The sequence below is a fragment of the Dipodomys merriami genome, unplaced genomic scaffold (genome assembly GCF_024711535.1).
Source record: "Dipodomys merriami isolate MVZ:Mamm:240054 unplaced genomic scaffold, mDipMer1.0.p SCAF_672, whole genome shotgun sequence".
Lineage (NCBI taxonomy): Eukaryota > Metazoa > Chordata > Mammalia > Rodentia > Heteromyidae > Dipodomys > Dipodomys merriami.
This window is the reverse complement of record NW_027206260.1, coordinates 54,769-184,692: the sequence shown is the minus strand read 5'-3', so window position 1 is coordinate 184,692 and position 129,924 is coordinate 54,769. Positions and strand designations below refer to the sequence as shown.

General features: G+C 45.1%; 4 protein-coding genes across 14 annotated transcripts; 1 reads left to right on the top strand and 3 right to left on the bottom strand.

The window, feature by feature from the left end:
- Positions 1-3,947: 3,947 nt before the first annotated feature.
- On the bottom strand, positions 3,948-7,707 carry LOC138815832 (uncharacterized). The gene has a single exon (XM_070005191.1). The coding sequence runs from the start codon at positions 7,685-7,687 to the stop codon at positions 3,953-3,955; it is 3,735 nt and encodes a 1,244-aa protein (XP_069861292.1). The 5' UTR covers positions 7,688-7,707; the 3' UTR covers positions 3,948-3,952.
- Positions 7,708-19,121: 11,414 nt separating this feature from the next.
- On the bottom strand, positions 19,122-33,105 carry LOC138815830 (macrophage-stimulating protein receptor-like). Of its 5 annotated transcripts, none has more exons than XM_070005187.1 (21): positions 33,025-33,105; positions 31,616-32,913; positions 28,364-28,552; positions 28,153-28,281; positions 27,795-27,965; positions 26,227-26,387; positions 25,714-25,879; positions 25,484-25,620; positions 24,705-24,866; positions 24,517-24,610; positions 24,190-24,402; positions 23,951-24,097; positions 23,709-23,868; positions 23,419-23,520; positions 23,143-23,346; positions 21,968-22,048; positions 21,702-21,883; positions 21,501-21,610; positions 21,084-21,249; positions 20,552-20,688; positions 19,122-19,882 (listed from the first exon to the last, which is right to left on the bottom strand). In XM_070005187.1, the coding sequence occupies exons 2-21, from the start codon at positions 32,843-32,845 to the stop codon at positions 19,627-19,629; spliced, it is 4,197 nt and encodes a 1,398-aa protein (XP_069861288.1). In that variant the 5' UTR covers positions 32,846-32,913; positions 33,025-33,105; the 3' UTR covers positions 19,122-19,626. The 5 variants fall into 5 exon arrangements, with proteins under 5 accessions (XP_069861288.1, XP_069861289.1, XP_069861287.1 ...); XM_070005188.1 differs by having other exon boundaries at positions 23,428-23,520; XM_070005186.1 differs by having other exon boundaries at positions 23,143-23,520.
- Positions 33,106-39,967: 6,862 nt separating this feature from the next.
- On the bottom strand, positions 39,968-50,504 carry LOC138815829 (vacuolar fusion protein MON1 homolog A). Of its 3 annotated transcripts, none has more exons than XM_070005183.1 (6): positions 50,230-50,504; positions 46,029-46,169; positions 43,943-44,428; positions 41,456-42,221; positions 40,350-40,497; positions 39,968-40,245 (listed from the first exon to the last, which is right to left on the bottom strand). In XM_070005183.1, the coding sequence occupies exons 2-6, from the start codon at positions 46,153-46,155 to the stop codon at positions 40,105-40,107; spliced, it is 1,668 nt and encodes a 555-aa protein (XP_069861284.1). In that variant the 5' UTR covers positions 46,156-46,169; positions 50,230-50,504; the 3' UTR covers positions 39,968-40,104. The 3 variants fall into 3 exon arrangements, with proteins under 3 accessions (XP_069861284.1, XP_069861285.1, XP_069861286.1); XM_070005184.1 differs by lacking the exon at positions 50,230-50,504 and adding an exon at positions 49,968-50,103; XM_070005185.1 differs by lacking the exon at positions 39,968-40,245 and having other exon boundaries at positions 40,421-40,497; positions 41,447-42,221.
- A 4,832-nt stretch (positions 50,505-55,336) lies between these two features.
- On the top strand, positions 55,337-127,390 carry LOC138815828 (RNA-binding protein 6). 5 transcript variants are annotated; one of them, XR_011368497.1, is made up of 22 exons: positions 55,337-55,439; positions 62,613-62,720; positions 67,565-68,843; positions 69,464-69,553; positions 72,201-72,270; positions 83,723-83,796; positions 109,457-109,531; positions 112,973-113,033; positions 113,835-114,095; positions 114,408-114,568; positions 115,153-115,250; positions 115,878-115,920; positions 116,066-116,147; positions 116,391-116,476; positions 117,324-117,470; positions 120,227-120,322; positions 121,721-121,981; positions 122,647-122,721; positions 124,006-124,103; positions 125,685-125,814; positions 126,097-126,185; positions 127,145-127,232. XR_011368497.1 is itself a non-coding variant. In XM_070005178.1 (21 exons), exons 2-21 carry the CDS (start codon positions 62,677-62,679, stop codon positions 127,268-127,270), a joined length of 3,357 nt encoding a protein of 1,118 aa, XP_069861279.1. In that variant the 5' UTR covers positions 55,337-55,439; positions 62,613-62,676; the 3' UTR covers positions 127,271-127,390. The 5 variants fall into 5 exon arrangements, 4 of the variants coding, with proteins under 4 accessions (XP_069861279.1, XP_069861280.1, XP_069861281.1 ...); XM_070005178.1 differs by lacking the exon at positions 126,097-126,185 and having other exon boundaries at positions 127,145-127,390; XM_070005179.1 differs by lacking the exons at positions 55,337-55,439; positions 126,097-126,185 and adding an exon at positions 55,682-55,702 and having other exon boundaries at positions 127,145-127,390.
- The last annotated feature ends 2,534 nt before the right edge of the window (positions 127,391-129,924 follow it).

The window sequence follows — 129,924 nt, the reverse complement described above, 5'->3', positions numbered from 1 at the left end:
AAACTCTGGGCCCAGTCACTGACCCTGAGCTCTTCAGCTCAAAGCAAGCACTCTACTGCTTGAGCCACAGCGCCACTTCTGGTTTTCTGGTGGTTCATTGGAGATACGAGTCTCACAGACTTTCCTGCCCGGGCTGGCTTTGACCTGCGATCCTCAGATCTCAGCCTCCTGAGTAGCTAGGATGACAGGCGTGAGCCACCAGCGTCCAGCTAGAAGGGAGGTCCTCCTTTGTTCATGGATATAATACCTCACTCCAAAATTCCTGAGCACTATCTTTTTTTTGGGGGGGAGGGGTCCAGTTGTAGGGCCTGAACTCTCTGGGCCTGGGCGCTGTCCCTCAGCTCTTCAGCTCAAGGCTAGCACTCTACCACTTGAGCCACAGCACCACTTCCGGCTTTTTTCTTTTTGCTGAGGAATCGAGCCCAGGGCCTCAGGCATGCAAGGCAAACACTCTACTACTGAGCCACCTTCCCAGCCCCAACCTGAGCACTATCTTGAAGCTGGTTCCCCTTCCACCTCACCCTTTCCAGTGAGCCTCCCAGAATATGGTCATCCTCAAATCAGCATGCTGAGTTAGGCTCTCCTGCATGGCTACCCCCTGGCTGATGACAGGAGAGACCGTCCAAGTAAAGCTGGGGCTGGCACTGGGACTAAAAGACTTGCCTGAGAAACGTCTCCAACAAGGCCACTCAATATCTTCCTTACAAGGGGCTGGGAAGGTGGCTCAGTGGTAGAGTGCTTGCCTTGCATGCATGAGCCCCTGGGTTCCATTCTTCAGTACTATATAAGCAGAAAAAGCCAGAAGTGGTGCTGTGGCTCAAGTGGTAGAGTGCTAGCCTTGAGCTGAAGAGCTCAGGGACAGCACCCAGGCCTAGAGTTCAGGCCCTATGACTGGCAAAAAAAGAAAAGAAAAGAAAATCTTCCTACAGAGAGGGTGGTGAGGTACTCTTGCCATTCTTCCCTGGCTTTGTGGGGAGAGGGGGAGCACGGGAGGGGGGGGCGAAAGGGGGGAGCACACACGTGCTGGTCCTAGGGCTCGAACTCAGAGCTGTGGACACTGTCCCTGAGCTCTTTTGCTAAAGGCTAGCACTTGACCACTTGAGCTACAGCTCCACTTCCAACTTTTTGTAATTAATTGCATATGAGTCTCATGGAGCCAGGCGCTGGTGGCTCATGCCTGTCATCCTAGCTACTCAGGAGGCTGAGATCTGAGGATCAGGTTTCAAAGCCAGCCTGGGCAGGAAACTCTGTGACACTCTTATCTCCAGTAAACCACCAGAAAACCAGAAGTGGCACTGTGACTCAAGTGGTAGAGTGCTCCCCTTGAGCTGAAGAGCTGTGGGACAGCGCCCAGGCCCAAGTTCAAATCCCACAGCCAACTAAAAAATATATTTTTTAAAATTTTTGTTCGATCATGGGGCTTGAACTCTAGCCTGGGCACTGTCCCTGTGCTCTTCAGCTCAAGGCGAGTACTCTACCGCTTGAACCACAGTGCCACTCAAAAATAATTTTTTTTAAAAAAGAATTTCATGGGCCAGGCTGGCTTTGAACTGCGATCCTCAGATCTCAGCTTCCTGAGTAGCTAGGATGACAGCCATGAGCTACTGGCACTCAGCTTACCCTAGCTTTTTTTTTTTTTTTTTTTTTTTTTTTGGTCATGGGGCTTGAACTCTGGGCCTGGGCGCTGTTCCTCAGCTCTTCAGCTCAAGGCAAGTGCTCTATCACTTGAGCTACAGTGCCACTTCTGGTTTTCTGGTGGTTTATTGGAGATAGGAGTCTCACAGTCTTTCTTGCCCGGGCTGGCTTTGAACTGTGATCCTCAGATCTCAGCCTCTTGAGTAGCTAGGATTACAGGCGTGAGCCACCAGCACCTGGCTACCCTAGCTTTTTAAGTCATCTCCTCTAAGATTAGCTAATATCACTCTGAATTTCTGGGTTCCAAGTAGTCTTGGTCATGACATCTTCCCACCCACCCTCACGATTGGATCGAAATCTCCTGGCAAACAGGGCATATGGAAGACAGAGTGGTTTTTTTTTTTCATTTCAATATGCTCAGCTAATGTCTACAGAATGAATGAATAGCCTGGCACTCCATCCTTCCTGCCATCTGCCCACTATCCTTAAAAACAATAGGCTTCTGAGTTGATTAGGGGAGCCCAGACATGCTTGCTGAACCCACATGAGCAGGTACACATTTTCTGTCATTTCTTAGGGTCCTGACCATCCAAGCCTGGGGGCCCAGGAGAAGCTGGAATGGGGATTCGGAGGTGAGAGGAAGGGGTGGCTCCCTAGGGCCTTGCCTGCTGTTGGCAATACTCCACCTTTTGGTCCTATGTGAACGTGGGTGATAGCACGAGGCAGGATGTGTGTGCACACGTGTATGTGTGAATATTCTGATGCCAAGGGAATGGTAACAGCACAGTGTATGCAGTGGTGCCTAGGGGCACGTGTTTCTGGGTTCAGTGCAGCCAGGCATGCTGGCTGGCACGTGTGTGGGGATGCTGTAGCTAGTTCCTAGAGCTGCGGGGCCCCCTTCCTGTCTGACACAAGCCTCAGGATTGTGGAGGCTGGATCAGCCGTGAGAACAAGACAGAGAAAGGCTGAACTATGTGCAAGGGGGGGGGGAAGGGCAGGGAAGGTCTGTGATGACTGTACATCATTAGCTATTTCTAAGTTTCCCCCCTGGACAGTTCCTTGCTCTCAGGTGTGTGTATGAGGGCAATCTGAAGGCATGGCTTCTTTCTTGGTTTCCATTCTGGGAGACACAAGCAGGGTAGGACCAACTTCAATGTTTGAGCTTCAGCCTCTAGCTGAAGTAGGGGCTAGTAACACCAGCTAAATGCCATCCCTATATCTCTTCCAGGCCATATACTGGGGCAATTCCAAGCTTGCTTCCTACTTCTCCTATTCAGAGCTAGACAAGAGTCAGAGGACATAGCTTCTAGCTATCCACTGGCCCCAGAGATGGCCCCTAAGCATAGGGTAGAATTTGAACCAAAAGCCGAGGCAGTTGGCACGGACCAGAGGTCTCTCTGCAAACCTTCCTGAAGAGAATTGTACCTGAAGAGAGGAAATGTCTGGAAAGATAAGCTAGGGAGGAGAAGGGAGCCCCAAATTGCTAGCAAATCAAAGGGGCAGAATAAGAGGTGAGTTTCAGTATCCTAGAGCAGGCTTGAGCCTCATCTACCATTTCTGATCCAGGATCCAGGATTTATTTGCCCTCTTTACTCCCTGCCCTAGGGACCAAAGGCCAGTCGCTCCCAATGTGTTACATTGGGGCTGGCTGACAGAAACCCCTACTAACCTAGCTAGAGCTCCAGCCAAGGTGAAGACTCTAGGAGATACCTGTGTTACCTGGTTAGCTCCCCTAAGCATCCTAGATTTGGATAAGTATCCTCCCTTAAGGTCAAATGCATCCGATCCCTGGCCATCTTTGGAACTGCCCTGCTATTGTCTGTTGTTGCTGGCCTCAAACCCCCAGAAGAAGATCCAAGATGGGCCGGGGGAAGCCATCTTCCTTTTAGAGGTAGGGGAAGGGGCTGCCCCCCACCCCTACCTTATGACTCACTCTAGGCTGTGTGGGTTATTACATTATGTTTGAAATTGCTATGGCAACTAGCTGGCAATCAAGGGTAATTGCACTTGTTGTCAGGGCAACGGGGCAAAACCCACAGCAGCCATTCTGTGGTTGCCCTTGGGGTGTAGTAAAGGTCGGGCCAGATCCGAGCTAGTCCCAGTCAAGGGGCTTCAGGACCCTTCCAGGAAAAAGGCAGGTTGTCCGGATCTATGGATCTATCGACTTTGGAAGGAAGAGACAAGAACTTTCTATTGGGTCCAACTCGGGGAGAGCCAGGGCCCTCTTCCCTGACCTCATGCCCGCTTTCCCCCATGCCACTTTCTGCCTGAAATATGCAACAATCCTTTAAGCAAGCAGAACCAGAACTTTATGTGTTCATAGCTGGTACTTGTAGATAGCCCATGGGCCCTCTTCTTCGTACTCACGACGGCTGAGCCATAAGCTCTGGAAGGAATTCCGGCATGCCATGATAGAGCCTCCCAGCCACGCAGCAACTGCGCGATGGGAAGAGCCCAGTACAGTAGCATCAGGACCCAGTTCCTGTCTCAGACGCTCAGGAAAACCATTCACCAGGGTGCTGCCACCTTCCAGCACCACATTAGCCAGCAGCTGCTGCTTCTGCTTAGCCTCTAACTGGCTAATGCTTAACAGAGCCAGCTGTGGGAGGCCTGGCTGGTTTAGGCCTAACAAATTGGGCTGGAAGAGAGCCTCAGGGCAACAGAAACGCTCAGTGCCCAGTGTGATGATCTGCTTATCTGGGAGCACAAAATCCACCCGGGCCTGGGACTGGGTACGAGCCATCTCGGCCTCCATATCCAGGGCCACGTAGCAGCAGGCCTCTTTAATCTGATTGACCAGTCCTGCCTTAGGTGGAGAGTGACCACTTGCCTGCAGCAACTGAGCCAAATAGTCCGTGAGGTCAGTCCCAGCCACATCTAGCCGATAGGTGTCAAGTGGGGCTAAATCCCCGGTGAGGATGGGAGCTACATAGGAAGTCCCATGACCACTGCCCAACACTAGCCCAGTGGTTCGCCCATAAGCATAGAGTGTCAGCAGAGCCTGGTGCACTGTCTGCATAGCTGGCACGTGGAAACGCTCAAAGAGTATTTCAGCCACCTTTTCTCGATTGGTACGCGGGGAAATAGGGGAGTCAGCTACAAGCACAGCCAGCTGCTCAGGCTGCACCCCCAGCCTGCAGTAGAACAAATGCTGCCACAGCACTTCTAACGCGTCCCAGTCCGAAACCACACCTCGGTTGAGCACTGGATAGGAGCTCTCTTGGTTTTCAGGCACTGTATACTGGGGCTGGCCCTGGCCCGGTTGCTGTAGCATGTGGACTTGGGAGGGTACCACACTGAGGACGTGGTCTTCTCCAGCCAGGCCACATTTGGTGAATCCTGTGCCTGTATCGATCACGATAGCTGCCATATTCTGGTAAGAGCCTGAAGTGTGGCGGTAGAGCACCGGTGACCGTACGGGCAGGACATCCATAGCGGATACCAGCTCATAGCAGGACCCACGGAGAAGGCCAAGATGTGCTACCACTGACGAGCATGTAATGTCTTCAGCTGTCAGCTTGAACTGATTCCCACTCTGAGGCTCAGTGCCCACAGGGGCCACAGGTACCACCTTGCAGCCAGTGGCCGGTGTGGCAAATGTGACCAGCGAAGGCTGTTCCTCAGAGGCCCTGGGGGAGTTTCCTTGCTGCCAGGATGGAAGCTGATGCATGCTGAAGCTTTGCGCCCCATTGATGCCAACTTTACCTCTATTCACATAGAGATGGGTCTCCTCAGGGGCTAGGGGCGTATGGAGTACCCCCACTGGGGTAGGCTGACCCAAAGCAGGCTTATCTTCCTTGATGGAGCTTTGGCTAGGTTCTCCAGAGGTGAAGTGCTCTCTTGGGAGAGAGGGTACTTTAGACATGGGTGGCTTTCCTGTGAGAGGTACCTGCCCAGTGACGGGAAACTGTCTGGCCAGAGGGGTCTGTCCAGTAAGAAGAGGCAGACTGGTAAAAGAGGATGCCTTGGTGGAAGGAGGCTGGCCAATCAGAGAGCCTTTCTCAGCTGCAGGTAGCTGTCTAGCAAGGAAGTTCTGCCCATTGAAAAATGTTTGCCCAGTGAAGGGGATCTGCCAAGCATCTTTAGCCTGAAGGTTCTCAGGGTGAGCTGTAATGACCTCTTTCTGGTTGTGACCATTTACATCCTCCTGGAGCAGAGATCCAGACACTACCTGGTTATTGGTTGATGGATCTGACTTCATCCACTGACATTTCTTGTTCTGGGCCATGGAGGGATCTGGCATCCTGGAGGACTCTACCATCCAGATGGTGGGAGTAGGTTCATTCTTTCCCGTATCTGGTTTGGACCAGCTAAGATCAGGAATGTGGGTCACTATGCTTTCACCATATTGGCTGGGCCTTCTCAGTGGAACAGGCCTGGTGAGCATGTCGACCCTGACAGGTGTCTCAGTAGGGAGGTACTTCTGCGATCCTAGGTTGTGACTTGCCTCTTTGGGGAGCAAGGCCACCTCTGGATAGCTACTAGAGGAGAGACTGGATGGCACAGGACTGGATAGTATGGCCGTGGTGGACCAGAATCTGGAGTTGTTGCTGTCAGAGGAAAGAGCTGGACTGGCCGTTGGCAAGGTAGTGGGTCCGTTTTCAGGGACGTAGATGGGTGGGTGGTTGGGCATGAGGCCCACCAGTACTGCTCGTGATCCCATAGGGTCATGGCACATGAGTCCCATCCTGGAATTGCCAGTGGCCATATCAAACACCAATACATGGTCTTCTACAGAATTCTGGAGCTGGCAGGTGGGGGCACTGGAGGTGGGGACCTGCATAGCTGCCCCAGGTGTCTGGGGCGAGAATTGCTTCTGGCAGGTTGTGTGATAAGACAGTGGTACACGGGAGCCATAATTTTTGCCACTTATAGGAAACTGCTTGTCTGGCTGAGAGTCGGAGACGTTCTTGCAACTCTTCTGGGCCTTGACAGTCCTTGACTCTCGATCTGATTTGGGGATGCCTGGACTGAAAGCATAGTCCGTGGACTTCTCTGCTAGGTCCTCCAATTGCTCAGCTGGCACCTGCCTTTTGGCACCATTGTATTCCTGGGTACACTGTGAGAATTTGGGGATCGATGCTGGGATGGGAGGCCCTTCGCTAGAATGGAAGTTCACTTTGTTCTGGCAAGATGTGACCATTTTAAAAGGCTCCGAGTTGGTGCACCATCGGTGGCTACACTTTCCACAGAGGTCTCTAGATGAGCCTTTGTTGATCGCAGTATTTTCAGTCAGGGGGTCCAGGGTATAGGTGTAAGGTCCAACTACAGCAGGTTTTGGAGTCTTTGGGGGAGCCGGAGTAGTAGCCTGAGCTGGAGTTGAACGAGCAAGTGATGGGGACGAAGGAGCTGTTGTTACAGCAGGAGTTTGAGCTGGACATGGGTATTTGTTCTGACCTCCATCTTGGGTAAGAGCCTGATCTGGAGCCTGAGATGGATCCAGAATAAAACGTTGGCCTTCACACATACCATTCTCTCCTGAGAGAGAGTAAGGCAGCCACCGACTCTTCCTGGGGCCCAAGGGGGTCACCTGATCAAGGCTGCAAGAACCTTTGCCCCAACCTATAAGGACTTTAGCCGGAACCTTACCATCCTTCCCAATGTGCAGCTGAAGCCGAGAGAGGCTGGGTCCATATTGGATTGTGTCATTGGTGCCGTTGTTGCCTGTGTACACTGGTAAGGTGAGGGTCCCATCATCCATGATGAGATGCTGTTGGGCTTCCACTGTGGGGCTCGGGAATGGGTTAGTAGACGAGAGTCTCAGGGCATCCTGGGAGTCCTGCTCATAGTTACATGGGGAGATAACCTGAGCAGGGTCTTGGGGTAGTTGGTGAATGGGCTCAGGGATGTTGGCCTGGGAGGCTGGGCCACAGGCTTCATCAGAGATGGGTTCGATGGGCATTGACAACCCCTGCTGCAAGTATAGGGATCCTGAGTTTACCCATTGTCCCTGGGACTCTCTGAGGCCACCCCCTAGCTGCTGACTGCTGGGTGAGGGGTGGCCTTGGGGGCCCGATGGATCAGGGCCCCCCACCTTCTTGGTGGCTTCCATAGTCCTGTTCCATGCCCGAGGTGCCCTGCCCCCAGTCCATCGCCATGGCAACAGCACACATCACAGCCCCCAGTAACCCGGGGTGATTGGAGTGTGGGAAAACAGGGGCCCCGCCCCATGAGGAGTAAAGAGGCCTGCTCTGGGGGCCTTGGGAGACAGAAAAACCCAGAAGCCCCAGTGAGGACAGCCAGCCTTTTCTCCCCCTTACCCAGACAGTTGATCACTGTGTCTAGACCAGACCCAAAGTGAAGGCAAGAGTACAATCAAGGATAGGGAGAGGAATCCTCTGGGTGTTGACCCCTTTGGGCCCACCTAAAGGTGGGGTGGGGGGAATTAAAGAGCCTTTATCACTTAGTCCTAGAAGATAGAAGAGGGTGAGGGGCCCAGGCTCAGGCCCAAGCTTTCCTCCCCTGTGTTCCATAGCTCCCTCGCCGGGGACAACAGCTCCTTGGCAGTCTATGCTGCTCCAGATGGTTTTCCTCTGCCTGTGCCTCATAGAGCCCCCTCCCCAGAGCCACATGTCCCTGAAGCCTAGGACCGGTCTCCTGCAGGAGTGGGGATGGGGGCGGCAGAGGTGGGGGTGGGCCTTCCGCGCAGAATCCTTAAGTCAAAATATTCCAGCTCTTTGTCACATTGTGTCAATGTCATCTTGACTATAACAGGAGCAGAGCACTGGGCACAGGGGCTAGGCCACCAGTGATCACAGGGTCAGCCAAGAAACAATTACAAGAACGGATAGGGACACAGTTGGGCACAGGGCCAGCCACACGGGAGGAGAGGGGGGCATGGAAGGTACAGAAATACTCCTTGCATACAGAACTATACGGTGCAAGCAAATACAAGTTAGACAAAGACCTGGATCTAAACCAAGTGAGCTTCAACCTCCATTTCTTAGGAGGACAGACAGAGGAACAGGGAGCAATCGAATCTGTCCCAGGGGCTCAGAGCTACCCTGCAACCAAGACAGATCCATCCATTGCCAGCTACCCAGCTCTGGAGGTTCTGCCGGAAGCAAAATGAGACCTTCCTTCCTCCCTTCCGCATGGCCCCCCCTCCATTTCTCCCTCCTAGCTCTGAGCTCTGAGCCTGCCTTCTGTCTCCTCCAGGGATGGATCCTTCCCTTCAGGCCTCAATCTTCCCACCTAGGAAAAAGGTATTGTGGCCAATGCAGCAATAGGCTTGTCGTCCATATCGGTGGTGGTTTCACAGAGATTAAAAATAGTGTTTACAGTTGGCCATGGGGGTACACAAGGCTGTGTGACCAGGGACCAAGGGTAGCGCTCTGCTACGTTTGCATCTTTCTGATTCAGCACTGGGCAAAGCCTGACTCATCCACATCTCAAGCCCCCTGGGTCCCACAATGCAGCTTTCAGTAAAGAACAGGAACAGATAGCTCAGACACCAAAGTACCTTGCTGCTTAGCCTCGTGCGATGGCCTTGTGCACGCTGTACTCATTGTGTGTGCGTGTACTTACGCACACATGTACTTGGGGAACACTGTTAAATCTGCCCAAGTGAGCTAGTTGGGGTTTTTTTTTTCCATATCAGTGATGCTAGTAGCTGTGTAGCATCAGAGCTAGGCTGTATCTGGGAGGGCTAGAGAGAGGCTCTGTGAAACCCTACCATCACCACCACACACATACCTGTCTAACCACTTAGCCTACCTTTACTAGACACAGAAGTAAAGCACAGCCTTCCTTTTCTGAACTGGAATTCTTTGTGAGTAACTAGTAGCCTGGAAAAAGAGAGTAAACCAGTTGAATGGTCTTGCTCAAGCAAGAAAGCCCCAAAGAAGCAAGAGAAAGGCCAGGTGTTGGTAGCTCATGTCCGTAATCCTAGCTACTCAGGAGGCTGAGAGCTGAGGATCATGGTTCAAAGCCAGCCTACGCAGGAAAGTCCAGGAGACTCTTATCTCCAATTCATCACCAGAAAACTGAAAGTGGTGCTGTGGCTCAAGTTAGAGCGCTTGCCTGGGCTGAAGAGCTCAGGGATAGCATCTAGGCCCTGAGTTCAAGCCCCAGGACTGGCATGAACTAACTAACTACATGAATAAATAACAGTGATATTAGATTCTTCCTCTGTGCTGGTGCAGTCTATAGAGCACATGGAACCTAGCCTGACAGCAATTCAATGAGCTGTGCAGTAGCTGTACTTTATTATGATGAGAAAGAAATCGAAGGGCTAGGAAGGTGGCTCCGTGGTAGAGTGCTTGCTTTGCATGCATGAGGCCCTGGGTTCGATTCCTCAGCACCACAGAAGCAGAAAAAAGCCAGAAGTGGTGCTGTGACTCAAGTGGTAGAGTGCTAGCCTTGAGCTGAAGAACTAAGGGACCACACCTAGGCCCAGAATTCAGGCCTATGACCTACAAAAAGGAAGGAAGGAAGGAAGGAAGGAAGGAAGGAAGGAAGGAAAGAAAGAAAGAAAGAAAGAAAGAAAGAAAGAAAGAAAGAAAGAAAGAAAGAAAGAAAGAAAGAAAGAAAGAAAAAGAGAGAGAAAGAAATCAAAGTCCAATAAAGGGAGAGAGGCTTATCATAGCTAATCTATAACAGAATCAGAACCTGAAGCTACAGTATCGGGCTCATGCCAAGACATGAGTCCTTCTGGAAAGGAGTCAACAGACTTCCAGATGTTGCAGGGCCCAACCCTAACCCAAGCTATGTCTTTCATGAACCTGATGGCTTATTGCAGGAGGGACTCAGGCCCTGGAAGGAGTGTTTTCCTTGTTTCCTTGTTAATGAACACTAAGCCTCCTAGGAGTCTGATGATAATAAGTATGGACCAGCTGCATACCCTTTAAGGTCAAGCTAAGTCCTTTGTACTCAAAATTCTTGGTTAGCTAAAGCCTGTATCTATCTCATCAAGCTGAGGAAAGGGTCTTCAGGGTAAGTTAAAAAACAACAACAACAACAAAAACTCCTAGTCTGGGCTCCTTTTGCCCATCCCCTGGAGATAGTGCCCCAGTACCCTTCCCCCTCCCATCCCCCACTTGTTTTTAAATAGTCTCTCACCAGGAAGAAGGGCGTCCAATTCTATTTCTGATTCTAGGAAGTGAGGAGGACCAAGGTGTTGCTATGGCAACCCAGAGAGCCCCTCCCCCCAGGCTGAGCCCATTCCCCAGGCTGAAGGCTATAGAGTGGAAAGAGGGTAGCAAGAGGATGTTGGAAGGAGTTCAGTCAGGGTAAAGCCAGAGGTTGTCTCCCCTAGAGGTGGGGGTGGTGTGGGGGAGTCACTATTGCCTTCCCCCCTCACACTTCACCTTATCCTCCAGACAGGCACAGGGAAAGGCCCTCATTCCTGGGTTAGTGTCAGGAAACCCTTTTCCTCTGTGGATTAAGCAGCTGCCCTGTCGTGGAGGATACTTGGTGATGGTAAAAAGATGGCAGAAAAAGGCCCTCAAAGGGAGAGGCACGGAAGGTTTGCAAAACTCTTTGGCCTATTCTGCCAGACCGCTCATCCAATACAGGCCTATTTTGGGCTCGCTTGTGTACTTAGCAGGCAGATACTTCTGTCAGGTCCTTGATTCTGCACTTTTCCAGTCCACCTTCTACTTTCAGTGCTCTGGGCATGCTTCTGTCCATCTCCAGAAACCTCTGGTGAGAAGTAGCCTGCAAGGCTTGACAATTGGGTTGACAATTGGGGAGACTTGTTCCGACAATTGGGGAGATCTGTTTCCCTAGAGGTGTTTCTATACCAGTTCTCGTGCCCCGCCCCCCACCCCCCACCCCCAAAGTTGCAGATGTGGGTAGCAGAGTCTGTGGAGGAAGAGTAATCCATGCCAAACAAAAGCAGGCTCTTGAAAAGACCCAAAAGGATCCTGGGATCTAACCCTTTCTCGATGTTTATAGGAAATGGAGGCCCCCCAAGAAGAAAGGGCTCCAGGTCTCCTAGTTCTGTCTCCAGCACTGTGTGCCTTTCTCTCCCTCATACTCTTTCTCCTCACTGGAGCTTCCCAAAGGATCTGGGAAGCCTAGACTTTGCTTTCCTGAAATTTCTCCTAGCTAGGATAATGCACCCATTCCACAGAGGCAGTGTTTTGCTGTCAGGGAGCTGGCACCTCCCGTTCCCAACAGGAAGACAGCCAGAGGCAAAGAACCCCAACCCCGAAGGAAGCTATGGCAGGGTGAAGGGAGATAATCCACTCCTAATCTGGGATATAGAAGAAACCACTTGTACCAGGAGGATACAGCTTCTGAGCTCTAAGGCATAGGGAAATTTAAATAACAGATGTTTAAACAACCTTCCTTGCAAGCCGGCAGTGCAGTGACCCCTCTGCTGTGATGTGTTGCAGCTTAAAAATAGCCCACAATGAACTGCTCTGAGCCCCAATTGACTCAAGCTTACGTAACTCTGCGTGAAAGATAGCCAGCCGCACCAAGCCAGAGGCAAGGCAAGAGCCTAGCAGCCCTGTCTGCGGTTCACAGCTGTCTTTAGGGGCTGGATGAGCTCTTCAACCCCCCCCCCCCCACAGGGAGCAGCCCTCCATCCAGGATCTAGCATGAGTCGGGTAGAGGTGGGGGTGAAGGGGATGTGAGGTGCTTCAGGAGTGCCAGGAAGAGATTTCTAACTATACCTGCAGAGGGAATGTGAGAAGAATTACCCTCCCCCCTCCCCCCCCCCCCCCGCCCTCCACTTCAGGGACCCTATAGAACTCAGGTCTAATGACAAAAATAGATGCATGGAGCCAGGTGCCAGTGGCTCATGCTTGTCATTCTAGCTACTCAGGAGCTGAGATCTGAAAATTGTGGTTCAAAGCAGCTGGGGCAGGAAAGTCTGTGAGACTCTCGTCTCTAATTAAACACCAAAAGCTGGAAAGTAGAACTGTTGCTCCAATGATAGAGCACTAGTCTTGAGCACAAAAAAAAAAAAGCTCAGGGACAGCACCCAGGCCTTGAATCCAAGCCCCAAAATGAGCACCAGAAATAAAAAAGGCTGAATCAAAGAGACTAGGGTACTGTCATAATGTCAGGGTAATAACCCGAAGGGTTCATTTTACCCTTTAAAGGGGGGCTTCCTAGTTTGGTCAGATACATCAGGCAGTCTTGGGGCCTGAACTGTTGGCCTGGGCACTGTCCCTCAGCTCTGCAGCTCAAGGCTAGAGCTCTACCACTTGAGCCACAGTGCCACTTCCGGCTTTTTCTGTTTATGTGGTGCCAAGGAATCGAACCCAGGGCTTCATGCATGCAAGGCAAGAATTCTACCACTGAGCTACCTTCCCAGCCCAAGACTAATCCTTGACTAAAGTGTTCACTGCTATTGAAGTGAGGAGGCTGAGTCTAAGTAACTTCTCATAGCCATCTTAGTGCCTTGCTAGGTGGAAGGGGTTTTCTACCCAGGGCTGAAAAGCCTAGAGGTGAGAGGGTCATTCGTTTAATTGCAGAGGTCATGCTATCTAGCTTTAGGAGAGCTTTTGCTACACAGAGAACACTGGCCTTTGGTTTCTCCTAAATGGTTCAATTCACTCACCTTTGAGGCTAGCCCTCTATATGGAAAATTGAAGCGTATCTTCCCTGGATGGAAAAAGTCTGGGGGGTACCTTAGATAGTTCTGAAAGTTCTGCTTGCACCTGAGTATTTCCATAGAAGGTCTGCTTTTGTTAAGGCTTGGTCTCTACCCCGAGCATGTGATTTTTTGTCTTTGAAAGCTTTGTGCTAGCTCTGTACTGGGCTGCAGGTCTTTGAGACCACCTGTAGCTGCTGGCTCTCCAATAAAGACTCCCAATTCGACCTTTCATAATAATGTGGCTTCTCTGTTTCTCAATGATTGAGATACCTTTCAACATTATGGAATCCTTTGGGACCTCTAATTCTTTGTGGTCCAGGCTGCAACATCCCAAGAGGAACTTGTGGGATAAGGGAAAGTACACTGGCTTTAAAGCTAATTGATATTGGCCACTAACTTTTCCCTCCACCCCTCGCATTTTCCTCATGTTTCCCAACTCTCAAATGCACAGTTCACAGCTGGCCACAAAAGTATGCTTGTGGGCTGGGAAGGCGGCTCAGTGATACAGTGCTTGCCTTGCATGCATGAGGCCCTGGGTTTGATTCCTCAGCACCACATAAGCAGAAAAGAGCCAGAAGTGGCACTGTGGCTCAAGTGGTAGAGGGCTAGCCTTGAGCTGAAGAGCTAAGGGACAGTGCCCGGGCCCAGAGTTCAGGCCCCATGACTAACAACAACAACAAAAAGTATGCTTGTAGGTACTGATGGCTCACATCTATAATCCTAGCAACACAGGAGGCTGAGTCAATTGGGGCTCTGAGCGTCAGCTGAGGTTCAGAACCAACCTGGTCAAACCAATCAGTGGGACTTTCCAATTAACCAGCTAAAAGCTAGAAGTGAAAATGTGACTCAAGTGATAGAACATCAGCCATGAGCAAAAAATTTGCTTGAGAATAAAAGGCCCTGAGTTCAAGCCCTAGTACCAACACACACACACACACACACACACACACACACACACACACACACACACACACACACACACACACACACACACACACACACAGAGTATGTAAGTGAAGAAATGAAGGACCTGGAAAAAACATCATGTAAGTGAATGAAGTAAATCAGGCCAAGAGAGACAAAAAAAAAAAAGTCTTCTCTCATATGTGGAAGCTACAGTTTATAAATATGTAAGTAAACACTTCCGGGTGGTATGCAAATATACACAAATGTATTAACTAAAATACATTAGATTCAGGGGGAGAACTCAAACGGTGTAATTCCTTTGAAGTGAGAAGACTGAGTCTAGGTAACATCACCAGTTCTCACAGATATCCTGGTGCCTTGCTGGGTGTGGGGGGCTTTCCACCCAATGCTTCGAAGCCTAAAGGTAAGAGGCCATTCATGAACTGCAAATGCCTAGTTGAGCTAGGCGATCCTTGCTTCAGAAAAATGCAATTGCAATACTGTTCGGTCTTAGGAAAGTGAGTTTTGCATAAAGAATGCTCTGATTCCGCCTTGATTCTCCCTCAGTGGTTTCATTCACTTACCTCTGAGACTATCTCAATAAATGGAAGCTCTGAGGCATATTCCTTACATGAGAGGTTTAAGCTGACCCCTGAGCTACTTCCTAAAATGGAGGTTTCTGTACCTGAGCTCTGTGTGTGTGTGTGTGTGTGTGTGTGTGTGTGTGAGAGAGAGAGAGAGAGAGAGAGAGAGAGAGTCGTGGGGCCTGAACTCTGGGCCTGGGCGCTGTCCCTCAGCTCTTCAGCCCAAGGCTAGCGCTCTACCACTTGAGCCACAGCGCCACTTCTGACTTTCTCTGCTTATGTGGTGCTGAGGAATCGAATCCAGGGTCTCATGCATGCAAGGCAAGCACTCTACCACTGAGCCACCTTCCCAGCCCCCTGAGCTACTTCCTAATAAATCAGGTCTACTTTTGTTGGGCTTGGGTGCTCCACCCAAACATATGGTTTTTGTCTTTAAAAGCTTTGTCTGAGGCCAGGCACTGGTGGCTCATGCCTGTAATCCTAGCAACTCAGGAGGCTGAGATCTGAGCATCACAGTTCAAAGCCAGCCCAAGCAGGAAAGTCCGTGAGACTCTTATCTCTAATAAACCACTAGAAATCTGGAAGTGGCTCTGTTACTCAAGGGGTAAAGTGCTTGCCTTGAGCTGAAGAGTGCAGGGACAGTGCCCAAACCCAGAGTTCAAGGCCCACGACCAACAAAAATAAATAAATAAAATAATTTTTTTTTAAATTGAGGGAAGAGGAGGGGTTGGGAGGGATGGAGGAGAATAGTAAAAGGGATGATATTGATCAAGATACATTGTATTCATACACTGTTTTGTTGAAGGCAACTTCTTTGTACAACTACTTAAAGATTATATATGTATATGTATGTGTATATATATATGTATATATGTATATATATATATATATATATAAATGTGTGCAAATGGCTAAATGAACTTGAAATGAATCAGAATAGCCTTGGCACTGTGAGCTCTGGCATTCGCTGGTCCCTCTGCTTCTGCCCATGCTGAGCCCCACTAAGAATTAGCAACTTCTGTCAGCTTCTACCAACTGATCTCAAAATAGGAATCATCATAGATCTGGCCCTTGAGATCCCATAGAACCACCAAAGAGACTGGGCTTGGAATGGGACAATATCTGGAGCCCTCCGTGTGACTCCAGAGACACATGGGAGCCCTGGGAAAATTGGAAACCTTGAGGCTAAGGAAAATCTCAGACCAGACTCATGGTTCTTTATCAAAGCAGGTCAGTCTATCCTGTACATGCCTTCCAGGTGCCAGACAACAGTGACACCAATGGGCAGTCAGGAGGCTGTGAGTCATCTGCTGTTTCCTCAGCCCCAGCTCCCACCCTGGCCTCTTCATCTTTACTGGCATCTGCTTGCCCCAAGTCCCACTGGGCCATAATAGAGTGCAAAGCAAAGGGGTTGGTGTTTGTTCTCCATAGCACTTAGAAGACTGGACTCTCAGAGGCCTAAGAGAAACCTCTTCTTGCCCCATCTCAATCTGGTGGCAGGCCTAGGGCCTAACAAAACCACTGGCAACTTTCCCTTGCATTGGCCATCTACCATGCCAGGACCAAGGCAGTTCAGCCTTTCTCAATTTTAGAAGGCACCCAGAAGCCTCTGGGACCTTTCAGCCCATCTGGGGGCCTTAGAATGGATTCTTCCTATCTATTCACCATACATGTCCTCTCTTGCTCAGTCACCCATCCTAATACAGTCTTAGCTCCTTACGCTGCAGATGAACTTGGGACTGGAACTTGGGAGGATGTTACAGAAATGGACACAATCTAGGAAAGCCACAATCTAGGACCCCCAAGAACCTGCCTAACTGGAACCTTTCCCTGGAGAATTCAAGCTCTGGGAAGCCATTGGTCCAGGAAGCCCACATTGGTTAATTGGAACTTCCTAAAGGATTTCTTTCTTATTTATTTATTTATGTCAGTCGTGGGGATTGAACTCTGGGCTTGAGCTTTTGAGCTCAAGGCTAGCACTCTACCACTTGAGCCACAGCACTACTTTCAGCTTTTTCTGTTTATGTGGTGCGAAGGAATCAAACCTAGGGCCTTGTGCATGCGAGGCAAGCAGGCTACCACTGAGCCACTTTCCCAGCCCTTATTTCCCCTTTAGAAGAAGGGAATTATCTGGCTTGGAGAGAAGTGTCCAGCAGCATTAATGATAGGCTGAAGCTGTCACTGAGTAAAATCCCAGAATCCTACCCCCCAAAACAACAACAACAACAACAATAACAACAAAACAGTCCCCAAACAGACCCAAACCTCCATGTTCTGGCTGTAGAGGAAATCTGACACTCCCTGAGCTGGGAAACTCTCCCTTTCCATGCTAAACTCCCCTCCTCCTGTCCTTCTTTTCTAATCCCTTCTCTTGTGAACAGATGAGCCAGTAGGGCAGGAGCTGCTAGGCCTCCTTATCACTTCACCCCACAGCTTAGAGTTTTCAGATGGGGTTAAAGGGGGAAGGACTATAAGTCTGGGCGACAGACATTTTTCCAGCCTCCGGCAACCCAATTATCAGCCTCCCTACCCACCATGCACCCATGTGGACAAGGGGTTAGTAGCCAGGTATACAAGACCACAATCTCCTCTGTGCTTTCCTGACAGGCACCAGAGGTAGAATTGTAAATAGGTAATCTGTCTCACTCACCTGCAGCTTACAGGCTCGGCTTTTACACATCACCCACCTGTCCACTGGGGAATGAGCCTCAGTCTGATCTGAGGTGGCAATGTGAGCAGCAGTATGGGGTGCAAACAGCTCCCCACTGTGCCTAGCAGAGAGCTCTTTCTCCAGGTCCAAGGTTCTATATAATGGGCACAGATCTGGAGGCTCACAGAGAAGGAGGCCTGTTCCTCCTTAGGGGAGAGATGGGGATCTTCCAATCGGAAGGATGAAGGCCACAGGCATCTTGGGTAAGGGCGAGTTAACAATGTAATCTGTATACTAGGCCCAGGTACCCCAGCACTCCCAGCAACAGGACCCAGCTGTTTCTATAGCAATCAGGGCCTGGAGGAGGGACAGGAAAGTGGGAAACCTTGCCTTATCCAGAAGGATGTGCCCCTCTGGCAACTCCTTCACAGTGGCCTTGATGAGTATAAATAGCCTGGGCAGTTGGCACTTCCATACTGGCTCCTTGAAAGTGTGGAGCTGTGGCCTTGCTGCTTGCTCCTCTCCGGGTGGCAGGCACAATGCTGGCAGGCTTGGAAAGTAGACACCCTGTGTCCCATGATGGGAGTACCGTAGTGTACCACAGATGGAGAAGTGGGGGGGGGGTGGTGCTAGAGAAGCACCAGAGTTGTCTAGGGAAGTAAGACAGGCAGCCGGATACAAGGAACAACCCATCTAGGATTCAAACCTGATCTATTCAACAGTCCCCCAGAGCCCTATAATCTGATCTTGCCTGTGCACACTGTGTCTTGGAGCCTTCAGACTGACCCAAGACCTCTCTAGCCACATGGCCCTTATACATGAAGCTCCCTCTGTCCAAAACCCTCTTTCCTCAAATTTGGCTTCCGGCAGATTTCCCCAACCTGATACAGATTCAGCACAAATATTACTTCCTAGGCCCAGTATTGATAGCTCATGCCTATAATCTCAGAAGACCTGAGATCTGCATGATTCAATGCCAGTCTAAGCAGAAGGGTCTGTGGGATTCTTATCTCCAAATAACCAGCCAAAAGCCAGATGTGGGAGTGTGGTCCAAGTGGTAGAGCACCATTCTTGAGTGAAAAAAGCAAGTGAGAGGGGCTGGGAAGGTAGCTCAGTGGTAGAGTGCTTGCCTTGCATGCATGAGGCCCTGGGCTCGATTCTTTAGCACCACATAAGCAGAAAAAAAGCCGGAAGTGGTGCTGTGGCTCAAGTGGTAGAGCACTCGCCTTGAGGTGAAGAGCTGAGGAACAGCGCCTAGGCCCAGAGTTCAGGCCCACAACCAGACCCCCCCAAAAAAAACAAAAAACAAAAAACAAGTGAGAGCATGAAGACCTGAATTCAAGCCACAATACTGGCATGTGTGCACACACGCGCACACACACACACACACACACACACACACACACACACATACACACACACAAACACTTCTTGGGATGCTTACCTCATCTTTGTAGTAACTTCTTTAATGGAGAGTAGTCCTCCATCGTTTCAAATAAGTCTGTTATCTTTTTTTTTTTGGGGGGGGGGGTCCGGTTGTGGGGCCTGAACTCTGGGCCTGGGCGCTGTCCCTCAGCTCTTCAGCTCAAGGCTAGCACTCTACCACTTGAGCCACAGCGCCACTTCCGGCTTTTTGCTTTTTGCTTATGTGGTGCTGAGGAATCAAACCCAGGGCCTCAGGCATGCAAGGCAAGCGCTCTACCACTGAGCCACCTTCCCAGCCCATCTGTTATCTTTTATAACATAAACCATAATTTACATTTGAATATTCTTTTTTTCTTTATTTATTTTTCGGTTGGTCATGGGGCCGAAACTCTGGGCCTGGGCACTGTCCCTCAGCTCTTCAGCTCAAGGCTAGCACTCTACCACTTGAGCCACAGTGCTACTTCCAGCTTTTTCTGCTTATGTGGTGCTGAGGAATCGAACTCAGGGCCTCAGGCATGCAAGGCAAGCACTTTACCACTGAGCCACCTTCCCAGTCCCAAATATTCTTTCCTTAAAAAATTGATTCAAGGGGTAGTGTCTCTGTGGTCACTGCTGAATTATCTATGTCCAGCAGACAGGGTACACAGCAGGCATTTCATAAATATATGCTACAGAAGGATCATCTTCCCTGGCTCATTCTGGGGAGTAAGAGAGTTAATGTCCTCTATTCTCCTCCTATGACCTCTGAAGATTAAAGGGCAGAGACAAGATGGAGATCCAATGCCCTCAGGCCGGGAATGATCCAGAGGTAGCTTGGAGTTAGCTCAAGGATACTCAGCAAGTCCAGCCCCCCAAGGGCCTGCCTAGGCTTTAGGTCAAGTAGGCAGAGGTGGCTCTGAGAGAGGCCGAGGCCTGGATGTGCTCCTGTGTATTGGTGAGGACTGAGGCTGTTTCGAAACCACATTCATTTCATCCAAGGTGCTGGGGCCTAGGTTCACGTAGGCTGCCGACAGCTGCACATAGTGGTCCCCTAGCAGTGAAGCCACTACCTGCTCCATTTCCACCACTAGTGCTCTGAAGGTAGGTCGTGCTGCAGGGTCTGCTTCCCAGCACTGCTGCATCACTTGGTATCTATAAGAGGAGGGGGAGGTCAGAGACAAGGTGTACCCCCTAAGCCAGAGATGCTGAGCCATCCACGTTAAACCCTTATTAAACAGGGATAAGCACACATGACAAGGCTCCGTCCAATCAGGAACAACTCTTATGATTGATGTTTTTGGTCTTGTTTTCTGAGCTGAGGCCTGAGTTCAAGCTCTAGGACTGGTGGACACACGGACCTCCCCTACCTACTCCCCCCCTTCCCCCGCCCCTGCTCACACACACAGAATGAGGTATCTGAAACTAGATCCTATGGGGTGGGGTGGGGGCCTTGATCTGGGAATGCAGAGGGGCTGGTGTGAGCTAATGGAACCTTTCTTTGCGGTTAAGTAAGTGGAAAACATGGGAAAGAGTCCCCCCCCCCCTTCCCCTTTAGCAGGAGTGTGTGGGAAATGAAAGCACTGGCCTCAACCCAGACTGAGTTAGGATGCTGTTACCATGGAAACTGAGAGGTCCTCTCAGTATCCTTCCATGCATGGGAGGGGAATCAGTACACAGATGAGGAAACTGAGGCCCAGAGAAGATAACTTTTCTTGTTAACTAGAGGGTCAATCAAAAAGCCATGCAGGGGCTGTTTCCTGTCCTTCCTTTATCTCTAGGGGACCCTCTGCTCCTTCCCCATCGCCAACTCCACATACTCACAGAAAATTGGGACAATATTCAGGCTGAGGCAGACGGCGACCCTTGGCCAGGAAGTGGATGAGGTCAAAAGGATCAATATGGGGATACGGCGGAGCACCCCGTGTCAGCAGTTCCCACAGCAACACACCAAAGGACCACTGGGAGAAGAGACAAGTGAAGAGATTCATCTAGCACTCTAAATTGACGGCATGTGGAGCCCCCTAGGTCCTATCCCTCCCAGAATCCTTCAGTTAGAAATACAGGCCCACCATCTCTGCTCAGACCTTACTCATATCATGCAAGTTTCTCCCCACTGTCTCCCACCACCTCTCCCAGAGTTTGCACAAGGGAAGCCTTGGATTCTCTCTGAGGAGCCAATGAGTAGAATGTCCTGTTTTCCCTGGCAGGTATGAGATTCGATCTCATATTTGGACAAATGAGCAGCAGGGGTTGCCTAAACTGAACAGTCAACTGGCTCAGACCATGCAGAGATAAGGCCAAAAGACTCTAGGAAGTGTCAGCTAGGTAGACAGAGAGCAGGTAAGAGCCTTACCACATCAGATTTGGTGGTGAATCTGTAGGTCTGAAGGCTCTCTAGGGCCATCCACTTGACAGGCAGACGAACATGTCGTTGTTGTCTAACACTGTAGTATTCCTTGTCTAGGATGTCACGAGCCAGACCAAAGTCAGCTACCTTGACTACAAATGACTCATCCAGCCTGGGAAGAAAGAATCAGCCTTAGAATTGACTTCTATCAGGCTCCAAACCCACCTGTTCCAGGCCCTCCCAGAGTTTCACAGCCCCCATGTCCCAGTCCAAGGTTGGAGAGACAGTAAATCGAGGCCCAAGAGACAAGAGGACATGCTGAGGACTGGAGTGAGTCTTTTCCTGACATATACTTGGACAGCCATCTACCTTCATGCCCGGCCCATTGACTTCACCCTTAACTACTTCTAGCCAGCTACTCACATGCAGTTCCTAGCAGCTAGGTCCCTGTGGACAAATTTCTGGTCTGCTAAGTACTCCATGCCACGGGCTACCTGCAAGCCAAAGCTGACGAGGTCCTTCACAGTGGGGTTCTGTGGGCACAGGGAAAATTGGGATGCTGAAGAAGAGAAGTACCCCCTTCATGCCCCCCGCCGTGATCCCCAGAGCCAGCAGAGCACTGACCCGCTGAGGTGAACGAATGAACCGGAGTAGATCTCCATGGCGCATATAGGGTAGCAGCACCTGGGGTAGCCCCTCAGGGGGCAGCACAATACCAATGAGAGCCAGAACATTGGGGTGGTGCAGGCCACGCATAAGCAGCCCCTCCTGAAGGAAGGCCTCCACCTCCTGTACCTCTGTGATACCTGCAGGGAACCATAATAAACCCTGTGACCCTCTCAGCCTGAGGCTGCTCTCCCTGCTCACCTGACTTACAATGACCTACTTACGATTCAATGACTTGATGGCACAGTGGATTTGATTCTGAGCCTCATCTGTGTATTCTCCGTGGTAGACAACTCCAAAGTGGCCTGGGAAGAAGATGATGAGAGGGCCCAGGATTACAACACATCCGCTCATTGGCCACAGGACTTCAGACTTCAGAGCACCAACTTGGCCAATCTGACATTAAAAACAAGTAGTAGTAGTAGTAGGGCTGGGAATGTGACTTAGTGGTAGAGTGCTTGTCTATCATGCATGAAGCCCTGGGTTTGGATTCCTCCATACCACATCATCAGAAAAGGCCAGAAATGGAGCTGTGGTTCAAGTGGTAGAGTGTTAGCCTTGAGCAAAAAGAAGCTCAGGGACAGTGCCAAGGCCCTGAGTTCAAGCCCCAGGACTGGCAAAAAACAAACAAACAAACAAACAAATGAAACCAAGTAGTACCAGCAGGGTACAGTGGCACATCCTCCTGTAATCCACCTTGGAAGGTAGAGACAGGAGGATGGTGAGCTTAATCTAGCCTGAGATATATAGAGATTCTGTCTCCAAAAGGGAGGGGAAGGGAAGAAGCTGCCTGTAATCCTAGCTACTTGGGAGTCTGAGATCTGAGGATCTCGGTTCAAAGCCAGTCCAGACCAAAAAAAAAAAAAAAAAGTCCATGAGACTCTTATTTCCAATTAGCAAAAAGCCAGAATTACAGGTATAGCACAAATAGTAAAGTAGAAGGAAGAGGAAGAGGAGGAGGAGGAGGAGGGGGAGGAGGAGGAGGGAGAGGAGGAGGAGGGAGAGGAGGAAGAGGAGGGGGAGGAGGAGGAGGAGAGAGAGGAGGAGGGGGAGGAGGAGGAAGAAGGGGAGGAAGAGGAGGGGGAGGAGGAGGAGGAGGGGGAAGAGGGAGAGGAAGAGGAGGAGAAGGGGTGGGGGGAAGGAAAACAACCAAGCAGCCACACAATGGCAGAGTTTTTTGCAGGCCTTCCATGCCTTCCAAATCCATACCAGAACCCACTGAAGATACAGTTACTGTAGCTTTCACAAATAAGACTTAGAGGGGTTAAGTGGTACATTCAAGGTCACATAATTGGTCAGGAAGCCAGAGTAGAGTCTGGCCCAACTGTTCCTCAAGTCCATGTCATCTCAGGGCTACATCTTTGCTCCAACTCTACCTCTCCACGTGACTCCTCCATACCTTTGCCAATGACTCGTTCACTGTGGGTGACTACCCGCTCATAGGGAATCAGTACATCCTTGACCTCGGCGAGGAGTGCTGTGTCTAGGTCCTTGAGCTTGATGGACTCTGTCCGAAACAGTGGGACACAGGATCCATCCCTATTATCTGATGATTCTCCATGGGCCGGGGTGCTGGAGTCTTGCCCACCAATGGCAGAGAGTACTGTTGGGGAGAGGGAGTGAGAGGCTTGTGGGGAGCAGGTAGCCCTAACTTTTAGTGCCTCCACCATCTCACCAAGGCCACCTGGGTCATCTGAGCTCGAATGGAGCATTGGCAGGAGCATAGCTCCAGCTGTCTGGTCCAGAGATGCCAAATCATCGAGGTTGGAAGAAAGAACTGTGAAAACATAGCGCTGGTGATCAGCCTCACCAAGTTCTTGGGGGCCACCTCTCCTGGCACTGGGGAAGTGTGGGAGATCGCCCTGAGTCTTAGGCAGAGAGAAGATAATAGGGACTTGGAGATTCAAGCGGGGGAGGGGGGGGGAACAGGGTAGAGGCTGAGTTGGCAAGAGTAAGAGAGCTCACCTAGCTGCTTCCTCCGCCATCGGTGGTTGAAAATCAGTGCCCCGGCCAGTACAGCCAGGAGGAAGACCAAGAGCAGCAGGACAATAAGGAGTGTTCTCATTGGGCTTGGGCCTGGCCGAACAACTCTGCCCAAAACGCGACACTCGTCATCCACACAGACCTGGGAGCAGATGACAGCTCAGGCCCCGCCCCATAGATCCTTTAGACCATGGTTCCCATGGATGGCCAGCTGGACTGCCTACCTGCAATGGAACCCCGTTCTTGCCAAGTTTCAGGGAGGGTGGTAGTGGACAAACCACCACATCCCCTCGGAGCTGGTGCTGGCAGGTCTCACCACCCACAGTCACGTTCACACGAACACAGTCAGCCACAGCGCCCAGCCCAATATACTGCAGAGACAGTCACGAAGATCAACCAGTGACCAGGGCCCTCATCGCTCGATCTTCCATAACCCCGTCTCTCCTTGTGCCCCTCCACCAACCTCAAACTTCACAGCATACTCCTCAGGCTTCAGCGGGGCTAGTTCAGCGCTGGGTAGAGTCGGAGGGGATAGGAAGCGAAAGCTGGGCAAGGTGAAGCCAGTAGCTCCGTCTCCCCAGACACTCAGATTTCCTGTCACCCATCCCTGAGGGCTTCGGACCACGTATTCGGGCAGGCGGCACTGGATCTGCTCCAGATGCCCTTCAGATGCACACTGTTGGGACCCACGAGAGAGTAGTTAGGTAGATGCTCTGTGTGGGGCCATCCCCAGTCTCCACAGCCTAGCCTGGAGATCAGGGGACTTCCCTTCCTCCCAGCCCTCACTTACCCAGTTCTCCACAGCTGTTTGTCCATCATGGAATGACAGCACTAGGCGCCATGCTGAACTCAAATGCTGGCCACGGATAGTGACATGGGAGCCGCTGCGGATGAGAGCACAGTGATTGGTAATGCTTCCTGAAGCTATTGCCTTTATTCTTTCAGAGGGCCAGCATGGATCAAGGAGTTCAAACTTACGAATAGCCACAATTGGGACTGATTGCCAGCACGATAGGGTCTTCCTTATAGTAGAAGGTCCAGGAGCCAGACACCTCTGCACCCCCTACCTGTAGGTGAAGGGGGACCTTGGCCGTGGCAGCCCCAGGGGGTGTGGCACATAAAATCTGCTCCTCGCTGACCCTGCAGGAATGAAGGGTTGGACTCAGGAGTACCTTCCCCCCACCCCCGCCGCACCCCCTCATCTACCCCCATGAAGGCCATGCTTACTTTAAGGGCTTGCTAATCCTGTCTACTTTCTCTATTGGCTTGTTGCCTTAGCCAAGGGGCGTGGCTTAAGGGATAAGTTCAAATCCTTCTCCAAATAAATAAATAAATGATAACTGGAAGGGCAAAGAGGAAGGGAACAGATTCCCCACAGTCTTGGCTGGAGCCAGTGGATGCCATGATGGGCTTCCTTGCCTCCAGCCTGTGGGAACAGTAAGTAGATCTTCTGGGAACTGCTCCCCCTATTGACCGTATGATTAGGCCCTCTTCTGTGGACCCTGATAGGATCCAAGTCCCCACTGGATGAATGAGAGCAGAGCACAGGGAGTCCTAGGGAAGAGGATGCTTGGAGGCCCCCATCAAGGACAGGGAGGGCAGGGATCAAGTTGTACCAATAGGTTTGAAGGTAGCAGGCAGTAGGAGCTACGGCCCAGAGTGATCTTCGTAGGTTCCTCCATGTACCAGCCTAGCAGGGTACAGGTAGAAGGGGTGGTACTCTCTAGCTTCCTGTCCTCTTTCCTGCTGGCACTTACCTTTCTAGCTGGCACTCAGTTCCATTGATCAGCACAGCCCAGCTGGTACCTACGGACAAATTCTGACCTTCAAGGGTAAGACAGGTACCTCCTGCCCGTGGACCAAAGATGGGGTGCACTTTCCTCAGCACTGGCTCCTAAAAGGGTGTTGAAGAGTCTTAGCCGGAGCAAGCCCTCCACTCCAAGCCCTCCCCAACCAAGGACACAGAGGGGGGATAAGATGACCTCACCATAAAAGAGAAACCTCCCATTATGGAGGTGCCGTCTACCCGGTAGTGCCTTCCTGGTGGCATGTTGGTCACGATGAGGCTGACGTTGGTGGTCCCCGCTGCCTGGGTGCCCAAGGGTTCCAGCTCACACTCAAGTTCCTCTATAAAGTCTTTGCGGGGTACAGGGCTACAGTACCGGGGGGAACCCATGAAGTCAGCCAGGAAGTGCAAAGGCCTGACTGCATGCCCACAGAACTCCTCAGAGCCTGAAGATCGCAACTGCTCCACCCATGTCTTCTTCCATGGTGGGATGTACAGAGTGGGGTAGGGACCTAACTTGCCCAGTGTATGACATCACAGACAGATAGTAACACATGCAGGGTTCAGGAGAGAACAAGAGCCATCTCCGCAGAATAAACCAGCCAGAGCCACACTGCCAGCGTGCCCCATACCCCACCCCCGTCCCGCAGCAAGCAGAGGATACCATCTTTCTCACAGGGAAGGAGATAGGGAGGTACAGGGTCTAGATTGTACCTGAGATTTGAGGTGTCCTGAGGTAGAAGCCGGCAAGGGCTTTGGCCCACAGTAATCTGATGAGTTCCCTCAGGTACCAGCCCAGTAGGATGCAGGTAGAAGTTGGAGCCACACAAGGTCAGCCTTGTGGTTCCCCTTAAAGGCCCACTGTGGGGATGGAACTGAAGTGGGATGAACAGATAGCCTGAGTTCGTGTGTGTGTGTGTGTGTGTGTGTGTGTGTGTGTGTGTGTGTGTGTGTGTGTGTGTGTGTGTGTGTGTGTGAAGTTCTTTTGGCCCCATCTGCTTCCCTTGGAGTTCCTTATACCTTCCTTATACCCCACTTGCCTGCCTCTTTCTCATTCATTCTGATCCACTTAAGAATCCTCATTCAGCCGGGCGCTGGTGGCTCACACCTGTAATCCTAGCTACTCAGGAGGCTGAGATCTGAGGATCGCGGTTCAAAGCCAGCCCGGGCAGGAGAGACCGTGAGACTCCTATCTCCAATAAACCACCAGAAAACCGGAAGTGGCGCTGTAGCTCAAGTGGTAGAGCGCTCGCCTTGAGCTGAAGAGCTGAGGGACAGCACCCAGGCCCAGAGTTCAAGCCCCACGGCCGACAAAAAAAAAAAAAAAAAAGAATCCTCATTCAAGCATTTTCCTGCCTCCCAATTCTTTGTACATGCCATCATCCCCTTTACCAAGAATGCTCTTTTCTTCTTTTTTTTCCAGACCTGGGGCTTGAACTCAGGGCCTGGGTACTGTCCCTGAGTTTCTTTGGCTCAAGGTTAGCACTCTACCACTTGAGCCACAGTGCCACTTCTGACTTTTTCTGTGGTGTGTGTGTGTGTGTGTGTGTGTGTGTGTGTGTGTGTGTGTGTGTGTGTGTGTGTGTGTGTGTGTGTGTGTGTGTGTGTGTGTGTGTGTGTGTGTGTGTGTGTATTATGGGACTTAAACTCTGGGCCTGGGCGCTGTCCCTCAGCTCTTCAGCTCAAGGCAAGTGCTCTACCACTTGAGCCACAGCACCACTTCCAGTTTTCTCAGGACTAATTGGAAATAAGAGTCTCACGGGAACTTTCCTGCCTAGGCTGGCTTTGAACCACATCCTTAGATCTCAGCCTCCTGAGTAGTTAGGATGACAGGCATGAGCCACCGGTGCCCGGCTGACTTTTTCTCTTTATGGGTACTGAGGAATCAAACCCAGGGCTTCATTCATGCTAGGCAAGCACTGTACCACTAAGCCACCTTCCCAGCCCCATGAATGCTCTTCTTATGCCTACAACTTTCCAGGCCTGAGGAAGATCATGGTCCAGATTTGTTGACCCTTTGACCCTTGACCCCAGGACCTACTTGTCCCACTTTTTTTTTCTTTTGTAGGTCATGGAGCTTGAATTCTGGGCCTGGGCTCTGCCCCTCTGTCCCTCAGCTCAAGGCTGGCACCTTACCACTTGAGCCACAGTGCCACTTCTAGGTTTTTCTGCTTAAGAATTTAACCCAGGGCCTCATGCATGCAAGGCAAGCACTCTACCACTGAGCCACCTTCCCAGCCCCTTGTCCCACATTTATCTGTGCCCTGGCAAGGGAGCTGTACCTCAGTAATCTCCGGTGGACAGTGGTCCTGTTGCCATGAGTCAGGACATTCCTTCTGCCGGCCACACATGTCCCCGCACCAACCACAGCCCATGAAACGCTGTGCCCGTAGGCAACGCCAGCAGGTGAGAAAATGGTGGCATCCTGGACCCCGGATAGGTACCTTGAAGACCTTGGGAGTGACAAACCAGATGGTTCAGGGATGACTAGAGGAAGGAACTGGGTCCCTTAGGCCCTCCCGGTCTCATTTTAGAATAGGAAGTGAGTCTCACCCCTGTACATCAATATCGCCTTACATTGAACTGGGAGGTTGGCCGTCCCACAACTCTGTCCCCTGGCTGTGACCCTGCCCACCTCACCTGGTCCCCAGAGGCGAAGAATAGATAGTCTCCAAGGCGACTGACATCTCGTTGAATGGGATGGCCACTATTGCCCAGTGAGAAGTTGGACACATACAGCAAGTAGTTGAGTGACCGGGCTAGCTCCACCTGGGAAAAATTAGCTGTGAGCAAAATGCGGATGGAGACAGGCATGCAAGGGCTGAGGCGGGTTATGGAATGAAGCATCTACCTGCAGGATACGCCCATCCGTGGTGCCCATGTGGGCCACGGTGATGTTGCCAAGACGTGTCACATGCAGTGCGGTGACTTGCATCTGTCCTAATAGCCCATTGAATAAGTCCACGCGTGTGAGGCTGTTGCTGACCAATAGAGGAAAATGGTAGCAGCTCTTGCTGGAGCTGGGCACCTCTGAGACAGGCTGGGGAAGATAACGGAAAAGACAATAAGGCTTTGTACTTGTGCACTGACCCTTTGGGGGACTTTTGACAGTAATCATAACAGCCCAAACTCCGACCCCCTTTCATGGCCTGACTGAAGAAGTCCCTAAGTCTGCATATTTTCTGCCTGCCTCCCACTGTTCCCAGGGGTCTTAGAAGAGACAAAGACAGAGAAGAAAGGAGGCCCAGGCTACAAGGCCAGCTCCCCTACTCCTTTGCTCTCTTCTTCTATATCCATTCTGATCATTACTGATCATTTTTGAAACAAGGTCTCTCTCTCTCTAATCTAGGTCTTGAACTAATGATCCTCCTGCCCCAGCCTCCTCATGAGGTACTGAGTCTCACAGACCCAACTTGATGCCAGCTTCATTCATCTGGAGGCAAATTTGCTTGTCAGGCTTCACAGCCTCTGAAGAAGAGGCAAGTTGGAAGTCAGTGCTCTTAATCAATCTTCTTAGTCAGAGTCCTCTCCTGCCCCCTCCTGGTCATGCTCTGCCTCTGCGGGTGTGCTGTAATGATTAATTGGCCAATATATTGGGATTGGGTGAGAAGTGCACAAAAGAATAGGCTGAGGTGCTCAGGACTCTCCTGGCCATCCCTTAGGGCACTCTACAAGGTTCCTCAAAGCCTTCATCGTGCCACATGAACTTCACCTGCCCCCGATCTCAGTGCTGAACGGAACTGGGGATGGTAGAGGGACCAGAGGAAGTACAAAGCTGGGTGTAGACACCCTCTACACTCTGAGTTTGTATTCTATGTGGGTGGAGACTGGGACTTTGTCTTCACTTGAGAAGGACAAGGGCCTGGCCCTAGCTGGAAGCCTGTCAGGTTCTTTTATCATGACTCAGGCACAGGTGGGGCTGTGGAGCTAAAAGAGAGGTGCTAACTCAACCAGGCCACACCCGTATAGCTTGCCTCTAGGCCCCAAGCCCTTAGCTACTAGGCTTGACTAAGCCCGTTCCTGAAGACACTTAAGTTTCCAATATTCTATGCAAGGCCCATACCCTTACCTGCACCTATAGAAAATGGGTAGCAGCCCCTCAACCAATCACAATGAGCACTCAGTGGGTGCTGAATGCCTACAATCATTGAGCAAACACTGGCTCACACATCTCCCAGGGGCCAGGCCAGCCTGTGGGCAGGATCCAAGATTAGTCCTTCTAGTGCCTGGCACTGACCAGTCTTGTTGGATATCTTCCAACCCACATACCATTAACTAAATTGGGAAAGGTTCTGACTCCCCCAAAGGGAAGCAGATGAAACCAGGCAGGGCTGGCTGTCCAGTCCCAAAAAAGGAGTCTACACCCTTAAGGTCTTTCAACTCCAGTGTGTTAAGTAAAGATGAGAGGCTAAACATTCCCACCTACTCCCTGGGTATTTACCTCTGGGGCATTGAGAGGAGCTGAAAGGAGTCAGTGAGGGGGTATCACAGAAAGACCCAGGGATGTAAGGGTGGCCAGACACTCTGAAGGCTGTGGGTCTGCTTGATGATTCAGACCTCATATTACTTTACCGTTGTTACAACCCCAGGCTCTCTGGACAGCACAGTAAGGAAAAAAGTCCTATTTGTTTCTATTTTTCCCTTCCTGAGACTAAAGCTGGACAGCCTCAGTAGGGTCTATTGGAAGGAACAGGAGCTGTGAGACCACCTTATCTGGCGCAGACCTTGGCTATAGTAACAGAAAGTCTTGGATGGATCAATTCCAATCAGCCCTTCCTAGGTCTTTACTCATCCCTAGATGTTTACAACTGCTTGCTCAAGACTGGGGTGAGGCTCCCAGAATCCTTTGGAGCCAAGTTGACTTCCTAACATGTCCCAGATCGTTTTGTAATCACTCCTACTAAAAATGGGTTAGTAAAAGCCTAGGTCACGCAGACTACCCAATAAGTACCCAGATTTCCAAGGTCCAGGAGCCTCCCTGGAAACCCCCTGGTGGGGTAGGATGTTCTCTGACAACTCCTTTCCCACCCACCCCACCCCCTTTTGGAAATCGGAACAAAACAAGTATTCCCCATGAGGAAAGCCAAATTTATGTTGGCAAGCGGCTGTGAGTTTATGTGCTTGTAAGCATCTGCCTGTATGTTTGTGCCTATGTGTATACTTTTCTGAGTGTGTCTCTGGAGGTAGGCAGATAGGAATGGATGCCCATTATCCAACCCAGAATTTGGGAGCTATACTGGCAGGGACAGTGATGTTGCAATCCTATCTTCACATAACCAGGGAAACAACAACAACAAAATCAGAAGCCATGATGACTAAGAGGGTAAAAGAGCAAAATGAGGAAGTGGTGCTGTGGCTCAAGTGGTAGAGCGCTAGCCTTGAGGGACAGAGCCCAGGCCCAGAGTTCAAGCTCCACGACCCACAGAAGAAGAAGAAAAAAAAAGAATTATTAGACTAGGGGGCTGGGAAATGTGGCCTAGTGGTAGAGTGCTTGCCTAGCATGCCTGAAGCCCAGGGTTCGACTCCTTGGTACCACATACACAGAAAAAGCCAGAAGTGGCGCTGTGGCTCAAATGGTAGAGCACTAGCCTTGAGCTGAAGAGCTCAGGGACAGTGCCCAGGCCCAGAGTTCAAGCCCTAAGACATAAAACAAACAAACTAACAAAAAAGAGCAAAATGAGGCACCAATAGGGGACAAACCTGGCTGGAAGATGTATCTCTGGTGTGACTTTTCTGGGCGCTGTCCCTCAGCTCTTCAGCTCAAGGCTAGCGCTCTACCATTTGAGCTACAGCGCTACTTCCAGCTTTTTCTGCTTATGTGGTGCTGAAGAATCGAACCCAAGGCTTCATGCATGCAAGGCAAGCACTCTACCCCTGAGCCACCTTCCCAGCCCTGGTGTGGCTTTTCTTTGGCTGATTTCTCTCACTACCCCACAGCACTTAGGAATTAGGAAGCACCTTCTCCTTTCGGTCTGTCTGCCCAGTCTTCCCAACCCAGGTCCCCTCAGGGAGGGAAGGAAAGCAGCCTACATTCAGCCACAAACCGACTGTCCAAAGGGCAGGAGCTGGTGGAGGGGGGGTTGGAGGGCTTCTTTCTGCTCACCAGATTGGGGCAAAAACTGGATGTCTGGAAGAAGTCAAGGCCTCGGGGGAAGCTAGAATCACCTGAGGACTCACAACAGCGCTCAGCCCCAGTTTTGATCATGAAGTCTAGCAAGTGAATAGGAAAGGCACAGACAACAGATTTGGGGCCTGTGGTAGGACCACCATCCTTGCCAGCTACGAAGACCCCGAATAGCACTTCATGGCCCTCTGAGATGCTCAGTTCAGCAGCAAGCTGGGCACCCACTGGAGCAGAGTGGGCAGCCTGAAGCACTGGGTAGGACTGTGTACCCTGGGAGGTCCTACGGCGCCTTTTAGGTGCAAAATGGCAGTCGAGAACCAGCTCTCGGTAGTCACTGAGCTCCGGCTCCACGGCGTTAAGTTGTGCCAGGCGTGTTTGCAGGGCACCAGGAGTGCTTGTCACGCTGATAGGTTGCACAGTCAGGAAGTAGACGTAATCTCCAGCGTGGAAGCTGTGCACATATTTGATTGGATAAGAGGCCAGGTGCTTGGGCAGCACCGACAGGGCAGGAAAGCCTGGTTGAAATCCCGAGGCATCCGCCTTGAGCCGTCGGATGGACACAGAGCGTGGACTAAAGCTGGCAGCCACCACTGGGTCCAGTGAAGATGCCACATATAAGTAAGAGGCTTGGCCCTGTTCAACCAGGGTCACTTTGGTGCCCAATGGGCTAGCCACACAGTCAGGGCAATCCTCAGGCCTGTTGTGTTCAGGTGAGAAGAGGCAGGCTGGTGTGGACAGGTGCAGGGCTGTTCCTTGGGGCTCCAGTTCATACAAGAAGCAGCGGCCTTGAAGGCTTGATCCACAACTGATCAGCGCCGGAAGCCCAGGATCCACCACCAGGACCAGCGTGTCTGTGTCCCCCAGTGGGCCTGGGGTAACTGGACCACAGGATGTACAGGTCTGGCAGCCAGGGTCCCCAACAGGGCCAGTGGCCAGGCTCTGGATAGACTGCAGATCAGCTCCAAGCACATGTAGTCGATTGCGTGTGGCGATAAATAAGGCACTCCCAATCTCTCCATCCTCATACGTCACCATGGCCTGTACCGGGCCACCCAAAGAGAAACTGGGAATCACATATTTCACTTCAAAGTTTCGAGAGGCCGAATAGGGCATGCGCCGGCACTGCCAGTCCAAGCCCCCCATGAACACCACGGGCAGCCCCAGCAACAGCAGCAGACAGTATGCGGTGGGTGACAGGAACAGCCCCATAGGGGGCCCGAGCTGAAGCCCCTCAGGCAGGGATCCCTGGGGGTCCAGGCCCTTGGCTGTGAGCAGATCTGCAATCAGATCAGCGTTAAGCAATGATCAGGAAAGCTCCAGGCAGCTGACCCCCTTCCCCGGTTGCTGTGATTGCCCAACCCGTCCCCCTGCCCTGGGAATCTGAGCACCTGAGAGCGCCGGACACTGGACACAATGGCAGGGAGTGGAACAGCTGCTTCTTCGTCTGCTTAGCTGTCTCTTACAGCCTGGCCGCTGGCCTGCTCCCGAGCAAAGTCGACGGAAGGGAGCCTGGCCCCGCGGGTGCGGCAGAGCTGGGGCGGAGCGAAGGGCGGAGCTAGGCTGAAGGCTTGCTTTTCAGCCTGTCTTGACTCTTTCCAACCCTGGGGAACTTGCCATTTCTTGGACATCTATTTCTCAGTAATCTGCAAGTGTGTGTGCACCTGCATGCGTGTGTGTACGTGTGTGTGTGTGTGTGAGAGAGAGAGAGAGAGAGATGGCCTGGAAAGAAGTGAGCAGGCCTGAGATATCCCATCCCATTCTTGCTCACCCTATTCTTTTTTTTTTTTTTTGTCGGTCATGGGGCTTGAACTCTGGGCTTGGGCACTGTCCCTCAGCTCTTCAGCTCAAGGCGAGCGCTCTACCACTTGAGCTACAGCGCCACTTCCGGTTTTCTAGTGGTTTATTGGAGATAGGAGTCTCATGGTCTTTCCTGCCCGGGCTGGCTTTGAACCGCGATTCTCAGATCTCAGCCTCCTGAGTAGCTAGGATTACAGGCGTGAGCCACCAGCGCCCGGCGCTCACCCTATTCTTAGAGAACAAGAAGGGAGGGTTCAGGGGCTGGGAAGGTGGCTCAGTGATAGAGTACTTGCCTTGCATGCAGTAGGCCCTGGGCTCGATTGCTCAGCATCACATAAGCAGAAAAAGCCAGAAGTGGTGCTGTGGTTCAAGTGGTAGAATGCTAGCCTTGAGCTGAAGAGCTGAGGGACAGTGCCCAGGCCCAGAGTTCAAGCCCCATGACCAACAAAAGAAGAAGAAGAAGAAGAAGAAGAAGAAGAAGAAGAAGAAGAAGAAGAAGAAGAAGAAGAAGAAGAAGAAGAAGAAGAAGAAGAAGAAGAAGAAGAAGGAAGCAGCAGCAGCAGCAGCAGCAGCAGCGTTCAGGACAATCTGGCTCTTGTTTCCAGAAGTGATCTAGAAGGTCCCAGCTGTGCAAGAAATGCATAGGTCAGAGAGGAGATGTGGGGGAGCTCCAGAAAAGGAATAGTGGAGGTCATCATTTTCTATACATTGTTTGAGCAGCATTATAAAGGCTAAAGCATGTAGTCTGGCTCTGCTGGCTGAACAGGAGTCAGAAGAAACCTAATGTGAAAGCTTAACCTCAGCTCTGGTCCCTCCACTGGAGCTTTAGTATGTAGAAGCTGTAGAATGGTGTGTGTGTGTGTGTGTGTGTGTGTGTGTGTGTGTGTGTGCATGTGCACACGCACACATGCGCAAATGCACGTACACACAATCTATAAAACTGGCCTCAAGAAGGAACTTCCTTTACGTGCATCTGATCATATAACATAGTATTTATGAATGAGCTCCAGGAAGTGGATATAACAGGGTTTTTTCCTTTGTTTTAAAAAAGAAAAAAAAAAAAAAAACAACAGAAGGAACTTCCTAACTGCATCTAGCCCAGTGCTCTCTCATACCCTGGAAATGGAGGAGGTATAGATTTTAATTCCCAAAAGCACCTTTAATCTGTAAGCCTTGCTGGGCCTCAGTTTCTCAGATTCTGAAATAAGAATGTTTTCTGTGTGTGTGTGTGTGTGTGTGTGTGTGTGTGTGTGTGTGCACGTACACACGCGTGCAGGCACTGGAACTTAAACTCAGGGTCTGGATGCTGTCTCTGAGCTTTTGTGCTCAAGGCTGGCATTTGATCATTTAAATCACATCTCCACATCTGGCTTTTTGGTGGTTGATTTAAGATGAATCTCCCAGACTTTCCTGCCCAGGCTGGCTTTGAACCCTGATCTTCAGAGCTTAGCCTCCTGAGTAGCTAGGATTACAGGTGGGAATCATTTATTGGCACCTGGCAACAATTGGTTTTGGTTTGCCCAGAATTCCCTCTCCAGAAAGAATAGATGGGTGGATCCAGTACTGTTTTACCATCTGCCTTACATGAACCTACACAGCTGTAGAAAATGTTTTCCCTCAACACTAGAGGGAAACCCCGGAGGAATCCAGTGGGCCTGGGCTCTAAGGGGAGAAGCTTCAGGGGAGATTGGAGATGGGACCTGTGCTATTATCAATGGATGGCAGGGCTGCAGAGAAGAGGATTGTGGGAAGATTTGGAAAGTTCTACTCCCCCCACTTCCCCCTGTATACCCATCACATCCCCTCCCTAACCAGACCTTTGAAAACACTGCTTCCTCCTTCCTCCTCTCACAACTGAAACGGCTTCTACCCTAGGAGGACTTTTAAGACCCAGACCATGTCAAACTCTTCTTCAGACCATAGACCTTCACTATTCCCACCCCAACACAGTTCACTCAGTGAACCTCCATTTCCCAAGGCAGGACTTTGCCTTCTCTCAGACTGGAGCTCCATGAACACCTGGTGACAGAGAGGAAACATGACTTGGGGTGTCCACACCCAGTACCTAGAAGATATTGTGCCTTAAGCAACATAAAACGTGTTCACTCCCCTAACCGGAATTGGCCCGGAAATGAATAAACACCCAGTGAAAACCATGGCATGGATCCAGTGTTTAATGGTCAATATGGCTAATGATTGTCATGAAGGAGCCAGGCACTGGCGGCTTATGTCTGTAATCCAAGCTACTTAGGAAACTGAGCTCTTGGGGATTATGGTTCAAAGCCAGCCTGGAGCAGAAAAGTCCTCTGAAACCCTTACCTCCCATAAACTACCAAAAAGCTGGGGGCTCAAATGGTAAAGAGCTAGTCTTGAGGAGAAAGAAAGAAAAAGAGAGAAAGAGAAAGATTGAGAGAGAGAAAGGAAGGAAAGATGGAAGGAAGGAAGGAAGGAAGGAAGGAAGGAAGGAAGGAAGGAAGGAAGGAAGGAAGGAAGGGCTGAGGGACAGTGCCCAGACCCTGAGTTCAAGCCCTAGGACCAGCACAAACCAAAACAAATGGTCATGCAAGGCAAAACAACCTCCACCTGGAGTCCATACCAGGGTTTTCATGAACCTGTTCCTGTCCCCAAATGTTTGGAGAGTTGCTGGAGATTAGGAAAATACTTCACACATCCATCTGGATCCTCCAGTTCACTCCATTTGGCCACAAAGTGGTTGGGGGAGTATAGTAGCCATCAGCTGGTTCTCTGCTGCCACCGTGTGGCTGTAGTGGTCACTGTCCCTTCTCCTTGTCCCGCTCCATTTGTTGGCTTTACAAAAGTAGTTAAGGTCAGCCTGGGGTTAAAAGCATGGCTTGGTTGGTAGAGCACTGGCCAATGAACAAAAGCATCAGGTAGCAAATTCAAGTCCCATTCTCAGACCAAAAAAAAAAAAAAAAAGAATGTAAGCTAATATGGTCTCTTGCAGTATACAAGTCTTGCTCCGGCCCAAGGTAAACTCAACATAGGTATATGGCTTATGACCTGTCCAACTACCCAGACATCTTTTCACCATGAAGGAATGTTGACTTGTCTCTCTTTCTTGGGCTCTGGGTCTCTCTGAATAGTGGTCCAAAGGACTAGGCCTAGCCTTTCTCCAACCTAGAGATCACATTACCAGCAGCAGAGGTTTCTTTCCCACTGCAATATGATCATCTCACACTGCAGCTTTAAGTGAAATCCTTCTGCCACTTTTTTTTTTTTTTGTCAGTCATGGAGCTTGAACTCTGGGCCTGGGTGCTGTCCCTGAGCTCTTCAGCTCAAGGCAAGCACTCTACCACTTGAGTCACAGCACCACTTCCGGTTTTCTGGTGGTTAATTGGAGATAAGAGTCTCACTGACTTTCCTGCCCTATCTGGCTTTGAACTGTGATCCTTAGATCTCAGCCTCCTGAGTAACTAGGATTACAGGTGTGAGCCACTGGCACCTGGCTCTGATACTTTTTTTTTTTTTTTTTTTTTTTGGTCAGTAATGGGGCCTGAACTCTGGGCCTGGGCTCTGTCCCTCAGCTCAAGGCTCAAGGCTAGCCCTTTACCACTTGAGCCACAGCACCATTGCCAGCTTTTTCTGCTTATGTGGTGCTGAGAAATCAAACCCAGGGCATCATGGATGCAAGGCAAGCACTCTAACACTGAGCCACCTTCCCAATCCTCTGCCACATTTTTATCTGGAAGAATCCATAGATTCTTCTAGCTTCATTGTGGAACATATCAGGTTCTTTACTACCAGGTCCTTCTCACTAGGTCCTTATCTTTATACATACGGGTTCTTCAGCTAGGAATACCTTCTCTATTTGCCGGCTCCCTATAGTTAGACCACAAATTCCAAAGTGCCTATTTTCTGAGATCCATATACTAAATGCTGTGATAAGTATGACACTTATCACTTATTCTGTGACTCTGTGTGTGTGTGTGTGTGTGTGTGTTTTAGTCCTGGGACTTGAACTCAGAGCCTGGGTGCTGTCCCTGAGCTTTTGTACTCAAAGCAAATACTCTCTCTATATACATATATCACTTGAACCAGAGCTCCACTTCCAGCCTGCGTGGGGGGCTGGCTTCCAACCACAATCCTCAGATCTCAGCTTTTTAGTAGTTAGAATTAGTGAGCCACTAGTATCCAGTGACACATGTGTGTGAGTTGTGGGTCTGGAATTCAGAGCCTGGGTACTGTCCCTGGGCTTTTCTGATTAAGGCTAGCACTCTACCACTTTGAGACACAGCGCCACTTCCGATTTTCTGGTGGTTCATTGGAGATAAGAGTTTCACGTACTTTCCTGTCCACACTGCTTCAAACCACAATCCTCAGATCTCAGCCTCCTGAGTAGCTAGGATTATGGTGTGAGCCACTAGCACCTGGCAACACTTTTTTTTTCTTTCTGTCAGTCATGGGGCCTGAACTCTGGGCCTGGGTGCTGTCCCTTAGCTCTTCAGCTCAAGGGTAGCCCTATACCATTTGAACCACAGTGCCACTTCCAGCTTGTTCTGCTTATGTGATGCTGAGGAATCGAACCCTAGCCTCAAGCATGCAAGGCAAGCACTCTACCACTGAGCCACCTTCCTGGCCCCAACACTTTTTTTTTTTTGGCCAGTCTTGGAGCTTGAGCAATAGCATCACTTCTGGCTGTTTCTGATTATGTGGTACTGAAGAATCAAAGCAGGACCTCGTGCATGCTAGGCAAGCACTCTACCACTAAGCCACACTCCCAAGTCCCACTTCTTTTTTTTTTTTTTTTGTCAGTCATGGGGCTTGAACTCTGGGCCTGGGCGCTGTCCCTGAGCTCTTCAACTCAGGTGAGTGCTCTACCACTTGAGCCACAGCACCACTTCTGGTTTTCTGGTGGTTAATTGGAGATAAGGGTGTCATGGACATTCCTGCCCGTGCTGGCTTTGAACCATGATCCTCAGATCTCAGCTTCCTGAGTAGTTAGGATTACAGGAATGAGTCACAGACACCTGGTTCCACGTATTCTTATTTAGATGCTTAAGTACAGAAAAGGGTAATAGGGGTAATAACCACCAGAAGTGCTTAGAGCTGATAATTGTCTGGAACATCCCCAAGAGCAAGGAGAGGGACAGGAACCACAAAAATAGAAAGTCCCAGGCATGTGTGCAGATTGAGCAGTACCCAGTAAGCCTGTAGTTGCTCCCAGGGGCTTTGGAATCTAGGCTGATAATCTGCTGCCAGGTTAACTCTAATGGGATCTAGTTTGAGACTAATGACAGAGGTTATGGCTGCTATTTGCTGGGTTAGTAAGCACAATTGTCCCAGTGCACTCTTGACCCATGCTACCCATACAGAGACTCATTCTCCAACATGAGTTGGTTTTAGCTGCAGAAAATCGTGGCCCAGCTCTTAAGAGACTGCATGAGACTGATTCTAACAATCTGAAGACACTTTATGGCCAATTTTCTCTCTAGACCTTCTACTCCCTTGATGGTTAAGTTGTAGCAAGACCAGGAGAGCCTCCAGCAACAAGGTAGAGGCCTTTTCTGTACTATGCCCTGGGCTTTTCCCAAAGGTCTCAAGGTAGAGTGAATGGAATTGAGCCTTCACTGCTGAGGCTTATGGGATCTCCGAGGTGCCTCATTGCAGGTATGGCCAGGAAAGCTAGGGAACAAGGTGTCAGAGGAAAGCCCAGGGCACCTAGTGGGCACCAGCCCTTGTGAAGATAGATCTACAGTTAGAGGCCTTGTGGTTCTCCTCTCAGACCCTGTAGCTTATTCCTGGTGGCCATCTTGACCAGTGTGTTTGTTCACTATTAGGGGAACTGAGGCACACAAGCCTAAAGAGGGATTGTATCTCCAGAGGTGTATGGCAGCAGGGAAACCGACTCTGAATTTATCTGTGCTAGACACTGAGTTTCTTGCTAAGGGCTCCCATCTACTCCACTTTGATCACCCTGGTTTTTTCGGTTCAACCTATACTGAACTATAGCAGTCTACTAAACAGAGACACAGCTAGAACACTGATGGTTGGATGGTCCCTCAAGGCATACAATTGGAGGCTCCCACCCAGAAGTGAAAAGGAGAGGCAGGGACCAGAGCAGACTGAAAATGGAGGAAGGAAGGTAAGGGTAATATAGTAGTAGGATACCTGAGAATCCTTTCCACATGGCAGGACTTCAGCTGAACCAAAACAGCCCAGGCCAGAATCCAAGTCTGAATGTGTATGGCCTGATGCAGGGCTGGGAATGTGGCTTAGTGGTAGAGTACTTGCCTAGCATGAGCAAAGCCCTGGGTTCGATTCCTCAGTACCACCTAAACAGAAAAAGTCAAAGGTAGCACTGTGGCTCAAGTGATAGTGTTAGCCTTGAGCAAAAATAAGCTCCGAGACAGTGCCCAGGTACTGAGTTCAAACCCCAGGACTGGAAGAAGGAGAAGAAGAAAGAAAAAGAGTGCATTCCTATATGTAAGAAACTATGTTCAGGAAGAAGGAGAAGGATCTGGTGTCTCTATATGAGTGATAGGTGAAAGAACCAGTGACAGAGTATCTTTACCAAAGCATTTTAATGAATACACCAACCCACAGTCCCTGCCTGCTGGCTGGGTAGGAGAAGCCAGCCCCACCTGGAGGCTCCCATGGCTTCCCATGATGCAGAATGGGCCTGGGAGGGCTGAGTCTGCACACCACTCCCATCAATAGGTGAGGGGTGTGAGGATGAAGAGACGGTCTTCCTCTTTACGGATCCAGCGCATCAGTTTATGAATGGCATTGACAGCTGATGCCTTGGTTCCCAGGGGGCTGTAGCAGATGTAGAGCTCAAAGGCACCTGTCACCTGAAGGGGGGGGGGCAAAGGGTGGTCATCTAGGATAGATGCCCCTGGTAGCTCCATACCCATGACCTTTTTATCGAAGCCCAGTCCTTTCAAGGCCACCTTACCCAGGCAAGGAGATTCTCGTTGGGGCCTGTGTAGTAGATGGTCTTGAGTGGGCGGGAGGCATTGTGGGCTCGGCTGTGCAAGTACTGGTAGAGGCCCAGCAACCGTTCCTGCTCCTCTTCGCTGGTATACGGCGCCTCAATCTCAGGACTGCAGATATGGGGGTGGGTTTGCAAAGGAATGATTTCCCTTGCCTTCTCAGGAGATCTAGAAATACCTACTCCTACCCAGGGAGATTCCACCACAAGTCCCATTTTTCCAGATTCTCCTCTAGGATGGGGGGGACGGGGACTGTCTTCTCGCCATAGAAAGACTTCCCAGGACAGACTGAAGCCCTGCCCCCCCAAAAACACCTTAATTTCATGGTGTTTGGTGACACTTCTTTGGAGAGACCAATCTGAATTGAGGTGTCCAAAACACAAAGTGACAGGGTTTTTTGTTTTGTTTTGTTTTGATTTGTTTTTGCCAGTCCTGGGCCTTAAACTCAGGGCCTGGGCACTGTCCCCAAGCTTCTTTTACTCAAGGCTAGGACTCTACCACTTGAGCCACAGCACCACTTCTGGCTTTTTCTGTTTGTGTGGTACTGAGGAATCAAACTCAGGGCTTCATGCATGCTAGGCAAGCACTCTACCATTAACCACCTTCCCAGCTCCAAAGTGACAGGTTTTGAGGAAAGGTGAGATGGGAAAACCCCTAGGCCTAAAAGGAAATCAAGCAAGGCTAGAGCTTGCCCTCTCTGTCCAGCCCTTCCCTTAAGGGAGTGGTAGGGCGTGGGCTATGCATTGTGGAATGGACTGCAATGATCTTGCAAGTCAAGAGTTGCTCCAAGGTAAGGGAGCTGAGAGACCTCTGCTCCAGCTTTCTTCCCTAGGTTATATTAGTCATTTCCTGGCCTTACAAGTAATGAAGTGGGTGATGAGATGTCTGGGTCCCTGGGGGTCAAAGTAAATAAGCCCCAGCATGTTGGTCCACTCCTAGTTGGTTTGTTTGGTTTTGGTGGGGGAGGAGATCAGCTTCAAGGCTGTCTCCCAGGGTTCAAGACCAACCAACCTCCCCACCCCTACCCACCTTCCCACATCCTGTCTCCTCGAAGCATTACCTCCCTCACCTGGTGAAGAGTCCCGAGCTCTTTGACTTATAGAGGAAGTGGCGGAGGTCAGGGATGCCCACTTGGGCCACGCTGTAGTAGGGCGTGCGCAGCGCCTCCCGCAGTGCCAGGTGGGCTCCTCGCTTCCGAAGGCGCTCCAGGAAGCGGCGGCGACAGTCAGAGACAGCAAAGAAGTCCTCGCGGTCAGTGGAGACGAGCAGCAGGCAGAGGTCCGTGTCGGGCTCCAGGTATGAGATGTGCGCGTGGAAGAAGCCGGCCGAGTTGAATTTGGGCAGGCACACTGGCGTCCAGGCCTCGCCCTCCCGGAAAGACGAGGAGGAACTAATGAGGTTGAAGAGCAGGTGCAGGTCGATGGGATGGAGGAATTGGTCCTTGCGGCGCACGAGCGCCACCAGCTGGTTGCGGGCCAGCAGGATGGAGAAAACCAGGCTGCGCGCGCGCGCCTGCTGCAGGCTGGCACTCACCGCGTCGCGCACCGCCGCCGCTAGGGGGAGACAGCGCGCGGCCCCCATCAGGAAGCTGGGGTCTCGGGCCATGAGCTGCAACAGGTTGTCGGTGATGCGCTCCGAGCCGGAGAGCAGGCGCCGCAGATCGTAGTTCTGCTTCTGCTGGAAAATGTGGTTCAGCTGCGCCCCAGTAAGAAGGCTGAGGATCTGGTAGTAGATGTAGAGCAGCTCCTGCGCCAGCTCCTGGGCAGACTGCCGCGTGCGTGCCACTGTCACCAGCACCAAGGGGCTTCGGCGCACAAATACTACCTTGTAGCCATCTGAGGGTTAGCGGGAGGGTGTCAGCCTCGGTCCCTCTCCCAGGAGCCCTCCCAGATCGACCTTTCCCAGCCTGGCACATCGCACAAGCCTTTCCTTGCTCTGAGCTCTGCCCTCAGTAGCAAGGGTGTTAAGGGCGATGAGGATTAAAAAACAATAACGCAGGGCTGGGCAGGTGGCTCAGTGGTAGAGTGCTTGCCTTGCATGCATGAGGCCCTGGGTTCGATTCCTCAGCACCACAGAAGCAGAAAAAGGCCAGAAGTGGCGCTGTGGCTCAAGTGGTAGAGTGCTCGCCTGGAGCTGAGGAGCTGAGGGACAGCGCCCAGGCCCAGAGTTCAGGCCCCACGACTGGCAAACAACAATAAGGCATTACACACACGTTCTTGCCACTTGCTCTATAGACTGACTTCTACAGAAACAAGAAGCGCCTCATTAAAAAAAAAATATGTTTTCCCCCTTTGGTGGTACTGGTATATAGAACATTCAGGGCCTCATACTTGCTAGGCAAGCCCTTTACCACTTAAGCCCTGTCCCCCAGTCCTTTTTGCTTTGATTTTTCAAATAGGATCTTGCTTTTACTGGGGCAGCCTGAATCCCATCCTCCTATTTATGTTTCCAGAGGTAGCTAGGATGAAGGGTGTGTTTCACTGCGCACAGCTTTTTCTTTAAAAAAAAAAAATCCATCCTGCCAGTACTGTGGTTTGAACAGGTTTTCGTTTTTGTTTTTGTTTTTCTGTTGTGGGGCTTGAACTCTGGGCCTGGGTACTGTCCCTCAGCTCTTCAGCTCAAGGATAGCACTCTACCACTTGAGCCTCTGTACCACTTCCAGTTTTCTGGTGATTTATTGGAGGTAAGAGTCTCACAGACTTTCCTGCCTGGGCTGGCTTTGAACCGTGATCCTCAGATCTCAACCTCCTGAGTAGCCACCACCCCCAGCTGAACTCAGGTTCTTAAGCTCTCACTTGGCTCTTCGGCTCAAAACTGGCACTCTACTACTTGAGTCACGTCTCCACTTTTGGACTTTTTTTCCCCCTGGTTAATTGGAGATAAGAAAGAGCCTCTCAGAGTTGTCTACTTGGGCAGGCTTTGAACCTTAATCCACTTGAGTAGCTAGGATTATAGGTATGAACCACTGGGTTCCCAGCTGCATCTAGCTATCTACTGGTTGAGATGGGGGGAAATGGGGGGGTCTGTTGAACTTTTTGTCAGGGCTAGCCTAGAACTGTGATCTTCCAAATCTTAGCCCTCCTGAGTAATAGCTGGGATTATAGGCATAAGCCACTACATCCGGCTAGAAAAACACATTAAAAAAAAAAAGTTTTAGCACAGGTTTATTTTAGCACAACACGGTTAATGTAGGGAGAAAAAGAGAAGCATTTCCTGTGCCCACACAGGAAATAGTAGAAAAACACACATTCTTGTGGTAAGTGCTAACTTACCTAGTGAGTAGAAGCTAACGGTTTGTTGTCACTTCCCCAATTCACCTTTTCCAAATGGCAAAACTCAAAACTCATGTAAGAGCTCTCTTTATTCCTCACCACAGCCCCACAAAGGCCAGCAGTGTTAGCCTGTGTCCAGATGAATGAAGACCTTGAGGCTCAGAGAGGTGGAGGGACTTACCCTCCGTGACACAGCACAGCTGATCTGATACAGCCCTCTAGTCTGTGGAGATGCAAAAACCCTGTTATAAATGCACTCCCACCAACCTCTTCAGCTCGCTCACCTGCATGGATGGAACGGATAGCATTCTTGTCTGCCTCCAGGAAGGATACCAGGGCCACCATGACACCCATGGTGCTGGAAAGTGCCTCCTCCGACCCGTAGCGGGAGTAGACGGGCTTTCCTGCCTCGCTCAGCACAAAGACGTGCTTCTGGTGCAGGCGCCATGCCTCTGTGGCTTCCTCCTCATCTCCCTCGGTGGGGCCCTCCTTGGAGGGCTCCACAGCTTGTCGCCCAGCTGCCCCTGGGGGCTCCAGCCAGTCCTCGGAACTTCCAGGCAGCATCTCCTCTTGCAGGTCGCGAGCTACACCAGTCAGCTGGGTGCTTAGTTCACTAAAGTCCTGGCTGATTTGGCGCATGTCTGTAGGCAGTGGGGGAGGCCCCGCAGCACCCTCCTGGGGGCTGTCTCCAGAAGCGGCCCCATCCTCTGTCTCAGTCAGGTCTTCGTAAGAACGGGCATGGACGAACATGGCACCCTCCTGCCCAGCACCTGCAGGCCAAAAAGCACTGGTAATTAGAGGCATAGCTACTGGCAGACATATTCACCATGCTCTAGTATAGACTGCCTGTCCTTTTTCCTTACCATCTCCTCCCTCCCACCCATACTGGGAGGGCAACCTAGCCCCCTCTGGCAGCAGTGGTAGTGGGATCTGCCTCTCTCTCACAGCCCCATCAAACAGCCCATCTCTGGGCCTGGGTGTGTCCCTCAGCTCTTCAGCTCAAGGCTAGCACTCTATCACTTGAGCCACAGCGCCACTTCCTTCTTTTTCTGCTTATGTGGTGCTGAGGAATCAAAGCCAGAGCCTCCTGCATGCAAGACAAGCATTCTACCACTGAGCCACCCTTCCAATCCTGTCTTTTATAGAAACCTACACTAGGTCCTCACCTGCCTCAGGAGATCTGCACTTGCCATCTGCCTGGAAGGAACTCCTTACTCCCCATGACGGTGACAGCTTTTTTAGCTACTTGCTCTTGATCTCCAACCTAAGGCACCCTATCATAGCTCTCTTGGGTTCTCTGAAGCCATTGCCTAGTTAGTATCCTCTCCAATCACAGTGATGTCCCCCAAAGACATGAGTTTTGACTTTCTTGTGCTCAAAGAGCTCACAATCTTATGGAAGAAAGAGCTGGGCAATACAGAGGTAAAGAAAAAAAGATTGCCGGGTGCTGGTGGCTCACGCCTGTAATCCTAACTACTCAGAAGGCTGAGATCTGAGGATCGAGGTTCAAAACCAGCCCAGGCAAGAAAGTCTATGAGACTCTTATCTCCAATAAACCACCAGAAAACCAGAAGTGGCTCTGTGGCTCAAGTGGTAGAATGTTCACCTTGAACTGAAGAGCTGAGGGACAGCGCCCAAGTCAAGAGTTCAAGACCCACAACTGACATAAATAAATAGATAGATAAACAGATAAATAGATAGATAAATAGATAAATAATCAGGCTGGTTGGTGGTGGCTTATGCCTGTAATCCTAGCTACTCAGAAGGCTGAAATCTGAAGATCATGGTTCAGAGCCAGCTTAGGCAGGAAAGTTAATTAGACTCTTATCTCCAACTAAACATCAAAAAAGCTGGAAGTGGAGCTGTGGCTTAAGTAATAGAGCCCTAATCTTGAGTAGAAAAGCTAAGGGACAGCACCCAGACCCTGAGTTCAACCCCCAGGACTGGCATAAAAAAAAAAAAAAAAAAAAGAAAGCCGGGCACCAGTGGATCACAGTTCAAAGCCAGCTGGGGCACGAATGTCAGTGAGATTCTTATCTCCAATTAACCACCAGAAAACCAGAAGTAGCACTGTGGCTCAAATGGTAGAGTGCTTGCCTTGGGCTGAAGAGCTCAGGGACAGTGTCTAGGCCCAGAGTTCAAGCCCCACGACCACCACCACCAACAACAAAAAAAAAAAAAGAAAGAAAAAAAAAAACCCAGAAAGCAGGCCAGAAGCACATTGACCCTGGCTCCCTGTAGTATTCCCAACATCTGACAAATAGCTAGTGAGTGACTGAACTGATACATGAATGCATATGAATACCTATTGCTCCAGGAGGCTGCCTATTCCAGCTGTGAGCTAGTTAGAGCTGTGTACTCTGCCCATACCTGGCTCCGTCCCCTGGGCCAGTCCTGGTGTAGGGCTCTCAGCTCTCTCCACACAGTGTCCATCAGAAGGAGCCAATGTGCCCTCAGGGCATTCACTGCTTCTCTTCCTTGGCAAGTCCGCAGCCATCCTTAGGGTTCTCCCTGGAGTAAAAATGGCATCAGAGAAGAAGATACAATTGGCAAAGTCACTGGCATAATTAATACTGCTTAGCTTTAGCTAGGTGTAATGATATATGCCTGTGATTCCAGCAGTTAGGAGACTGAGGTAGGAGAATCACAAGTTCTAGGGTAGAATGGACTACATAATAAAAAACCAAGCTGGGAGCCATGCCTGTAATCCTAGCTACTCAGGAAGCTGAGATCTGAGGTTCAAGGTTCAAGGCCAGCCTGGGAAGGAAAGTCCATGAGACTCTTATCTCCTACTAACCACCAGAAAACTGGAGGTGGTGCTGGGCTCAAGTGGTAGAGTATTCACCTTGAGCTGAAAAGCTGAGGGAGAGCACCCAGGCCCAGAGTTCAAGCCCCACGACTGACAAAAAAACAACAACAACAAAACAAACAAACAAAAGAATCTGAGTTCAAATCCTAGCATCATAAAAAAAAAAAAAAAGTCAATTCTTCCTGGGTACACAGGGCTTCACTCAGTATACTCTCCATCCTTTATATCTTATATCTTTTTTTTTTCCTGTGGGTCTGGGGCTTGAACTTGGACCCTGGACACTGTCCCTGAGTTCTTTTGCTTAAGGCTAGCACTCTAACACTTTGAGCTAAAGTGCTACTTCTGGTTTTCTGGTGGTTAGTTGGAGATAAGAGTCTCTCAGGGGGCTGGGAAGGTGGCTCAGTGGTAGAGTGCTTGCCTTGCATGCATGAAGCCCTGGGTTCGATTCCTCAGCACCACATAAGCAAAAGGAAAAGAGTCGGAAGTGGCACTATGGCTCAAGTGGTAGAGTGCTAGCCTTGAGCTGAATTGCTGAGGGATAGCACCCAGGCCCAGAGTTCAGGCCCCATGACCGGACCCAAAAACAAAAAAAGAGTCTCTCATGGTCTCCCTGATATGTGGATGTTAAATAATCCAAAATGCAAGGAGATATGACAAAGTAAACAGGACTCAAGAAACAAAGGACCTCCACTCAATTTGTCCTATCATTTCTAAATGACTCCATGTTCTTGATCACATATATGGTGTATATATATATGTGTACATCTGAGGAAGCTAGGAGGAGGGCACAGAATGAGAGGGAATCAGGGGAAAATATACAACAGAGGGGCCCATCAGCTGCATTGGACATTGATGAAAATAAACTAAGCAACTCAAAGGCAGTGATGGGAGGGAGGGAATGGGAATGGGAGGGAAAGAGGGAACAGTTAACACTAAGCGAAAGGAAAGAAATATACATATCACCTGATGTGGAAGAAATAGTTGTATTGTCAAAACTCATAAAATTCACAAACATTACAGACCATGATAATGACGATTTGCCTTGTGAAGGTTAAAATGTGTTTGTGAGTTTAACTAAGGAGCACTATCCCACAATCTTATGAAATTTGTGAAATTTATATAATCACTTAATTTCAATAAAAAATGATTTAAAAAAAGAAGAGTCTCACAGACTTTCCTACTCAAGCGGGCTTTGAAGCACAATCCTCAGATCTCAGCCTCCTGAGTCGCTAGCATTATAGTATGAGCCATTAGAACTTGGCTTATTTCTTTTTCTTTTTCTTTTTTTTGTCAGTCATGGGGCCTGAACTCTGGGCCTGGGCCCTGTCCCTCAGCTCTTCAACTCAAGGCTAGCACTCTACTAACTTGATCCACAGCACCACTTCTGGCTTTTTCTGCTTATGTGGTGCTGAGGAATTGGAACCCAGGGCCTCATGCATGCAAGGCAAACACTCTACCACTGAGCCACCTTCCCAGCCACCTTATCAGACAGTAATATCTCTACTTACCTGGTTTTATTTCTTTTGACTAAAGGTCACCTGTGGCCGGCGATCCTATGTAGGAGTTTAGTCAACATTTGCCAGAGAGCCAGATAAGTATCTTAGAAGGGAAAGTGAAAGATCTATAATGGGTTGTCTAGTTCCAGCATACCTACCTTCAATGAAGCAAGACAGCCCTGCCTGAGGAAAAGATTTGTCTTTGGTGGTAATCAGGAACAATACTCTGCATTTAAAGGTACCTACTTTTAGTGGTCCAAGTTCTCTCACCTACAAAATGGTAAGAAAGGAGCTGGGAATGTGGCTCAGTGGTTGAGTGTTTGCCTAGCATGCATGAAGCCCTGGGTTCGATTCCACAATGCCACATAAACAGAAAAAAGCCAGAAGTGGCACTGTGGCTCAAGTAAGTAGATTGCTAGCCTTGAGCAAAAAAAGCTCAGGGACAGACCCCAGGTTCTCAGTTAAAGCTCTATGACTGGCAAAAAAAAAAAAAAAAAAAAAAAAAGGAAGGAACCAATACCTTGAAAACAGCCATTTACTAGTTGCTGTTACTAGTTTTCTTTTTTTTTTTTTTCCTTTTGATCCTTTTTGGGGATTTTTTTTTTTTTTTTTTTTTGCTATATAGCCCAGATAGCCCTCTAAGTTATAATCCTCCAGCCTTAGCCTCCTAAATGCCACAACACCAGGCCTAACATTATTCTTACTTTGCCTATAGACTACAGTAACACGTAAACTCTGTGGTCTTTGTTATGAAAGTCACTCCTATGAGAATTTGCTTAGCTTGGGCCAAGCCCTTGGTGAATAGCCTGGGGCAAACATACTTCTACCTTAGAGAGGCTCAGTAACTAGTTGCTGCCACCTACGTCAGGCAAGAAAGTCATCCATAGGCTTCAGGCTCACAGATCCAAACTGGATCACTAGTTTCTGCTGGTTCTGGAAGTCTCTATCAGGCTTAACTCCTTGGTCTACAAAATGCCCCTGGCTTCAAGCCTTACTCTCTAATTCAAAGATCTAAACAAGGTTTGGATCTTTGGTTTGTTATAGCAGCTTTGCCCTATCTTGAAGACCCCCCCCCCCCCCTTAGGATCACTTGTGGGCTTCAGCTACCTGAGCCCAGTGTGTTTGTGTGTTCCCAGCACAATACCTGCAAGAGGAAAACGCAGCAGATGCACAGGGCTAGCAGATTGCTTCTTTCAAAACAGTTTCCCTGCCATGTGAGGTTACCTAACACCTCAGCCTCTCCAAGGTCAGTCTGAGATTCCTGCCAGAAAGTCTGATGAGGTGAACAGCTTTCTGGATTTCTCCTGGAAACTCAGGCAGAAAGGCTGAGAGAATCCCAGCAAAATTCCACCCAACTTACACTGGACACATTACCTGTGCAAGCTGAAGCTCCTGAAAAGCTAGTCAAAGGGAGGTCTCTGAAAACTAGCCCATAAGCCTCAGAGAGGACTCTTTTCAGGCAGCTCCTCTAGATGCCTCCAGGGCTTGCTATTTTTCGTAGAAGTGCCCTGCAGGACCTGTCACCAATGTCACCAAACAAGTTAGTACAATCATCCCTTCAAGTGTGCCGCCCTTCCTAATAAGGCTTTGGAAAGCAGAAGAGTTTGCAAGAGCTCCTCCTTATTTGCTCCAAACTACTCTGAGCCCTCGTCCTGCTTGGATGGTACTTTACACTGCCTTTGGGGACCAGCATGTGTGATCCATGACAAACAGGGTCTGGATGAGGCAGGCTGGTGGCAGTTTCGGCCAGATGGCTTCCTTACGCTGAGAGCTAAGCCTGACCCTTGTCACTTCTGGTAGCCACTCCCCTCCTGACAAAGGCTGAGAGTCCCTATTAGCGTCCAGTAAGAGGATCATCGAATAATACGCCCTTTAGAACAAAGTCCCAAGATCATTCCAGGTGCTTGCCTGGCTTCATCCTACTACGCCCGCGGGGATTCAGAGAGACCAAGGCTGGTCTGCGTTAAAGTGAAGGAAAGGTCCGATCCAGCAAACGCCTCCTACCCGACCTCGCCCTCTTCGCTGAAGTATTCGGTTCTAGGTGTCATCTTTTGTATTGCCCAAGCAGCTTGGGGCCAGTCGGCTGAGTGACGTCCAAGAAGATCCTCCAGTCCTTCTCCAGACAGTACCGTGGGTGGCCGGGGACCCCCCCCCCCCCGCCGCCGCCAGCAGTCTACAAGCCCCTCCCTCCGAGGATGACAGCTCTCCAGCTTCTGCCCCCCCCCCCCCAGCCGGCCTGGCCACGTGGGTTGGCAGTCGGACTCACCTGTTTCTTGGGGGGGGGGGGGCGGATTCCAGGACGTACAGAGGGTGCCGGTCACTGTCTTCTGCCGCACCCGCGAAGGGGAATGGGTTTCCGGCAGGGCCTGGCCTGAGGGCAAAGGCTGGCAGGCGGGCCACGACCTCGAGAGGACACGGACATGGCCACGGCGAAGCACTGGTTCTTTTTCTACCACCCCCTCACCCGGTCGCCGGCGCAGGAAGACAGCCTTCGCGCGAAGCCTCTCGCGGCCGAGGCCCGGCTCCAGCCAGCCGCTCCTCGCCCAGACCCAGCCCGCCCCGGAGGTGCATTGTGGGAAATGTAGTCCGTGTGGCTCGGTTGCCCGAGGCACCGCGGGAAACTGGTTCAGGACTAGGAAGCCCTGAAGAACCAGGGGCCGCCCCGCTCCGGGAGCTCTGCCGTCACCTGGAACCTTACAGCAGAAACTCCACTTCTGGCCTTTTTTTTTTTTTTTTTTTTAAATAACTCATTGGAAATAAGAGTTTCACAGATTTTGCTGCCTGGGCTGCCTTGGAACCACGATCCTCAGAGCTCAGCCTCCTGAGTAGCTGGGATGACAGGTGTGAGCTACATGGGGTGGGAGGGCGGGGTGGGGAGGGGGGAAACCACTGCTGGGACCGTGGGAGTTTAAGGGCAGATAAATGTCATCGGTGGGCTCAGCCACTCTAGCTGTGTAAGGTGTGGACATGCGCAAAAGTCATAGTACTAATTGTTGCAAACAAACAAAAAACAATTTTTAAGCCACATTTTAATATATCAGTATAAGGCTCTAGAACGTGCAGTTGGCCAACAATGTACATAAGAATGACTTGAAAGTTAAAACAACAGCAACAACACTACACTCCCTGGACACTATCCCTAGAGACTTTTATTTAATTGGATGGGTGTGGGGAAACAGGCATCAGTAGCAGTATTAGATTTTAAATCTCCCCTAGGTGACTTGCCAGGGAGAGGAAATGCTGTAATTTTCTAGATGCAATAAAACCGACAAGGAAAACATAAGGCTCTTCTAATGGTCCTTATTTTGGAAGAACAGCTTTAAGAAGCAAAATTAGGGTTAATACTATTTATATTTTCTCTGAAGCAATAACTCACTTGATAGACTTATGGTTAATTCTCCCAACAATTCGGGAACCAGAAAGAAGGTCTAGAACTACTCTTTTGATCCTCTTTGCTGCTCCAACAACACCCAAGACCTTCTTTGCATCTCTCAACCTTACTCTGGAGGTGGTAGAGCTCTGCCATTTGGGCTTTTTCTCCAAGACTTTGATGGTTGCCACTTGTAGTCTTCTTCCACAACACTGACATATGACTGATATTCTGACATATATGGCCTCTTTTAAAAAAAAAAAAACTGGAGATGGATTTTCATGGGAGTATCAGTCCTTTGCATATGGTTTAAGGGAAATTTCCCATGTGAGAAAGTGCTCTAATCTTTAGCTATTCTTTCCCATGAAATGGAAAGAGGAGGAGGGAAGAGGAAACACTCCAGGTCATCCTATGTTTTTCCTCACTAGCTCAGGATCCCAGTTTCCTACCTTTAGGCCTCCTGAGTAGCTAGGCTTACAGCTGTGAGCCACTAGATCCTATGCAGGCCTATGAGTTTAAATACTAGTGACATGGCTCCACAATTTGCATATGTGTCCCTGATCTTTATATTCTAAACTGATAAATGAACCCAACTCCCAACTATACATCTCACCTATTTCTTTGATGTAATAAGTTTGAACTAGCCAGGCATAGTAGGTCATAGAATGTGGAAGGATAGAGCAAGAGGACTAAGAGTTTGAGACCTGAGTCTGGAGGCCTGGCTGAGGTGGTAGAATGCCTGCTTTGCAAGCATGAAACCCTAAGTTGAAACCCCAATATAGCAAAAACAAAAACAGAACAACAACAAACAACTAGACAAGAACAAAACAAAACAAACATATAAACAAAGACTCTTCATGGCTGGGGCCTGGGGGCTCACATCTGTAATTCTGGCTACTTAGGAGGCTGAGAGCTGAGGATTATGGTTTGAAGCCAGCCCAGGCAGAAAAAGTCCCTGTGAGACTCTTATCTCTAATTAACCACTCAACACCCCGAAATGGGCTGGGTGCTGGTGGCTCATGCCTGTAATCCTAACTACTCAGGAGGCTGAGGTCTGAGGCTTGTACTTCAAAGCCAGCCTGGCAGGAAAAGCCGTGAAACCTTTATTTCCAATAAACCTGCAGAAAACTGGAAATAGCTTTGTGGTTCAAGTGGTAGAGTACTAGCCTTGAGCTGAAGAGCTGAGGGATAGCACTCAGGCCTAGAGTTCAAGCCCCATGACTGACAAAAACAAACCAACCTTCATGTTACCCAAAATTGAGCTCTTATTTTTTATACAAAAACTGTTTCTCCTAAACTCTTCCCTCATCCCGCTCCTGATCTTACTATTGCAATACTGGCATGAACACCATCCTCTATGGTTGAACTATTCCAGTAACATCATATCGGGCTGTCCTGTTTCTGCCTTTTCCCATATTTAATGTATTTTATACACAGCAGCCAGAGAGGTTCTGTTAATATTAAAATCATGCCATAATATTTCTCTATTTAGAGCCCTCAAATAACTTTCTCTCTCATTCCTTACAGAAACAAGACTTTTCTCCAAGGTCTATTAAACATCGGAGGAGAGACTGCTCTTCTTACTTCTCTTGCTGTAACTCTTTCTGGTTTTTGTATCTCTTGGTTTTTGAAGCTTGGTCTTGAAAATTCCAATCATGTACACTCACCAGGGCCTTTTTCCTTTGCTATTGTTCTACCCAGAACACTCTTTCCCTAGAAATCCCAATGGCTTAGTTCCTAGTTTTCTTTGGATCTGTATTCCAAGAGCTCAAAAAGGCTAACCCTGATAGCTCTATTTAAAGTTACAAACATTTCCAGGATTCTCTGCTTCACTTACAGCATCTATAATTACCACAAAGGTTGTAACTGTATCTTGTTTAGTTTATTCTCTATCTTCAATCACTGGCCCCACTTTCATCTCAATTAGGGCATTCATTTAGTACTTTGTTTATTCCTAGATCCTCAGCACCTGACATAGTATATTTGATATAATAACTGTCATACAAAGGCAAGCGCTCTACCACTGAGCCACCATCTCAGCCCCTCATTTTTCTTGTTAATTGGAGATAGAGTCTTAAGGACTTTTCTGCCTGGGCTGGTTTCAAATCATGATACTTTGATCTCAGCCTCCTGAGTATTGAGGATTTTTGGCTTGAACCACTGTCACTAGCTTTTACACAGGTCTTGAATAAAGGAATGATTTCATTGCTGACAATTTATCTAAAAAGTGGAAAGGTTAAGCTGGGCGCTGATGCAGCTGGTCTGTAATCCTAGCTACTCAGGAGGCTGAAATCTGAGGATCGAGGATCAAAGCCAGCCTGGGTAGGTAGGAAAGTCTGTGAAACTTTTTTTTTTTGGTGGTAGGGGCTGAACTCTGGGCCTGGGCACTGTCCCTCAGCTCTTCAGCTCAAGGCTAATGCCCTACCACTTGAGCCACAGCGCCACTTCTGGCTTTTTTTCTGCTTATATCGTGTTAAGGAATCAAACCCAGGGCCTCATGCATGCAAGGCAAGCACTCTACCACTGAGCCAACTTCCCAGCCCCTGTGAGACTCTTAGCTCCAATTAATCACCAGAAAACTGTAAGTGACTGTGGCTCAAGAGATAGACCACTAGCCTTGAGCTGAAGAGCTCAAGGACAGCAACCAGGCCCAGAGTTCAACACACACACACACACACACACACACACACACACACACACACACACACACACACACACACACACACACACACAGTGGAAAAGTTTCTTTAAAGACTATTGGGTTCCACAATTTCCTTTTTCCACAACAAAGTCTGTTTTGTTTTAGAATGTTTTATGAGTGTTTCTTGAAGCTGGGGCTTGAACTCAGGGCCTAGCTGCTGTCCCTGAGCTCTTTCAATCAAGGCTAGTCCTCTACCACTTTGAGCCATAGTTCCGGTTCCAGTTTTCTAGCTGTTAATTGGAAATGTCTCACAGAGTTTCCTGCCCTGGCTGGCTTTGAACCATGATCCTTCAAGCTCAGCTTCTTGAGTAGCTAAGATTACAGGTGTGATCCAGCAGCACCCCACTAAGTGTTTTTTTTTTTTAATCCTATAATGTTTAATTTAGGCAACAAAATCAGGTTACCTTCCCTGAGGGCCTACTGACTTAGAAACCAAATAGCTGAGACCAGTGAACTTTTCAACAGAGTACACAATCTACCTGGAGAACTTGGAGCTGCCTGTTAGAAAAACATTATCTGGGATATTCTGATGGGAGCTGTAAACTGAAAACTGTGTTGCTTTGTTTTCCAATTTTACCGATTTGCAATTTCAGTGACTTTGAAAACATCAATCTCAGTTTGATTCATTGCACAGAGCTGGAAGTTGGGTGGAATTTCCTTTATGGTTTGACTACTGAACCTTTAAATGGATAAATGTCTTTCTGGATTTGAGTTGGCATACTTAAAATCTAGAAGGAAAAGGAGACAAATCTGTATAGTGCTTCTTTTATACCTATCTGGTCTAAGACAGGGCTGTGCTAGGCTAGAGATGTAGCTCTGTATTATATCCCTAGGAAGCTTTAAAAAAAAAAAAAAAAAGGAGGGGGAAGGGGTATTCTGTGGGTGCACAGCTAACAACCTTAAAGGGTTTAGTCCTGAAAAGGCGCTTTCCATTTTCTTCATACAACCTGAAAATAGCCGGCCTCAGCTAAGCAGGCCGAGCTCCTCGTAGAAAATAAACGTAGACAAGACAAAGCCATCCATAAACTGTGCGCCTGGCTCAATTCCTTGACACAAGTTGACGTAGGGAAGAAGCTAAACTACAACTCCCAGCAGGCCCCACTCGCAGCGCGTCTTCCCATTGGACATCAAGGAGCAGCGTGCTCCAGCGCCCCACCCAGAAGGCAAAGCCTGTCTCTCCCTCTCCACCTCCCCCCCCCCCCCCCCCCGCGCGGGGCACGGCGGGAGTGGAGTAGGTGAGACCGGCCGCGGCACTTCATCTCCCGGCGGGCCGAGCGCGGTAGGCGGCGGCGCGGCGCCTTTGTGGAAGCAGCAGCCCGCGGGGAGGAAGTTCCGGTCTCCGCGGCCGGGTCGGTGGTAGTAGCTGAGGTAGGAGGAGCAGGCCGCGGAAGGCTTCGCGGCTTCGGTAAGGCCCCCAAGGCAAGAGAAGAGGGCGTGCCTGACCCTATGGGGAAAGCGCCGGCGGACTGGGCCGCTTTGGACTTGGTGGGCCCGCGCGGCCTACAAGTCGCGACCTCGAAGTCGCGGGGCGGCTTGCGGCCTCACTCCGCAGCGGCGGAAGGGTTAGGGAACGCCCGAGAACGGTCGCGGGCCTGAGGCGGGGCCCTGCTCTGTGGTAGGATTACCGGTCCCACGGCGCCAGCGGCCCCTCAGGGAGGCCGGGTCCCGGTGCGTGGCGGCGGCGGCGGCGGCTTGGTGCTCCTAAGTCTGCGGAGCTGCAGGCGGGCTCGGTCTTCACTCTTTCTCTCTTCCCCCTCCCCCTTCATCTCCCCCCCCCCCCCCCCCCCCCGCTTCTTATCCAGTTCTGAGGTATCTCTTAGGGAGTCCTTCGCCTGCAGTCCGGGACGTCCGGCTAGGCGGAACGGAATGGCGCGAGGGCTCCGAACCTGGGCGTAGGGGCGGTAGAACCGGGAGATGGGGGGGTGGGGGGGAGTGGCCTGGGGTGGATGGGGGGGGAGGGAAGGCATCTTCGCCCGTTGAGGCGAATGTGGGATGCGAGAGATGTTTTTTTTCTACTTGGTGCTTCGTATTCTTTGTAGCGTCGTAAACTCGTATTTTTCTCCTACTAATGATGCTGCTGGTATTTCTGGGACTGCGTTTTTCTCTAATAAAAAGGGCACATAAGCTGTGAGGGTAATTGTATTATTATGTTTTTGTTATGATTTGCCTCTTCTGGCTGTGCTTGTGATGTATGGAGTATTTTGAATAGTTTTTCTGGTGCTCCTGTCACCTGGTTTTTCTAAATTCTGGATTGTGCTCCCGTTTTTGTTAGCTTCCAACTTCCTGTTGAATAATGTCAACGGGAACAACTGATTTAAATACGTCAGAATTACCACATTTGTGTGAGGGCTTCTTAAGAACTGGTCAGTTTGGCAATGAAGACACTAATAAATGATAACATTTTTGCTGAAGCACAAAAGTTGAATATTAACCTTGAACTGCATTTATTTAGATAGGTAATGTATAGGATTGTTAACAAGTGTTTGTGGACAACCTTTTTAGAAAATGAATCTAGGGCCTTGCAAGCCAAGGCAAGCTTTTTATCACTGAACTACATACATACAACTCCAGACTTTTTTTGGGGGGGGGGTGGGGGTCGGTCAAGGGCTTGAACTCTGAGCCTAGGCGCTGTCCCTCAGCACTTGAGCTACAGTGCCACTTCCGGTTTCCTGGTGGTCTATTGGAGATGAGAGTCTCCTGCCCGGATTGGCTTTGAAATGCGATCTTCAGATCTCAGCCTCCTGAGTAGCTAGGATGACAGGTGTGAGCCACAGGTCCCTGGCTCTAGACTTTTTTTCTGATGGTCGTAGGCCTTGAATTCAGGGCTGTCCCTGAGCTTTTGCATTCAAAACTAGCCCCCTACCACTTGAGTCACAGCGCCACTTCCGTTTTTTTTTTTTTCAGTTAATTGGAGATAATAATCTCATGGACTTTCCAGCCCCTGATTGGCTTCGAGGCTTGATTCTCAGATCTCAGCCTCCTGAGTAGCTAGGGTTACAGGTGTGAACCACTGGTGCTGACTCTGTGTGTGTGTGTGTGTGTGTGTGTGTGTGTGTGTGTGTGTTAACGGATTTGGCCTTATTTTATTTACTTTAGGATCCTAGGTTCTTGTAGCTTTTTTTGTGTGTGTGTGTGTTGGTTGTGGGGCTTGAACTCTGGGCTTGGGCACTGCCCCTCAGCTCTTCAGCTCAAGGCTAGCACGCTACCACTTGAGCCACAGCACCACTTCCGGTTTTCTAGTGGCTTATTGGAGACAAGAGTCTCATGGAGTTTCCTGCCCAGGCTGGCTGGCTTTGAACCATGATCCTCAGATCTCAGCCTCCCAAGTAGCTAGGATTACAGGTGTGAGCCACCGGCACCCGGCTCTTGTAGCCTTTTACTAAGGAATGATCAGTTGTAAGATGAAGTTACCCAATGGACTCTTCAGACAGAAATTTGAGTAAGATTACACTGTTCTGCCAACATGTTTAGATATGTAAATTAATAATAATGTTTTTGTTGAACTCAAGGTCTTAAAATGTCCCCTTCTCTGCTCATTGTTGGTACTCTACCAGTTCTGGCTTTTTGCTGGTTAGAGTCTCCTGGGGGCTGGGAATGTGGCTTAGTGATAGAGTGCTTGCCTAGCATGCATGAAGCCCTGGGTTCTTCTATTCCTCAGTACCACAGAAACAGGAAAAGCTGGAAGTAGCGCTGTGACTCAAGTGGTAGAGTGCTAGCCTTCTGCAAAAGAAGCTCAGAGACAGTGCCCAGGCCCTGAGTTCATACCCCAGGACTGGCAGAAAAATAAAGTCTGGATTTGTCTTCCCTAGCTGGCTTCATCTATAGGCCTTCTTAGTATAGACTTAAAGGTAGGTGTGAACCACTGGTGCCTGGCTTACTGTTAATAATCTATTCAGAGTTTTATAGATGTTATAACTGTTGGAAAGTTGTGAAAATTTAAAAATAAGCCATTTTTTGAAGGAATCTCTAGTTTATATGCCATGAATATAGAATTTTTAACAGTCTCACAGTTCACATACGGTTGGAACTTACGCTTCCTTGAATAACTCATTGATATTGGGCAAATTGCCTAGCTTCTCAGATCCTCAGTTTCCTCATCTGGAATAAAGTTAAAGAAGTAAAGCCATCTCAGATTTTTTTTTTTTTTTTTGGTTGGTTGTGGGACTTGAACTCTGGGCCTTGGCGCTGTCCCTCAGCTCTTCAGTTCAAGTTCTCTACCACTTGAGCCACAGTGCCACTTCCAGTCTCATGGGTTTTCTTGCCCTTGCTGGCTTTGAACTGTGATCCTCAGATCTCGACTTCCTGAGTAGTATGATTACAAGTATGAGCCACCAGTGCTTGGCTTCATAGTTTTTTTTTTTTTTTGCATGAGATTTATTATGTATCACAGTGTCCACAGGACAGTCCATGGTGCACAGAAAATAACTATTATTATTTAAATAGGGTCTCATGTAACCCAGCTTGGTCTGTGTAGGCCAGGTTGGCTTCAAATCAATATTACCATTATTGCCTGAGCTCTGAGATTACAGACCTATGCCACCAACTTTCATGTAAATCGTTTTATTTAGCAGTACAGGAGTTTGTACTTAGGGTCTCATGAATTCATGCTAGGTAGGTGCTTTATCACTTAAGTCATGTGCCAGCCCTTTTTGCTTTAGTTATTTTTCTTAGGAGGGACTTATGTTTATACCCTGGTTGACCTGGTCTTTGAAACTCTACCACTCCAAAAGCCAGGATGACAAGAATGACAAGTTGCTAACATGCTTAGCTTATTGGTTCAGATGAGGGGGAATCTCACTAACATTTTGCCTGTGTTGGATTCTAATCTCAATCCTACAGATCTCTACCTCCCAAGTAGCTAGGTTTACAAGTGTGCACCTAGCCTGAACCATTTCAAAGTATACAGTTCAATAGCATTAGTTATATTAACAATGTAGTGAAATGGACAAGTTCATCTGTTACCAAAACTTTTCAAGACCCCTAACAGAAACTGTAACCATTAAGTAACTGCATTTTTTCTTCTAGCCATTGGTAACCTCTAGTCTACTGTTTTCCTCTGATAACCTTTAATTTACTTTGTCTCTTCTTCCCTCCCTTCCCTTCTACTTCCTTCCTCTTTCTTTTTCACTCAAGGCTGGCACTCTAGCATTTGAGCCATAGCTCAACTTCTGGCTTTTTGCTGGTTAATTGGAGACAAGAGTATCATGTATTTGTCTGCCCGCACTGGCTTTGAACATTGATTTTCAGATCTCTGACTCCTGAGAAGATAGGACTATAGGTGTGACCAATCAGCACCTGACTTGAGCTGGTTATTTTTTAGATAGTCTCTGCCTAAGTGCATGCCTGGACTGCATCTCTTCTATTTTAGGCTTCCCATCATAGCTGGGATGGTAGTAGTTAGTATTACAAGGATGTTCCATGGGTACCTGGCATTTTATTTTAATTTTTGTACTACTACTTCAGAGAGCTGTCTGTTTTGCTTGCCCATTTGTTAATTGGATTATTCCTTTCTTTTTTTAATTTTTTCAGTTCATTGTATATTCTGATATTAATCCTTTATCTGTTGAGTAGCAGGTGAACATTTCTCACATTCAGTGGGTTGTGTCTTTTTTTTAATTGCTTCTTTTGCTGTGCATAATAAACTTTTTAGTTAGTTTTTTTTTTTTTTTTTTGGTTGGTTGTGGGGCCTGAACTCTGGGCCTGGGTGCTGTTCCTCAGCTCTTCAGCTCAAGGCCAGTATTCTACCATTTGAGCCATAACACCACTTCCAGCTTTTTTCTGTTTATGTGGTGCTGAGAAATTGAACCCAGGGCCTCATGCATGCAAGGCAAGCACTGTACCACTGAGCCACCTTCCCAGCCCAACTTTTTAGTTTTTATTTTTATTTTTTGTGTTGGTCCTAGGGCTTGAACTCAGGTCTCTGAGCTTTGGTGCTCAAGGATAATGTTTTACCACTTAAGCCACAGTTCTTTTTTTTTGTTTTGTTTTGTTTTGTTTGGGTCCAGTCGTGGGTCCTGAACTCTGGGCCTGGGCGCTGTCCCTCAGCTCTTCAGCTCAAGGCTAGCATTCTACCACTTGAGCCACAGCGCCACTTCCAGCTTTTTTCTTTTTGCTTATGTGGTGCTGAGGAATCGAACCCAGGGCCTCAGGCATGCAAGGCAAGCGCTCTACCACTGAGCCATCTTCCCAGCCCAAGCCACAGTTCTTTTGGCTCTTTGATGGTTAATTGGAGATAAGAGTCTCATGGGCTGGCTTTGAACCAGGATCCTCAGATCTCAGCCTCCTGAGTAGTTAGGATTACAGGCATGAGTTTCTGGTACCCAACCACATAAATTTTAATTTGATATAGTATGTCAGTTTTTATTCTTGCTTTCTGGGGAATTCGAGTTCTATACAGAAAATGATTGCCTATATCTACAACTTCCAGATTTCCCTCTTTTTCCCCCCTGTAGTTAAGTTTAAAATTTCAGATCTTACTTTGAATTCTGAGATCCATTTAGAATTGATTTTTGTGTAAAATGAAAGATAAGGGTCATGTTTCAGTCTTCTGCAAGTATACAAAACAATTTTGCTGCCAGGTGCTGGTGGCTTACCCCTATAATCCTAGTTACTCAGGAGGCTGAGATCTGAGGATCACAGTTAGAAACCAGCTGGGGCAGAAAAGTGCCCATGAGACTCTTACTTGTAATTAACCACCAGAAAACCAGAAGTGGAGCTGTGGCTCAAAGTGGTTAGAGTGCTAGCTAGCCTTAAGTAAAAAAGCTTAGGAAAAGTGCCTGGGCCTTGAATTCAAGCCCCATGACTGACCAAAATAAATAAATAAATAAATAAATAAATAAATAAATAAATAAATAAATAAATAAATAAATAAGGTATTTGATGGCCATAGTTGTGTTTTTTCTTAGTGTGGTATCTGTTCATCCATCCATCTATCCATCTATTCATCCATCTATCCTAGTTGTGCTGGTTCAGGGGCTTGAACTCAGAGCCTGAGTGCTATCCCTGAGCTTTTGTGGTCAAAGCTAGTGCTCTACAACTTGAGCCAAAGCTCTTACTTTTGGCTTTTTTAGTGGTTAACTGGAAATAAGAGACTCATAGACTTTTGTACTCTGGCTTTGAGCTGCAATCTTCATCTCCCAGCCTCCTGTGTAGCTAGGATTACAGGTGTGAGTCAGCAGTGCTCAGCCCAGTAATGTTTTGATTTTTCTCCTTTTATTTTTGTTGGTGGCTGGCTCTCTTCATTCAACAATGTGTTGTTCAGTCTCCATGTGTTTTAATATTTTCATTTTTTTTTTTTTCTTTTTTTGGTCCGGTCGTGGGGCCTGAACTCTGGGCCTGGGTGCTGTCCCTCAGCTCTTCAGCTCAAGGCGAGCACTCTACCACGAGCCACAGTGCCACTTCCGGCTTTTTTCTTTTTTCTTATGTGGTGCTGAGGAATCGAACCCAGGGCCTCGAGCATGCAAGGCAAGTGCTCTACCACTGAGCCACCTTCCCAGCCCTGTTTTAATATTTTCTGCAGTACCCTGCTGTTAAATTCTAGTTTAATTTCATTATGGTTTGATAGAATAAGTAGAATGATTTCAATTTTCTTGAATTTGCTAAGCCTTGTGATATATTTTGGATAACGTTGCATGGGGTGGTAAGAATATGCATTATGCATTTGCTGGATGAAATACTCTGTAGATGTTTCAGGTTCATTTTGTCTATGGTGTCATTTCTGAGGTTTCTTTGTGGATTTTTGTGTCTATTGGCATTGGGACTTGAACTCAGGGCCTCATTCTCTTGTTTTCAAAACATTTGCTGTGGTGAGAATAATAAACTATCGTGACTAGTCAGGTGGGTAGAGTAGGGTTAGCTACATGGGCTGAAAATTGTGCTAACTAGATACTGATCCAAAAGTAAAGGACAAGTTTTATGCTGAAAAAAATTAGTAAATATTGGGGGGGAGGGGGGAGGCTGGGAAGGGATGTGAAGGGTAAACAAAGGAGGAGGCTGCAATGCTTGGTAAGAAATTTACGCATTATCCTGCCCACGTAATTGTAACTCCTCTGTACAGTATGTTCACAAATAAAATTAAATTAAATTAAAAAATTAGTAAATAGGAAGTATATAACATTCTTAGTACATTTTAACAGTTTATGATACTCAAAATACACATTTTTAATTAAAATTAACTATTTCTTGTTATAAATTAATGTGTAATGGTCTAAAAGTGACCTCTAAATATATTCTTGCTATTGTAGTCCCTAATACCAGGTCACTAGTTTAACTTTTATTTATTTATTTTTTTTGTCCGGTCGTGGGGCCTGAACTCTGGGCCTGGGTGCTGTCCCTCAGCTCTTCAGCTCAAGGCTAGTGCTCTACCACTTGAGCCACAGTGCCACTTCCGGCTTTTTTCTTTTTGCTTATGTGGTGCTGAGGAATCGAACCCAGGGCCTCATGCATGCATGGCAAGCACTCTACCACTGAGCCACCTTCCCAGCCCACTAGTTTAACTTTTACTTCATATTCTAAAGTACTTTTTGTGGTTTATACTTCATATTCTAAAGTACTACTTTTTGTGGTTTATTTTATACAGGTTCTGCTCTGAGTAGATTTGGGTCGAAAAAGAATCTACTTATTGAGGCCCTCTTGACAAAGAGATGTGGGGGGATTCTCGATCTGCTAACAGAACAGGACCTTTTCGGTAAGTCCTGAAATTTAAATATTGACATTGTCAGCATTTTAATAATAAGTATTTAGAATAGCACTTTAGCCTATTATAAAGGCAGATATTTTGTAGAGAAATAATAGCTCTGATTCTTTAGAATTAGAAACTGTTATAAAAGTTTGTAGTCTGAATGTGGTAGCATGCTTGTAACCCCAGCCCTAGGAAGGCAGAAGCAGGAAGATCTTGAATTTAAGGCTGGCTGTGTAGCAAGACCTTGTCTCAAACAGCAACAACAACAAAGAAGTTTCCAGTCATTTCTAAAGTGATTGTGAGATTGAATACCCAGCATGCCAAGTAGTATGGTTTTGTTTTGTTTTGTAGTACTAGGCAAGCTCTCTACTACTAGTGCTAAATCTTCACCCTTTTTTTGAGGGGGGGAGAATGGGTTCAGTTGTGAGGCTTGAACTCTAGTCCTAGGTACTGTCCCTGAGCTCTTCAGTTCAAGGCTAGTGCTTGACCATTTGAGCCATAGTGCCACTTCTGGTTTTCTGGGGGTTAACTGAAGTCTCACATACTTTCCTACCCAAGTTGGCTTTGAACCGTGATTTTTAGATCTCAGCCTCTTGAGTAGCTAGAATTCTAAGCATGAGCCACTACCACCAACCTTTTATTTTTTTTGCTGGTCGTGGGGCCTGAACTCTGGCCCTGGGTTTTATCCCTCAGCTCTTCAGCTCAAGGCTAGTGTTCTACCACTTGAGCCATAGCACCACTTCTGTCTTTTTCTGCTTATGTGATGCTGAGGAGTCGAACCCAGAGCCTCAGGCATGCAAGGCAAGCACTCTACTATTGAGCTACCTTCCCAGTCTCCTCTTCAACCTTTTGATTATACTTTTTTTGGGGGGGGGGGGCAGGTACAGAAAATAAGGAGCCTCATGCCTGCTAGGATTCTAGGCAACTTCTCTACTACTTGAGCTAAGCCCCTCCACTAATCTTATGTCTGAGCCATGCTTCCAGTTTTTTTGTATTGGTCCTAGGGCTTGAACTTGGCCTGTCTGTTGTCCCTGAATTTATTTATTTATTTTTATTTATTTATTTATTTATTTATTTATTTATTTATTTATTTATTTATTTATTTTTACTCTAAGCTAGCACTATCACTTGAGCCACAGCTCCATTTATGACTTTTTTGGTGATTAATTGGAGATAAAAGTTTTATTAATTTTCCTTCCCAGGCTGTCTTCAAACTGTGATTCTCAAATCTCAATCTCCTAAATTGCTAGGATTACAAGTGTGACACTAGGTTCCTGTTCTCTTTTGTGATAATTGTTTTTTAGATTAGGGTTTTGATTCCTGTCCAGGCAGGAAGTATCTGCCTGTTTTAGGCTTCCTATTGTAGTTGGTTTAATAGGTGTGTACCACTGTGCCCACCTATCAGTTAAGAAGGGGGTTTTGTGAACATTTTACTTTTTAAATTGTATGTATTAGTTCTGCAGATGGATTTCATTGTGATAGATCCATATGTGCATATGAAGTTACCTTTTCTTTCTTCTTTCCCCTTCTTAAAACAACTTCAATTGGTTTCATTGTTTTCATTTTATACATGTGTATAACGAGCTTTAACCATGATCGCTACTTATATCCTCTCCTTTAGTCTTGTCCTTCACACTGCTATCCATCCTCAAACAAACCTGTTTTATATTTCATCCTTTTTTTGTTTTTTGGTGGTACTGGTATCTGGGTCTTGAGATAGTTCTACTTGTGAGTCACAGCTCCACTTTAAACTTTTTGCTGCTTCATTGGAAATGAGAATTTCATTGACTTTTCTACTCAGTCTGGCTTCAAACTGTGATCCTCAGATCTTAGCTTCCTGAGTAGGATTACAGTCATAAGCCACTGGTGCTGGCAGAACTTTTTGCCTTTTGGACCCATTTAAACTTAACATATTCATTCAAGACTGGCATTCTACCACTTAAGCCACACCTCACACTTCTGGATTTTTTTGTTGGCTATTTGGCAATCAGTGTCTCTCAGATTTGTCTGCCTGGGCTAGCTTCAAATCTTTTTTTTTTTTTTTTTTTTTTGTCGGTCGTGGGGCTTGAACTCTGGGCCTGGGCGCTGTCCCTCAGCTCTTCAGCTCAAGGCGAGCGCTCTACCACTTGAGCCACAGAGCCACTTCCGGTTTTCTGGTGGTTTATTGGAGATAGGAATCTCATGGTCTTTCTTGCCCGGGCTGGCTTTGAACCGCGATCCTCAGATCTCAGCCTCCTGAGTAGCTAGGATTACAGGCGTGAGCCACCAGCGCCCGGCTTAGCTTCAAATCTTGATCCTTAGATCTGAGCCTCCTGAGTACCTGAGTACAGTCATGAGCCTTTTTTTTCTTCCTTTTTTTTTTTTGTTGTATTAGAGGTCAAACCCAGGACCTAGTCCATACTAGATAAACAACTCTATCTTTAAGCTATACACCTAGCTCCTAATTTTTAAGCTCTTTTAATTATAATGACACTTTATTTATTTGTTTGTTTATTTATTTATTGCCAGTCCTGGATCTTGAACTCAGGGCGTGGGCACTGTCCTTGAGCCTCTTTGTGCTCAAGGCAAGCGCTGTACCACTTGAGTAACAGCACCACTTCTGGCTTTTTCGTTTAAATCCTGTTTAGAGGGAATTCATTTAGACTAAAAATGGTGTCTTGCAAGAAAGTAACTTTCCTTTGAAAAACTTTACTAGTAGGACTGTTTACTGATTAGTTCCCATAAGATACAAATATAAGAATCATAGTATAGTATGGTATTCTAGATCTATTTGATCTTAACCTAGAAGGATAAGATAGTAAAGGTTGTGTTGGATGTATTGTGATCAGAAAATATGTAGATGGGCTGGGAAGGTGGCTCAGTGGTACAGCTCTTGCCTTGCATGTGTGAGGCCCTGGGTTTGATTCCTCAGCACCACATAAGCAGAAAATAAAAAAGCTGGAAGTGGTGCTATGGCTCAAGTGGTAGAGTGCTAGCCTTGAGCTGAAGAGCTGAGGGACAGTGCCCAGGCCCAGAGTTCAGGCCCCATGATTGGACCCCCCCCCAAAAAAAATATAGATTAATATGCCTCAGCTCTCACCCCATGAATATGGGAGGAGGCTTAAGTCCTCTAGCAAGTGAATGAGTAGAACTTCAATTATTTGTAAATATGAGAGATGCTGTGGTTAATAGTAACATCATAGTTTTAGTGTTACATTATATACCTTATGAAGAATATTTAAATTTGTTCCTTTTATGAAGAACCATATAAACATAACTAATGTTACGGGATTTAATAGAAGTCATCATGTTCTGAAAATCCATTAAATGTACATCATCATTCTGCTGTTTTGGTTAATGTTATTAAGATGTTATAACTTTTATGAAATGGTTTAGTACTAGAACTTTTCTCCTGAATAGAGTGAATTAGTGGGCCTATGAATTTTACTATAGTGATGTAGTTTGAACTCAGAAGGGTCTTATAATGGAATTTCTATATTTTGGGAGGCAAGAATTAAGTTGGTCTTAATAAATCTCAATGCTCAGCTAAGTAGCAGATAACCCTTCAAATAATTTTGTTTTCTTTATTCATGTAGCTCCACCCAGGATACCAAGTGCCCAATTGCATACTTAAAGTCCCTAGTCTTTAATCAAAGCCAAAATACTTTTCTAAGTGTAAACTTATGATAGATAGATAAAGGGAAAATGTTGGATAATTTAAAAAACTAGGTGAACTCTTGTTTATCTTTTGAGTTCCATAAACAGGGTGTAAGTTAATACTATATGTATTTTAAAAACATATTTTGTTAGTATAAAAGTTAGTAGGAGCTTCTCCATTTTGGATGTGGGAATAATGCTTACAGACCTAATGCTTAGCTGGGCACTGGTGGCTCACGCCTGTAATCCTAGCTACTTAGGAAGCTGAGATCTGAGCATCATGTTTCAAAGCCAGCCCTGGCAGGAAAGTCTATGAGACTCTTATCTCCAATAACCCACTAGAAAACCAGAAGTGGTGCAGTGGCTCAAGTAGTAGAGTACTCACCTTGAACTGAAGAGCGCAGGGACAGTGCCCAAGCCCAGAGTTCAAGCCTCACCACCATCACCAACAACAAAAAGACATTAATGCTGTCTGTAGGTCCCTTCAAGCTTCTTGATGCTGTTGCTTGGCTTAGATGACTTATAACACATACTTTGCAGCATTTCCTGTGATAACATTAGGTAAAGTAATAGAATCAATCTGAGAGCATTTCTAGGGGAAGCTGCTGAAAAGCTGGGATTTAGATGCAACTAGAGTAATGCTCAGCTGGTGAACACTGGTATACAGTTTTCCTTTCTTTTGGGAGCGCATCCATTTTGATTGGGTGGTAAACATGCTACAGATATAATAAATAATTTGGTATATTTATACCCCTGGAGCAAGACATTTCCTGAAGCTTACTGTAAAAAGTTTACAGTGCATTGATTTATTTTTTTCTCCCTGATATATAGGAATCATCATATTGACTTTGGAATTCTAAGTTCCCTGGCAATAGAAAATGGGAGTTTTTGTAGTATATTACCATTGTTAGCTTATCTGGTATTGCGGATTTTCCCTGTTGCAGGACTGGGTGAAAGCTTTTTCTGCAGCAGTCATGTTGAAAACCTTGTATTGACTTTCCTCGTGTTCTGAAATGGGAGCATAAAAGTTTACTCCGCCACTTCATCTTAAAGTAGCAAAACTATGCTGTTTTCTGCAGATCTAGGACCTTGTTACAGAACTCTGCCAAAAAAAAAAATTACAGAAGAATTTGCTGTGATTAGAGAAGAATATGCTGGTGTGTAGTTTTCAAACTCTCTGGACAATATAAGTAACACTGTCTTTGTTTCTACAGCGGGAGCCAAGAAGAAAGGTTTGCTCCCGGGTGGAACAGGGATTATCCTCCTCCTCCCCTTAAGAGTCATGCTCAAGAAAGACACTCTGGCAACTTTCCTGGCAGAGATTCACTTCCCTTTGATTTCCAGGGGCATTCGGGGCCTCCCTTTGCAAATGTAGAGGAGCATTCATTCAGCTATGGAGCTAGAGATGGACTTCATGGTGACTATCGAGGAGGGGAGGGACCTGGACATGACTTCAGGGGAGGAGATTTTTCATCTTCTGATTTCCAGAACAGAGATTCATCACAATTGGACTTCAGGGGTAGGGGCATACATTCTGGGGATTTTCGGGATAGAGAAGGACCACCTATGGACTATAGGGGTGGTGATGGTACTCCTATAGACTATAGAAGTAGAGACACCCCTCATATGAACTACAGAGACAGAGATGCACACACTATCGACTTCCGAGGTAGGGATGCTCCTCCACCTGACTTTAGGGGTCGGGGCACTTATGATTTAGATTTCAGAGGCCGAGATGGATCCCATGCAGATTTTAGGGGAAGAGATTTATCAGATTTAGATTTCAGGACTAGAGATCAATCCCGTTCTGATTTTAGGAATAGAGATGTATCTGATTTGGACTTCAGGGATAAAGATGGAACACAGGTGGACTTTAGAGGCCGAGGATCAGGTACTACTGATCTAGACTTTAGGGACAGGGATACACCACATTCAGATTTCAGAGGTAGACATCGGTCCAGGACTGATCAGGACTTTAGGGGAAGAGAAATGGGACCTTGTATGGAATTTAAAGACAGGGAGATGCCTCCTATGGATCCAAAAATCTTGGATTACGTTCAGCCTTCTACGCAAGATAGAGAACATTCTGGTATGAATGTGAACAAAAGAGAGGAATCCACACATGACCATACAGTAGAAAGACCTGCTTTTGGCAACCAAAAGGGAGAATTTGAGCATTCAGAAACGAGAGAAGGAGAAACACAAGGTGTAGCCTTTGAACATGAATCTCCAACAGACTTTCAGGACAACCAAAATCCAATTCAAGACAAAGAGAAGTCCCAACTTGCTGGAGGTGAACAACAGAGTTCAGATGCTGGTCTGTTTAAAGAAGAAGGTAATCTGGACTTTCTTGGCCGACAAGACACTGATTATAGAAGCATGGAGTATCGTGATGTGGATCACAGGTTGCCAGGAAGCCAGATGTTTAGCTATGGCCAGAGCAAGTCTTTTCCAGAGGGCAAAACTGCCCGAGATGCCCAACAAGACCTTCAGGTATGTCTTTTTCATGATTTCTTTCTCTCCCTCTCCCTTCCCCTCTCCCTTCCCCTCTCCCCTTTTCCTTTCTTTTCTTTTCTTTTCTCTCTTGTTCTCTTTTGCTGTCTCTTTTCCTCTTCTCTGCTCTTTTCCCTTTCTTTTTGTTCACAGTCTCACTGTTTAGTGCAGCTGGCCTTTAACTCGTGCTCCACCACGCCTGTCTCCATAAGGCTTTTCTGTAAAATGAACTATAGAATCTAGGATCTTCAATCCTAAACCTTTCCCTATACAGCCATTAAAAAGCAAAATTGAGCCAGACACTGGTGGATTGAGATTCAAAGCTAGCCTGGGCAGACAAACCTGAGAAACTCTTATGTCCAATTAACCAGACACTGGTGGATTGAGATTTAAAGCTAGCCTGGGCAGACAAACCTGAGAAACTCTTAAGTCCAATTAACCAGCAAAAAAGCCAGAATAGAGCTGTGGCTCAAGTAGTAGAGCATCAGCCATCTTTGAAAAAAAGCTAAACCAGAACATGAGGCCTGAGTTCAAGCTCCAGTACCTATATTTGATGTTGGTTTTCATTTTACATGAGAAATATATGTACTCATGAAATAATTTTATATTCTGAATTCAAGGATCAAGATTATAGAACTGGCCCAAGTGATGAGAAACCTAGCAAGCTTATTCGATTAAGTGGGGTACCTGAAAATGCTACAGAAGAGGAGGTAAGGAATTTTTTTTTTTTTTTTTTTTGGTTTGGTTGGTTGGTTTTTGTTTTTTGTTTCTGTCAATTCAAAATATTTTTAAGCCAGGCATAGTGATACAAACCTGTAATCCTACCACTCAGGAGGCTGAGGCAGGAGAATCCTGAGTTTCAGGCTAGCCTGAGTTATATTACATTGTGAAACCCTATCCCCACCTTTTTTTTTTTTTTTTTTTTAAATTATTAGATTGTAGACATCAATAGCTCACACCTGTGGTCCTAAAATGCTCAGGGGGCTGAGATCTGAGGATCTCAGTTCAAAGCCAATTCAGGGTGGAAAGTCTGTGAGATTCTTTTCTTTTTTGTGAAAATACTGTACAGAGGAGTTACAATTACATGGACAAGATAGTGAGTACATTTCTTATCAAGGATTGTAGCCTCCTCCTTTGTTTACCCTTCCCAGCCTCCCCCCACCCCCCCACCCAAAAGTCTGTGAGATTCTTATTCCAATTAACCACCAAAAAGCTAGAAGTAGAGGTTTAGTTTACATGGTAAAGTGCCAGCCTTGGGTGAAAAAGCCCAGGCCCTGAGTTCAAGCCCTAGTACTTGCACCAAAAAGTTTTTTGAAAAATTACAGGTTCATAGGAAAATACAAAGAAATGTATAGAGGCTTCTGTATTCTTCAGCCAGCCTCCCTAAATGTTAACATCTTTAACTATATTCTGTATCTAAACCAGCAAATTGACTTTGAAATAATACATTGAGCATACTCAGGTTGCTAACATATTCACTGAGATGAGGTTTGTAAAAAGATTGTAAGACATTATTTCTGTCCTTAGACCTGGTATTTATCCTTTCAGGAACACGTACACAAATATGTCATTGATTTTACAGCAGTAAAAACTGGGAGTTGCCTAATTGCAGTTTTAAAATATTGTCATTTCAAACTATGGCGGAATTTAAGGAATAATTAGTTGGAAATTGCAACAAAAACTGACAGTCCTGCCTGGCCTCAGTGGCTCATGCCTGTAATCCTAGCTACTCAGGAGGCTGAGATCTGAAGATCACGGTTCAAAGTCAGCCCGGGCAGGAAAGTCCGTGAGACTCTTCATCTCCAATAAACTACCAGAAAACTGGAAGTGGCACTGTGGTTCAAGTGGTATAGAGCACTAGCCTTGAGCTGAAAAGCTGAGAGACAGTGCCCAGGCCCAGAGTTCAAGCCCTACAACTGACAAAACAAAACTGACAGTCCTTAGTCTGTGCCAAGCATTGTGCAATGTTTACAAGCATTAGTTCATTATTTATGTTCTACAAATAGCTGGAGTCCTCATCAGAATTCTTAGGACCAGAATTATTTCAGATTTTGAGGTTTTAGGAGTTTGGAATACTTGCATACTTTCCTGGTTGATTATCCCTACTCTGAAAATCCCCAAACCAAAGTATTCTAGGTTCTGAAACTTTTTGGACATTTGGATTCTGAGTTTTTGGATAATAGATATTTATATTTCTGTAGGTATTTTACAACGCAGTGAGAATCATAAAGTAACTACTTCCATGGATAGTAAAAAATAGTGAAAAATAGAGAACATAATTTGAAGCATTAAGTTTTCTAAAGAAAACTAAAGATCTAGAGAACTAAGCATGGAGATATGTTGTAATCAATTACTTGGGGAGGTTTTGAGATAGAAGGATTGAGAGTTTTTGTCTAGTCTTGGAGATAGAATAAATTCTAGGGTAGTTTAGACTACTTAGCAAGGTCCTGTCTCCAAACAAAACAAAAAATGATTTTGTGTCACTTTGATTGGGCCATTTTAAATTGGATAGTTAGGGGATGTATCATTGATTTTTTTTTTGGGTCCAGTCGTGGGGCTTGAACTCTGGGCCTGGGCACTGTCCCTCAGCTCTTCAGCTCAAGGCTAGCGCTCTACCACTTGAGCCACAGCACCACTTTCGGCTTTTTTTCTTTTTGCTTATGTGGTGCTGAGGAATTGAACCCAGGGCCTCAGGCATGCAAGGCAAGCGCTCTACCACTGAGCCACCTTCCCAGCCCAGGGGATGTATCATTGAAAAAGTAACATTGAGCCCAAGTCTGGATGCAGAGAATTGTTTCACTTGAAGGTAGAGACAATAAATAGACTGAGTTCAAGTGTCATGGCCCCAAACTAGACTGGAATGAGCTCAGTGTATCATTATGTTTAACAGATGAGAAACTATATACTGAAATGTTAACATAACAAGGGAGTAAAGACTTCAAATGCAGATAGTTTAATTTTAAAGTTTTAACTCCTGCTTGCATTTTTGAGAATTCAGAATCTTTTTTTTTTTTTTTTTTAAACAACAACAAAAAAAACCCAGTTTTATTCTGTAGCCCAGACTGGCTGAGAACTCTTTAGCCTTCCAAGTAGCAATAGCTACTTGGAATCTATGAATATACCCCTACTTGCAGTTTTGTTCAGCATTTTTTGAATGCCCGTTGTGTGCATAGCCTAATTTTTCCTTTATAAAAGAATCATAGATTTGTAACCCCTCTGTACAGCATCTTTACAATAAAATAAAATTAAAAAAAATAAAAGAATCATAGCTTTAAGTTACATAGAATCAAAACTAGTAGGGAAATGCATTCATTGTTGACTATGATTTATATCAGCAAAAATATCACATTTTTGCAGATACTTAACGCATTTCGGAATCCTGATGGCATGCCTGTAAAGGAGTTGCAGTTGAAGGAGTACAATACAGGTGAGTTCTTTTACTTGTATGTGTCATTGGGTTAGCAAAAATCATTGTCAGATTTCTATATCATGTGCTACTCAAAATTTTCCTTTTTAAGAAACCACAATTAAGTTGGTGCTTTCAAATAATAGCCAACTTGAGTCTTAGCTATGGTTCTTTTGTGGATGTTTATCCACAGATAGGTGATAAGGGTGCATGTTCCTGTTCTGAGTGCCTATGATAAAGTGAGTGTTGTAGCATCTGTCCTTAAATATGCTTTAAATAATTAAGTTTAGTATCTATATTTTTCGTGATGCAATGCTTACATTTGAGCCTAAGAAGATTTAATAAGCTTGCTGTATGTAATATTTTATATTTTATTGCTTTAAAATAAAATTTATAATTTTCTAGACAAATACAAACTATTGTTTTTTAAAAAAAATTAATTTTGCTCCAAGAACAGAGTCCCGCAACATTACTTTGTTGAAATTCATAAGTGGATCCAAAAGAGCTTTCACTTTAGTCTCTCTATTCTATGGTCTGCTTTGCAGATTAAACTGTAGGATATCTTCATTTTGTCAGTTCCTTCAAAAACTTCCTATACAAAAAGTAGTCCAAGTGAAATGCCAAGCACTCCATATTTTTAGGACTATATAATATGAAATGGTTTAAAAATAAAAGTAATCTTCACATGATCTTTTTTGTAGAATTTTAAATTGAAGAAAATGGAGCATTAACCGTTTCAGAGAACATAAAACTATAGTAACCCAGTTAAAGAAATCTTCAAGTAAAAGTATGCTGTGTTTTTTAATACATATAATACATAGATCACTTTTATTTTTTAATATTTTATTTTATTTTTTTACAGTGCTGAAGAGTCAACCCAGAGTCTTGGGTGGGCTAGGCAAATGCCGTACTTCTGAGTTAAATCCTGGTTTCTATTGTTTATTTTTTTGTTTGCTTCTTTTTGAGATAAAGCCTTGCTATGTAGCCAAGGCTGACCTTAAGTTCATAATTGCCCTGCCTAAGCCTCCTGAGTGTTGGGATTACAGTTGTACACCACTACATTAACTGGATAGCTCTAAGTTCATATTAATTCTTTTTCTTTGGTTGGTCATGGGCCTTGAACTCAGGGCCTGGGTGCTGTCTCTGAGCTCTTTTGCTTAAGACCACTTTGAGTCACAGCTCCATTTCCAGTTTTCTGGTGGTTATTTGGATATAAGAGTCTCATGAACTTTCCTCCTTGGGCTGGCTCTGAACCACAATCCTCAGATCTCAGCCCTTTGAGTAGCTAGGATTATAGTGGTGAGCCACTTGTGCCTGGCTCATATGAATTTTATTTATTTATTTATTTTTTGCTGGTCCTGGGGTTTGAACTCTGGGCTTGAACACAGTCCTTGAACTACTTTTGCTCAAGGCTAGCACTCTCTGACTTGAGCCACAGCAACACTTCTGGTTTTTTCTGAGTAGCTTATTAGAGAGAAGAGTCTCATGGACTTTCCTGCCCAGGCTGGCTTTGAACTGGTATCCTCAGATCTCAGCCTTGTGAGTAGCTAGGATTATAGACATGATCTGCTGGTACCCGGCTTTAATACAAATTCTTGAGGAGAAAATTATCCACAAAAATCATATTTTGTGCTCAAAAGAATATGGTATTTGTGTTAAGTCCAAATATATTTTTGTCTTCAATTTGAGAACAAACTCCAAATATTATTTCTCAGAAAGCCAATTATTTCTTTGTATTAAAATATCAACCCAGAGCACAGTGCTAGTGGCTCACGCCTATTATCCCAGCTATTGAGGATGCTGAGATCTTGGGATCATGGTTCTAAGCTAGCCAGGGCAGGAAAGTGTGTGAGACTCTTATCTTCAATTATCTTTTGAAAAAGCTGGAAGTAGAGGTGTGGCTCAAGAGGTAGAACACTAACACTGAGTAAAAAAAAAAGCTCAAGGACAGTGAGTTCAAACCCCAGGATAGGCACCACCCCTCCCCCCCAAATAAAAAATCAACCATTAGTTTGTGAAACATGACAAAGAGTGGTTAATGCTGTTCTTGAGTACCTCACTTTTTTTGGGGTACTATTTTTATACTTTTCTCATACATGCTTTTTGTGTGTGTGTGTATGTGTAGGTAGTGGGGCTTGAACTCTGGGCTTGGGCGCTGTCCTTTAGCTCTTTAGCTCAAGGCTAGTGTTCTACCACTTGAGCTACAGTGCCACTTCTGGTTTTCTGGTAGTTTATTGGAGATAAAGAGCCTTTCCTGCCCAGGCTGACTTTGAGCCACGATCCTCAGATCTCAGCCTCCTGAGTAGCTAGGATTACAGGTGCCAGCCACCACACCCAGCTCTCATGCCTTTTTGAGGAACTAAAGATAGAATTTACAGGCTAGATATGCTTTTTAACTTTCTGAGCAGTAGCTTCCAATATTATGAACTATGCTTTTATTAATTATTAATATATTTAGGAATGGGTGTTTTAATGTTTAAATGGCAATAGTTTTAAGGAAAGATGTTTTAAGGGAAAGATATCTTAATGTTTAAATAGCTATAGATTAAACTCTTTAGTTTCTTTAGTAGTCATTGATACTGTCCTTGAATTGTTATATGTAAAAATGACACTAAAGTATATAGCATCCAAAGAGGGAGTGGGTTTTTCTGTTGTTCTTTTTTTTTTTTTTTTTTTTTCAGGGGAAAGGGGGTCAATACTGGAGCTTGAACTCAGAGCCTCTTACTCTTCCTCAGCCTTTTTGCTCATGGCTGGTGCTCTACCACTTGAACTATACCTCTACTTGTGGCTTCTTTTTGGTGCAAATAAATGCTAGGGCTTGAACTAAGGGTCTAGAGGTTGTCCTTGAGCTAGTCCTCTACCACTTGAGCCAAATCTTCAGCTTTTTTGCTGGTTAATTGAAGATAAGAGTTTCATGGACTTTCCTGCACAGGCTGACTTTGAACCACATTCCTCAGATCTCATCCTCCCGAGTAGCTAGGATTACTAGAGTGAGCCATCAAGGCCAGCTTATTTGTGGCATTTTGCTGGTTGATTGGAAATAAAAGTCTGAGATTTATCTGTCTGGGTTGGCTTTTGTTTTTTTTTTGGCCAGTCCTGGGGCTTGAACTCAGTGCCTGGGCACTGTCCTCTTGCTGAAGGCTAGCACTCTACCACTTGAGCCACAGTGCCACTTCTGGCTTTTTCTGTTTATGTGATATTGAGGAATTGAACCCAGGGCTTCATGCATGCTAGGTAGGCAAGCATTAGGCAAGCACCAAGTCACATTACCAGCCCTGGGCTGGCTTCTAACTGCAATCCTGAGATCTCAGCTTCCTTAAGTAGCTAGGATTACAGAAGAAAGTTTCCAGTGCCTGTCTCAAGAGGAAGTTTTGTCAGGCCAAAGGCATTGATGTATATATGTAATCGTTTAGAGCAGTAGTTTAAATGTTTTTAACATATGTATACATATAAAATGCACAATGATCATATATATATTTAACATATATATATATATTAATGTCTAAGTTTTCTCTTTTTTTTTTTTTTTTTTTTTTGGTCCTGGCGCATGAACTCTGTGCCTGGGTGTTGTCCCTTAGCTTTTCTCAAGGCTAGCACCCTACCACTTGAGCCACAGCGCCACTTCTAGCTTTTTTCTGCTTATGTGGTGCTGAGGAATCAAACCCAGGGCATTGTGCATGCAAGGCAAGCACTCTACCACTGAACCAACTTCCCAACCCATAAGTTTTCTTTTTTTTTTTTTTTTTTTTGCCAGTCATGGGGCCTGAGCTCTGGGCCTGGGTGCTGTCCCTCAGCTCTTCAGCTCAAGGCTAGCACTCTACCACTTGAGCCACAGTGCCACTTCTGGCTTTTTCTGCTTATGTGGTGCTGAGGAATTGAACCCAGGGCCTCTTGCATGCAAGGCAAGCACTCTACCACTGAGCCACCTTCCCAGCCCATCCCATAAGTTTTCTTATAAAAGGACTAGATTACCAATTCCATGTTATTGGTATTAAATCTGTATGTAACAAGTAGCATACACTTTTTTTTTTTTTTTAATGTGTGCTGGTATTGGAGCCTGAACTCAGGACCAAGGTACTCAAGGCTGGCTCTCATTACTTGAACTTCACCACCACTTCCAGCTTTTTTCTTTCTTTCTTTCTTTCTTTTTTTGGGTCCGGTCATGGGGCCTGAACTCTGGGTCTGGGCGCTGTCCCTCAGCTCTTCAGCTCAAGGCTAGTGCTCTACCACTTGAGCCACAGCGCCACTTCCGGCTTTTTTCTTTTTGCTTATGTGGTGCTGAGGAATCGAACCCAGGGCCTCGAGCATGCAAGGCAAGCACTCTACCACTGAGCCACCTTCCCTGCCCCACTTCCAGCTTTTTTCTTGTTAACTAGAAACAAGAATCTCATAGACTTTTCTGCCGAGGCTGGCTTCAAATCATGATCCTCATGTCTTAGCCTCCTGAGTAGCTAGGATTACAGTTGTGTGCCACTAGCGCCTGGCTATAAAAGGAACTTTTTGAAAATATTAGTCAGATCATGTTACTACTCTGTCTAAAAGCCTCTAATGAAACCTATCTCCTGTGGAAGAAATTCTAACTTCCTTTTTCTGACTTGATGCCCTTTATGAACTGGCCTTCAGAGGCTGACTTCATTCTGTGTGATTCTATACTTTTCCAGTAGGCTGTAGCCAAATTGAACTTTTCTGTAGTTGTTGACTAGTACAAACTTTTTTCTGTCAGATCCTTTGTACTGTTCTTCCTTCTGATCCTTACTGTCTTCTGGCTTTCTACCTTTGAGGCCATCCTTGGCTACATAGGACTCTGTCTCAAAAAAGGAAAAAAAGAACAGTTTATATTATGAATATTTACATTTTCAAGGAAGGTTTTTTTTTCTTTGAAAATATTTTTTTTTGGAAGGTTTTTCTTTTTAGGACAAGGTGTTGCCATGTAGTTTAGGCTGACATTGAATTGCTTGGTTCAAGTAATCCTCCTGCCTTCACCTTTCTGAATAGATAGTCTATAGATACATGCCACTGTGCCCAGCTTGATTATGATGTTATGTATTTAATTATAATGTTGTATTGCATTGTATGCATTTTCAGATTTTTGTATATTCACCCATGCTTGAACCCTGTCTGTATCACTCAAATCCCATATCCTGTTTTTCATTGAATGATCGTAGGGAGAAGGCTGAGATTCATCCATGGTCTCAGCTGACTTTTTTTTTTTTGTTGGTCGTGGGGCTTGAACTCTTGGCCTGGCATAGTCAGCTCTTCAGCTCAAGGTGAGCACTCTACCACTTGAGCCACAGCAGCACCTCCAGTTTTCTGGTGGTTAATTGGAGATAAAGAGTCTCGTGGACTTTCCTGACCAGGCTAGCTTTGAACCGTGATCATCAGATCTCAACCTCCTGACTAGCTAGGATTATAGGCATGAGCCATCGTTGCCCGGCTTTTTTTTTTTTTAAGGTGTCTTTTTTTCCTAATAAAGTGAGTTTTATTATTATTTGTTTATGTGGTACAAAGGAATCAAACCCAGGGACGCATGCATGCTAGGCAAAAACTCTACCCTAAGCCACATTCCTAGTCCTCAGCTGATTTTTTTTTTTTTTTTTTTGGTTTGGTCGTGGGGCCTGAACTCTGGACCTGGGCACTGTCCCTCAGCTCTTCTGCTCAAGGCTAGCGCTCTACCACTTGAGCCACAGTGCCACTTCTGGCTTTTTTTTCTTTTTTCTTATGTGGTACTGAGGAATCGAACCCAGGGCCTCATGTATGCAAGGCAAGAGCTCTACCACTGAGCCACCTTCCCAGCCCTCCTCAGCTGATTTCTGATTCCAAGTTTTTCTGAGCATGAACACTTACTATGCTGGGCTATGCTTATATTATTTAAAGCAATATATTCTTCATACCTTATGGCCTTTAAATGCAAGCCCCTATCATGTGGTGTCAACCAAAGGAAAAGTGATCTGTTGCGACGCTGGTGGAAAATGCTCATTGTTGGACTTACATTGAAAGATGGTACGTTCCTCTTCACCTTGAAGTCCTCAAGTATGATTTTGATAGTGATGGCTTTTATCTCATAGGCTAATTTGGTCTCTAACCTCTGAGTTAAAAATACAATTGTATTTAATGCTAGGCTTATATATGTATTTACATAGTTACCCACAAGAATATAGTCATTTTTAAACGTTTTTAAGTATACAATATCGTTTCTTTCCATGTTGTTAATAACATTTTTATAGTTATCATTTATAAAAAGACAAGTTTTTGTCTTCTTTGGGGAGTAGATAACAAATGCTTTTCTAACTTGCTTATTTTGGTCCACTCAGAATAGTTTTTTGTTTGTTTGTTTTTGTTTAATGTTTTGTTTTGTTTTTGGTGCTGGTCCTGGGACTTGAATTCAAGGCCTGGCTTCTTCCCCTGAGGTTTTTGCTCAAGGCTAGTGCTTTATCACTTGAGCCACACTTCTACTTCTGGCTTTTTGCTGGTTAATTGAAGATAAGAGTCTCATGGAATGCCGGGCGCTGGTGGCTCAAGCCTGTAATCCTAGCTACTCAGGAGGCTGAGATCTGAGGATCGCGGTTCAAAGCCAGCCCGGGCAGGAAAGACCATGAGACTCCTATCTCCAATAAACCACCAGAAAACCGGAAGTGGCGCTGTAGCTCAAGTGGTAGAGCGCTCGCCTTGAGCTGAAGAGCTGAGGGACAGCGTCCAGGCCCAGAGTTCAAGCCCCACGGCCGACAAAAAAAAAGAGTCTCATGGACTTTTACTGCCTGGGTTGGCTTTGAACAATCCTCATATCTCAGTCTCCTGTTTAGGTAGGTTACAGGCAGCAAGGTGCCAAGCTAGATAGTGCAAAGCTATCTAGCAAAAATATTAAAAAATGAAAAGGCTGTACAGTGTGGTGCTAATAGTATCCCTTCGGATCTGTTCTGCTAGGATTTAAAGCTCAGTATTTACTGTTAGAATGAATGAGTAAAAGATTTATTCTTTCAGGCTGGGAAGGTGGCTCGGTGGTAGAGTGCTTGCCTTGCATGCATGAGGCCCTGGGTTAGATTCCTCAGCACCACATAAGCAGAAAAAGCCAGAAGTTGTGCTGTGGCTCGAGATTTATTCTTTTTTTTTTTTTTAAGTCTGTGAAACTCTTTTTTTTTTTTCTGCTTATGTGGTGCTGAGAAATAGAACCCAGGGCCTCATGCATGCAAGGCAAGCACTCTACCACTGAGCCACCTTCCCAGCCCTGAAATCTTTTTTTTTTTTTTTTTTTTGTCGGTCATGGGGCTTGAACTCCGGGCCTGGGCGCTGTCCCTCAGCTCTTCAGCTCAAGGCGAGCGCTCTACCACTTGAGCTACAGCGCCACTTCCGGTTTTCTGGTGGTTTATTGGAGATAGGAGTCTCATGGTCTTTCCTGCCCGGGCTGGCTTTGAACCGCGATCCTCAGATCTCAGCCTCCTGAGTAGCTAGGATTACAGGCGTGAGCCACCAGCGCCCGGCTGAAATCATTTTTTGAGTGAAGCTAATAATGGAATTTTCACAGAACCTTTATTTGACACTTTTAGGTATACCATTATCTGGACAGATAGCAGATTTTTCTGATCTACTGCTTAGATAGGCAATAAATTGTCTTGACCTTTGTGGAATTTTTCTTATACTCTTGAGACAAATAACTGATGCAAATTCCTTAGAATCTTCAATTCCACATCCACTATACTTCAATTTCTTAATTAATTTGCTCTTCTGTTTTTGTTTTTGTCAGTTGTGGGGCTTGAACTCTGTGTCTGGGCACTGTCCTTGTGCTTCTTTTGCTCAAGGCTAGCAGTCTTACCACTTGAGCCGCAGCACCATTTCCAGTTTTTTCTGTATATGTGGTATCGAGGAATCGAACCCAGGACTTAATGCATGCTAGGCAAGCACTCTACCACTAAGCCACATTCCCAGCCCCCATCAGCATTTCTTTTTATCTTACTGTTTTGAGGCAAGTCTTCGGTTAAATGCTTGTCTCAAAATTCATTCTCTTTACATGTCACTTGTTCATGCTCTGTGATTTCACTTCTTTCTTTTTTTAAAAGCAACGATTTAGGGCTCTTTTTTTCTTATTATTAGCTTTCCAAGTAATAAGATGGTCATGTATCACTACCTCCAATATCACTTCCTTTGTTTCTGATATGTCCTTAGCTTTATTTTCCATTGATTTTATTTTTCCTTTATATAGTTCAGAGTTACCTTTCATAATTTTATTCATTTTCATATGAATGAACTGTGATAAACTATACTAAGATGAAAACTTGATGCTCCATTTGAGTTGTTTGGGTAGCAGCAAAAATTTCTTATAGTAAGGCAGCTTACAATCCTCAGTCTATTTCAGAGTTAAGTCATGGAGGTCACCCATACATATTTATCTACTTTTGACCTGAAACTGAGCAATCATGGAGCCAAAAGTCACCATTGAAGAAAAAATGCAGTGTCTACTTGTGAAACGTAACAGGGTCTGTTTTAGAGGATGTCTAAGCTCCTCCAGGTTTGGAAAGGTATTTCTAGAGTGTCTTCCCGTGGAAGGCCATGGTGAGGCTGCTTATGGACTCATCAGGAGGCCTCTTATGCTGGACAAAAAGCACAGACAAGACACCTAAGCTGGTGGAGAACTTAGAGGGTTGATATATACGATGCCCTTTGTTGCTCATAATGACTTTTATATACTGTATATTTTCTTTCCAAGTGCCTTTAGTATCAGAGTCTGTTTTTAGTAAATTATGAGTGTTATCACAAATATTTTCTCTTTCCAAAGTATCTGTGTGCTCTTCTGGGCCACAATGATTACTTATATAAGTATAGAACGGAAACTTGGGGCTTTGCAGTTTAGTGTTACATGTTTTTTATTTTTGTATTTGGTACTGCTACTTAGAACCTTGTGTTCTCTGCTTGTTTACTCAAAGCTTACACTCTACCACTTGAGCTACCCCTCTATTTCTATATCTGGGCATTCCTCTTATATGTTCTGCAGTGGTTACCAAAGGATTCAAGAAAATATTTGCTTGCCTTATGGCTAGACCTTTCTGATTTGTGAACATGCTTTTGAGTGTTTGCAGTAGATATTTGGTGATAACAATTACCTTATGTTTCTTATGTTATTCTATAGAACTTCCAAAAAATATTCCAAGTCCTTTAGAAAATGCAGAATGTTTTACATGGCAGGGGTTCACTGAGTTAGGTCAGGAAAATTCACTTGAAGTAACAACAGTTTCCATTGTTAGTAGGATGTGTATAAGTAAATATATTTTATAATGAAGTATTCTTATTTCTCAAAGAATTACTTATCAGAAGAAAGAGATTTTTGTGGTAAGTTTAAATAGAGATTAGTTTTAATCTGTTGCCCAAGTAGTGAGCAAAAGTGGTATTGAGGTTCCTTAGCAGTTTCATTTCTTCTTCCTGATGTTTTCCTACAAAAAAAAAAAAAGCAAGGTGCATCCTATGTCATAGTGAACATTTTACATTTCATAGTGAACTTGGGATAGTTAACAAGACTAAAATCAAAGTTTATTGTCAAAATCCTCATTTTAGGCCATTCCATATAACAAGGAATTAACTCACTTAACCAAATTTGACATATGTTTAAAGCTTTATTTTTCTGTTTATGGTATTGAGTTTTGACACTGATGTTGTGCTTACTAGGCAGGTGCTCTACTACTTGAATTGTACCTCCAGCACAGGTCATGGGGCCTGAACTCTGGGCCTGGGCACTGTCCCTCAGCTCTTCAGCTCAAGGCTAGCACTCTACCACTTGAGCCACAGTGCAACTTCCGGCTTTTTTCTTTATCTTTTTGCTTATATGGTGCTGAGGAATGGAACCCAGGGCCTCATGCATGCAAGGCATGCGCTCTACCACTGAGCCACCTTCCCAGCCCCAGCACTATTTATTTATTTAAAGATAGGATTTCACAATACAGCCCCAGCTGGCCTTGAATTTACTTTGTTGTCACAGTTGCCAGAAATTTGTGATCCTCCTTCCTCAACCTCCTGAGGCTTTGGATTGTAAGCATGTACCGCTAGGCTAGACCACTTCTTTCTGTCCTAAAATGGAACTCAAAACATCATATGGTACTGAGTACACTTCTATCCAAGTTATGATTTTTTTTTTCTTTCTTTCTTTTTTTTTGGGTTGGTCCTAGGGCCTGAACTCTGGGCCTGGTTTCTCTTCAGCTCAAGGCTAGAACCCTACCACTTGAGCCACAGCACCACTTCTGGCTTTTTCTGCTTCTATGGTGCTGAGGAATCGAACCCAGGGCCTCAGGCATGCAAGGCAAGCGCTCTACCACCGAGCCACCTTCCCAACCCCTTAGTTTTGTTTTTGTTTTTCACTTTTAACCTTGGTTGCTTTGACCTGATGCTATATTGATAATATCTTATGATATAGATACTTTGTGCTTTGAATTTTCATATGATTGTGTTGTTTCTCAAGTCTAAACAAATTACATCTTTTTTTTTCCCCCTGCTATTCCATTTGTATGATAATGATTCCTAGAGATGAGTTTCTTTATCCTGTGAGACAGCAGAGGAAGTGTTGTAGAATAAATACACTTGTAGTAACAAGTATGTTTTTATAGTAGTGGCAGATCAAGGATTGTAGAATGGTATAAGAGTTTAGCACCCTGTAAATCCCATGACTTCCAGTCTCATGGGTTATTAGAGCCTTAGGTCTGTACTGCAAGTAATACCTGCTCAGTAGTAAGGTAAAAAGGTATTTTATAACTTTAATGTACATATGCTTGAACATATATTGACTGCTAATTGCTGTCTTTTCCCTCAGCCTGCCCTGCCATGAGTTTTAATAGAAAAAGTCATTTTGACAATTTCAGACCCAGATATTCATATTTATGCTTTTATGCCTTCTTCCTTTCATAAAGATTTAGCTGGTTTATGACTTGTTTGAAACAAGGGAAAAAAAGAGGAGACCTGAAAAGGTCTTTCCCCTGCCAACCAGAAGCCTCCTGTGGTATCCAAACAGAATAGTTGCTTCAGTCTGTCGGCACTTGTCTTTGAAGGTGGTTTCTGCTTGAGAATTGGTGACTATTAGCATAGCCTTGGGATAATTGCTTTTTCTCTCTGGGTACATTTCCTCCCCAGACACTTTCCTGTTCTTGTTGACTTTGTTTTTCTAGAAGATTCAGCCCATGGCTAAAATGTTTTAGGTCCCCACATGAACTTTCTGTGGGATTACTTAATTCTGGGGCATCCTCACCAGATCAACAGTGTAAAGAGGGCAAAGGATCTTCTTAGAAAGGCCATTTTAGAATGAATCTCAAAGTTTAGAAACATCTAGACTTTCTCTTTCAGTAGTTTTTCTGTTTGAGGTATCAACTTTGCTTAGTGCAGGGGAAGGTGGGTTAGTTGGGAGGGCTTGTGTTTAAGGGGCTCAGAAACGGGTTTTAAGTGTGTCTTTTGTGTTTGCAAGGCACTAACACCACTCCCGTCTGTATTTAAATGCTGTCCCCAGGTTACGACTATGGCTATGTCTGCGTGGAATTTTCACTCTTGGAAGATGCCATCGGATGCATGGAGGCCAACCAGGTTGCTTTATACTTCGGTCAAATGATGCTGGAAGGATATATTTTTTATATATGGGGAGGGAGGGATTCAAATTATTTCACTTCTCAAAGGTACAAGAAATCTTTCTTCAAAGCATACCACATTCCTACCAAAAAGTGGTTGTGAGGACAAACAAGACTGGAAAGATTCTCAAGAGTTAATGGATAGAGTACATTTTAAAAGTGTACTGTTGCAGTTGAACTAGAATCTAAAGACTGTAGATGGAAAAATATGACAGATTTGCAATGTAACTGAGGTGGGCATGTTCCTTGATTGTCTGGGATTTCAAGGATCTGCCTGGCACAGAAATTCAAATCAATGGTCACATTAGAACTAGGGTGAAAACCATTGATGGCTGCTTCTTTTGGCACTAAGGTCCTGTCTGCATGTGTTACTTTCCAAAGAGGACCAAGGGGAAGGAGAGAAGAATGGCTTATGTTTGTTGCGTTCATCATTGTTTTTTGCCAGTTTGGAGTTAAGAGTTGTGTGCTCAAGTCCTTGACTGTTTATAGTCAGAGCTGGTGAATGTGAATCTGTACTTACCTAATGTTTGAACTATCTGGAGGTATTCAGCTTGCTACCTTTTATTATCATTTGTGTCTTTTACTGAACCGTTCCTGGTAAATCTGTGTCTTTAACTGAATCCTTCCTGGTAATTCTTGTCATAGTGTTTCCTTGGGGGACAGCAGTTTGTGATGTTACCGGTCTTCCATCTATAAAGTGAGAAACAGAAAGCTTAGAAAATAGTTTTTTTTTGTTTTTTTTGTCGGTTGTGGGGCTTGAACTCTGGGCCTGGGTGCTGTCCCTCAGCTCTTCAGCTCAAAGCGAGCGCTCTACCACTTGAGCTACAGCGCCACTTCCAGTTTTCTGGTCGTTTATTGGAGATAGGAGTCTCACGGTCTCTCCTGCCCGGGCTGGCTTTGAACCGCAATCCTCAGATCTCAGCCTCCTGAGTAGCTAGGATTACAGGCGTGAGCCACCAGTGCCCGGCATAGAAAATAGTTTTTTATGCATTCACTGCCTATACTTAATAACATGAGTTCATCGAACCTAGGATGTTGAAAGAAGGCTTTGTCAGAGAAAATGAGATCTCTTTCTCTTCTTCAGCATGGCTTATTATACTTAACTGTAACTCCTTTTGGTGTTACTTTCCCCTGAAGGGTATGAGACAGCATGCTCTAAATGCTTTGAAAGCAAGCATTAATTATAGAAAACTTTCAATTTGTCCTTACTTCTTGTTACTAGTAGAAACACTATCAGATCATTAGAGAATGACTGGATTGGGACAGTATTCCTTTAACAGCTCTTCTTTTTAAGCCAGTCATGGGGCTTGGACTCAGGGCTTGGGCATTGTCCCTGAGCTTCTTTTGCTGAAGGCTAGCATTCTACCACTTGAGCCACAGTGCCACTTCCAAACTTTTATGAGTAGTTTATTGGCAATAAGAGTCTCATGGACCTTCCTGCCCAGGCTGGCTTTGAATGGCGATCCTCAGATCTCAGCCTCCTGAGTAGCTAGGATTATAGGCATGAGCCTCTGGTACCTGGTTAACAGATGTTTTTGTTTGTTTATTTGTTTTGTTTTGAGAGGCCGAGCCAGCAACTGCAGGCAGACTCATCTCATGTCCCAAAGATCTTGCTCTAAGCTAACAGAATTCTTAATGGCAAGTCTTACTGACATCACTGAATCAATCATTTAACAAATACAATGTATCAGAAATTGTGCTACTGCCAATTTTGGAGAGAATAAAGCTTCCAGTCTATTCTGAGTTAATAAGCACCAACCACCACATGCAGCTACTTATTAGTTGAGATGAGGTCTTTAGAAATTTTTGCCTAAGCAGTCTCAGCCTCCAAATAACTAAAATTACTGGCATAAACCATCATAAGTTATTAATATTGTCTCTTAACTGCCTCCTTATCCCAACAAAAAAAAATCCTGTCTGAAGTATCTGGCCCCCTAAAGAGTACCAAATAGAATTAGGATAACTTTTTAAGGAAAGTTTTTAAGGAAACAAGGCTTATATGGGATTAGAGGTATGTCTCAAGTGGCAGAGAGTCAGCCAGTGAGTAAAAGCAAGAGTCTGTATCTGGGGAAAAAAAAAAACCAAACATTCGTTTATACCAATAACATTGAAAGGAGGTGGCTTATAGACCTCTCTTTCTAACCCCCTCAGCCATTCTGTGAAACTCTCAGGCTCCCAGATTGGGACATAAGAACAAAGCAGAAGCAGCACCAGTATTCTTTTTGATCTAAAATCTGGTGTTTTGCTGGGCTCTGGAGGCTCATGCCTGTGATTCTTGCTTCTCAAAAGGCCGAGATCTGAGGATCATGGAGCAAAGCCAGCCTGGGCAGGAAAGTTTATGAGACGCTTATTGACAATTAACCACCAGAAAACCAGAAGTGGTGCCCTGACTTAAGTGGTAGAGTGCTCTCTTTGAGCTGAGGAGCTCAGAGACAGCTTCCAGGCCCAGAGTTGAAGCCCCATGACAGACAAAAATAATAATAAACATAAATTAAAATGCAGTGTTTTGATATAGGTAGCAGTCCTTAAGCTAAGGGAACCATGTGTTACTATGTTCTGAAGTACAACCAAGAGCTAATTCCCTAGCCTAACCTTTCATCCTAGCATTCAGGAGCCTAAAGCAGGAGGGAGGATCTTAAGTTTGAAGCCACTTTGGGCTGTGTAGTTCCAAACCAGCCTGGGCGATGTAGGAAAGCTTGTTTCAAAACACTAAAAAAGCCGGTGCCAGTGGCTTATGCCTGTAATCCTAGCTACTCAAGAGGCTGAGATCTGAGGATTGCGGTTCAAAACCAGCCTGGGCAGCAAACTCTGTGAGACTCTTATCTCCAATTAACCACCAGAAAATTGGAAGTGGTGCTGTGGCTAAGGGGGTAGAGTGCTTGCCTTGAGCTGAAGAGTGCAGGGACAGTGCCCAAACCCAGAGTTCAAGACCCACAACTGACAAAAGAAAGAAAGAAAGGCATACGAATGTAAGGGAAGAAATTCTGTCTTTTTGCATTATTACATGAACTAGCTGTTTATGGAAGATGAAGTATTTCTGCCTTTCTTCCAAGACCAACTTGCTTCAGATTTTGTGTCATCAGAGTCCTGTTGATAGCTCTACACAAGGCCTGAATATGTCTATGTGTGCTTTTGAGGAGATTCCTGTGATATGCTTTGGGTTGAGATTTTTTCTGTCTCTTTAGTGATACTGAGAATTCAACTCAGGGCCTTGTACTTGCTAGGTAGGTGCTCTACCACTTGAGCCATGCCTTCAACTTCTTTTTGCATTGAGATAGGGTATCACTTTATGTCTGGACCAGCCTGGAATGTGCCTACATGTATTACTGGGGATGACAGTGAACGACTGCAACCAACCATTGCCCTTTTACCATATCTGGAATGACAGGCTTGTATCTGTGTGTGCAGCCATTGGTTGGGAATGGAGTCTCCGAAAACCTTTATTTTTTTTTTTTTTGCTTGGGCTGGCCTTGAACCATGATCACCCAATCTAAACATCCCAAGTAACTAGGATGAAAAGGTCTGAGCTACTGTGTCCAGTGAGATTTTCAAAACTCTGCCATTCTCTTGATGTGAAATGTTAAGTGATATAAAATGATAAGTAAAACATTTACATTGATAATTCTAGGACTAGGGAATGGAAATAAAGGAGTCACTTGCCATCTTGCTTTGTTGAATATGATGGGTTATGTGTATATTAATAAAGTTGCTAAAGATAATAACGAGACCCATATATATAGCCCTTTCTCAGTGCCTACATGAAGACATCAAAAAGACTGGGAAGGTGGCTCAGTGGTAGAGTGCTTGCCTTGTATGCATGAGGTCCTGGATTTGATTCCTCAGCACCACATAAGCAGGGAAAAAAAAAAGTCAGAAGTGGCGCTGTGACTCAAGTGGTAGTACTAGCCTTGAGCTGAAGAGCCGAGGGACAGGGCCCAGGCCCAAATTTCAGGCCCCACAACTAACCGGGAAAAAAAAAAGATAAAAGAATATTGTCTACATCCCTACTGAGTACTGTGGCTGGGGGACTTACCAGGCTATCAGTCATTTCACCAGCAGTTGTCTGTCTGTACAGGGAAGTAATTTTCAGCAGTTATAAAGTTAGAAGTCTGCCTAGTTTATGTTTTCTTTATCTCTGACTAGGTGAAAGAGGCAGACAGCCAACACTGTGAGACAGAACCCCTTATTCAGTACCTATTAGGAAATGTATTTCTAGCAGTGCCATATGCCCTTAGCTTTCTTCATTGTCTTAGCCCATGGGAACTGAGAGGAGTATCATGCCCTTTTGCCATATGTGCCATTATACTGGGATTTGGGGAGATGAGTAAAGAAGTATTGTGTTAGAGTTGTCTGGCTGTATTAACTCTCTGAAACTATTGGCATTTAGTCTTTAGGAACATTGTGTCTTTGTTTTTGTTTTATTTTGGTGGGGCTTGGGGCTTGAACTCTGGGCCTGGGCGCTGTCTCTGTGCTCTTCAGCTCAAGGCAAGTGCTCTATTGCTTGAGCCACAGCACCACTTCCAGTTATCCAGTGGTTTATTGGAGATTAGAGTCTCACGGACTTTCCTGCCTGGGTCCAGCTTGAACCATGATCCTCAGATCTCAGCCTCCTGAGTAGCTGGGATTACAGGCGTGAGCCGCGCCTGGCCTGTGTCTTTATATTTTAGTATCCTATCATCTTTACTTCTAGGGATTAAATGAGTTAGTGTATATATAAGGTAATCAGGAGTGGGCCTTGGTTTGCAGTGAATGTTGAGTGCATGTTTTGTTTTGGTTTTGTTTTTGGGGGGCTTGAAATCAGGGCTCCTGGTTATTTTTTTTTTTTTTTCTGCATATGGCTAGCTCTCTGCCATTTGTGCCATACCTTCACTTCTGGCTTTTTGCTGTTTATCTGGAGATAAGTCTTTGGATTTGTCATTCTAGGTTGACTCTCAGATCTCTGCCTCCTGTGTATCTGCGTTTATAGACTTTTAGGTGTGATCCTTTCCAGGAGGAGGCTTTTGGTTGTCTTTTTTTGCATTAATAATACTTCTCACTGAACTTGTTGATATCAGAGGACTGCTTCCAAGCCTTCCTAAAAGCTTAGCCTTGTCCTTCCAATCTTTTTTTTTTTTTTTAAAGTTGTACTGGGGTTTGAACTCAGGGCCTTGCAGGCAATTTGAGCCATGCCCTTAACCCTTTTTACTTCAGTTATTTTCAAATAAGGTCTCACATGTATGCCTGGGAAGTCCTGGACCTTGATCTTCCTATTTATGCTTTCCAAATAGGTAAGATGGTGGTACTTGGTTTAAACTTAAGAGCCTTGTGCTTGCCTGATAGGCAGGCCACTTGAGCCACATTAGTAGCCCCCCTAACCTCCAAATCTTAGATTTTCTTAAAAGTAAAAACAGGAGATGGACATGGAACATAAAGTTAGACCATGCTGGAATTCTAACATGTGACTTTAAGCTCTGATATCTTCACCCTGACTTTGCCATATCTCGGGCTTTAATTATAAGAGGTAATTCTGTTAAATTTGAAAAATAAGCATTATTATTTGGCAGTTTTAGGTGCTACAGAGCTCTCTGTCCTTTCTGGAGCAAGATAGGGCCACTTACTATATACATGATGAGATGCTATCACTGTTCTCACCAAAACTGAACACATGGAACTTCTTAATCTTGAATTTTGAACCTCACAAACTATGAACTTAGTAAATCTCTTTTTGCTTTATAAATCAACCTATCTTAGTACTATGTTATGATAACTAAAAATTTAAACATAGGAAATAAAAAATAAAAATTTGAAAAATTATGGGTGGAGTTGGTAACCTGCCCATTTAACTGACCATATAGCTTGTACCTACTAAGATTGAGTGGGCTTTCTACTTTCAGGTATCCCCATAGTTAAAAAATAGCCAGGTGCCGGTGGCTCATGTAATCCTAGCTACTCAGGAGGCTAAGATCTGTAGATCATGGTTCAAAGCCAGTCGGGGCAGGAAACTCCATGAGACTCTAATCTCCAGTAAATCACTAGAAAACTGGAAGTGGTGCAGTGGCTCAAGCAGTAGAGTGCTCGCCTTGAGCTGGAGCACTGGGAAAGCACCCAAGCCCAGGGTTCAAGCCCCACAACCCACAAAAAGAAAGGCTGAGCATTAGTGGTTCATTATAGCTACTCAAGAGGCTAAGATCTGAGGATCAAAGCCAGCCTGGGCAGAAAGACCATGAGACTCTTATCTCCAATTAACCACCTAAAAAATGGAAGTGGAGCTATGGCTCAAATGATAAAGTGATAGTCTTGAGCAAGAAAGCTCAAGGACAATACCTATACCCTGAGTCCAAGCTCTAAGACTGACAAGATAAATAAATAGCTAAAAGACTTGTTTTGATCACCATTGAAAGAGAACATAGAATGTGGCCTCACCCCATAGCTAACACAAATCAGTATGACATGGTTGTTGTTGGCCAGCACTGTTGAGGGAGGGAATTACCTTCTGCGAGGCCAGACAGAGGCTTTGAGATGGCTTCTGCTTCTTGAAAGCCATGAACCAGGAGATGCTAAGGGTGAGGCAATACTGTTTATGGAAGCCCACATCTGCCAGGCTAGTCCTCCTTTCTCCTCAGGTTGGTCAAGGGAAGGGCGGTGAAGATCCTCTTACAATGGCTCTTGGGACACTGAAGCAGTGCTGAAAAATGTGACATACATGCTATGCAACCACGAGGGGTTCTAGGCATCAGCTGCCCATTGTCTGCAAGGCCAGGACCCATAAGCTTACCACATGATGGTACCTGATATGGAGCTCAGATTCTCTTGGCTGCATCTCATCAGGCCTCAGAGCTTCAGCTTATAGGCAGTTGGTCAGGGGAAGACCCTGGAAACCTTGTGGGTACTTCTCAACCCAGCTTCCAGTGCAGACCAGCTACATGGAGCAAACTATGATACAATGACAGTTCCTCTGGACAATAGGAAGCTCATAGCAGGAGACCACTGAGAAGGAACTATACCATTGTCTAGCCCCATGAGCCAGGGGCCCAGCCTTGGAGCTCTCTGCTTTCATGACAGAGATCTCTTCCACCCTATAGTCTTCTTTGACTGGTCTAAAAAGTCTAAAGCTTTACTTTACTCACTTGTTCTGCAAGTGAGTAATCCTAATCTTCAGGGTTGGAGTGTTTATAGCACTTTTCTTCTCCTTCATAGCCCAAAGTTTCAGTCAGCTTTGCAGGAAGGAGCTGAAAGTACAGGCAGCAGGATAGTAGAGGGCCCAAGAGGAAACCCTCTTTCTAGTGAATATAGATAGCCACATCTACTGGGCTGGACCATGAGGATGGTGCAAGCCTATGGAGGCAGGATCATGACACAACATAGAAGTGGAGTTTCTAGAAGCAGGAAGGACTTAAGGAGCCCGTGGGAGACTTGACTGGATATATGCTCTGTTCCTGAGCCAACCTGCAGCTAGGATAGGCTAAGGGACTGGCAAAGGCTACTTTGCAGAAGACCCAGAGAACAGATAGGGATGGATTCCATAGGTTGCTGAAGGAGAGGGTCTAGCAGAGGCTGCCCAGCTGGCATCACATGGTATGATTATACTCAGTGTCCCCCATTGTGCATATACCAGACCATGGCAGGAAGTTGCAGAGCAGATTATGGGCCTAACAATAGATCCTATGTAAGATGGAGTATCAACTCAGATTGGCTAGCACTAAGCCCAGATACTGGATATAATCCAAGATCATCCTGGAAAGCTAGCTGCCATTAATGTAGAGGGTGTAGGTCAAGTCATCCTTGAGAACCTCTTGATGAAGTAGTATGGGCAGGTAGTGATATTAACTAAAGTCTGTTTTCATAGAAGTTAATCTCAGGGGGGCTGGGAAGGTGGCTCAGTGGTAGAGTGCTTGCCTTGCATGCATGAGGCCCTGGGTTTGATTCCTCAGCACCACATAAGCAAAAAGAAAAAAGCCAGAAGTGGCGCTGTGGCTCAAGTGGGAGAGTGCTTAGCCCTGAGCTGAAGAGCTGAGGGATAGCGCCCAGGCCCAGAGTTCAGGCCCCACAACCAGACACCCCCCCCCCCCAAAAAAAAAAAGTTAATCTCGGGGTTGGTGTTTTTAAGAATATACGAATACATGTGTTTCAGTGGTTCTGGGAAGTGGTTGATATCTGATCCTTTAAACTTTCAGGTAAAAGGGAACCTAGTAGTTGGGCATTTAGTGGCTTATAATTGCAACCTTGGGAGGCTAAGATCTGAGGATCACAGTTTAAAGCCAACCTGGGCACGAAAGTCTGTGAAAGTTTAATCTCCAATTAATAACCAAAAAGCAGTAGGCACTGGTGGCTGGTGCCTGTAATCCTAGCTACTCAGAAGGCTGAGATCTGAGGATCTCAGTTTGAAGCCAATCTGGATAGGAAAGTCTATGAGACTTTTACCTCTAGTTAATCACCAAAAATCCCAGAAGTGAAACTATAGCTCAAGTGGTAGAGCATTAGCCTTAAGCAAAAAAGCTAAGAGACAGCACCCAGGTCCTGAGTTTAAGCCCCAGGACTGGCACACACAAAGAAGGAACCCATGCCATGCTTTCTGAGTTCTTTCACTACTTCCAGACTTACAATGTATACAACTTTTACATCAACAGAGAAGCTGTAATTACAAAAGTATACCACTGTATCTTTTTCTAAATAAACTAATTTATGTGCTTGGTACTGGGTCTTGAACTCAGGGCTTGAATGCTGTCCCTTAACTTTACTAGCTCAAAGCTAGGCTCTACCACTTGAGCCACAGCTCTACTTGAGGCTTTTTTGGTAGTTAATAGAAGAATCGCAGTCTTTCCAGCCTGGGCTGGCTTTGAACTGTGATCCTCAGAGCTCAGCCTCCTGAGTAGCTAGGATTATAGGTGTGAGCTACTAGCACCTAACCTAAATTTTTTTTTAAGTTGTTACTATAATATAGGTGATATATATAGAGAGGGGTTATAGTTATATAAGTCAGGTAAATGAGTACATTTCTTTTTGGACAGTGTCATCTCTTTTATCACTCCCAGTTTTGCCCTCCCCCACCCACAGGTAGTACAGTTCATTTTAAACATAGTGTCTATAGAATACCACTGCTGCATTTGTTCATCCTTTGTTTCTCCATTTCCATGATTAGACTAGATTCAGATAATGCATATTAGTCAATAATACTACAGGAATGATGTTGTATTTTTCCAATACATCATCAGCTGGAGTATTTTGTTCCATAGCATTCAATTATTATAATTGTTGAGGAACTGTTGGGCTTAAGCCGAACTCAGGGCCTGGACAGTGTCCTCGAGCTCTTTTGCTCAAGGCTAGATCTCTACCACTTGAGCCACAGTATCACTTCCAGGTTTTGAGTGGTTAATTGGAAACAAGAGTCTCACAGGGTCTTTTCTACCCAGCTGGCTTCAAACTACCATCCTTAGATCTCAGCCTCCTGAGTAGCTAGGATTACAGGCATGAGCCACTTGTGTCTGGCTCATAACATTCAATTTGACTTTTTGGTTAAGGTAACATTTATCATGTTTCTCTATAGTAAAGACATCTCTCTCTCTCTCTCTCTCTCTCTCTCTCTCTCTCTCTCTCTCTCTCTCTCTCTCTCTCCCCCCCCTCTCCCTCCCTCCCTCTCCTCTTCCTCTTCCCCCCCCCTCCCTCTCTGTTTGTTGTTTTGTCGGTAGGTCGTGGGGCCTGAGCTCTGGGCCTGGGCACTTTCCCTCAGCTCTTCAGCTTAAGGCTAGCACTCTACCACTTGAGCCACAGTGCCACTTCCAGGTTTTTCTGCTTATGTGGTGCTGAGGAGTCAAACCCAGGGCCTCATGCATGCAAGCCAAGCACTCTACCACTGAGCCACCTTCCCAGCCCATCCCTTTCTGGCCTGGGCACTGTGTCCCTGAGCTTCTTTTGCTCAAGGCTAGCATTCTACCACTTGAGCCACAGCACCACTTCCGGCCTTTTCTGTTTATGTGGTATGAAGAATGGAATTCCAGGGCTTCATGTATGCTAGGCAAACACTCTACCACTAAGCCACATTCCCAGCCTCCCTTATTTCTTTATATCAGTACATCTAATAGAATTCTATTTTAGAGGGTATATTATTATCTTTGATAAATTATCCTCAATTTGGCTGTTTGGAGCCACTGTATCCTTTTACCTCCATTTGTTGATTTTTCTCAAAGCATTTCCTTGTTCTCAAGCCCCACAAGGTGTTCAGGCTCATCTATAACTCTCCCTATTCTAGCCCTTGGAGTCAACCATTTTCCTAAAACCCCAGGTTTTGGTTTTTGTTTTTTCGGTTTTGGGGCTTGAACTCTGAGCTTGGGCACTTTCTCTGCGCTCTTCAGGTCAAGGCCAGCGCTCTACTGCTTGTGCCACAGCACCACTTCCAGTTTTCTAGTGGTTTATTGGAAATGAGTCTCACGGAGTTTCCTTCCCGGCTTGTTTTTGTTTTTGTTTTTGTTTTTTTTAAAATAGTTACGGGGCTTGAACTCAGAGCCTGGGTACTGTCCTTGGGCTCTTTTGCTCAAGGCTAGCGCTGTATCACCTTGAACCACAGTTTTCTAGTGGCGTATTGGATATGAGTCTCAAGGGAGGCTGGTGCCAGTGGCTCACACCTGTAATCCTATCTATTCAGGAGGCTGAGATGTGAGGATTGTGGGAAGCAAGCCTCTGAGACTCTTCTTGTATCTAGCCAGCCCACAAGACTCTTCTTGTATCTGGTTTCCAATTAGCCACTCATAAACTGGAAGTGCTGTCATTCAAGTGGTAGAACGCTGGCCTTGAGCAAAAAGAGGCTCAGGGACAATGCCCTCAAAGGGAACTCTTCAGCCTAGGCTGGCCTCGAACTGCAATCCTCAGATCTCAGCACCCCCCCCCCCCTCCCAGAGTAGCTAGGATTGTAGGCATGAGTCACTGGCACCCAGCAAAATCCTAGATTTTTAAAATAGAGGAATATATATTAAAGACCTTGATTTCATGGTAACTTTTTTTTTTTTGGTCCTTCGTGGGGCTTGAACTCTGGGCTTGGGCGCTGTCCCTGAGCTCTTTAGCTCAAGGTAATCGTTCTACTGCTTGAGCCACAGAGCCACTTCTGGTTTTCTAATGGTTTATTGGAGATAAGAGTCTCACAGACTTTCCTGTCTGGGCTGGCTTTGAACTGTGATCCTCAGATCTCAGCCTCCTGAGTAGCTAGGATTACAGGCGTGAGCCACTGGCGCCTGGTTTCATGGTAACTTTAATTCCAATCAAATATCATAGGGTTCATTATGGTATTCAAGTTACTTCATCCTACTGCACTTCAGTGTGATTATCTTATTCATTGTACTGAGCCACCATTCTATACTCAGTCTCTGTAACCTTGACTCTTCCTGGTACCTCATATAAATGGAATCATGTATTTGTCAAATTGTGTTTGGAATATTTTATTCAGCATAATGTTTTCAGGGCTCATCCATTTTGTACCATGTGTTGGATTTCCTTCCTTTTTTTAAAGTTTAATAGGATTAATATTCTAGTGTATAAATAGGCTACATTTTGTTTTCCATTCACACATTGATGCATACTTTGGTTATTTCCATCACCTTTTGGCTGTTGTAAATAGTATTGCTATAAGCATGGATGTAGAAATTTCATGGAAGTATATTTGCAGGAGTGGAATTGTTATATGTGATTTTTCTTTTTCTTTTCTTTTTTTGGTTGGTCATGGGTCTTGAACTCTGGGCCTGGTTGCTGTCCCTGAGCTCTTCAGCTCAAGGCAAGCATTCTACCATGTGAGCCACAGTGCCACTTCCAGTTTTCTGGTGGTTTATTGGCGATAAGAGTCTCATGGACTTTTCTGCGTAAGGCAGGCTTTGAACCGAGATCCTCAGATCTCAGCTTCCTCAGTAGCTAGGATTATAGGCGTGATTGTTATGTGTAATTTTTCAAGGTGCTTTGTGTTCTTTTTTATAGTTGTGGAATATTCCACCATGTGATTTGCCTTTTTTGTACCTGATATTTTTTGGATAGGATTTCATATATACAAATACAGGACTTTGTGACCTGTTCGCTCATTATCCTTTTTGCTCATTTCTAAGCTCTAATAACATATTCTTTGACTTCCGTTGATGCCAATATAAATTGAAATCACAGTAGCTATATTCTTTCCCCTAAATTTATATTTAGTACTTTTTTAAAAGACATCCTGTTTTCTGTGACTTCAATGTGTTCATTTTCATTACTATATAGTTTTCCAATTTAAAACTATTTCACAGTTTGTTTATTAGTTCACTATTTAGGGTATGTGGTTTTTTTCCATTTAGGACTATTTCAAAGTTGTTAGTTTTCTTAGCTGTTAGGTATGCTCAATTTCTGTTAGTATACATATATGAGTAACCAACAAATTTACTCATATGTAATCTTCAATATGTGAACCTTCAATATGTCCTGGACTAGCTAAACCTTTATTGATTGCTGATTTAGTATTTGTTAGTTCCTTCTACTGTGTTGATATATTTCCTAGTGCAAGTATCCAGGCAGGCCACAGCAGTAATTAATATCATACTTATCATTTACGTGTATGAAATTAATTGACAGTATTAGCATTTGACTATTATCTTGTCTATTCATCTGTGAATGTTTATTCTTCAAGGTTTTTCACATTTTTTGGCCATCTTATTGGTTAAAATGAATGTTCTCTACAAGCAAGAGTATCTGTAGTAGGGAACAGAGTTTTGGATAAGAATTTGTGTGTAGGGGCTGGGAAGGTGGCTCAGTGGTAGAGCGCTTGCCTTGCATGCATGAGGCCCTGGGTTTGATTGCTCAGAACCACATAAGCAAAAAGAAAAAAGCCGGAAGTGGCGCTGTGGCTCAAGTGGTAGAGCACTAGCCTTGAGCTGAAGAGCTGAGGGACAGCGCCCAGGCCCAGAGTTCAGGCCCACAACTGACCCCCCCCCAAAAAAAAAAAAAAAAAGAATTTGTGTGTAATAGTGAGACAGAATTTTCTTTTCTTTTCTTTTTTTTGGTCTGGTCTTGGGGCCTGAAATCTGGACCTGGGTGCAAGGCTAGCGCTCTACCACTTGAGCCACAGCACCACTTGAAGTTTTTTTTTTTTTTTTTTGCTTATGTGGTGCTGAGGAATCGAACCCAGGGCCTCATGCATGCAAGGCAAGCACTCTACCACTGAGCCACCTTCCCAGCCCCGAGACAGAATTTTCTACTGCTGCTTGTGATGATCAGAGACCACATAGTCCTTTTGACCCAGCAGCAGGCATAGACGAGTGAGTTATAGCTCTATAGCAATCAGTGCCTGCTTAATATTGTAGTTTAGTGGCAGCCAGTATTCCAGCTCCACTACCACTGGTGCTGAGCTTTCTCAAGTTCTTATTTCAGGAATTAAATGAACAAAGTTTATGATATGGAAGATGAGTATGAAGAGCTCATTCTAGATAACTTCAAAAGAGAAGTAGGTAGCTCAGTGGTCACTGCTGCCACTTCTCTCTGTTCATTCTGTGGTCTCTCCTATGTTCTGTCCGTGAGTCATCCATCCTTTCTTGGCTCTCCGTGTCATCTGCTTCTCTGTCTCTGTGCTCTGGTAAATCTGAATCTTACATAATGGAATATGCTCTGGTTGGTTGCTCCTGTTATGCTTTTTTTTTTTTTTTTCCAGTTGTGAAGCTTTAACTCTGGGCCTGAGTGCTGTCCCTGAGCTCTTCAGCTCAAGGCTAGTGCTTTACCACTTGAGCCACAGCACCACTTCCAGTTTTTTGGTGGTTTATTGGAGATAAGAGTCTTGTGGACTTTGAACGATGATCCTCAGATCTCAGCCTACTTAGTAGCTAGGATTACAGCATGAGCCAATGGTACCCTGGCTCTTGTTAGGCCTTTTTGTTTGTTTGGTTTTGGTTTTTGTCAGTCGTGGGGCTTGAACTCTGGGCTTGGGAACCGTCCCTCAGCTCTTCAGCTCAAGGCTAGGGCTCTGCCACTTGAGCCACGGCACCACTTCCAGTTTTCTAGTGGTTTATTGGAGATAAGAATCTCATAGACTTTCCTGCCTGGGCTGGCTTTGAACTGTGATCCTCAGATCTCAGCCTCCTGAGTAGCTAGGAATACAGGCGTGAGCTACCAGCACCCAGTTTGTTAGGCATTTTTGAAGGTAATGCTGTATTGGTCAGATCGCACAATGTTTTGATTGGTTGTTATTCCTAATCTGATCCCTCTTGGGTTAGGGAGAGGCAGAAGCAAGTTCTGTTACAGCTGTTTCTTGTATCTGGTTTCAGCCTACTAGGCCAAGATGCTGCCCAGGAGCCCTAGCTCCTTACTCTTTCAATAGCTGGCTTCAAACTAATTCCTCAGATCTCAGCTTTCTAATTAGCTAGGATAACATGCAAGAGCTGCTGGTACCTGGCTCATCCATGATTGCTTATGGTAGTTCTGTGATCATTATGCACCCAAGTCTCTTTCAGCCTGATAGTCCTGTTTTGTTGTCCAAGATAGCCACTTTACTATCACTTGTTTTGTCTTGCTAATGGAAAATCAGTGGGATGAAAATGAGCCCTGAGGCTGGGAAGGTGGCTCAGTGGTAGAGTGCTTGCCTTGCATGCATGAGGCCCTCAGCACCACATAAGCAAAAAGAAAAAAAGCCAGAAGTGGGGCTGTGGCTCAAGTGGTAGAGCGTTAGCCCTGAGCTGAAGAGCTGAGGGACAGCACCCAGGCCCAGTTCAGGGACCACGACCAGAAAGAAAGAAAGGAAGGAAGGAAGGAAGGACCCTTTTTAAGGTTAATTTTAGCATAAGTCCACTTCATTAAGGTTTAGTCATGTCAGCTGAGCACTGGTAGCTCATGCCTATAATCCTAGCTACTCAGGAAATTAAGATCTGAGGATTTAGCTTCAAAACCAGACTAGGCAGAAAAGTCCATATGACTCTGTTGCCAATTAACCATTGGTAAGAGGAGAAAAAGGGTGAGTGGAAGTATGGCTTAAGGGATAGAATGCCAGCTGAGAATAAAAAGGCTGAGTGAGAATACAAGGCACTGAAGTCAAGCCCTGCTACTGGCACTGCCCACCCCCCCCCCAAAAAAAAATTTAATCTTGTCTACACTAAGCTGTAAGAAGGGAAGAAAATAACTTCTTTATTCTAGGCTAGCTATGTGCTTAGTTAAAAGTCAGGGATTAGAGCCCAGCATTGCTGCTCACACCTATCATCCTAGCTACTCAGAAGGCTGAGATCTGAGGATCACCATTCAAAGCCAGCCCAGGCAGGAAAGTCCAGTGAGACTCTTATCTCCAATAAAACACTAGAAAACGTGAAGTAGCGCTGTGGCTCAAGTGGTAGAGCGCTTGCCTTGAGCACAGGGACAGTGCCCAAGCCCAGAGTTCAAGCCCCACAACCAACAACAACAAAAAAGTCAGGGATTTTCTCCCAAGGAGAAGTAAACAATTATTTCTATTTTTTTTGTCACTGTGAAAACTACTTCAATTTCACCTTATTTTTAAACTTTTTAAAAATTGAGATTGATTACATAAATTTCACAAATTTCACAGTATTGTGGGATAGCGATACTTACAGTCACAAACACATCTTGACTTCACAAGGCAAATTGTCGTTATAATAGTCTATAAAGTTTATGAATTCTGTAAACTTTGACAAGATTACTATTTCTTGCAAATCAGGGATATGTACATTTCTTTCTTTTTGCTTAGTGTAAGTTGTTCCCTCTTTCCCTCTCATCAAATAATTATTTCCCTCTCATCAAATAATTACTTCTAAATTAAGAGCCATATGGCTTAGCAAATACTGCTTTATAATATAGACTAAGTTTAGCATAGCTTAAATGTAAAAGCCTACCTTCATTTTTATCAGGCTGGATATGATAATTCTGTGTGTTATTTGCATGTAAGAATGAGTTGACCAACTAGGCACCGGTGGCTTGCGCCTGTAATCCTAGCTACCCAGGTGGCTGAAATCTGAGGATGATGGCTCAAAGCAAACTCAGGCAGGAAAGTCCGTGAGACTCTTATCTCCAATAAACCACTCAGAAAACCAGAAGTGGTTCTGTGGCTCAAGTGGTAGAGCATTAGCCTTGAGCTGAAGAGATAAGGGACAGTGCCCAGGCCCAGAGTTCAAGCCCCTTGACTGACCAAAAAAAACAAAACGAGTTTACCAAAAAGAGTTAAGAACCCAACCTTTTCAAGTAGTCCTTTTATGACTTGAACCTTCTGTTCTTAGGCTTACAGGGTCTGACTGATACTGTATCTATAACTTGTTTAGGAAAAAGAATGGTGGGTAGCAACCTCACTAGAACGTTGATTGAATGATACTATGTTCAGAAGTCTGATAGCTCTACATTTTATTCCTCTTTTCAGGATATTGTTTCTGCAGAGAGTAAATCAGCAGAGCTTTCTAAGCATCTAGGCAAGAATATTGGAGCAAGAGGGGCTAAATAGAGGCATCTTTCAAGAAAGCCAAGGTTCTTCAGTGGGAGGTAGTAAAGAACCAACAGAAATAATGTCTCAGTCACAACCCAGTGGTGGGGTGTTTGCCTAATGTACATGAGGCCCTGGGTTCCATTCCCAGAACAGCAGAAAAAGAAAATACAAAGAGAAAATATGCTAAGCTTCAGTGGTGAAATTATAATAATAGCTAAGAATAGCTGCTGGTTTTTAGGGATTCCTAAAAAGTACTATGTAGCCTTTATGGTAGGTTCAACAATATAGCCTAGTCTGTCCAGTGTCACAGGACTTGTGGGCCTCATGATGCTACATTGGCTCCAGTGTTCCTCAGCACCTCCCATAGTTAGCTCTAGAATAAAAGGAAATATTTTAATTATTTAATTATTTAATAAATAAAGTTAAAAATCTTTACATTTTCACATTGTTTCATAGACTCCCCCCCCCCCCCCCGCTTCATCTACCTTGACATGATTTATTAGAGACCTAGATGATAAAGCATACCTACATGTTGAATTTTAAAATCTACCTTTTTCTTTTCTTTTCTTTTTGTGGAAGAGGGGGTATTGTCAGTCATGGGGTTTGAACTTAGGACCTGAGTGTAGTCCCTGAGCTTTTCTGCGCAAAGCGAGTGTTCTACCACTTTGAGCAACAGCTCCACTTCCAGTTTTCTGGTGGTTGATTGGAGATGAGTCTCCTGGACTTTTCCTGCCTGGCCTGGCTTTAAACTGCCTTCTGAGTAGCTAAGATTAAAGGCATGAACCACCAGCAACTGGCTAAAATCTTACCTTTTCTAGAAGAAAAAAGTCAGCTAAACAAGTTACCTCAGAATTTTAAGAGATAATACATTTTTAAGAATTTTATAGAGATGATACATACGAAGTGCTCTTTACTTTGTGTAGGGGGGGAGGGGGGAGTTTTGTCCTGCCATAGGAGAAAGCCTCTTTTTTATCTGGAACTAAAAACCCTGCAGTCCTCAGAATTATTTTAACTGAGACAGTTGTTAGGAAAGAACAAGTTGGGCCGGGTGCTGGTGGCTCATACCTGTAACCCTAGTTACTGAGATCTGAGGATCATGGTTCAAAGCCAGCCCAGGCAGGAAAAGCTGTGAAACTCTTATCTCAAATTAACCACCAGTAAATTGGAAGTGGCGCTGTGGCTCTAGTGGTAGAGCCCTCGCCTTGATCTGAAAAGCGCCCAGGCCCAGAGTTCAAGCCCCATGACCAACAACAACAACAAAAATAAAACAGTTGGGGCTGGGAAGGTGGCTCAGTGGTAGAGCACTTGCCTTGCATGCATGAGGCCCTGGGTTCCATTCCTTAGCACCACATAAGCAAAAAGAAAAAAGCCAGAAGTGGCGCTGTGGCTCAATTGGTAGAGTGCTAACCTTGAGCCGAAGAGCTGAGGGACAGCACCCAGGCCTAGAGTTCAGGCCCCATGACCGGACCCAAAAAACAAAACAAAAAAAAAAACAAGTTGGAGCATCTTTGGGGATACTCTGTTCACACAGGGCTTCCTAGGAAGTTGTTTTCTCCAGGATTAATTTTATCATGCCCAAACACTCATGGAAGTGGGCCCAGTTACTATCCATGTACTGGTTTTTCTAGCATTCAGAATGCAAGAATTGAGGATCCTGAAGACTTCTACTCATATTTCAAAGGAAGGCCTAGGAGGCCAGGCAAGTTTGTGGCAGGGAGAGCATCTCTGCACAGTCCCCGTAAGGTGATTATGAACTATGAGGGTAAAGCTGAAGCTGCTGTAGAGATTCCAGAATGTTAGAAATGTGAAAAGCGTAGAAATGTCTGACAGGAAAAGCTGTAGGCAATGAATGGAATTATCCTAATGGGCAGGCTATGTGAGCATCTGTTTACTCTGTGACATTGTAAATTGGTAGTACGATAACTTGTTTTTTATTTTATAGGCGCTCACAGATAAAAGCTCTCTTGAGTCTCAGATTTTGAACCTAGGCGTTTGAACAGTGTTGGAATGGTTTAGCATTATGGGTTATATTGCGAGTAGACGAAATGCATTTTTCGTGATAAGATGGACAGGAACCTTTTGGGGACTAGGGATGGAATCTAAAGAGGTATGTTTGGTGTCAGGTTGATAAGGGATGAGTTTGTGATGATTAATCTTAATTTTCAACTTCATTTGATTAAGAAAATGCTTAGAAATTAGTAAAACACATTGCTGGTATGTTGTCTTTCAGGGGATCATGAGGGCCAGGACCTAGTGAATAGACTGATCCCTTGATGGATTCATGATTTGATGTCATTATTAGGAGATGGAAAACACAAGTAGAAAGTGATGCTAGCATGCCCTCCATCTCAGATCCTCAGCCCCTCCCATAAAACCAGTTGATCTGACCAGGTCTAACTGCAGCTGGCCTTCAGCCCTGGCTTTTCCTCCCACTTCACTTCCTAGATCCATGTTTTACCCCTAGACCCCAACTGCATCAGGGCAGTGCTGCCTAACTGTAACTGTTACAATCAGAAAACTGCCTCAGCTATGTGCCATCTTTAGCTTTTAGGTGAGCACACATACAGACGACTCCCCATACTTCTGGTCCCTAGTCCCCTTGACTATAAATTTGACCTTGAACAAAGGACATATGCCATTTATCCATCTTCCGTGGGGGAAATGCTATTGTCAGCCTCCAATGGCAAATGAATTCCTTTTCCTGTAGGTGACTGTCCACGTGGTTTTCTGGGATGGGTGCTTTCAGGTGAAGCCTACTCTAAAAAGGAGGAAGCTGAGCACTGGTGGCTCAAACCTGTTATCCTAGCTACTCAGGAGGCTGAGATCATGGTTCAGAGCCAGCCTGATCAGGAAAGTCCATAAGACTCTTATCTCCAATTAACCACCAGAAAATTGGGAGTGGCACTGTGGCTCAAGTAGTAGAGCACTAGCCTTGAGCTGAAGAGCTGAGGGACAGCACCCATAGTTCAAGCCCCACGACCAACCAGGGGGAAAATAAAAAAGGAGGAAGATGATGGGTGCCATTGTCTCATGCCTGTAATTCTAGCTGCTTAGGAGGCTAAGATCAAGGATCATGGTTTGAAGCCAGCCAAGCAGGAAAGTTGGTGAGTCTCTTATCTCCAGCTAACCACCAAAAAACCAGGAGGAGAGTTGTGGTTCAAGTGGTAGAGTGCTAGCCTTGAGTGGCAAAGCTAAGGGATGGTACCCAAGCCCTGAGTTTAAGCCCCCAATACCAGCATACACAGTTACACATGCTGCATATTATTTTTGTTCATTAGCACAACACCTAAAGTAATTGTAGAGACTTTAAGAGCAGAAAGACTACCTTTAGCAGGTTAGTTTGATGGATTAGCAATGGTATCAAGAAGCAAGCCTCTACTAGCAGTCTAAAAACTTGCTGTGGGTACATTGCCTCTGTGTGTGTGTGTGTCTATGTGTGTATGTGTATGCATGCGTGGCATGTATGCATGCATGTTTGCCTGGGTGCATGTGTACAAGCACCAGTCCTGGGACTTGAACTCAGGGACTGGTTGTTATCCCTGAGCTGCTTGCTTGCTTGCTTGCTTTTTTTTGGGGGGGGGGGCAGTATGGAGCTTCAACTCTCGGCCTGGGCGCTGTCCCTCAGCTCTTCAGCTCAAGGCGAGAGCTCTACCACTTGAGCCACAGCGCCACTTCTGGTTTTCTGGTGGTTTATTGGAGGTAAGCCTCTCATGGACTTCCTGCCTAGGCTGGCTTTGAATTGAGATTCTCAGATCTCAGCCTCCTGAGTAGCTAGGATGACAGGTATGAGCCACCAGCACCTGGCTTTTCCCTGAGATTTTTTTGTTCAAGACTAGTGTTCTACCACTTGAGCCACAGCTCCACTTCTATCCTTTTTTGGTAGTTAATTGAAAGTAATAGTCTCACTGATTTTCCTACCTGGGCTGGCCTTGAACTACAGTCCTCAGATTTCAGCTTCCTGAGCAGCCAAGATTTCAGCTATGAGCCATCAGTGCCTGGTTCTATGAATTTCTTTAGTTTTTCTCTTATTCCTTTGAACTTTTTGTTTTTGTTTTGGTCGTCGTGGGTCTTGAACTCTAGGCCTGGGCACTGTCCGTGAGCTCTTCAGCTCAAGGCTAGCGCTCTACCACTTGAGCCACAGCGCCACTTCCAGCTTTCCCTGTTTATGTGGTGCTGAGGAATCGAACTTATTCATGTGAGGCAAGCACTCTACCACTGAGCTACCCTTCCAGCCCTTTGAACACCTTTTCATCAGAATATATTTCTTTGGTTTTACAAAGATAATGAATTGGCTGATATCTAGAAGTTTAAGGCAGTTTTATGAAAAGAAATCTGACTTTTATACAGTATATATTGCTAACCCTGTAATCTTGGGCCAGACATTCCATGTATCCAGACATACTTTTCTGTGTGTAAATAGGTTTTATATGTGCCCTACTTGTGAGGATCAGTACTAGTTTTCAGCCACCAATAACCTGATTCTCCCATCCTGTTTGGAAGAACATTAACCAAGAGTGATTGCCAATTTTTCAGTGTGTTATAGTCACAAAGCTTGCATACTTCTTTCCCTGTCCTTTGAGCCTGTCTTTTGTGCTTTAAATGAGAACGTCTGTTAGGTCACATAATACTCATATTCTTAATACATAGTGAGCTTGTGTTGACAATCTTCAGCAAAAATGCAAAGAAGAGTTCTTTCCTTTCGATTTGTTCTTGTACCTCCTGGTACCTTGCTTCAAGTAGAACATATGGTAGAATCTTAACTCTACCATATATACCTTCAGGAGTATATACCTTCAGACTCAGTTTGCTCTTCTGTGGTGTTCCTGGGTCAGAGAATAAAGACTTGCTTTGCCATTCTGAAGTACAAATTATAGCTTTTTGCAGCTTTACATTAAGACACTTTGAGATGTATGTAGGAGTGTCTTATATGGGCTTTGGGCTAGAGAGGACTTTAGCATGTTTAATTTAAACTTAATATGACAGTGCTGGAGAGGTTTTTACTTTCAAATATATGATGCCTCTTTTAGTCAGACTTACAGCTTTCATGGTACCTTTGCTTTAGTAGCTTAATAATCTGATATTTCAAGTGATGTTATATTTTTTTTCTTTTTTCCTTTTTGTACTGAGGTTTGAACTTAGGGTCTTGTACTTGTGCTTTATTTATTGAGTCATGCCTCCAGCTCCGATGAATAAACATCTAGTAGATGAAGATGGTGGATAATAGACAATTAAGCACGGGCAGCCGCTCAAAGTGATTGCATCATTCTATCTGTTTGTTAATTCTTTTCCCCACAGGTTACTTCCCTAGGAGACACTGGCATATCTCTGTTGAGTGAAATCTGGAGAAAAGACATAGAAAAGACATCCCTAGGAGACACTGGCATATCTGTTGAGTGAAATCTGGAGAAAAGACATAGCAGGGATGGGGAGGGATTGAGTATATGTATGTCATGCCTATGTTTGGTATGACTTGGCTGAGCTGGGCGCCAATGGCTCGTGCCTATAGTCCTTGCTCCTCAGTAAGCTGAGATATAAGTATTGAAGTTTGAAGCCAGTTCATGCAGGAAGTGGAGCTGTGGCTAAAGTGGAAGAGTGCCAGCCTTGAGTGAAAAAACTCAGCACCCAGCCCTGAGTTCAAGACCTAGTACCTGCCTATCTAAGCTGTGTTTTATGACAGCTGGGAATCAAATCATAGATAAACCTGATTATTCATATTTTTCCTGTGACTGTTTATTCTTACTAGAACACTTGACTATTAAGACCATTTTATATTCTTTAGCTGTAATCACTGGCTGCCTAATGTGTAATGATGCGCAGATTGAAAAGAAAAACTACATGAATTGTAGGAGACTATAAGAATAAAAAATCATTGCCTTTTTGGGCTGGGAAAGTAGCTTGATGGTAGAGTGCTTGCCTTGCATGCATGAGGCCCTGGGTCTTATTCCTCAGCACCACATAAGCAGAAGAAGCTGGTAGGGGCACTGTGGTTAAGTGATAGAGTGCTAGCCTTGAGCTGAAGAGCTGAGGGACAGTGCCCAGGTCTAGAGTTTGGGCCCCATGACTGACCCCCCCCCCCAAAAAAAAAAATCATTGCCTTTTTGTAATACATGAGATGGAGATAATCTCAAAGTTGACATGCCTATGGAGACTTCTGGCAGGGGGAGTTCCCTACACTTGACAAAAGGTCATCCATCTTCTAGAACAGCCTATTTGTTTTCTGAGAGTATAATGGAATTTCTGAACCTACTGATGCCTCCACGTGATGAAATTAGCATTTGCAACTGAAATAAGTAGTAGTGCCTTGTCCTGGTGACTACTGTTCAAAAGAGCAGCAGTAGCTCCTTCCAGAGCCACTGTGTGCTAAGCATTCTGGTCCTCTGGGATGGTTAGTTTTATTTAGTTTTTTTTGTTGTTGTTGTTCAGGCAACAAGAGTATATTAAGCTCCTTTTCTGTAATGTTGATAATAAAAGGCCAGCAAAACATAACCTGGACTTTTAAGAACTGGACCATCAATTTGATAACTGACATAAAGCACTGTCATTAAGATAAAATTGCTGGGCTGGGCAGGTGGCTTAGTGGTAGAGCGCTTGCCTTGCATGCATGAGGCCCTGGGTTCGATTCCTCAGCACCACATAAGCAAAAAGAAAAAAGCCAGAAGTGGCGCTGTGGCTCAAGTGATAGAGCACTAGCCTTGAGCTGAAGAGCTGAGGGACAGCGCCCAGGACCAGAGTTCAGGCCCCATGACCAGACCCCCCCCCCAAAAAAAAAAAAAAAGATAAAATTGCTAGTCAGGTAATGGTGGCTCACATCTGTAATCCTAGCTGCTCAGGAGGCTGAGATGTGAGGATTGTGGTTTAAAGCCAGCCTGGGCAAGAAAGTCTGTGAGACTTATCTCCAGTTAACCACTGGAAGTGGCACTGTGGCTCAAAGTGGTAGAACACTATTCTAAACAAAAGAGCTCAGAGACAGTGACCAGACCCTGAGTTCAAGCCCTATAACCCAACAACAAAGATCAAAGTTTATGATGTGTGCTGACCATTACCTCTGAAAGCTTAGTCTTCAGAAGATTAAAGTGTGCTAAGAAATGTTCCCATTTGGCCAGTAAGGTGAAGTGATCCCTGCTGATGCTAGTCCTTTCATTATTTAGGACTTGAAATAGCATGTATTAAGCTCTCATATTCCCATGTTAAACATAATATGATTTTTTTTTTGTTTTTATTTTCATTTTTGACAGTACCTAGGTTTTAACTTTTATTTTCATTTTTGACAATACCTAGGTTTTAACTCTGGTCCTCACACTGAGGCACCTTGAATACACCCCCAGTTCTTTGTTTTGCTTCTTTGTTATTTTTGCCTAGGAACAGATATGTGTCACCATGCTAAGCTTTTTACATGGTTTAATTTATGTAAATCTTTACAAGTTCCCTAAGAGGTAGGTGCTTTTAATCCCACTTTATGTATGAGAATACTATAAGGCAAAGAGGTTAAAAAACCTTTGCTAGGGAACCTAGCCCAGAGTCCATGTTTTGTTTTAGACAGAGTTTCACAGGGTAGCCTAAACTGCCCTCAAACTCATAATCCTCCTGCCTCTATCTCCAGAGTGCTGAGAGAGTCCACACTCTTAAATGTTGTGATGTGATGTGTCTGGATTTAGAAGGGAGCAGACCGTCTTGACTAACTTCCTGAATGAGTAGAATTTAACAGAGTAATGCTCCCTTGATGCTCCCTACTTGTAATGCTTCTCTCATTCCTGATGGTCTCCTGAGCATCGCCCATCTAATACTGAAAGGGCTTAATGAGACCAAGGTCCCTTCTCTCTAGCCACAGGTGGATCCAACTCTGACCTTCACCAGCTGGGTGAGCTAGCCTGTCAGTATATGCTTTGATCATCTGGAAATCAGAAATGTTGTTTCATGGATTTAATTAGGGGGATTCACTATGATAATGTACTTAGCAGTTCTGGCTCTGAGTAAGTGCCTAGTAAATGTTAGCAATTTTATTGTTACTATCCTGTAGCCTTGAGAGCAAGCCAGGAGATAATTTCTCAGAGACCAGATTCTAACCTAGGTAGGTGGGCAGTTTTTCTTTGTTTTTTAACAAGACAATAATCTTATTCTATGTATTTTTCTTGACTCTTTTGGTGTTAAAAGCAGAGAGGTAAAGCATTATTTGACAGATGTATGGATTCAAGCAAGAAACTGAGGTCCAATTGCAAGGAAATGGCTTGTATAACTCAGAGCCCTGTCTGAGGAGACACAGAGGACCCTAGAGGGCGGAGAATGAACACAGCGCAGGGGCTAGTTCCAGAGTCGCATCTCGGTTAGTTCACTTACAAGTGTGGGTGAGGGTCCCTTGTCAGTAGGCAGATTTTTTTCCCCCTCTACTCCAATACATACCTGCTGGCTTATATTCACTAAAACTTTTTTTTCTTGATGTGAAGTAGAATCTGTGACTTATCCAAAAATAGGCAAAGGAGCTCTGTAACTGCAGACTTATTGAGCCCCTTTCCCCACCTATTCCTATGTCACGCTTTCCTAAAGGTTTATTTGCCAGTGGGTTGCTCCTTAGATTTCAGGGATGCTTCATTGTGTAAGCTTAGAGCCAGAGTGGTGATATTGCTGCGACCACCAGTGCTGCCACCAGCCATTCACATTTTTCTGCCATAAGAAAAAAAAAAATCTGTGAAGCTTTCACCTTCCTTTCTTCCTGTCTTGAGTGTTACACTTTTCTCCTGGTACTTTTGCCATGCAGCCAATGTTTGAAAGAAAATTTTTAGACACTAAGGTTATAGACCTTTCTACTTTTCCAAGGAGACGTGAGTTAGCAATGGAAAAGAAGAAAATGGAGAGGGCTTCTGTGCCTCTGTGCTGCAGAAGAAAGAATTTGCTTCTTGATAGTGTTGGGGAGCCAATTGAGGGACTTGCCAGAACCTAGGAGAATGTACTACACAACTTCTGGAAGAGTGACTGGGCAAGGACACTCTCCAGCCTGCTGGAACCAAGGCTGAAGACTGATTTCACCTTCTCCAACTTCCCTGTCCTAAACTTAAGCTTGCTTTTCCATACTGCCCCAAGTCTGCGGCTTACAACAGTCATTTCCTTTTATTGGTGAATAAGCTCACTCTATAAAATGTTTCATCTTGGGGACTGGAAAGGCTCTCTACGCCTTCCTGTCTCTCCTTATTTTTCTGAGGATTGAGGTTGATGGCTTCTGTCTTCTTCTTTACAGGGAACTCTAATGATCCATGACAAAGAGGTCACCCTCGAGTATGTACCAAGCCCAGATTTTTGGTACTGCAAACGAGTAAGTACCAATTCTTTAAACATCTGAAAAAGAAAAATAAGTAAGTAAATTCATCCATCATTCATTTTAAAAAGTGATTGGGTGAGGGGGAATAAGCATGACACATTGACAGGTCTTCCATATTTCCAGGAGTGCTCCTCATTAGAATACATTATCAAAGGCCAAACTCTCCTTCCTGGTTTACTTAAGTTGAAGTAGAGTGCAGGACAAGGTCATCTTGTTTTTCAGGTGCTGCTAAGGCTATTCAGGGTTCTAAGCTTGAATTTTTCCAGGGGCACATGCCATATTTTTGTTGGTTATTCAAAGAATAACCATTCCATGACTTATAACCTCTTCTCAGTTGCTCTTTTTGAGGGTGATCATAAAGCAACTGATATTTGGAAAGATATTTGGAGAGTGGCTGGTTCTATGAGAGTTGTCCTTTTATTTTTGGATGTTCTAAGGTTTCTGAGACTATAGAACTTGGCACCATTGCATTTTACGTCTGTCAAGCTCCATGTTTTAGAATGGTATATATAAAATTTGGGGACTGTATTCTTACTAGAAGTATAGATTGTGATTATAATGAGTATGAAAACATAATTTCAGTTTTCATTGTTGCAACTTCACTTAAAAAGACTTCTTATGGGAGAAAGCAAGGGAAGGGGTGACATTGTCCAAAAAGAAATGCACTTATTACCTAACTTACGTAACTGTAACTCCTCTGTATATCACCTTTATAGTAACAATTTTTAAACAAGAATTATTAAAAATATATAAAGTTTCTGAACCATTATTAAAAATATTAAGATACCTGAAACATTCAGTAAAATCTTTAGCTTGAAAGCCAAGTGCTGGTGGTTCACACTTATATTTCTAGCTACTCAGGAAACTGAGAGTTGAGAATGAGGTTCAAAGCCAGCCAGAGCAGGCAACTCTGCAAGATCTCTATCTCCAATGAACCAGCAAAAAGCTGAAATTGTAGGCTCAAGTGATAGAGCACAAGCAGAAAAGGTGAAAGCAAGAGTGCAAGGCTCAGAATTCAAGCCCCAGTATAGTAGAGGCACCAGAAAAAAAGAACATACAAAAAGAACCTTAGCTTGATATATTTGTTAGTCTCAATAAAATACAACTTGGATTTTCTGGTTGTTATTGGCCCAAAGCACTTATATTTCATAAATATTCCCTTAAGGTTTAGGTTTTTGTTTTTGTGCCAGTCCTAGAGCTTGAAATGAAGGCCTGAGTGCTATCTATTTTGTGCTCAAGGCTAGCACTCTGCCACTTGAGCCACAGTTCCACTTCCAGCTTTTTGGGGGTGACTAATTGGATATAAGAGTCTTAGGAACTTTATTGCCCAAGTTGGCTTCAGATTCTCAGATCTCAGCCTCCTGAATAGCTAAGATTGTCAGGCATGACAACCAGCACTTGGCAACACCTGATACATTTCTGTGTCACTTAGCTTCTTATCCCAGGACTGAGGCCAAAAGGAATAATCTCAAAAAGGAGCTCACAGTGGAGTGGTGGCTCACACCTGTAATCTTAACAGCTCAGGAATATGAGATATGAGGATTGCCGTTCAAAGCCAGCCTGGGCAGGGAAGTCCGTAAGACTTTTTTTTTTTTTTTTTTTGGCCAGTCTTGGCTAGCACTGTACCAAAGCCCCACTTCTGGCTTTTTTTGTTTATATGGTACTGAGGAATTGAACCCAGGGCTTCATGTATGCTAGGCAAGCAATCTACCACTAAGCCACATTCTCAGCTCCATGAGACTCTTATCTCCAATTAATCACCAGAAAATTGGAAGTAGCTCTGTAGCTTAAAGAGCGTTAGCCTTGAACAAAAGAACTCTGGGACAGTGCCCAGGCTCTGAGTTCAAGCCCCATGACTGACAAGGGAAAAAAAAGATTGAGACCTCTTGACCTAAAGGAAAGATCAAGAAGCTCTTTCATACAAGAAGTTTTGTGTTGTTGTTGTTGTTGTTTTAATTGTATTGTCAAGGTGATGTACACAGGGGTTACAATTATATAAATAAGGTAGTTAGTACTTTTGTTACCCTCTCCCTCTTTTTTCTCCCTTTTCCCCTTTCTCCCCTTCAGCCCCTCCCCACAAGCAGTGGTCTTAAAGCTTCTACTAAACCTAGTATTGAGTACTATTTACATAAATTCTGTTGACCAAAGCAAGACATATGGCCATAGCTTACTTACAGTGGTGAGGTACCTACACCTATGAAGAGGCTCACTGTCACTTCACAATGGAAAGTAGTATGTGTATTATCCACGTATAGAAAAGATAACAGTGAAATAACTGACTAGTGACCATGCTCAAGTTGCATAGCCTCTTTAGACCTCAGTTTCCTCATTTATGAAATGGAAAGATAATAGTGCTTATTTCACTTGTTATTAAAATCAACAAGTAGTAACATAAAGTAGATATGAGCTTTGTAAGTATCATAGCACATGTTATATGCAGTTTAAGCATTAGCCACTGCTCTAACTATTCTAGCTAGCAAACTATGTGGTCCAAAGTGTCCATTGTTCTGAGTTAGTGAATATCCCCTTCCTTTAGTGTCTTTCACATAGCTATCACATACGTTTTCCTTATTCCTCATTATTAGTATTTAAGAAAGGGATTCATAATTTAGTTCTTCTCAATTCCAGTTAAATAGCAATGGGGAGTTTCATAATCATGAGACCATGGTTTAGGACCATGTTTTAGGTACAGACTAAAACATGACAGTGGTTTTTGAAGCAACGCTATTCTTTAAGACATTTAACAGTCCCATTTCCTGAGTTAAATTTCTTTCTTTATAGACACCTGTTCAAGGCAAAGGCATGATGGGCTGTTCCACAATCCAGATGTTTATCATAAGATAGCTGTTAGTGCTTATTGGATCCTGTCTGCATTGTTGTTTAAAAAAAGCAGATTGGAGCCGGGTACTGGTGGCTCGCTCATGCCTGTAATCCTAGCTATTCAAGAGGCTGAGATCTGAGGATCGCGGTTCAAAGCCAGCCCGGGCAGGAAAGACCGTGAGACTCCTATCTCCAATAAACCACCAGAAAACCGGAAGTGGCACTGTAGCTCAAGTAGTAGAGCGCTCGCCTTGAGCTGAAGAGCTGAGGGACAGTGCCCAGGCCCAGAGTTCAAGCCCCGTGACCGACCAAAAAAAAAAAAGCAGATTGGGGAAGGGAAAGGATGGTAGGGGAAAAACAAAGGAGGAAGTAACAATGCTCAGTAGGAAATGTACTCATTACCTTACTCATGTAACTGTAACCCCTCTGTACAGTATCTTTACAATAAAAATATATACTTTTTTTTTTTTTTTTTTAAAAGGAAGGGTATCAGATTCTTTAGATTTTTCAGGGTATCCTAAGCTATAGCTTGTTTCAGTTTTTGGCAAGTGCTACTGTTCTATAGTCACAAAGTTTTTAAAAATGTTCACAGTCAAATTGAACTCTTTTTTTCAGTGTAAGGCCAGTACTGGTGGACATCAGTCTTCATGTTCATTCTGCAAGGGTCCAAGAGAAGGTAAGCAGTAGAAGACATGGGGCTTATCTTACTCATTGAACACGTTTTATTTTTCTGAGTAGCTAGGATTATAGGCATGAGCCCCCAGTGCCCAGCTTCTTCCTTTGTTTTTTGTTTTGTTTTTGTTTTTTGTCAATCAGAGGGCTTGAACTCTGGGCCTGGGTGCTGTCCCTCAGCTCTTTGGCTCAAGGCAAGTGCTCTACTACTTGAGCCACAGCACCACGTTCAGTTTTCTTGTGGTTAATTGCAGATAAGAGCCTCACTGGATTTTTCCTGCCTGGGCTAGCTTTTTGAACCGTGATCCTCAGATCTCAGCCTCCTGAGTAGCTAGAATTATAGGCGTGAGCCACTGGCACCCAGCTTTCTTTGTTTTTTGACACAGGATCTTGGTATGTAGCCTAATTGGTCTGGAACTCACTAGGTAGCTCAGGCTAACCTCAAATTTCATATTGCTCTGCTTTAGTCTCCTGAGGGCTGGGACCTCATTTTGTCTTACAGTTAGGTCTAGCAGTGTATTCTGATGGATTTGTTATATTTGGATATTTTATAAGTGATAGAAAGTTCATAAGATTTTCTTAAATGCTTGGATAGTTAACTTTTTTGAACTATTTTATGTGCTGCCTCATTAGCTTAGTAGAATAAGTCTTTTTTCAACAACTGTCAGACTTTTTGTAGATATTTCTGAAGTATATTAAAGGTATTCCAGTATAAGTAGGTAAGGAGGATTGAAGTAGTAGTGTTTTGTTTTTTTTTAAATAAAACCTTATATGGATTCTCTTTCTGTTTATATTCTACTGACAGATGTCAAACAAGAATTAGTAGCCTACCCTCAACCTCAGAAAACATCCATACCAGTTCCATCAGAAAAGCAGCCCCCACGGCCTGCTGATAAGGAACTTGAATCTAGGAAGCGGGAAGATGGACAAGAAGCACGCTTGGGATATCAAAAGAGAGAAGCAGAAAGATACTTGTCTCATTCTCGGAGGGAAGGGCTTACTTTCCGAAGAGACCGAGACAAGGAACAGTGGTCTGGAGATTCACGCCAGGATGGAGAGAGCAAAAGTAAGTGGTTTATCTGTACATGTTACCAGACTATGAGAATATAGATGACTGATAATGTGGCTAGTAGCCAGCTGCTTGTCCAGACCCTAATGGTTATGGAAGTAATTGTTTCTTGTCAGCCTTACTGTGCTAATTGAAAGAATCTACATCCTCCAATTAGCAAGTTGCTATAAATTCAGTGTGGAATTATCTTAGTATTGGTAAAGAAAGGTAGGAAGTACTTACCTAGAGTAAAAAGTGACCATTAGGCTCTTGAAACTTGAAATGTTTCTTTTTCTTTCCTCCTTTCCTATTTGTTTTTGGTTCATACAGCCATCATGCTAAAACGCATCTATCGTTCCACTCCACCTGAGGTGATAGTGGAAGTGCTGGAGCCCTATGTCCACCTTACTACTGCCAACGTCCGTATCATCAAGAACAGAACTGGCCCCATGGGTCACACTTACGGCTTTATAGACCTCGACTCCCATGCAGTGAGTTCTCCCCCATTTTGAAATAGTCTAAAGACAGCTGGCTAAAGAACCCTCAGAAGCTGGAGGGGGTGGTACACACTTGTAATCCCAGCATCCAGGAGGCTGAGGCAGGTGGATGGTGAATTTGAGGCCAGCCTGGACTGTGTAGAAATTTGCAGACCAGCCTGCATACATAACAAGACCTTGTTCCAAAAAATTAAAATATAAAAATACTTTATTTTGGGTCTAATGTTCATTCAAGTGAGGTGATTATTCTTAAAAGTTAGAACTCAGATGAGCTAGCTACTGAACAGGCTAGTATCTGAGGATTGAGGTTTGGAGGCAGCCCAGGTAAATTTGAGAGACTCACTTCCTAATAACCAACAAAAAGCTAATGGTGGAGATATGGCTCATGTGATAGAACATGAGTAAAAAGGCATGAGGCCCTGAGTTCAAGCTTCTAGTACCAGAGCAAAAGAAAAGAAAAAGAACAAAAGATTGTGCTTCTTAAATTTCTCTTCTGAGAAGGCAAATTGTGTGCAGTTATCTTTCTCAGGGTGTGACTTTTTCTGTCTTTGGGTTCAAGTGTGACTTTGGTTCCCTAGGAAGCTCTTCGGGTAGTGAAGATCTTGCAGAACCTTGATCCACCATTTAGCATTGATGGGAAAATGGTAGCTGTAAACCTGGCCACTGGCAAACGAAGGTAAGTTAGAGGGATGAAGATCCTTTTGTGGTACCCTCTGTCCAGTCTTTGAGGAGAAATTCTTTCTGGCTGGACAGACAATAAGGTGTAGAGTGTTGTCAGTTGCTACATTTTTATTTCCTGTAGCCTGTCTTGAGCTGACACTAGAATTGTTTTCTTTCTTAAGTAACATTATTAGGTACTTTAAGCTTTTGTGTGGTATCTTTGTGTCTCAAATGATGTCTTGAATATGCAGAAAAAAAAAGTGATACATCCATGCTCTGTAGAATCCAAAGTAAATGCTGTCTTGACTTTCCCTACAATGCTAAGAAATCTAATCCTCCTTTACTCTTTTACTTGTCTTCTCCAAGGAATGGAAACTGGTAAATGAATCAAAGAGACAGGTTTACAGAGATAAGGCAATTTTTGCTTTAGCACTCTTCACTCAATTGCTTTTTTGCTCTAGCAGATGGCTTTCAGGAGAATCCAGCTGCTGCTTCCCTCAGGATTATCTAGATCACTGCTATCTGGGTTGGTTTCTTTCCCTGAAAAATGGGGAAGATAATTTCTCAGTGAATCTATAGTATAAGGCATTCCTCAAATACTTTTTGGTAGCAGGCTCTTGACATGTTATGTTATTTGTTGCAGAAATGATTCTGGGGACCATTCTGACCACATGCATTACTATCAGGTAGGCTTTTAACAGGTAGGGAGTCTTCTGTTAAAATCGTCAGGTGAAAAAAATCAGGAGGCTGAAAAGTGATTTTGAGTTTTCTGCAGTGAGTGATAAAGAGTTTGTGGGTATTGGATAATTTTAACTTGCTTTTCTCTAATAGGGTAAAAAATATTTTCGAGATAGGAGAGGCGGTGGCAGAAATTCAGACTGGTCCTCAGATACAAATCGACAAGGACAACAGTGTAAGTAACTTTTGTTTTATTTCTCCTGTTCTTGTTTGCTTATTACTCATTATTTGGAATGTGTGTATCAAAGTTAGTAAAGAATAGGTTGTTGAGTGGGAATCCTCATTCAAAGAGAGCACTGTGTTTACTCTTCATCTGTTTGGGTTGGCTACCCAAGTTATTAGGCCATTCTTGGTGAGGTCCCAGTAAGAGCCTCATTGGACAGTGACTAATGTTGGCTCTGATTTTTATTTTATATAGCATCATCTGACTGCTACATATATGATTCTGCTACTGGCTACTATTATGACCCCTTGGCAGGAACTTATTATGACCCCAACACCCAGGTGAGTTTTGGCTTTGTTTTCTTTGTCCATAATCCTTTTGAGAAAAACACCCATAATTTGTCACTTGAAAATATTATTCCCTGGCCAGGTGCCAGTGGCTCACACCTGTAATCCTAGCTACTCAGCAGGCTGAGATCTAAGGATTGCAGTTCAAAACCACCTGGGCAGGAAAGTTCATGAGGCTCTTACCTCCAAATTAAACAACAAAAAGCCAGAAGTGGAGCTGTGGGCTCAAGTGGTAGAGCATTGATCCAGATATCTGCTAAGGGCAGCACCCAGACCCAGGAATGGCACCAAAACAAAAAACAAAAAAAACCCAACAATTCCTGAGGGCTGGGAAAGTGGCTCAGTGGTTAGAGTGCTTGCCTCACATGCATGAGGAACGCATGAGAACCTGGGTTCGATTCCCCAGAACCACATAAGCAGAAAAAGCTGGAAGTGTTGCTGTGGCTCAAGTGGTAGAGCATTAGCCTTGAGCTGAAGAGCTAAGGGACAGCGTCCAGGTCCAGAGTTCAAGCCCCACAATCAACAAAAAATAATAATTATTCCTGGATTCTTGGAATGCTCATTGCATGAACAGTGGAAAAGTTTAAATTTATGGAATTTGAATGATGCCTATATGAAAAATTAATGCCTTGTGGCATTACAGGTAAGAATAGTGCTACTCTTGGAACAATGTACATTGGGTGATCTGGATATGTCCTGGCCCTTGGAATGAATTGATATGGATTCTTGGGCTTGTGAGTAAGAGAACTCTTTTCCTTAGAAGGATACTATGCTCCTTAGACTTGGAATTGTGGAAAAGTGAAACATTTAATAGACTTACTTCTTTTCAACTGTATCACAGCAAGAAGTCTATGTGCCTCAGGACCCTGGCTCACCTGAGGAAGAAGAAATCAAGGAAAAGAAACCTACTAATCAAGGAAAATCAAGTAGTAAGAAGGAAGTATCTAAAAGAGATAGCAAGGAGAAAAAAGACAGAGGAATGACAAGGGTAAGGCAACTTTTAAGTCTACTATCTTCTTTTGGGGGGGGGGCGGTCCAGTCGTGGGGCCTGAACTCTGGGCCTGGGCGCTGTCCCTCAGCTCTTCAGCTCAAGGCGAGCGCTCTACCACTTGAGCCACAGCGCCACTTCCAGCTTTTTTCTTTTTGCTTATGTGGTGCTGAGAAATCGAACCCAGAGCCTAATGTATGCAAGGCAAGCGCTCTACCACTGAGCCACCTTCCCAGCCCCTCTTTTCTAATCTTATACTGTCATATGTAGCACTTAGCATTTTATTTCATTTTTACTGGGAGGGGGGGGGAGGGGATGTTGTGGAGAAGGGACAGTACTTAGGTTTTAGCTAAGGATTTTAGGCTTTTCAGATAGGAATTCTACTACTTGATTCACTCTCCCAGCTCATTTTGCTATCCTTTTTTTTTGGTCAGTCACTGGGCTTGAACTCTAAGCCTGGGTGTTATCCCTGAGCTCTTCAGCTCAAGGTGAATGCTCTGCCACTTGAGCCACAGTGCCACTTCCAATATTTTCCGGATAGGTTCACACTTTTTCGCTTCACCAGCCTGAACTGCAATCCTCCTACTTAAATGTCTTTTTGGCTGAGATGACAGAAATGTACCACTGTAATCAGCTGGCCTTAAGGCACAGAATTCTGATCTCAGTCTACTGAATTACTGAATAACCAGGATATGTCTTGTCTGTCTCTCTGTCTCTCTGTCTCTCTCTCTCTCTCTCTGTCTCTGTCTCTCTCTCTCTCTCTCTTTCTCTCTCTCGCTCTCTTCTCTAGTACTGGGGTTTGAACTCAAGGCCTTGCAATTCCTATTTGTTGCTTGTTTCATTACCACTTAAACCATGTCTTCCACCCAGCTTTTTGTTGTTGTCGTCGTTGGTTGTGGTGCTTTGAACATGGGTCTGGGCACAGGACCTAGGCACCGTTGTTGAGCTCTTTTGCTCAAGGCTAGCACTCTATCACTTCCACAGCTCTACTTCTTGCCCTTTCAGGAGTTTAGTGGTGATAAGAATCTTATAGACTTTATTGATGGGGCTGACTTTGAACTGCAATCCTCAGAGCTCAGCCTCTCCTGAGTAGTAGGATTATAAGCTTCAGACACCAGGGCCCAGCCAGCCCAGCTTTTTGCTGATTATTTTGGATATGGAATCAATGGACTTTTCTTCTGAACCTCTATCCCTGGATCTCAGTCAGTATCCTAAGTTAGTAGGATTACAGGAATGAGGCACAGGTATGCAGCTAATATTTTTTTCCTTAGAATAAACTGCTTCCTGGTACCAGTGACTCATGAGTGAAGTTCTAGCACCTCAGGAGGCTGAGATCTGAGGATTGCCAGACCAGGCAGGAAAGTGTGTGAACCCTTTTTTTTTGGGGGGGGGGGAGGTCTGGTTGTGGGGCCTGAACTCTGGGCCTGGGCGCTGTCCCTCAGATCTTCAGCTCAAGGCTAGTGCTCTACCACTTGAGCCACAACGCCACTTCTGGCTTTTTTCTTTTTTGCTTATGTGGTGCAGAGGAATCGAACCCAGGGCCTTAGGCATGCAAGGCAAGCACTCTACCACTGAGTCACCTTCCCAGCCTCAAGTGTGTGAACTCTTTTTTTTTTTTTTGGTCCGGTTGTGGGGCTTGCACTATGGGCCTGGGCGCTGTCCCTCAGCCCTTCAGCTCAAGGCTAGCACTCTACCACTTGAGCCACAGCACCACTTTCGGCTTTTTTCTTTTTGCTTATGTGGTGCTGAGGAATCGAACCCAGGGCCTCGAGCATGCAAGGCAAGCGCTCTACCACTGAGCCACCTTCCCAGCCCCAGTATGTGAACTCTTATCTCTGCTAAACTACAAAAAAAAAAGCTGGAAGTGGAGCTGTGGCTGAAGTGGTAGAGTGCTAGCCTTGAGCACAAAAGCTCAGGGACAATGCCCAAGCTATATGTAAATGTCTCATCTGGTGCCTACCATAATAATAATCACATAATCTATACTAAATGTTATATGGGATTTTGTTTGGTTGGCTGATTTTTGGTTCTGGTGATTGAACCCAGGGACTTTCACAGATTAGGCAGATGGTCTACTGCTGAACTATATCCCAAGCTCTAAAATAATTAAGTTAGTAAAGACTTTAGCCAGTGGCTCACACCTGTAATCCTACTCAGGAGGTTGAGATCTGAAGACCATGGTTCAAAGCCAGCCTGGGTAGGAAAGTCTGAGACTCTTATCTCCAATTAACCACCAGAAAACCAGAAGTGGCACTATGGCTTAAGTGGTAGAGTGCCAGCCTTGAGCTGAACAGCTTAGGGACAGTGCCCAGGCCCAGAGTTTAAGCCCCACACCTGACCTTCCTCCCTCTTCTCCTCTCCCCCCCCAAAAAAGGTCTCTATATTTCAGAAGTACTTATAGCAACATTATACATACTTGGAGGTTCAGAAAACCAGACAAATCAATGGGGCTTTTTTTTTTTTTTGGTCTGTTGTGGGGTTTGAGCTCAGGGCCGGGGCACTGTCACTGAGCTTTTGTGCTCAAGGCTAGTGCTCTACCACTTTGAGCCACAGTACCACTTCTGGTTTTCTGGTGGCTAATTGGAGATAAGAGTCTCATGGACTTTTTTCTGCTAGGGCTGGCTTTGAACTGTGATCCTCAGATCCTCATCTCAGTAACTAGAATTATGAAGAGCCATTAGTACCCAGCTAGGGTTAACTCTTAACCTAGTTGTTATGAATGAATATCATATAAGATTACCTCTGGTTTGGCTTAGTTTCAAGAAAATGTCAGTGAGGGGAAGCCTCCCCCAGAAGACGTCTTTAAGAAGCCTCTGCCTCCCACTGTGAAGAAAGAAGAGAGTCCCCCTCCAGTAAGTCCCTCTCCTTAAGGTTCTTTGAGCTTCTTCGAAAGGTTGGTACTTTCAATCTCTTGTATCTCACAAATACGGACTCTGTATATGTGAATATGTACCTATGAGATACCTAAAAGAGTAAGATACTTTTTGCCAGTTCCACCTTATTAATTCATCTCATTGTAGCATCTACCCACATCATTTACCCATATCTTTTCTCAGGAGCCAGTTCTTTCTGAATGCTTTTTAAGGTGGCTTTTAGTATACCTCTGAAATCACTTAGTTATTATATACCACTTATTATGTATCACTATATATAGCTTTGATGAACTTTTTGTTTCTTTGCAGGGATGGGAAACCTTTTTTCTGCCAGGGGCCATTTGTATTTTTTTTTTTTTTTTTTTTTTTTGGGTCCGGTCTTGGGGCCTGAACTCTGGGCCTGGGTGCTGTCCCTCAGCTCTTCAGCTCAAGGCTAGCGCTCTACCACTTGAGCCCACAGCGCCACTTCTGGCTTTTTTCTTTTTTCTTATGTGGTGCTGAGGAATCGAACCCAGGGCCTCAGGCATGCAAGGCAAGCACTCTACCACTGAGCCACCTTCCCAGCCCTATTGTTATAAGTTTATAGCGGGGTTACAGTTACATAAGTCAGGTAAAAGAATACATTTCTTTTTGGACAATGTCACCTCTTCCCTCCCAGTTCATTTGGATATTTATAATATTCATGAACAACAAAAATTAATACAAGTAGACAGCCATAGGCAGCTGACAGGAAGCATTGGGAATCATGCTGTGTCTGTCCCATCATGAATCAAATGATTTTGCAGGCTTTATATGGCCCTTAGGTCAGATTCCCCACCCCCAGACAGTGATTTAGAGGTGTTCCTCACTTCTTTATAAAAATTTGTTAATTCTTTTGCTATTTTCTTTTTTTTTTGGGGGGGGGGGTCTGGTCATGGGGCCTGAACTCTGGGCCTGGATGCTGTCCCTCAGCTCTTCAGCTCAAGGCTAGCGCTCTACCACTTGAGCCACAGTGCCACTTCCGGCTTTTTTCTTAGGTGGTGCTGAGGAATCGAACCCAGGGCCTCAGGCATACAAGGCAAGCGCTCTACCACTGAGCCACCTTCCCAGCCCTCTTTTGCTATTTTCTATGCATATTCCCTTTTCTCTATCTTCTCTTCATTCTCTTGCTAAAATCATTTACATGGGAACTTCTCTGTTTTACAGTAAGCCAGGGACATAATCAAACTCTAGTCATAATGCTTTCATCTAGGAAATGGACAACAAGGTTATTGGTCCAGTTTTAAATCCAGGTTGTTACTGCAACTAAAGGAGGACAAAGGAGATACATCAGAATATCTAAAAAATGGGCCCCCAAATGTAGGTTGAGTTTGATGTTGATCCTTGGCCTTCTTCCAGCCTAAGGTAGTAAACCCATTGATTGGCCTCCTGGGTGAATATGGAGGAGACAGTGACTATGAAGAAGAAGAGGAAGAAGAACAGACCCCTCCCCTGCAGCCTCGCACAGCACAGCCCCAACAGCGGGAAGAGCTGACCAAGAAGGAGAATGAAGAAGACAAACTCACTGACTGGAATAAACTGGCTTGTCTGCTCTGCAGAAGGCAGTTTCCCAATAAAGAAGTTCTAATCAAACACCAGCAGCTGTCAGATCTGCACAAGGTATTATTTATACTTAACTGATCTTAGCCAAAAGGCTGAGAAGTGATGTGAGTCCATGATGTTTTAGATTTTGACTCTTAGCATTGATGAAACATTATGGGAATAAAGGAGCTTATGCTATTTTTCCTTGACCTATATTGTCTCCAGTTCCTATCAGTTGGACTTGAATCAAATTCAAAAATGAATTTTGTTCCATTTTTTATTCATGAATTGCTTTGAATTAAGACTGCCCCCCACTTTAAAGAAGTTCAGAGTACAGACCGAAGACAAGCAATATGACTATGACACCAGATACAAACGATTAGTAGAAAGAAAGTTGACTTCACTGAGTTTATCATTTTAGTTTTGCCACTAACTTAATAGTTAGATCTCAGACCTTTTCTTCTTTGGTACTTGGCAGCTTCACCTGGTTTTTCTCCATCTGTAACAATATGCAGTTCTCCCTATAAGTGATTCAACACTGCTATCTCTTCATGTAGTGATTATTGTTATGAACTCCAGTCTTCCTATTTATAACCAAGGAGCCAAATTATGAACAAAGCTTCTAGATGGACTCATGTCCTTTCATACTCCCAGAAGATGTTGTAAGATAAGAACTGTATTTAAATTTTCTCTCAATACAGAAACCACTTTTACTAGGCTTACAGAATTCCTTCTTTTCTCAGCAAAACTTAGAAATCCACCGGAAGATCAAACAGTCGGAGCAGGAATTAGCTTACCTGGAGAGGAGAGAACGGGAGGTAAATTTTGATTGTTACTCCTTAACCTCTAACTGCTTTTGTTCTATGATGTATACTTTAAAAATCACTTTATAGGCTATACTTATCACTCTTCACAAGAAGACAAAGAACAAGACAGAGGTCCCAAAACATGATATATATACATTACTTACTTTTTCTACATTGAAATGGATACATTTTATTGTTGGTAGAATTGATATTTTCCTAAATGGTGGTATTAAGTTCTCCAGATAGATAAAATAGCATTCTTCTTTCTTCCTCAGCTTTTAAATCAGTTGTAAAAAAGGAAGGAGTTAGGCAGGGCAGCTAAATACCATCTTTCACTATTAAATTTTAGACTAAGTTGAAAAAGGCTTAGTGTGAGAGCTAAATGGACTTACTAAACAGCATGAGTATATAGACTCACTGGGCCCAATCATGAGATCCAGTTGGCTTGGGTAGGTTTTTCATGTTAGTTAAGAATCTATGATTGGCCGGGCACCGGTGGCTCACGCTTGTAATCCTAGCTACTCAGGAGGCTGAGATCTGAGGATCACAGTTCAAAGCCAGCCCAGACAGGAAAGTGTAAGACTCTTATCTCCAATAAACCACTAGAAACCCGAAGTGGCACTGGGGCTCAAGCGGTAGAGCGCTTGCCTTGAGCTGAAGAGCAGAGAGATAGCACCCAAGCCCAGGGTTCAAGCCCCATGACCGACCAAAAAAAAAAAAAAAAGAATCTCTGATTAGTCATGGTGGTTCACATCTGTAATCCCAGCAACTCAGAAGTCTAAATAGCAAGAAGGACCACAAGTTTGAGGCCAGACTGAATTACATACCAAGGTTATGTCTCAAAAAAAAAAAAAAAAAAAAGATAAATGAGACTATAGGCATGGGTTAAATGGTACAGTATTTGTGTCATAAGTACAAGTCCCTGAATTCAAATCCCAGCGTTATAATTAATTAAATCCATCTATAGAGGTCTATGGAGGAATCTTCTGCTTCTGCTTTACATAAAGGGAAAAGGTAGCTGAGCTCAGGTATACCAGCTTTATTCTTTACAAATTTGCCAGTCAGAAAACTCACTGCTTTCCTTAGAAGAATGTGGAGGAATGAAAGTTCAGGAGGGACCAATTGAGTTATCCTTCACATTTGAAAAAAAAAAAAAATCAAAGATTCAGATGAGCCCAGTCTGGGTACATAGCAAAACCCTATTATTTCCACCTCAAAATTAGCAGTTGAATAGAGCTTCCCAATACATCAACCCCTTCTGGTGAAAAATCTCAGGTCTGTTCTGCTCACCAACAGGGGAGATTTAAAGAAAAAGGAAATGATCGCAGGGAAAAGCTCCAATCTTTTGACTCTCCAGAAAGGAAACGGATCAAATACTCCAGAGAAACTGACAGGTATGACAGAAATTCTTCATTCACCCATAGCTTCAAGACCTAGTAATAAAATCATCTTCTCCAAGTATTATTTTTTGATGATATGTACAGTGAATAGAGGAAGTTTAGGCAATAATATGTCTTACAAAATAGAGAAATCCAATGAGAACTCGAATAACAGGAGGGCATTTCAGTTGGAGGAAACTACATACAAGTACAAAAAAGCTTATGATGGGGGCCAGGATAGTGGCTCAGTGGTAGAGTGCTTGCCTTGGGTGCATGAGGCCCTGGGTTAGATTCCTAAGCACCACATAAGCAGAATAGCTGGAAGTGGCAGTGTGGCTCAAGTGGTAGAGCGCTAGCCTTGAGCTGAAGAGCGGAGAGACAGTGCCCAGGCCCAGAGTTCAGGTCCCACGACTGACCAAAATAAAAGCTTATGATGTATTGAGGAGTTACAAGTTATTTGATGAGCAATACATTCTGCTCAATTGCAGAAAATAAGCCTAGTCCAAAGATGGAGGCCACTTCATGAGGTTTGTACACCTTGAACACCATGCTAAGATTTTTTTCATTAGGGGAACCTGGAATGACTTTTAAGCAGCATATTAATCTAGCTTTGCTTTTTAGAGGTTGCTAAGTATGTGGAAGATGAGTTTGTAGAGAATTGTGCAGCTTGTGTTGTGAGTCAAGTGAAAGATCATGATGTTCTGAGAACAGTCTGTGAATGTGTTAAATCTACCAGGCTTATTAAAAACAGTGGCTCAAGCCTATAATCCTAGCTACTTGAGAAGCAGAGATTTGGAGGACCACAGAGGCCAACCTAGGGGTAAAAAAGTTTGCAAAGCTGGCACCACTGGCTCCTATAATCCTAGCTACTCAGGAGCCTGAGACCTGAAGGATCAAAACCAACCTGAGCAGAATCATTTGTGAGATTCCATCTCCAATTCTCCAACAAAATGTAGGACTAGACCAGGTACCAGTAGCTCATACCTGTAATCATAGCTACTCAGATTTGAGGACCGGGGTTTGAAGCTAACTTGGGCAGGAAAGCCCTTATAAGACTCTTATCTTCAGTTAACCACTAAAAGAAAGAAGCTAGAAATGGAGCTGTGGATCAAGTGCTAGAGCACTAGCCTTGAGCACAAAAGCTCAGGGACAGTGCCTGGTTCCTAAGTTCAAGCCAGTCTAGCCTCATGTAAATTTAACCTTTGTGAATTCCTACCAATTTTCTCCTGGACAAATGGTTTGTCTTCCTTTCTTCTTATACTTCTAGGTCATAAACTCTTCCATTTCAGATACACATTCCTGTTGAAACTCATTTTAGATGATGAACCCATTAGAGTTTGTATTCCCAAATTGTATTGCTGTAGTAGATATTCACTGCACCTAATCTTTGCTTCTTTCTTGTGTCCTTTCCCATAAACAGGACCAAATCTCACTCATTGCTGTATTCCCAGAACAAGCTTAGCATACAGGTAGTAGATACTGAGTAGTATTACTTTATATACTTTATAGGAGGCAGATCTGAATCAAGAAGACAGAGGTATTTGTTAAGCTCACAGCAGGTCACCTTGGAAGTAATGTTATATCTGCTTCTTATAGTGATCATAACCCTGTTGATAAAGAAGACTTAGACACTAGCAGCAAAGGAGGCTGTGCCCACCAGACTACTGGCTGGAGGAAAGGAGCTGGACTGGGATATAGTCATCCTGGATTGGGTTCGTCTGAAGAGGTGAAATGGTTTCTGTTTTGTCTGGGGCTATGTGATCCTGGAATATAGTTCACTCTCACTCTCTGGCCTAGAGTGAGTGTTATCCTTGCCTTTCAGCTGGGATTTTTTTTTTTCTACCATAGATGTAGGGTGTGAGAATTGAGGAACCCTTCTCCCTTCCCCCTGCCCCCCCCACCCCTTCCCATTTGAACTAGAGATTGAACTCTTGTGCCTTGTACTTTCTGGGTAAGCACTCTTACCATTTGAGCCAGGAACCTCTCAGTCTTGATCTTTATGTTATAGCATGGCGTGCTGGGCCCTTGGATGTTTGATTGGTGATAGGAAGAAGAGGGAGAAGTTGAAATGGGGTTCATCATACTTTTACATAAAGGGTAAGCATTGAGGCAGTATGAGACTCCATCAGTTTGAGAATAAAGGCTCATTTAGTAAAAAGAACCAATGAGCCAGGTGCCGGTGGCTCCTTACTACTCAGGAGACTTGTAATCCTCACTATGAGGATCATGGTTCAAAGCCAATCTGTGCAGGAAAGTCTATGAGACTCTTATCTCTAATAAACTATCAAGCCAGAAGTGGAGCTGTGGCTCAAGTGGTAGAACACCAGCCTTGAGTAAGCAGCTCAGAGACAAGCCTACAGGCCCTGAGTTCAAGCCCAAGGACTAGCATCCCCCCCCGCCCTCCCCAAAAAAAGAGCAATAGAAGGTACAAAAGTCAGAGACATCTGCTATGAAAAGAATTGTAAACAGCCATCTTTATTGGCTAAAATGTTAAGAGAATGTAGTTAGTGCTGGCTTTGAGGAAGGAAATACTCATATTTCAGGAAGAGCCTTAAGAAAAACTGATCAATCTGGGCACTAGAATCATGCTTTAATTCTAGCTATTCAGAAGACTGAGATCTGAGGATTGAAGTTTTAAGTCATCCCACACAGGTAGAGACTTACCTTCAGCTAACCAGGTAAAAGCTGAAAGTGGCTCAAGTGGTAGAGTGCCAGCCTTGAGTGAAAAAGCTAAACAAAAGCATGAGGCTTTAAGTCCAAACCCCAGTACTAGCACAACAAAAGAAAAAGAAAAGGTGATCAGAGGAAAATTTGTCCCTTTGGGGAAAATGCCTGCACAGGAGATTAATTTCTTTCCTTTAGAGTTTCTTATACCTCCTGTATGAGGTCATGGTGCACCGTCCCTCTTTATTCATCTTGGATATTTAATGTAAACATCTTAAAAATTATCCTGTATCTTGCTCTATATTGCTCTAGAAATGCTTGTGATCAAAGATGAATTAACTCTGAAGCTAAGTGATTCAGAGGTCCCATTCATTCTTTGTCTTTTTTTGCAGACTGAAGGCCGAATGAGGGGACCTGGTGTTGGGACACCAGGAAGAATCAGCAAGAGACAGTCTAATGAGACTTACCGAGATGCTGTTCGAAGAGTCATGTTTGCTCGGTATAAAGAACTAGATTAAGAATGGAGACAAGTCCTACAGGACAAAACCTCCTTCTTGTTTTGTTTGTCTGTCTCTCCTTTTGTTTTGTTACTGTTCTTGCTGCTAGAACTTTTTTAAATAAACTTTTTTTCAATGTGATTATATTTTGTAAACATTTCCCTCAAAGATAAGAAGAGGGTAGAGTTAATGGTAGGAGGTAGAGAAGGCCTAAGTGTGGGCTTATCTGAAATGGTAGCTACTTCCAAAATGAGCCTGGAAACACTACCTTCTGGCCACATGAGAGAGTAGAGGAGCATAGTGATGTGAATGCTAAGTTCATTCATCCAGTCAATGAAAATAGCATCTCATTATTTATGTCTATTTTTTAGTTAACTGCTAAAGTGGATCACATTTTCTTTTTTTGGGGGGGGGGTCGGGTCGTGGGGCCTGAACTCTAGGCCTGGGCGCTGTCCCTCAGCTCTTCAGCTCAAGGCTAGCACTCTACCACTTGAGCCACAGCGCCACTTCCGGCTTTTTTCTTATGTGGTGCTGAGGAAGAACCCAGGGCCTCGAGCATGCAAGGCAAGTGCTCTACCACTGAGCCACCTTCCCAGCCCATGGATCACATTTTCATATGCTGTTTTACTACTCATTATAGCTTTGAAAGCTCTCTTTTGACCTTCCTGTTGGAGAGGGGACAGTGCAATGGCTATTTCTCTGAGTACCTTCTGGATGCTTAATGTTTCATATTTTGTATAATCACTACAAGTTACCCTAAGATAATCACTCCTTTCCAACCACCAGTCCAGAGCTAAAACTCACAGAGATCTGCCCTCTTTTAAATCTTTCTCAGCCTACTATCATAACATGTACTATTTCACGAAGATTGCTTCAAAAGACAGCTTTGGAGCAGGGTGCCAGTGGCTCACGCCTATAATCCTCAGGAGGCTGAGATGTGAGGATTGTGGTTCAAAGCCAGCCCTGGCAGGAAAGTCCCTGTGAGACTCTTACCTCCAATTAACTACCAGAAAACCTAAAGTGGTGCTGTGGCTCAAGTGGTAGAGCGTTAGAGTGCTTGCCTGGAGCTGAAGAGCTCCAGAGTTCAAGGCCCATAACAGACAAAAAAAAAAAGACAGCTTTGAGGGGAAAAAAGTGTTTGAAGTTTAAAGGAATACTTTATGAACCCATAACAACTTTTTTATTTTGGGGGAGGGGTGTCCGGTCGTGGGGCCTGAACTCTGGGCCTGGACGCTGTCCCTCAGCTCTTCAGTTCAAGGCTAGCGCTTTACCACTTGAGCCACAGCGCCACTTCCGGCTTTTTTCTTTTTGCTTATGTGGTGCTGAGGAATCGAACCCAGGGCCTCAGGCATGCAAGGCAAGCGCTCTACCACTGAGCCACCTTCCCAGCCCCCCCCCTTTTTTTTTAATGGTACTAAGATTTGAAAATATATGGCCAGAGTCTGAAGTAGGAGGATGAAGAGTTCCAAGACCAACCCTTTTCTTGGGAAAGAAAGAAGTAGGGCACCATTAGCACATGTATAATAATCCTAGCTACTCAGGAGGCCGAGTTCTGAGAATCTCTGATTTATAGTTAGCCTAGACATAAAATTCTGAGAAGTCTTAACTTAAAAAAAAAAGGCAAAAAAAAAAAAAGAGAGAGGTAGAGGTGTAGCTCAAGTGGAAAAAGCATCAGGATCTTGATGCCCAGTACTAGCAAAAGAAAAAGAGAGAAATACAGGTTTGGCATGTGTGCATAAAAAGAGAGATGGGAGAAGATCAAAGTTAACTATAATTCCCAAATCCAAAGATTTCTTCCATTTGTTGTCATGGTTCTGATTATCTAGATTTTCCAGTGTCTTAACACCTAATATAGAGAGTAAATCAAAATTAAAACAAAGTTACTTTTCTAGAAAATAGATATTCCAAGGTATTTTAATTTCTTGATTTGGAAACTCATTAATGTTCTTCATTTACTCTTTTTTGTTGTTTTGTGGTACTAGGGATGAGATCCAAGGCCTCCTACATGCTAGGGTAAGTGGTCTACCACTGAGTGGCACTCATAGCCATCCACATATTCTTAACTATTTCTTCTTACTAAGAGAAAGGAGTAATAGAGTAGCACTTTTCTGTTACTGATACATATCTTCCTCTACCTTAGTCTAGTTTTTCAATCTGTGTATATGACCTGAACATATACCTATAAATAATGCCAGAAGGTAAGCTATCTCAACAGTATATATAGAAACACCATCTTACTAACAAAAGCCCAAAATATATCCTGAATTTTTTCTGTCATAAATTTTACACTTTGAAGCCAGGCACTGGTGGCTCATACCTATAATCCTAGCTACTCAGGAGGCTGAGATCTGAGGATCACGGTTCAAAGCCAGCCCAGGCAGGAAAGTCCATGAGACTCATATCTCCAATAAACCACCAGAAAACCAGAAGTGGCGCTGTGGCTCAAGTGGTAGAGCACTAGCCGTGAGCTGAAGAGCTGAGGGACAGTGCTCAGGCCCAGAGTTCAAGCCCCACAACCGACAAAAAAAAATTTTTTTTTTACACTTTGAGCTTTGGTAATTGATTTGTTCCTTCAACAAATTCTGAATATGAACTATGTGCTAGGAGCCAGTAGCTAGACAATGGAGGATAAGGAGTAAGCTAACCAAGTCTCTGCCTTTCTGGAGTTTGCATTG

Excerpts from the sequence above, each read along its gene's own strand:
- LOC138815832 (XM_070005191.1), bottom strand. The coding sequence starts at position 7,687 with ATGGAAGCCACCAAGAAGGTGGGGGGCCCTGATCCATCGGGCCCCCAA.
- LOC138815830 (XM_070005186.1), bottom strand. The coding sequence starts at position 32,845 with ATGGGGCTGTTCCTGTCACCCACCGCATACTGTCTGCTGCTGTTGCTG. Across the intron at positions 28,282-28,363 it reads CGGATGGGCGTATCCTGCAG|GTGGAGCTAGCCCGGTCACT; the intron begins GTAGATGCTTCA and ends AATTTTTCCCAG. Across the intron at positions 27,966-28,152 it reads TCTTCGCCTCTGGGGACCAG|GTCTTCAAGGTACCTATCCG; the intron begins GTGAGGTGGGCA and ends GTCACTCCCAAG.
- LOC138815829 (XM_070005183.1), bottom strand. The coding sequence starts at position 46,155 with ATGGCTGCGGACTTGCCAAGGAAGAGAAGCAGTGAATGCCCTGAGGGC. Across the intron at positions 44,429-46,028 it reads GGCCCAGGGGACGGAGCCAG|GTGCTGGGCAGGAGGGTGCC; the intron begins GTATGGGCAGAG and ends TTTGGCCTGCAG. Across the intron at positions 42,222-43,942 it reads TATCCGTTCCATCCATGCAG|ATGGCTACAAGGTAGTATTT; the intron begins GTGAGCGAGCTG and ends GCTAACCCTCAG.
- LOC138815828 (XM_070005178.1), top strand. The coding sequence starts at position 62,677 with ATGTGGGGGGATTCTCGATCTGCTAACAGAACAGGACCTTTTCG. Across the intron at positions 114,096-114,407 it reads CCAGGATGGAGAGAGCAAAA|CCATCATGCTAAAACGCATC; the intron begins GTAAGTGGTTTA and ends TGGTTCATACAG. Across the intron at positions 121,982-122,646 it reads AGCTGTCAGATCTGCACAAG|CAAAACTTAGAAATCCACCG; the intron begins GTATTATTTATA and ends TTCTTTTCTCAG.